Raw genomic sequence first — 126,102 nt, 5'->3', positions numbered from 1 at the left:
TTGTCTCTTTGCAGTTCATTTGTCTGTTTACATATCTAAATATGCCAGTGTGCTTTAAAGATGTATTTGTGTGCTCTTTATCATTTAGACTGTGTTCATTTGGCTCTTGTCTTCATTGTTTCTCAGTAAGAACACAACAGTTCCTCCAATCACGTAAGGAGGCTTCCGTGCACTGCCACCTTCCTACCCCTTCTGATTACAAATCCTGATGATGGAATTCATGGGCATACGCACACACACAAATCCCAAATATAGTCTTAGTTGTTCCAAACCAATTACCTGCTCCTTTAAGCATCCTTAGATGGTCACAGCTTCAAATGTTTGTTTCTTCCCAAACACCCGGTTGGAATGAGGCATGGTAAAGCACACGCGACCTAGGATGCTGCGGTTGTTGCCCTTATCGGTCAGTATGCTCGATTACCCAGGTGGGACCATCTGATCTCCGGCATCCTCCCGTGAACAGAAGCAGAAGTGTCCTGGCATGAGCTAGCTGAAGGCTTATGCCAGCTGTCACAACAACCCGAAGTTCTGTGTGCAACTGCCCTAGTGTGTGAGGAAAACATTGTTTCTCGGCTGTCACTCGCCGCTTCTGGCTCTTAGGGTCTTCCTTCTAGTCTGTCCTCAATGATCCCTGCATTTTGGGAGGAGGGGTTTGTGATGTAGGCATCCCATTTAGGGCTGAGCACTCTGATTGCCCTTTATGCTCAGCACTTTCACTGGGGTTGTGGGTCTCTCTGTATTACTTGCCACCCACTGCATAAAGACGTTCCTCTGATGAGGCTTGAGTGCTACGCTAATCTATTGGAATGGAGATAAGAGTTAACAGGGTAGTTTGATGCATTTAGTAACAGTAGTATGTTCACTCTAGAGCCTATGAGATTCCTGACAATGGGCTCTTGGCCTGATTTACAACACCAAACATGACCTGAGAAATACAGTAATAACTGGCCTGGCAAGATAAGCCCAAGGGTACGGTACTGTCATAGTTAAAGGTTCTTGTGCATAGCAGTCACTGCTCCCTGTGGTCGTAGGGGAACAGGCACAGGAGTCTGAAAGTTAAGATTACTGTTTGATGGGAATTATCTTGTAGAGGAAGACCAGAAGCCCTTTGTCACCAGGGCTTCATTTAAAGAAAAGAACATGCATGAAAAAAAGCCAGCAAAATACAAATGGAAGAGGTGGGCACTACGTCAAGGTCTTGCCGTGACTGTATGCCTCACGGCCTAGTGCTTTCCTGGGCTCTGCCTGAGCTATGGACTCACTTCCATTCTTCAGCATAATTTTAATTTATTTTTTAATAAACTGCCTTTATTACTAACCATGTGTCTGTAGCATAATCCCTCACCCAGAGTCAGGTGTCCTCTGAAGTCAGTATGGGCATGGTTTTTTGTCCTTTTCCTCTTTGCAATCACCTTTTCGGACTCCAGCCTAAATCTCTGGCCTGCTTTGGGCCTTCCCTCAGTTTCCCTGACTTCAGGCCTTTTGCAAATGGCTTTTTGTCCACCTCCCCTCCAGAAGATGCGGGCAACTTCAGCTTACATGTTTTATTGTCTTTCTCTGAAATTTCAATAAAGTTGCCCTTGGGATTATTTCTGAGTGAATTTTAGAATTCTTTTATTAATGGGACTAGGTACTTGCAAGCCAACATTGGTTTGTTTGTACTACCACAGACACACCACACACATTTTGAAGTACTCTTCATAGACATTCCATTATTAAACATGATAAAATAATAACAAATAAACTCTACACAGGCAACCTGTAGCTTTGGTTTTGGCTCCCTGGATTTCTAGCAACTGTAAAAGATTGCTTATCAAGGCAACAGCCAATCTAACTGATATTGACTTGAATTGGTTTGAACACTGCCATCTGCTGGTCGTCAGCAAAACTGCATTCTATTGCTTGCTATGATCCGTGGAGATTTTGACATTTGAATATTAACTCTAGCAAGGTTCTAGATGCCTTCACACTGTTCTCCATTTAACTGAGGGTCTCCATTTAACTGAGGGTTATTCCAGTAGCTCATACAAAGGAAATCACATTACAAAAATAAATTTCACTTTTCAAAAACGGTTGACTGCCCAACTGGAGAGAATGGTTATTTAGGATAGGAGCTTGGGCCCTGGCAGCCCTGAAGAGCTAGACCTTGTCACCCATCTTCAACAGGCCTATTAGGCAACTAGTTGTCAGAAAGATAAAGAGGAGGTTTATTCAAAATAGCCACACTGGGACAAATACATTCTTAAGTCCACCTTCCCAGCCCTGACAGGAGGTTTAAGCTTAAATAGAAGGCAAGAAATATGCATGATTAAGTATCCTGGTCAAAATGTGGCCAGCCTCTCATCATATGTTAGATCCAGTCTCCCCTGCAAGGTGTCTTGCACTGTGTCAGAGCAATGGGAAATCCCTTCCTAGGAGATATGTTCTTTTCTGGCTGGTACCCAGCTTCAGCCCTTTCTTTCTCTGATTGGTACCAGGTTTCAGCCCTTTCCTCTTCTCAAGGTGTGATTCCCTGAGAACGTCGTGGGTTTTTTCTGTATTAGTTCTTTGAGGATTTTGTAAAAAAAAAAAAAATGGACTTTCATGGTGCTGAAAGTTCATAGCCATTCTATCGGAAGAGAAAAGTATTCATTAGTATTACCCAGATATGAATGCTATATGCTACATTGATGGCAGGACTGACAAGCAATGCCAACTGGTGCAGTGCTTTCACAAATGGTATGGCAGTAGCGCACTGCTTTCTAACTGATCTATGGTCTACATCATGAAATAGAGTTCTTTCCTGGCACAGCAAACAGAGCCAGGAACCTATGTATGAATAGGTCATAGACAAGAACCTAACACCACTATTCTGTTAAATAATACAGTATTAGAATGACTACTAACTTTCTAATGACTAATAACTTACTAATGACTTTCCCTACACCCAGAGAAGTGGTGGAGGTGGTGATGGTGGAGGTGGTGATGGTGGTGGTGGAGGTGGTGATGGTGATGGTGGAGGTGGTGATGGTGATGGTGATGGTGGAGGTGGTGATGGTGGAGGTGGTGGTGATGGTGGAGGTGGTTATGGTGGTGGTGGAGGTGGTGATGGTGGTGGTGGAGGTGGTGATGGTGGTGATGATGGTAGTGGTGGTGGTGGAGGTGGTGATGGTGGAGGTGGTGGTGATGGTGGTGGTGGAGGTGGTGGTGGAGGTGGTGATGATGGAGGTGGTGGTGGTGGTGGTGGAGGTGGTGATGGTGGAGGTGGTGATGGTGGTGGTAGTGGTAGAGGTGGTGGTGGTGGTGGAGGTGGTGATGGTGGAGGTGGTGATGGTGGTGGTGGTGGTAGAGGTGGTGGTGGAGGTGGTGATGGTGGTGGTGATGGTAGTGGTGGTGGAGGTGGTGGTGATGGTGGTGAACATCTATCCGAGTGATGTATTCTAATATGCACATCTCACAGCTCTTCCATCTTACCTGACTCATGAATATTCCTTTCTTTTCTATAAAATCCTCTTCATTTCTCAGTCTGGGGATTTTCCATTCACTTTTCTCGCAGTCCTACGGTCCTTTCACTGGTGGAGTCAGACCTACCAGTCCTTTCTGGTTCATGCTCTCACTGTGTTTCCACATAATTCATCTCTCCAATTGCCACACACTGTCTACTTTCCTTAGGCAACCGTTGTCATTTCTCCTTCTAGGTCTCATGCTTGGTGTTTCTCTATCGTGGTTTCTCTTATCTACCACCATGCATTGTGGATCCTGAGAAGGCAAGATGAAGGAAGTAGGCAGCGGAACCTCAGGAGGTTTGTTTTATAAGGCTTCACTGGAGTTGTAGGTGGTTCTGAGAAGCCTGATGTGGGTCTGAGATGCAAACTCAACCTGGGTCCTCTGCAAAAGTTCCAAATACTCTTAACCACCTCTCCAGCCTGCATCTTTGTTTTTAAACAATCATTTTTCTCCTCACTCTGCAGGAAACATGAGGATTTTCTCGGCTCTTCACTGTAAGGACCTTGTGGAGCTTAGAAGTAAAACCCATGCAAAGTTAAGGCTACCTAAGATAGCTCTAGCCTGAAGGATGGGTTTTTTTTCTTTCTTTTTCTCCTTTTTCTCTTTCTTTCTTTTTCTTAAAATATTATACCATTTCCCTTAATTCCTTTTATTTGCCTCCAAGTCCTCCTATATCCCCGCATCATGATCCCTCTCAAATTCATCTATCTATCTATCTATCTATCTATCTATCTATCTATCTACATATCTATCTATTTATCTATCTATTCAATGTTGCTTGTATGTACATGAGTTCAGTGATAACCACTGCATATTATTGCAGAGCTTCTATCCTGAGGAAGACTGTCTCCTGCTCTCAGTATCCCTTAGTTGCATGTAGTCCCTTGTTCAAGGCTGACCTCTTCCATCCTCAGATGTCTATCATTGTCCTTGTTCAGGTCTTGTTCAGGCACCATATTTTTGAGGTGTCATGGAATTTTGTCATTTCTAGGACACACAGCCTCACAGCAGATTTCCTGATCTGTTTTTTTTTAAATAATATCTCAAATGTTCTATTTTACCAATAAAGACTCTAGAATCAGATGCTGCGGTGAAAGCCTGCAAGCTTAGAGAGCCAGAGAAATCAGCCAGCTGACCTTCCTCTCCTGCTGATGTCCCAAAAGGAGAAAGCAAGCTCTCCTTTCCTATGTCATCTCAAAAAACCATTCAAACTGAATGTCCCACCCCCTGTAAGCTGTTCTACTTCCTGTGCGTCTCTCTGTCTGTGGTTCTGACCCTCTCCTACTCTCTGTTTTTTTTTTTTCCTATGTTCACTCCCTGTCAACTGGTTGCTTAATCACCTCTTGACCTATGGTTGACTTTATTTAGTCCTGTTTACAATATTCAGAAAGGTCTTGAATTACATGTGTGTGCTAGAGCTAATGCATACCACAAGGCAAAATGGTGTTTTCCCGTAAATAATGCAATCTTGGGGTTCGTGGTGTGATCAAAGATCCTGCAATACTGGTCTTCTGATTCTTATACTCTTTCCACTCCCTTTTCTTCAGTGACCTCTTAGGAGAAGTTGAGCTACAGATGTACTGTTGAGTCTGTGCAATCCAATCATCAGCTGTTGTCTGTGTTTTAAGCAGTGATGGTTTTCTCTAATGGCCTCTGTTGCAAAAGAAGTTTCTTTGATGAGAGATACGCACTACACTTGCCTTTGAGCACAGGCATAAGTATTTAGAACACACTTAGGAATGATGCTGGTCTAGTAAAGAGGTGTAGTAGGCTCCCAGTCAGTGTCCCGTTCTTCATCAAACCCCCATGGAAGTACCCACGCAACTTAGTCATTGCAGAAGCTTCTGCTCTCACATAGCTTGGCTGCAATCCTCCCTTTCTTTCTCAGGATTTCCAGGTGGTGGCTTGCCCTGTGACACACTTCTCTGACACAGCGATGTGAGGCGGCCCATCTACACCGTGCCTGTTTCCTTCTTTTGTTTCGGGGATGAAAGCGGAACTTGCACACTCTTTACGTGTTAGAACAAAACCCAGAAGATCTCAGTAATGGCCATTCCTGATGGTCAGCTTAACGATATCTGGAATAAACTACAATCCAGAATTGGAAGGCTCACCCGTGATCCAGATCTTGAGGCTGGGAGATACAAGTTTCTGACCTGGATCTTGGCATGATGATCTTGAGGCATAGTGGCTATGAATCCCAGGAGACAGAGGCAAGGAGATCTCTGAGTTCAAGGTCAGCCTAAGACAAAAGGAGTCACAGATCCAGGCGTGGTGGTACACACTTAATCTGGGCCACACCTTCTGCTGGAGACCAACATAAGGACATTGAAAGAAGGAAGATTCTCTCTTCTTTGCCTGCTCGCATTTACTTGCCAGCACATCTGTTAGAATCTACTAGCCTTGTGGGACTTAGCAACTACTAGATCCTTGGACTTCCCATCCACAACTCCCCATTGTCGGGAAGTTAGACTAGACTGTAAGTCATCATAACAAATTCCCTTACTATATAGAGACTATCCTTAAGTTCTGTGACTCTAGAGAACCCTGGCTAATACAGCCTCTATTTTTTTTAATGAATGGAATATGTGTTTTTATTAAGCATAGAATATGTGTTTCTTTTGATCTGGCTTTTTACTCAGCCTATGTTAGCACATCTGTGCTGCCAAAGGATTCAGAGTTCATGATTTTTATTGTTGAAAGCACTTGATTTTATGAGTTCACCACCTTTGTTCAGCCATTTACTTGTTGATGGGTATTTGGGTTGCTTCCAGCACCGGCTTATTACACGCAAAGTTCGTATGGACATCCGAGGATACAAAGCCTTGTTTATGTGTGTGCTCCTGTGTCTCTGGAGCAAACGTATCGAGGTGTAGCAGCTGTAGCTAGTCATGTGGTAGGTGTATCTAACCTTAACCTTCTAAGACATTTCAAACTTCTTTCCCAACCTGGTTTGACCATCCTGCAGCCCCACCAGGACCACTTCATATACTCTGAAATTTAGATAAAAATTTTCAACTTCAATAAAACAAGCTGGCAATGTGGTAGGCTTTAAATAAGAATGGCTACTCTAGGTGCTGGAGGCATTGCTTGGCCATCAAGGGCTTGAGATGGCTTTATTTGGTTTCTAGCACTTCTGTCAGGAGGCTTTTGACTGCCTGTAATTCCAGCTCCAGGGAATCTGACACCCTTTTATGGCATCCACAGACACTCACACGCATATGCACATACACATACAGAGACACATAACTAAAAATAAAAATAAATCTTTAAAAAGTGATGAATGGCTGTTATAATATTCACTCTTCTGTCATGATAATTCTATATATATTTATTAACTTTTTAAAATTATTTCTTTTTGATATTTTCAGGGTTCAATGTACAGGTGTCTGTTGTGTCTCTTTAAATTGATCATATAACTAAAAACTAAGAAGTCCTGGTCTGGTAGTTTCTGCCTTCCTAACAACTGAGAAATAAAGGCAGAAGGATGACACGTTTATGGCCAGCCTGAGCTAGAGGAAAGCCTGTCTCAAAAATATATAAATAAAACAAAATCAATTAAACCCAGCCTATTTCAATTGCCAGTAGAAAAAAACGTGAAACCACAGGGTCAGAGACAAGAGGGTTCTCAATGGCACAGCCAGCAGCACGAATGTTCTTGCGTTGGACTGCTTCCTTGTGAAAGTCACTGAAGATTAAGGACCACAATAGGCCTTCTTTCTGGCTGCCAGACTTGTGAAGCAAGTGAGATAGATGCACATCAAATGAGTCCCCTGGCTTAAGCAGTTGCTCACAGCGCCATCTGTTGGTCACGTTTAACACCACAGCATTCTATAAAGGAGTGGATACCACAGCAGGACATGGAGGAATCTCATTGGACCCAAGGACAAAATTGATGACGTCTCTGCCTATCTCCTGCCTACAAAGCTGCCAAATGCATTCTCTAGTTACCTTTTTTTTTCTTTCTTTCTTGTTTTCCTTTCTTAATAGATGGTCTCACGTAGCGTAGGCTGTATTCATACTTGCTATGTATCTGAGAGTAACCTTGAATTCCTTCTAAGTGTGCTTCTAAACGTGTGCTAATTATACACAATAGTTGGTTTCATTCCGGCATTCCCTTTATGTGAACGTGTACTTTGGTCATATTCATTCCACAGTACTGTCTCTTGCTTCCCTCCCACGCCAATTGAGCCCGTTCCTCGATCCAACTATCTTTCCCCTTGTACTTGCGTGTCTTTTATAATCTCAACTCTTGATCCTCTTGTCTCTGTTCCAAATGCGGAGAAGGCAGGCATGCACTGCCACACCTGTATACACTTTTTAGTTATATACGATTCCGAGTTTGTACTTAACAGAGAAGGCTGATGGTTTCAGTGCCTCTTAGTTGTTGCCTTAGCCCTCAGCCCCTCGGGATGGTCCTTGGAGGCAGAGGGTAAGAAGGCACAGAATCAACGACACAGGTAATCGGGTGAGAAGCAGAGGGAAGCAGACTCCGTTATTGCAGAATCAGACTGTGCCTTTATATCCTCCACCCATGCCCCATTGCTCCAAGCTATCTCGTCCCTTATTGCTGGCACCACAATTTGATTGGCTGGCCAGGTCATGCGCTTTGTTGTCAGTCATTTGTCTCTGTGTGTGCCAGGCAGGTCTTAAGGGTCTAAAATGCAGTCGCAGCTGTTGCGCACGCGTGGGGCATTGTGGCCCATCTGTCAGGGTATACAGATTCGTTCCTCCTACACTTAGTGCCTGTGATTATACCTGAGACTCAGTCGGTCTCACGCAATTGTCTATGCCCTCATCACCAAACTAAGCCAAGCTCCAAACACTTGGGTATAAAATTATATTTGGGTGAAGACAGGAGGATAAGACTGTTGTCATCTATAAATATACATGCGTGTATAATAAACAAAATGGTAACATTAACAGTGGTCGCTTCTGTACCTGGCCACTAGGACATTGTCAATATCTGTAGTTTCTTTTCATATTTTGTATTTCACCTTGGCCCAAGTGCCCTGTGGCTGGCATTTTGCAGTTCATTGAGTGACACATGCATTTGTTCATGGAAGGTGTGACTCTTGGATTTTTCTACTACTTTCATTAAATTGGTATGTTTGTATGTGCTCGCACAAGTGCACATGTGTGTGTGTGTGTGTGTGCATGTTTCATGTGTGTGTGTGAGAGACACTTGTGCACATACACACATGGAAACCAGATGATAACCTAGGCTGCTGTTCCACCCTTGTCATCCTTTTCTATGATAGATTCTCCCTGGCCTGGAACTCACTATGGAGGCTAAGCTGGCTGACCAGAGAGCCCCAGGGATCTATCTGTCTCTGCTGCACCAGAACTGCATTTACAAACCCACCACGATGACTGTTTTGTGCATTTGTGGTAACTAATCTGAGTTCCTTGTGTTCTCGAGGTAGCACTTTCCCTTCCCAGCCTCCCCCAGGCCTGCTCCTCTGATGCGATCCTTTCCCTCAGTTGTAGAATGTGAATTCACTTTATTTCTTTGTGATTAGAACAGATTTCTCCAGCTAATAGGGTAATCTTATGCACAGTGTCCAGACTGTAGTGTTATTCTCTCACTCTCAACCTTTGCTCTGACACCTTGGGGTCCAAACAGCAGAATTCACTGTTGCCATGTTGGGAAGGAATGGTCTGTCAATGAATTATTAGCTCTGAAGCCATTCATCCTTTCTTGTCCAAACTCATGGATTGTGGCTATGTAGGAGACAGAGCATAAAGGATATCTAAGGAGAAGCACACTTTATATGCCCCAGATGTAAGATACAATCTGTTTCTTTAGAGGGCTGTCTTCATCTACCATTGAAGAGAGCCTTTAGTAACCATTCCTATTCTAAGTGATGACAGTCTCTTCCAGTTGAAGGTGAGGCCACCGAAAGCAACTTGAGGAGGCAAAGGTCTGTTTCATCTTACACTTTCAGGTCATAACCCAGGGCTATTCCTGGTTGTCAACTTGACTACATCTGGAATGAACTGCAATCCAGAAAATGGAATTAATTGCATATCTGTGATCCAAGACTTGAGGCATAGTGGCCATGGAAAAGCTTAGACTCAGGCAAAGTAGTACACACCTTTAATCCCAGAAGACTGAGGCAAGCAGATCTCTGAGTTCAAGGCCAGCCTGGGACAAAGCAAATTTTAGATCCAAGCACGGTGGTACACACCTTCCATTTTGCTGGAGGCTTACAATGGAAGAAAGAAGATTCACTCTTCTTCAGCTGTTTGCACTTACCCACCAGCACCTCTGTTGGATCCTACTTCTTCAGGAGTCCAGCTTATAAAGAAGAACAGAAGAAATAACTAGTCTCATGGGACTGAACAACTACTAGATTCTTGGACTTCCCATTCACAGCTGCTTCTTGCCTGTGCCCTGAACTGCTCAATGTCTGACCCTACCTGACTTTGGGGGTTGGGGGTGAGGTGGCGCAGAGTCAATGACATAGACTCCAGGGGCAGGTGAGAAACTCCACAGCAAGCTCTCTGAACACTGCTGCAAGCTCTCCACCTGCTTCCCCATTGGGCCCAAGAAAGCATCTCTTCTAAATAGCAGTTCCTGATTGGCTGGCTGGCTGCTGCTGCTGCTGCTGCTGCTGCTTCTTCTTCTTCTTCTTCTTCTTCTTCTTCTTCTTCTTCTTCTTCTTCTTCTTCTTCTTCTTCTTCTTCTTCTTCTCCTTCTCCTTCTCCTTCTCCTTCTCCTTCTCCTTCTCCTTCTCCTTCTCCTTCTCCTTCTCCTTCTCCTTCTCCTTCTCCTTCTCCTTCTCCTTCTCCTTCTCCTCCTCCTCCTCCTCCTCCTCCTCCTCCTCCTCCTCCTCCTTCTTCTTCTTCTTCTTCTTCTTCTTCTTCTTCTTCTTCTTCTTCTTCTTCTCAGCAATCCTTGATCTCTCAGGCAGTCCTCAATTAGGTCCTCCTGCAGGAGATGCCTTTGTGGCTAGGCTGCCCACAGTGTTTACATAGAGGAGGGCCTGAGTTCCTGATACAGCTGCTTATTGTTGGATTAGTTGAACTGCAGACTGTAAGTCATTACAAAAAATTCCCTTAATATAGAGAGACATTCTGTGAGTTCTGTGACTCTAGAGAACCCTGATTAATACACCATCATTTAGGGAAGACAAGGTAAGAACATTAGGCAGAAACCTAGCTGCAGGAATGATAGCAGAATGCTGTTTGATGGCTTGCTTCCTTACATGGCCCAGGACACAACCACCTGCTCAGGGATGGTATCACCAATGGTGGAATGGGTACTCCAGTATCAATAAAGAATCAATAAAGAATCAAGACAAATCCCCAAGGATTGCCAATCTTATCTGGACGATACCCCAATTGAGACTCCCTCAAAAGACTCTGGGCTGTTTCAAAAGGACAGTTGACCCTGAGACAGGAGATTATCCTGGAGCATCCAGTGTCCCCTAAGTCTAATCAAATATAACCGTAGAAAGAGAGAGAGGGGAAGATGGAATACATACACACAAGACTAGACAATGGAAGCACAGGGAGATGCAGCTTTAAGCCAAGGAATGACTGAACTGCCAGCAGCTGGGGGTGGGGGGGAACAAAAGGAAACAGAGAAATAGTTTTTCTACGAGACTCCCCCGAAAGGAACACAGCCCTCTGTCTTAGTCAGGGTTTCTATTCCTGCACAAAACATCATGACCAAGAAACAAGTTGGGGAGAAAAGAATGTATTTAGTTTACATTTCCACATTGCTGTTCATCACCAAAGGAAGTCAGAACAGGAACTCAAGCAGGAGCTGATACAGAAGCCATGGAGGGATGTTACTTATTGTAACAATTGTAAGCTGAAATATTTCTTCCCTAGTTGCTTTTTGTCATAGCTGCTTATCACAATAAGAGAAAGCAGACTAGAACAAATCTATCATCTAATTAATAGAATTAAGCTATAACATAGCTATATTATGAGGTCTGTGACTTCTTCAAGAAGATTTCTGAATCTGGGGAAATAATTCTACCTTGACTGATGGAACATAATAGCATTCCAAGCCTCTAAGAATTAGTGGCAATTTGAGACAATGTCTAGTATTTCTCAGCCAATGAGAGTGGTCTCTTTTGCTTGCTATCCTCCTGTGGTGTAGTTTGTATCATGAATCTGCCTGTAAGGCCCTTAATGAGACTGTGGGACCTTGGCACTTTCCCTGCTTACTGTTGCTTCACAGCCATGAAGTGATACCTTTGCTCTATTACACATTGCACTGATGATGTCGCCTTGCATAAACTGTGAGCAGCAGGACTGCCTGATCCTGGGCTAGTGTGCCAGGAGACTAGGAGCCACACCAAGATGAGTATTCAGAAGAAGCCAGTTGAGAAGGTGGGGGGGTGGGAGAGAGAGAGAGACAGAGAGAGATAGAGAGAGAGAGAGAGAGAGAGAGAGAGAGAGAGAGAGAACTCTTCCTTACCCAGGCTACATGCAACAAACAGCCAGAATGAGTGAAGCCACAATATACAATGAGGGCAAGAGACAGGCTGCATCGGTGATTATGGGTCCACATGCCTCAAGGCTCAGTGCTTCTGAGCATAGATGGGCCTTTCCCCTATCACTAGGTCATTCCTATACCTGGAACTGTTTTTCATTTCTCAATAATTTTTCTCCAATTTCATTTATATTTATGTGTTGTTGTGCAATCCTTTGTCCTGGGACAAAAGAATATGGACACTCTACCAAGAGTCCTCTAAACCCACCCTGCCCACAACACTAGAAAGCTCCAAAGTGTGAGCCTAAGAAAGTCAGTTCCCTTTATAATTCTCTCTGGCACTTTGCTGTGATGATAGAGCACTAACTGGACAGCCACACTACCATAGGGCTGTGGACAGCCACACTACCATAGAGCTGTGGACAGCCACACTACCATAGAGCTGTGGACAGCCACACTACCATAGAGCTGTGGACAGCCACACTACCATAGAGCTGTGGAAAGCCACACTACCATAGAGCTGTGGACAGCCACACTACTGAAGGGCTGTGGTTGCCTAAGGAAGCTGTGAAGGTTTATGGTCTGGAGACATATAAGTGCCTCAAGACTCTGAATGAGCTATTCATTCAAAATGCTCTGCCTATGGTTTGAGTAAATTGAGGGACTGCAGAGGGGACTCTTCAATTTCAGGGAATCAAGTCAGACTTTGAACTATTAATTCTAGTCTCTTCTGTGACAAAACTTAAGAAATGCTGTTAGTAGGTGTTGGTTTTCTTCTGTTCCAGATCCCATAAGGAAGCAGCCACAGCCAAAGATTTCTGTAGGCCAAGGCATTTTACCTGATACACACACACACACACACACACACACACACACACACACACACACACAGGAGCTTGTGCTTGCATGCACATGGGCTCACACAACTGAAGTGGGGCTACTGACAATGGTTAATAGTTCACTAACTATTAAATATCACACATCTACTTTGTTTCTGTCCACTGCTCTCAGAATGAAACCTCTAGGCTATAGATGACTGAAACCCTGTTTATTCTACATCTTTGTGTTTGGATGTTTTGGTCACACCCATCTTGAAGCCTAAGGCACTACAGACTCTACTTCTTTGGTCAGCACATTGGGAACAAGCAAAAGGAATGTATTCTAAATTCTACCATTTCGTTTTCCATTTAATCACGAGGAGAAAGTCAAGTCAAGGTCCCAGGCCCTAGGGAGCTGGGGAGTTCGCTATAGCTGAACAGCTTCTGCTGTAAGGAAACAGTTGTCTGAGTCCAGATATCTCAGGGACAACTAACTTTTCCATCTTGGCTGGCAGGGTCAAACAAAATTCATGTTCCCATGTCCAGGAACCTACTCCTATCCTGATTGATGGAAACGCCCTTGCTCAACCCCTTATCTTTAAATATGATTGACAATGTTACAGCCCACCCAGCTCCCCCTCTCTTTATGGTTTCCTGCTTTAACTATGCTATACAGTATCTCTTTGAGATCATAGTTCAGCTCTCCTGTCTTTTCTGTGGCCCTGATTGATTAATAGTGTCTTGGTTATAGTAAGTTTTTGTCATCTGCATCGCCCTGAAGTTTGAGTTCCGTTGGATTTAAGCAGATCCCACAAGCACACCAAGGCTCACACTTCCTTATGTCACGTGTCCTCTAACTTTTGTGTATCTCTCTATTGTACGTTTATTATTTACAATTCTTCATGCTTTTCATGGTGTGCTCCTGTTACTCCCTGAAGCCCAACTCTCAGCCTATTTCTGGCCTGTTTTCCTTGTAGAGCTACGAAGTGCTGACTAATGCTTACAGACTTCTTGGATATCTAGAAGTCTCTCTAAATTACTACCCATTGTTTTTCAAATGCATACGAAAGCTTCCACAGCCACCTTAACTCGTTCCAGGTCTGTAGAGCCAAGTAGGAAGTAGGGCCCTGGGTCTGTGATCCTTAAAGCCAGAACGGCTATCACTGAAGAAAACCTGGTACTAGCAAAAAGACACAATTCCTTCGTGCCTTACACCACCAGGGAGCGAGGAAAGATGGCACCAGTCACTTGTCACAGAACTTGCGATCTTGAATTAAGACGCCCGCGGTAGGTACCACCACAACAGTAGTCACACCCACCCAGCGGCGCGACCTTCCATCTGCGCAGGCGCACGCAGATCGCTTCCGCCATGGGCGTGGTCAATCCTGGGCGTGGCCACGGCGGGGGCGTGGTCTGCAGTCGGCTAAGCTGTCCGCACCCCCAGCCCTCCTGGGAATGGCGCTGGGGGTCCCGGGGCACGGGGCTTCGAGGCAGGATCTAGCCTCGGAGACCCCGGTGACAGCCACAGCACCGTCTAGTGCTGTGAGCTCCCGCCGCTTCCTGCTCTGGCTCTACCTTGTAGGCTTCTTGGTGAGTGCCCGCACCGGGGCTGGGGAAAAGCACCAAGTCTCTGCAGACTTGCACTTACCTCAAGTTCCCGGGTATTTTACACAGCTCCAGCCCGGAGTCTGAAGTGTGCTGTGAGGTGCCTCCTCTTGCCCTTTCACCACTGACCTCAGGTGTGACTCCTTGACCCTGGAGGGGTCTACACTGGAGGCCTTAAAGCTGGAGATTGGAAGTTAAGGTGAACGGCACACAATTGTCTTTGGCAAAATGGCATGTGTTTTTGTTTTGCTATAATGTCTGTGCATGTGTGTATTGGTTTGGTCCACAAATAGTCCTTTGCCCTGTAGAATGAGAAGCTTAAGAAGTTATTCTCCCATCCATCTGTTTATTAATGAAGTTTCATTACTAATGAATATTCATGAAGTTTCTGAATGCCTGCCGCGTGTGGTACATGCCCTGGAGCACTGACATCATAAGCAGTTTCTGCTTCCAGAGAATTTACAGTCTTAGTCTTGGACCCTGATTCACACTGGCTCCTCTTTCAAGGCGAGGTTTAGTTCAATAGGCCTGGTTATAAGCAGCCGGAAAAATCTTTCAGTAGGATTTCTTCATCAGGCAGACGGAACCAATTAGTTGAATGATCAGTGGGAAAAGACTTTGTGGCAGGTATCTATCTGATTGGCACTGAACCTGAGAAAACAATTCCTATTGTTCCCTGTCCAGATGAAGTAAGTCTACTCTTTTTTTCCAGACTGAAGGGTTGCTGGAATTAGGAGTTAGCATGCTGAGCCATGTAGCTAAGGAACAGAGAGGCAGCCTCTGTTTGGATTCCAAATTGTCCAACAGTTGGTAGAGGTTCCGTTTAATTAATGCTTGTTAGAATCTTGAAAGAAGTAGATTTCACCAAATGTCTGTATTCACCGAGCTAGAAGGTATTGAGTACCATGCCTGAGAGATATCTCTGCCTAAAGTATACTTTGCAGGTCCCAAGATATACAGTTTCCCTTCTTAGGCTCCCTGCCTTGACTTTAGAGAGTAATGTCCTTGCTTTTTGGTTGTACTTTAGGGATGCAGACATTATTTACTTCCACTGTGTAGTCTGGTTGTTCAGAATCCAAAGCTGGGGAGTGGATGTTTCTGGGAAAGGATGCTGACTGTCATCCACTGGGGTGATGCACGTCTCCAACCTGCTGAGGCCCCACCACAGAGGGCACGAAGGTTATATGTGGAAAAGACTCAGGCCCTCACTTGGAACATTCAGACTTCACCCAGAGGGTAGCAGCAACTACCGGGAGTTAGAATTCACAATAGTTTGGGAGTTACGATGAAATCAAGCAGTTCATACATCATTCATTCTGTGCAGCCTTCCAACACAGACTTGGAGACCCACACCCTCTGCTGTTTGCCATATGCCGTGCACATGGTAAATCCAGTCTGATGTAAAATTTTGAGACGTGTAATACTATATTTAAGAGAATAATATATCCAAGAGCACATCTTGAGGGAAATACATATGATTTCCACATAGTTTTTAAAAGGCAAGGATTTTATTTTTTCAATGAGAAATGTTGTATAGAGTCTTATGCAGCCGTATGTATTGTTGAAGGAGCCTATGCTGATTTTTTAAGTAATTGACAATATTACGCACAGTTTAGTCGCTGTTTTCATGTATTCCGAGACCCCAAAAGGCTTCAGAAAATGGTTTCTGACTGAAAGAGGAAGGGTATAAGATTGGAGAAGTCATTTGCAAATATTCTAGTTTTAGCTCTCAATAATTTTGATATTTTAACTTCGTTCACTAGGAATACTAAACCCATTCCTTTGGCGCATTTTGGTTAAACTAAGATAGTGCCGAGGTCTGTGATTTCATCTGCTTTTGTCCAGATACCTGGTCAGTTTCTTTTCCCTCTTCCCAGCCTGTAGCAGGTGACAATTTATCTGCATTGAAATAGCCCACCAGTGGAGAAACTCTGGGTTTCGTTCCCTGTACAAGGCAGAGAAGCTCAAATGCATTCATCAGTTTCCGTTGGGAAAGGCTGATGCAAAGGGGAAGGCTAGGTGTTCCCATCAAGCTGACTTATGAGTGGGAGCAAGCACATGGGTTGTCAGATGCATAGTATGAATAATGGTGGCCCTGTAGGAAGTGTAGATCAGGAAGGAAGTGCTCATTGCAGTAAAGGAGAGATTTTACATTAGAACTTTCGAAGAAGAAAGAGCCAGCCGCTAGCTTTCCTGGTAAAAGGAGTGGTATTTTAGAGTCACTGAGTGCTACGGGAGATATTACCAGCTCTTCCTCATGAGCCTATATTATACCTTCCATCATTCTTAGTCTATGGATATCAGTATTTCACTAGCCTTCCACCTTCCACATGCTTCCCTGGTCTCAGGTGTTGATATGTGACAGATTTTGAAGCCTAGCGTGGTGGAAGGTGCTTGTGACATCAGTCCTCAGGACGCTGAGGTGCAAGGTCATCCTGGGCTACATAATGAGGCTGACTGAAAAAGTACCAACTCTAGCCCATCGGTCCTTTTCTGTAACTTGAGATTTTTACTGAAGCAAAAACAGCTTTACCAATAAATGCAGACCAGCCTCCCTTCATCATCCACACGATGCCGGGGTTTTTCAGTTCACACTTGCTTTGCACTTGCGCTGCGAGTCCTCCTTGGATGTTAAAGGCCAGTCACAAAGAAGCTGAAATGAAAGCTGACCCTGGCCTGCAAACTAGTCAGCATTTAGACTTACCTTGATTCCATCATAACTTTTAACCTGGCCGTGGTGGTCTACTGTTAGATGCAGGTTTTGTGTTTGAAATTGAATTATAGTTTTAGGGTCACCAGTTTCAATAGTACTAACCTCCAGTACTAACTCAAACCCCTCTTTGGTTTCCCAGGACCTGTTTGGTGTCAGCATGGTGGTCCCATTGCTGAATCTTCATGTCAGATCCCTCGGAGCAAGTCCCGTAGTGGCTGGAATAGTAGGTGGGTGTTTATAAACCTGCTTATTTGCAAGACATTGATTTTCATATGCTCTGAAAAATAGCTCAGCCCTTAACCAAACCTCGCACAGAAGGAAATAGGAAATGGAAGGACTTTGCAGTGTGTTTCCAAGTACTATGCTGGAGCAAATGGATGGCATCCTTCCCGAACCACCTGCCTTCAGGAAGGCTTTTGAGGTTTGAGGTAGTTCCACAGCCCATGCTGATGGAAGGGCTGCTTCCTGGGCCTCTGATAGTTTGGGCCAGGTATGTTGCAGGCAAGGCACAGCCTCTGGTCTCCTGTCCACAAGCACAGTTCTGAAACTGGGAATCCAAAGGGGCAGTCTATGAAAGTCATGCCTAATGGGAAAGGGTGTGTTTGGGTGACCACTTTGGGACACTAGCCGCAAGCTTCCCAAACCACCAGCGCATCCCAGAAGCCCATGGACTTTCTGCCCATGCAGCATGAAATTCCATTCAATTTTTCTCCATTTGTAAAAGAGACAGGAGTATTCGGGGCTTAGAATTGGGCATGCAAAGCACCAAAAAATCCTTAATGCTAATTGCCCTAGAGTCCTTTACAAGTTGGAGAAGTTAGGCAGTTTTCCACATCACCTTTGTGTATGTATGTGTATGTATGTATGTATACATATATGTATACATACATATACATATATACATGTTTAATGTGTGTGTATATATATATGTATACACACATATACATATATATATCCTGATCCCTATTCTACTTATTATTTCTCCTTCAAGATATATACATTGAATTATGCTGACACCCGGTAGCCTATCAACTTTTAGAAAAAGCCAAATGGACCTGTTGCATAACAAGGGAGGGGAAGGAAGGAACTCTGTAAGTTCCTTAAATAAATGGAGCCTTTTTTGTTTAAAATTTGCTCATTTTATTTACACAGCTCTTTGTCCTCATAGGTAGCCAATATTGCTTACGGTATTTCCAGTCATGGCTATAACAGGCTCTCCTCTCCTCTTACCTCTAAAATGCTTGATCTGTGTGAGTGAGTGTTAAAAGTTTACCGCTGGGTCCTATTTTCCCAGGATTCTGCTGTTTGCTCTCTAAGACAGAGTAGGGCTACTTCCAGGGTCCCCAAGTCTGGCCCTTGTTGTCCTTCTCATCTGCTTGCTCACATTTTATTTTGGAGGCCTTTACATTGTTTTAGAGAAGTCCTAGAACAGGTCAGCTTCCTGGAGATGCCCTCTCCCTTAGTATTCTGCTGATTTCTACCCGATTGTTGCCAAGTTTATTTAGCAACGGCCACGCCTTTTCTAACATTACGCATTGTTTTTCAGGCTCCTCATACGGCGTTTTGCAACTCTTCTCCAGCACCTTTGTGGTAAGCTATCTTGTGTCAAGTAAGTTATTCTCTAACTGGCAGGACATCGCCAGCTCTTAGGCACGTGCCACTGTGGGTCTACCACCCTGTGCTTATGAAACAGAAGCTCAGGGGTTACTGAACAGTGGTGTGGGAGTGGTTATAAAATACAGCTTTGTTAGGTAGGAAACTGGGTAGAATCCTGTCCTCTGCCCTTTGGCCCTCGGGATAATGTGTGCTTCAAAGACTCAGATGCCTTCTTCTGCAAGACACGCTGAGCCATTAATACACGTTGGGGGAGAATGTATTGCATCATAACATGCTGACCCTGAGACTCAGTGCTGATTTTTGAGAAAAAGAATATAAACAGAAGCTATCACCGTTACTTCATTAGCGTAACTGATTGCTGTCAGATCCACCTGCATTTCTATGATTCTGTACGGAAGTGTGTATACTGAGCTCTTGGTCTCATTATTTATGAGAGCATTGGGTAGAACTTTAAAATTGATTGGTTAGGCATCCAAAAGATGGTACCGAGGGAATCAGAAGTGATTTTCTCCCTCTTCTGGACACTTTGTAGTCTGAAGTCCAGAGACTGTCAGTGAGCATCCCTCATCCCTCACCCGCCATGCAGCCCCTGGAGGTCTGGAGGCCTCAGTAACTTCAGTAATCAGTCTCACAGGTTGCCGGGAGTGACTGGTGGAAGCAAGTGGCTGGCATCTCACATTTGGAGTGTGTTTTCCTGGCTGCTTCCTGGTCAAGGAATAGCTTTTAAAGGCATTGAATGAGAATCTATAAATGCTGTCAAGTGGGTAAACAATTACTTGTTCATTTATCTTTATTTCAGGCTTTTAAGACACTAAATTGGCTTGTACTGAAGAGAGGGCTCAGCAGTTGAGAACGCTCTGCTCTCTGCTCTTTCAGAGGACCCAGGTTCAGTTCTTAGCATCACAGCACAGCTCACAACTGCCTGTGGCTCCGTCTCCAGGGAATACAATGTCCTATATTTTATATTATTTGATTTCATTTTATCTTATCACACATAAAATAATAACACATCTTTTAAAAATGTTAAATCTCCCTAACATTCAAGTTAGGGATGCTCTAAACTGTAGGAAGAGAAAGAAGAGCAGAGAGGCTGATGAAGCCGCAGGTGGTGACTCCGACATTCTCCAACTAGCTTTGTCATCCGGCTAGAAGGCTTGATGTGTTTCTGTGAGGGATAGAGGAAGTATCAGAATTGAGAACTTGTGTGGCCCCCAGCCACCTTGCCCTCCACCCCGAGTAGAACATCCCCCCTCACTGAGCTTCTTTCTTCCATCCTGGCCTGTGCTTACATAGATTTGTGATCACAGGGTGCTATTTTTCTCATTCACTTTCATTTTCAGTATTTTTTAAAATTCCTAAACAACCTGGTTTCTGCAGAGCGAGGTTGCATCAAACAATAAAAAAATGAAGTCAGAAACGAAGAAGCTTTGCAACTTGACCTTTTATTTCCCCGAGCAGTGAATTTCTTGGCTGCTGGACCACCATTGGGCATCATGCCTCACCTTGTGGGACGGTTAGATAAAGTAGCATGTGGCACAGGGCATGACACGTCCGACTCCCTGACATCTCCTGGGGCCATATTGTGTCTGTGTGGTGCTCGTTGCTATTGGAGGTCTCTGCTTGTTCCTCTCAGGGCTGCTGGAGTGATGTGGTCGGAAGACGGTCCTCCTTGCTGGTGTGCATTCTGCTTAGTGCCCTGGGCTATCTCCTCCTTGGAATGTCCACCAATGTGTTCCTGTTTACGCTGGCTAGAGTCCCCGTGGGTGAGTTCTGACCCCAAAGGATTGGGTTCTCAGTGTATGTCTCTGTGTGAACCTGAGCCTGCTGGGCAATGCCTCTTCAACGGGTGCTCACCCGCAGAGACCAATGGGTAGTAATGGTGGCAATGATCACTTGATTATTGTTGCTGTTTATTGAGCATTTACTATTGATTGCCCCTCGGGTAACTTACCCAAAGCTTCCATCCTCCCCAGAGACAGAGCCTCTCAGTTAGTGTGAATTATTCTGCCATACCTGATCTTCCTCTTTTCTGTTGCCCTGCCTCTCTGTGTTCAGAGAGTTAAGATCATGTGAGATACCTTCAGCTAGCTTCACTGAAGCCCCCCTGGAGATCTGACTTCTGACATTACTATGTAGGAGAACCTAGAGTTGGTCTCCTTCTTACAGGCTACTCTTGACGATTTCTAACACCTTGAGATAGCGATCACCTTGGACCTTCATTGGGACATTTTATCAACTCTTAGAAACTGCACCCTTAGGTGTCTGGTGGGTGGGGACCAGCTGTGGAAATTCTATCCCTCCTTGTTTTTCTTAGCATCCAGAGCTCCAAATCTCACCATTTTTTCCCTTTAGCTAGTATGGCATGGACAGACTCAGTTACCCTAGTCACAAGGCTGCTACATCATACATCAGCCCTCATCGAGTTAAGCGTCTCGCTCCATTAACACCACAGAGAAGAGCACTCTACCACTAACACACAGCTGAGGGTCAGCTCATTTGAAACTGTCACGCATGTGGGACAGGAGAGTTATTGACATCACCCTCCCACATAGGAGTGGCTTTGCTGTTGGCTGTATAGCTGGAAGCTCCCTCCTTAAGTGTGGTCCGCAATCCAACACCACCAGAACATTCTAAATTATAATTATTAGCCGATCGAGTGCATCCTGGTGTTGCATTTATTATATCACTGTGTGGTTGATGGTGTGTCTGCAGTACTGCACCTCTCTATACTCCACCATTCGTGTTCAGGAAGGAGCCCAGCAGAAGCCACCACAGCATGTTACAGCTTGAGATGAGGTACAGTGATCTGCAAGGAGCTCATCGGCGTTGACTAATGCCTGGTCACCATTCCCAAGGCTCATCAGTATATTCCTAAGTATTCCTCACATGAATGGCAAATAATCCTCAGGAGCCTACAGTCATGCTGAAGCCATCAGGTGGTCAGCAAACAAACTCACAAGTCCCTAACCAGTAGGAAGCTGTTAGCACTGGTTATATAAAGACACAGTCATAGTCACTAGAATCTTACTAGTGTGTGGCAGTCGGACTTGGTTAGATGAAGGTCCCTTGTGTTTCTTCTCATAAGTTTCTTCACTGTTCCTGTCCATAACCCTCATTGTCTTGTAGTATATTCCGTATACTTTAGCTCAAGGAAAAAATCCACATTCCATGAGGGTGGATTTTGCTGGTTATTTGTGGGTTTGTTTGTTTGTTTGTTTGTTTGTTTTTGGTTAGCGCATTGCTTTATTCACACATGGATCAGTGGTGGTGCAGTAATCTTTGTAGCGAGTGAGCAAAGAAACCATCGTAACCACATAAGTGTGAGAAAGCCACTGTATGCGCGAGGGAGTGCAGTAAAGAGGCTTCCGACATGACAGCCCTGCTGTGTGGTTATGGGTTTTATTGGGGATAAAAGAAAAAAGAGAAAATATCCAGGGCAGAGAAAGAAAGGAGGAGACTGGACATGGCTAGCAGTTTGGATGTGGAGAGTGGGAGAACATAGAGAGTATAGTGAGAAAGCAAGAGACAGACAGACACGACAGACAGACAGAGGAAGGGGGAGAGGGAGGGAGATAACAAGAGATAGAATATAGCATACACACACACAGAGAGAGAGAGAGAGAGAGAGAGAGAGAGAGAGAGAGAGAGAGAGAGAGTAAGTAGATATCAAGATACAGAGACAAATAGAGTGAGACAGAAAGGCAAGGAACAGGATAGAGCATACTGAAAGAGAGTAAGGAGAGAGAGAGAGAGAGAGAGAGAGAGAGAGAGAGAGAGAGAGAGAGAGAAAGAGAGAGAGAGAGAAGAAGAAGAAGAGGAGGAGGAGGAGGAGGAGGAGGAGGAGGAGGAGGAGGAGGAGGAGGAGGAGAGGGGAGGGGAGGGGAGGGGAGGGGAGGGGAGGGGAGGGGAGAGGAGAGGAGAGGAGAGGAGAGAGAGAAAACGAACAGTGGGCATTGGGGAAACCTTGAGTTATAAAAAGGAGGAAAGTGAGGCTGCTGAGGAGAGCTAGGATGCTCACATGGAATTGGAGATGTATAACCAGTGCTTGTAATACTGAGGGAGGCTGGAGGCCAGCATGGGCTTCGATATGCAACCACAGGTAGCCATCTCTCCCTTCTGCCAGAGCTGAGAGAAATGACTCCTTTCACAGATGGGAACTGTCTTCAGTTTCACAAATTCCTGAGGGATGCTAGGGTTTATTGAAAGTCCAGAAATCCCTCTGTAGTTCCAATTGAGGTCATTTCTGGATAGTTGTGCTGCCTGAGACCTGGTAACCACTAGGAATTTCATTCGGATGACAAAGAATGTTGGGGTGTCAAGATGAGATATGGGTAAGCTGAAGTCTAACGCACTCAATGCTAGATGTGACAAGCCACATAACTGTGCTGTCTTTGGGGTCCATTTATGACAGGGCAAGTCCTGCAAGCCATAGTGGTTCAGAGAAAATGGAAACAAGAACTCCATTTGGCTCAGGGATGAAGAGCAGCCCAGAGGGGTCTGCTCCTTTGGAGTTCTGAAAGTTACAGAGCACATCTCCTCTCCCTTGCAGGTGTTTTTAAACACACCCTCTCCATCTCCAGAGCACTGCTTTCTGACCTGGTCACAGAGAAGGAGCGACCACTTGTCCTGGGACAGTTCAACACAGCCTCAGGCGTAGGCTTCATCTTGGGCCCTGTGGTTGGTGGTTATCTGACTGAACTGGATGGTGGATTCTATGTGACAGCCTTCATTTGCTGCTCTGTCTTCCTCCTCAATGCTGGTGAGTTCACGTATTCTTAAAACTCACAAGTCTACCCAAGTCTATGTTCTTGCAATTCTTCATAACCTTTTACCTATTCTCAGTGAGTTTCATATCATGTACCCCATCCAACTGATCTCCCTACCTGCCCTCTGCCCTTGCAACCTCCCCCACAAAAAGAAAAAAAATCTCAGTATGGAAGCTGTAATGTGTCACAGTGTAACTCACAGTGTACCCTTTTGTCTATACTTCTTTGTATATTTATTTACAAGTGTTTATTGCAATGAGTTGCTGGTCTAGCTTGAGCTCTCGTCTGGTTTTAGCTTCTGCTAAGCTGTCAGTACTGGGATTCACTGGGACTCCTTTTGAATATCCTCTTTTTGCTCTGTATCATGGAGATCCTACAGCTTTGGATCTTTCTGTAGGACTGGCTTCTTCATAAGCTCCAGCAGTTCAGGGTAGATGTTAGGCTGATCTAACTCAAAAATCTGGATCTGGGCCTGGGAGGTATCTGAGCCAGTCAGCCTGCCAGCTCTCCAGCACCCTTACCACCAGGGCAAGCTCTCCAGCACTAGCCTGCCTAGCTCATCCAATACCACAGCTGCCAGTGGCAGAGCCAACTCTCTAGCCCCATCCACACCATTGGGGCCAGCTCTATTGTGCTACCCAGATGAGTTACATGGCCTATTCTACCGAGTGCTGCAGCAGTCAGGGGGCTAGGACAACTTTCTTGCTCTCACACCCTTGGGGATGGCTCACCTGCATCCCCTGTGGTGCTGGCCAGATAAGGTGCAGGGTCCACTCTTCTGAATGCTGCTGCAGGTGAGGGGCAGGGCCAGCTCTCCCACCCACTGCAGGAGGCGAGGGCAATGGATGGGGGAGGGCATCTTTCCCTTGCCCATAGCACCGCATAGCAGATTTCTTAGTTAGGGTTTTATTGCTGTGAAGAGACACTGTGAATAAGGCAACTGTTATACATGAAACATTTAATTGGGGCTGGCATACAGTTCTAAAGTTTAGCCCATCATGATCATGACAGGAAGCATAGCAGCATCCAGGCAGACATGGTACTGGAGGAGCCAAGAGGTCGACATCTTGATCTGCAGGCAGTAGAAGGTGATTGGCTTCTGCAGGCAGCCAGGAGGAGAAGGCTGTGTTCTACATTAGATGGAGCTTGAGCATAGGAGTCTCAAAGTCTACCCCACAGTGATACACTTCTTTCAGTAAGGCCACATCCCCTAATTGTGCCACCCCTTGGGTCATGCATATTCAAACCAGCACAGGAAACAGGTGGCAGAGCTAGCTGTCCCACACTTAACGCCCTCAGGGCTGACTCACAAGTACTCATACAACCACAGCAAGCTCTACTGTGCTTCTTGGACCCTGTGTGAACCCATCTCTCCTGAGTACTACATCTGGTGAACGGTAGGGTCAGCTCTTCTGCTCTCAGGGCCACTCTCCCATGAAGCCAAGCCGGCTGTGGGGCCAGTTCTACACAACCCTCAGACATCAACCTGGCCCCGGGAGGCAGTCCCGAACAGGCTCATCCACTTGGCCTTTGCTGGTAACAGACCCTAGCTGCTGTAGCACCACAAACCCAGATAGCAGTCCAGGACCCCACTTGTGCACATATAACTCACACCAACACATACACTCACATACATACACATTAGTATAATAATGATAATAATAGAGTAGACAGAGTTGTTCAAGAATGAAAGTTAATTTGACAATCCTCTCTTGCAAAGGTCCAGCCTCAGCTTGGAGAGCGGTTTCTGAGGAAGGGGTGTTTGGAAGTGGCATAAAAACAACAACAAACAACAACAACAACCAAAAACAACAATCCCCCCCCAAAAAAAACCCTGGGAGTCAAATTGTAGGTACAACCTGACAGACAGCCTATGTTCTGCTCAAGCCAGCTTTCTAAAGATCACCAGACAGCTCAGCTCTCTCAGACCAAAGCCCGAGTCTTTTATTTACATATCAATTCAATCTTCCATCCTAGCTTTCCTTTTGGTTATCCCACCAATCAGCATTTATTTTTTTTTTTAACCTTAGCCCCTTGACTACTAGGGGGAAAAAAAGCAAGCACATTTTTCTTAACATTGCAAATGGGTTCAGAGATCTGTCTGCCTTTATAAGCACAGAAAATAATCTAGCTCTGAGATCACCCCTCCCACCACACCTGGGCCTAAATTCTCTCTGTCCTGGGCTGACCTTGAACTTAGGTATCTGCCTGCCTTTGTATCTTTCTGATAAGCTGGCTCATAGTGCAGCTGCCTCTGTTCTCTGAGGTTTGTGAAGCCCCTCATATAGTTCATATCACAGCCTTACATTTTGCTTAGTTTGAGAACTTTATATTTTTGAACTCATGTTTTCAGAGTTCTTTCCCACAGCCTTAAGGACTGTCTTGAAGATTACAGCAATTACCATTTTTGCTAAGAACATAGACACAGGCTCACCTCCCAGAGTGAAGTAAAATATGTATATTTTTATACAAACAAGCCTTATATCCAGCAACCATCAACACTTGTGGAAGCCCATGCCCTGCTGGCTGTGTTCCAAGAGTGGGAACCATGTCACACCATCCCTGCCATGGACACTCTCTCTTGCTCTCATGGTGACTGGACAGGTTTACATCCCATCAGTTCTGTGCAGGCTTTCTCATTTATCATAGCATTGATGTCATTCAGTAATCCCCTAGAGGAGGAAGTAACAACTAAGTATGGCTGTGACTTGGACTCCATTTGCTAGTGATGATGTTGGACACCATTTTGCTGACCATTTGTTGGAGACATGTTCATCCAAGTCCTGCTAACTCTTACTTTATTTTGTTTGGTATTTTGCTATTGGTTGAAGGATACCTTGCATAACTCGGCTTTTAACTTTTAAAAAGAATTTACAAAAATTTAATTGTTATAATGTGAAATACTTTGGATACAAATGTGTCAGGCAATGGTGTGAAATGTTAAATTTTGACACATTTTTCCAGCCTTCTATCTCGGATACACTTACTCTTTAGATAAAATAGGTTTCTTTTTTGGTTTTTGTTTGTTTGTTTTGCTTTGTTTTTTTAATTGTTTAAGAATTCCATACATTGTATTTGGAGGAAATTCACCTCTCCCAAGGTTCACTCTGCATCCTATATCCAACCAGTTTATATCTTTATTTTATATATATAAAACAACAACAACAACAACAAAATCTCATTGTAAGAGTGTTAATTCACTGGAGGGTGTTAGACCTACCAAGAGCCACACCTCTAGAGCAAACTCTCCCTCTCCTGGCCAGCAGCAGTTACCAATAATCCCACACATGTAGTGAGACTTTGTGCCCACATCTCTGCTCAATGGCTCAGTTCTCTGACTTAATATTAACTTTGGATCAGATTTGAGTACTACAAATAATACCTACTCTTTACATAGTCCATTAATTTCAGAGACTGTTTCCCAGCTGTGTGGAAGCCTTTCAGCTTGCCCTGGGTCTGCTGTCCCTATGTGCTTTTGTTACCTGTCCTTGTGATAGTCTACTGGAACACCCCTGCCAAGCCCAGCTCTGACAAGTGGCTTTCCTCCCTTTTCTTCAAAGCATTGTGTGTTTAGGTCTGACATTCATCTTCAATCCATTTTGAGTTCATTTTTGGGCATGGCAAAAGGTAGGGACCAATTCCATCATTTTGTTTGATAATAATATATTATCTTAGTTATTATAATCTATATGAAAACATCTCCATTTTTAATAGATCTGTTAAGTTTTTCAATAAAGTATCGAAGGTTTTTTTTTTGCTTTTTTTTTTTTTAAAGAGAACAGCTATGTATGTTTAGCCACAGACCCCCTTCAGTCTTATGTCAGGCCTTATTCATCCTGCTACCTAGTGATAGGCAGTGCATGTTCTCTCTCCCACGTGCACAGCTATACCTCACACTGCAGGTTGGCACCTATTGGAAGGCTTTGCCGGACTCCTCCTCTGCAGCCCAGATTCTTCTCATTTGTCTTTCCCAGCATTCCTTTCACCATTCACTTCAGACACTTGCTTCATTTCTCTTTGCCTGGCCATTCTGAACAAACAGGATTTTTTTTTATAGCACCTCCAAAATTTTGTTGCTATTTTGGCATCATGCTTACATTCTATAACATACTGCACAAGGGCTGGCATTATGCCAGATGACCTCTCTTCTATATATGTCCCTGGACGTATTCCACGGTATTTGATGAATAAAAAAAATGCCTCCTCCTGTGCTTTGCCACCCTCAAGTGATCTAGGTGCTCAGAGACTCTTCCTCTTTGCCCAGAGACCATGGCATAGACAGGTCTCAATAAACAGCTTTGTAAATGAGAGAAAGCATGCAGACTGTCTATTTGCCCATCCATTTAATCATATGCCACTTTGCTTCAGGGGTTTGAACCTTCACCTTGGGGCATGATAATGAGCAATACGCTCCACGCTGGGTTAATTTCTGATCCAGGAAGTGAAGTCCATGTGATAGAACCACTTTATAATCTCTATCAGGATCTGAACCCACACCCCTCTCCACCCAGGTCATAAATACAAGTTTATGATAAAAAAAAAGATAAATGTTTAATATTTTTAGAAGCATGACTGTCGTCTTAGTCAGGGTTTCTATTCCTGGACAAAACATCATGACCAAGAAGCAGTTGGGGAGGAAAGGGTTTATTCAGCTTACATTTCCATACTGCTGTTCATCACCAAGGAAGTCAGGACTGGAACTCAAGCAAGTCAGAAAGCAGGAGCTGATGCAGAGGCCATGGAGGGATGTTCTTTACTGGCTTGCCTCCCCTGGCTTGCTCAGCTTGCTTTCTTATAGAACCCAAGACTACCAGCCCAGAGATGGTCCCACCCACAAGGGGCCTTTCCCCCTTGATCACTAATTGAGAAAATGCCTTACAGCTGGATCTCATGGAGGCATTTCCCCAACTGAAGCTCCTTTGTGATAACTCCAGCTTGTGTCAAGTTGACACATAACTAGTCAGTACAACTGTGGAGGTTCTTTGTAGACAGACCTCTTTCTCAGGGAAGAGAAACATTAAAACATTCCAAGAAGGAAGCAAAGGTCAACACCAAAGTTCAACCTGGGAAGCCAGTGGATTATAGTGCTTTCTTATACAGAGCTTGGGTGAGGACTGCCGTCAGTAGTGTAAGTGATTCTGAGCAGCCACACTGGAAAGTGTTCAGCCATGTTCAGCTATGTCCCTCTAACAGAGACATAGATGTAGACCCTGTTAATCAGCTTCCCCTCGCCCACATGGTCTAGAACTCCCTTGGCACCCCTTGATGTCTTGTGTAATTACAGTAGAATTGCACAGAGATGGTTTTGGAGGAGCCCTGGAATCTCAAGCTCCTCCTATGAGGGAATGTCTGCATAGTGATTGATTCCCTTTAAAAAAATTATTTAAAAATAAACTTTAATTAAAGTATATCACTTGGCCCTTCCCTTTCTGCTCTCCAGCCCCTCCTGTACCCTTCCTCCCAGCCTTCCCATCCCCCACACTAACTCTCAAGTTCATAGCCTCTCCCCTTTCTGACTGTTATTGGCACACGTGCATGATTGCATACACATGTGTCATGAATTCCTGTGCGTGGACACAGCTTCTCTGATGAAGGTGGTGGTTGTATTACTTAGAGAACAACCAACTGCATCATTAGATCCCAGTCACGGCACTGTTTGGTTTAGTGCCTCAGCCTGAGCCTGTGATGTTGGGTGTATTAGGGATATACAATTAGTTGCATGTGTTCCTGGTTACACTGGCTAAATAATAGAGATCTCTTTCTCCCATTTTAGATATCTGGGCAGTCCTGAGGCAAGGTGGAGCATACCAGAGGGGTGGGAGAAGGATTCAGCTAGGTGCAGAGTCCTAGTCTTCCCGGTGGTCCTCGGCCAGGTAGCGAGCATGAGTGAGAAGCCTCTGATTTTCTCATCCTAGTGCTCCATCATGCCCTTCTCTCTGTGTTTCTCCTGGTAAGAAATTAGACTTCAGTGTCTCATAGACTTAAGCTCATTTCCTGCCTTGCTGTATATCCGTGTGAGCCATGAGAACGTCTCTTCTGTCTTCCGTCTGCTAGTCTAATGTGTGTTAGCAAAGCTTGTGGCCTGGCTACAGGAACCAGGGAGAATTTACACAGAAGCAGTTTTACCCAAATGTCATTGTAGCCCAGGTTAGCCTCCAAATTTTTAAGTAGCTGAAGGTGACTTTGGACCTCTTGCCCCTGTCCTCTCTAAGCCTATTTTTAGGTCTGGGTTTTATGAGGGCAGATTTTTTTTCACTGGGCTTTGACTTATTTACTTGTGTATTTCTGGTGTCATTAGCACATTGGAAAAGCACTCTGGGAACCGTGTATGCTCGCAGGATGGATAGATGAGTGGACAGGTAGTAAGGTAGTTAGAAAGCTTGTTGAGCAACTTTCTCATGGATACATTTAATGACCATGGATACTTTAGAAGGATACGTTGGTGAATGTAAGAGTGTAGCTAGGAAGTGGCCCCACAAGAGCAGCCAGCACACAGTGAGAATACAGTGACTAGTTCATATGTAGTTTCAATAGCTTTAATAGAGCTCAAGGTCTATTGTTGGGATCCTGAGACCACAGCAGAACCACGGGAATGGTGGGAAAGCTGGTCTCAACACAACCAAGTAAATCTGGTCTAAAACACAGATAATTGATCTAACACAAATACTTGTTCGAACACAAGGAGCCACTGTAGAGTTCAGCACGCTGGCTTGGGTGATCGATCTGACACAAATACTCCTTCCTATCATCATACCGCCCCTCTCTGGGAGCCACTGTGAGAATCCAGCACACTGGCCACCTTAACAAGTCTCTCACCCTTTCAATAGGTCTAGTCTGGCTGTTACCTTGGAGAGAAACAAGCCTCAACATCCCAGACAATGGTTGGAGCTTGGATGGGAAGCACACCACAGAACCCATAAAGTCAGAAGGAACACTACAGGGAGCAGCCACCACCTCTACGGCCAGGAGGAGTGAGAGGACAGTGCAGGCACCCTGGGTTGAAGTCATGTTGGCCTTGAAAGACATGAAGAACCTGATCTTTTCTGCTCTGTGGGATGTATTCCTCATGCGTTTGCTGATGGGCGTGGCCGTCATGCTGTACTACAGTAACTTTGTCTTGGCCCTGGAGGAGCGGTTTGAGGTACGGCCCAAGACCACAGGGTACCTCATCAGCTACACCAGTGCGCTGGGCACCCTGGCTGGCTTTGCTGTGGGACCCATTCTACGGCTGTACAAGCACAACTCCTACATGGTCCTCCTGCACTCCAGCGTTCTCACCTGTCTGCTGCTGGTGGTCTACTCCACGACCTGCTCCATGGCCATGGTGGTCTTCTCCTCGACGCTTCTGTCCTTCTCCACCACCATTGGGAGAACCTGCATCACGGACCTCCAGCTGAGTGTGGGTGGAGCCCAGGCCAGCGGCACCGTCATAGGTGTGGGCCAGTCCGTGACTGCGGTGGGCCGCATCCTTGCCCCTCTTCTCTCTGGAGTGGCTCAGGAGATCAGTCCCTGTGGACCCCCAAGCCTGGGTGCTGCTTTAGCCCTGGTAGCTATTTTAATCATGACTCTAAACAGACCCCCCTTCAGTGGGGATGGGAGTGAGAGACTCAAACAGGAGTAGGATTGGGACCACTTGGAGAAGCAGATGTAGAACCAGGTAACTCCGGGTCAAAGATGGGCACTTGAGAGACAGTGGGTGGTCCAAGTGTAGTTATTCCCACATGGCTGAGCCTGGTCCTTGTTTGCACAGGCATGCCAGCAGACCCATCAGAAGTCAGCCGCAGATAGGGAAGTTTAGACTGAGCATAGCGCTGCCCTGTGTCAGAAGCTTGCCTGAGAGGCTTCTCTTCCCACCTGGGCACAGTAGAGTTAACATTTGCTCTTAGGGAAAGGCAGCATGCTAAAAGAGGTAGGAGAAGGAATGTGGAGAGAAGCCTTTGTGTTAATCATGGACTGGTCACCTATCTGGAATGCACCTCCCCATAATACCAGAAGCCAAGAAGTTTCTCTGCCCAAATCCCAGAGACCAACCGATGCATCTGCTTTATTTAAACCCTGGTAACATCAAATGCTGAGCCCTTATCCCCTGACATTCAGATACACAGACCTCGCTGAATTCAGACCCGTGGGTTTTAAAGCCCCTGTAGCCATTTCTCATGGAGGGGAGAGGAACACTGATACATGATAGTTTTGATTAAAGTAAAAATTGCAGACTACACTGTTTTTACTAGTTAACTGTACATGACCCCTAAACCTACTGATTGCAATTGGGGTACACCACCTTCCCCTCCTCTCAGGAGTCAGAGTGCACCAGGAACAAAAAACTTTGAGGACTGCCTTCTCTCCTCTTTGGGACTCAGTCACTTTGGGCTTTGGAGAACCCCTCCAGAGTCCCACCTTTTGGGATCACAGACAGAAAATCCACATTCCGTATAATCCTCTTGACTGTTTCTTAAGTGTGTGATGCCCATTTTCAACCTAACACACATGTAATTGTGAGTGGTTCTTCAATGCACTAATTTTTCATAACTCTAATGTCTATTTATAAATCAGAAAAAGGGTGTTTTCATAGTTTTAGATGTTGTATGTGCGATAAACTCAAATATTTATGACTGTTGGAAGTATAACTTGAATGCCGTCCCTTTCCTCTCTGGCTGTGAGAAAACCAATTCACTTTTAAGTTGTTTCCACTGTGAATTTAACACAGGCGCTAAGAACTCTTAAAGGACCAAAGCATGGCACCAGTGCCATGTCCTCACACAGCATCTGAATGTCACGGAGATGAGCCTCAGAGAGACAGTGATTGGACTGATGGTATGATGTCATGAAGTAAGCTTTCAGAAGTGTTTCTACCAAGGCTATACTCTCAAAGACAGTGGACTTTTCTTTCAAATGCTTATCAAAGCCATGTTTGTATTCTTAAAACCATAGCACTTTATTTTTTAAGTGAAACAAACTTAGACTTTAAAATTGATAAGACACGTGGAGATACTGACAACCCAGATCCACCAGTATCTAGAGAAAGACTTGTTACCCTGTATTAGTGGCTTTGGGAATTTGTTAATGTGATGGTTGTTTTTCTGCTCTGCCTTCTTATTTGGTAAACAGTTGCTCTCATCTCATCTTGGCTGGTGTCTTGTTCAGAGTGCGGTCCCTAGACCATCGCGTCCTGGGATTCGCTTAAGCTCCAGCCCCAGCATATTCCTGCTGAGGGTCACTTTGAGGAGCGTGTAGGAGATTTGCTTACACAGAAAACTTGGGCAACCACTGGTCTGATCAGGTGTTTATATCATTTTATGGGGTAAAATCTCAGGGAAATTAAATCTGTTCAGTTAACGTGTGTGTGTGTGTCGTGTTCTTTAAATTCTTCTGCATAATGTCCCTAATCCTGTTTGAAGTGTCAGGTTGAGGCTGCATTAATTTGTCTCTGTATAAGTGAAGATTGCCTCCATCTAGTTTAACCTGGACTTGTGTGTAAACTTGTTTTAGAGACAGGGGGTGTTTGTGAAGGGAACTTACACACCCACCCACAACGTTCCAGCCCCAGAGAGATACTATGAACCTGGCCTCTCATGGAACTGTATGTTTCAGAAAGCACGGCTTGCCCACAGAGCAGAAAGCGCACAGCTCAGTCTAGAGAGACAAGTAAAAGATGAGGACCGGGGAGCCATATTTGGAAGGCTTCAGCCGTGAGCTGAGCAGCATGAAGTGTGATGTGCCTAAGTCCTTCAAGTAGCCCACTGAAGAAGCAAAATACTGCTTGTTCTCTATCTGGATTATCCCTTGATCCCCCAACACATACCTAACATGCAGGGTTGAGAATCACTGGATAGAGCAAGAAGCAGGGTGGAGGTGAAGCAAGAAGCCCCAGTCCTACCTGAGGAGTTACTGCTGATTGGTAGGAGGCCGCTGGCATTGAGGATGCAGAGTCCTTTTAACAGTATAACCTGGCAGGTCAGCCATCTCCTGGCTGTCCCACACCCAAGAATGTCTGGGCAGTACAAATAAGATGACAGTTAGTTGGGTGGGGAGAGAGGCGGAGATAAGCCTGGGAGAAGTCATGGGAGTGGTGGATGTGATAAAAAAAAATACACTGAAATTTTCAAAGAATAATAAAAAATATTTTAAAACAGAATATGGCTATTTTTATCAAAACATGGAGCAATGATAGATGGTAATTCTAGACTGCAAAAGTGGAAAAATTGTATTTTTAATCAGTCAACTGAAACCCTTCTATCTTGATAAATAAGAATCCCTTCTTCAGTGCAGACACCGAAGGAAAACAAATAAGATTGAAATGAAGGTGGCAGTCAGAGACATGGGTGGGGTCATTAGGGGTCAGGGGTCACCTCCTGTAAGACTCACTGCTAAGTGCCACAAGGTTCATTCTAAGAACCAAAGAGTATTTCTGGATCTATAGCCAGTGTCAAACCTTACATAGCCTGTTTCCCCCACACCCCCCCAAATGGATATCAAATTTTCCCATCTTCACTGCTATGATGCTTTGAGTTTGAGGTACTAAAGCAAGTGCAGGGTGAACTTCCCTATTCTGCTTCCCAATTTTACTAACAGGTTTATTCTGTTGTCCCAAGTTAAGAACATTCACCTGTGTGATAACAAGCTGACAGCAAGCATGTCCTAGCTTCCCTTTGGCAGATCTAAGCTGCATCCTTAGACCAGTGGGACCTAGAGGAACACAAGCAATGTATGTCCACACGGTTGATGTAATAGCCAAGATGGCTGCTAAGTCCCTAGCTAAGGACTGGCTCGATACTTCACAAGTTGACAATGCTCTTGCAGAGGTTCATGTCTATATCACCCTTTTCTACTGTGACTGGCATCAAGTAATCATCAAAAGAAGCAACAACAGAGAAAAGGCCAACATCAAATTTATCTTATTGACTTTGTCATCAGATTAAAAACTGACAACTAAGATAAAACTACTTGGGCATTCCTTTTCTAAAATTTATAGCATTACTCATTTATTAGGATGTTTTCCTTAGTGAAAGCTGAATTTGTGTCGATTTAGCCCGAAATGTCACCACATGCTGGCTTATGGTTCTTCCTTCAGTTTCAGAAAGTTATTACTCTTTGTAATATTTATTAACATAGAAAACCAGTAAAATTATATGTAGGTTATTTTTAACTTCTGTCTTCCTTGCCAGAAGTCATAAACCATTATTAGTATGCACAGTGATGATGTATTTTGGAAAACAAACATCATAGCATTTTATGAATTCTATCTCTATAGTAAAAATACCTATAAAAGTTTTGATTTCTTCTCAGAAGAAATACATGGTTTATAAAAATATAGTCATTTAAAATGGAGATTGTTTGTTTGTTTGTTTTGGCACGGAGTTCTAAGCATGTAGCTTTCCAATTGTGTTTTCATGTTTTCCCATGAATCTATCTTGGACTTCTGGGGAGGGAAGGACATGTTTTAACTGTGTGTGCATTATTTTCAGGCTCACATGATGGCCTAGCAGCCTCTTAAGACAAGAACACAAGAAACGCTACGTTAATTGTAGTGGAGAAAGGAGCCACAGAGCTGCTCCTATGTTCACTCAGGCATGTCCTTACCCTCTGTCCTAGTTAAGCTTGTTGTCAACTTGACACAATTTAGATTCACCTGGGAAGAAGGAGTCTCAATTGAAGAATTGCCTGGATCAGACTGGCCCGAGGCCAGCCATGCCTGAGCACAGTCCATCCCTGAGGGTAGCCAGGGCAAGAACTGAAGCAAAAACAAAGGGGGAGGTTCCAGGCTTGCTTTTCAGGTTTGTGCTTAATTTGCTTGCTTTATGCAGCCAAGGCTCAGCTACTCCAAGGCATGGTGTGGGTCCCAGTGGGCTGGGGCTTCCCACAGCAGTCACCAACAATGACAGTCTTCTGCCCCCGGGACTTTTAAGTCAGAGTGGGTTATCACAGCTCCTACAAAGCAAAGGGTCCTTCCAAGCTACTTTGTATCCTTTGTTGTGGCCAAGAGATCTCTGGTAACAACTATAGTACTGGCTTCATTTAAAATGTAAACCCAGGAAAGTGTTAAAGAAGAAATTCCGAAAACACATGAGAAGTCAATAAATCTCCTGCAGCTCGAGAGACATTGGTTTAAATATGAATCTTTAATAATTAATAAATCTGCAGCTTAAGAGACATTGGTTTAAATATGAACCTTTAGTGATTGCGTCCCACCGTTTCTCCCTGCCATACTCCTAAGAAGTATTCCAGAGAATAGAATCTAATTCTTAATGAAAGATTTGAGTCACTACATTATCAAAGGCGAAAGAGGTAACAAATTAAGGACTAGTGCAAAAAGCGGGGGTTTTCTCCAAAGAGCTTCCTCATCCAAAGTCAAACCCAAAGACTCACCATTTCCTTCAACACTGGAAGGCGGTCTGTATAAGCGTTGATCCTTCCCCGCTTGCAGCTCTGAATGCACTACAGGACAATTTTATTAAAGCGGGTGATCCTGGATCCCTAATGAAAGGAACCACCTCCCTTTCCTCCCAGCCCCACACAACATAAAACCCAAGCGGTCTCTAGTGGCTGCCATGTCCACAATGGCCACAAGAGGTCCTCACTGGTAGGACTTCTCAGAAGCTGCCACCAAGTCTTTAAACACTATGGGCTGATTTTTGCCCGAGTGAATCTGTCTGTACCTAGACAAAAAGGGGGGTGTGGTGAGGTGGCAGGTGGAGAGTGCATGTTACTCCAAAGCCAGGAAAAACACAGAAATGGACCAAGAGCAGCCTGAACCTCATTGTTTTAAAGTTGTACAGGGACTTCCCACCCACACTCTGAGAGTCACACCATTTCATGTGCCTACCCATTCCAACCTGTGCCCTATTACTGTCAGTCAAAGCCTCTTCTAGGGACAATGTTCTTCTTCACTGAGTCCTTCAGCTCAGCATGGAAATGGTAGGATCTGGAACTTAGGACCCACCTCTAGGAGTTGACCCTCACCCCCTTGGAAAAATATTCTCGACACTTTTGGTGTCATTCCCTTAAAAAAAATCACTACAGATAAACACATTTTTTTCATAAATAAATCTGAGGCATATTTGTAATATATTAAAATTTTCACCAACAAAGGCGCGTTAAAATTTTCAAGTTCTGTCATTCAAGTTCAGTAAAGGCACACTTTTTTTTTCTTTCAGGCCTTGAAAGAATACATTTACTAGCCAAAAGTCACAAAAGTCATTTTGTGGGACTTCCTCTTCTTGGGATAGATAAGCAGCGCTCCTCCTGGGAATCAGTGGCTTGACTCTACTTCCCAAAGAATGCCTCTAGGTAGAGGATTTTAAATGGTAGATCAGGTTTGAGTAACAAGTCACAGCCATGCTAGCCCATTCACCCCAAGTCGGCTTTGGCTTCTTATCATGGCTTTTCATTGCCAAGGCGGCCTTTCCTGTTCCCGGGTTCTGACGCTCGTCGCACCAACCTTGGTGGGGGCTTGGGTGGAACGTCTTCAGTCAAACTGTCTTCCCTACCCCGGCCAAACCGTTGGTCTTTGGAGAGCAGGGGCTGCCTCAGCAACCCCGGTGTTTGGGTGCCCCCGTCTTTACTGCGGGGCGCTGGAGAGACGCTGGGGGGCACTCGCACAGAACCCACATCCACCTCGTTCTTCCATTCCATTTTGTAGGCCTGGGAGGCTTTCTTTGAGAACTGATCTGGCAAGAAGCGCCTGGTCCTGGGCTGCAAATTGAGCACAGTGGTTCCAACATCTGGGTCCGAGTCGCTGCTATTTCCATCTGTCACAGAATAGAAGGGCAGTGTGGGCAAGCAGAGCACAGAGATAGCACAAGTCACAGCAAAGCCCCATGGAGTCCCATCCCCTCCTGGGGGAGTTTGGGGAATGGGAAAGTCAGAAATCTCACTCTAACTCCAGCTGAGTGACCTTGAATATCTGTGTCACAAGAGCGTGCCCGTGCTAATTTTGAAGCGCTTACTTTAACTGCTAAATACATTTCCCCACTGACCGTATTTCATCACCTCCCCCCTACTTTTATAGTGAGGTTGTAGGTCCAACAGATATTAGCAAGTAAGTATTGGGGCCGAAATTCAGCCTGAGAAACTCTGGCTCTGTTTTCAGCTGCTGCTAGGATCCTTCTAAGAAGGCTCAGCTCTGTCTCTGACACTGGCAAGCAACCTGACAGAATTTTCTGCTACTTAGACTCATCTCTTCATCTGGAATTTCACGTGGATATTTGCGTTCTGTGTGCCCACAGAAGCACCCAAGCATTAACGTATACTTACTAAGCCCAAGGGAGAAGTTTGAGTAAACATTAGACCTCCTGTCTGGGGGCTGGAAATTATGGGAAGACCACTGCTGGGAACCAGCCCTTGCCTACCAGCTGGCATGACCAGAATTGAATGTTTCTCTCAAAACACAGGCAGGGGTAACAAGACAGTCGCTATCTTGCCCTCTGTTTCCCTGCTTCTTGTTTCTCAACTCTCCCTCCATTCCCACAAGTAACCTCTTCTTAATGAACGGAAACAAACAGAAACAAACAAACAAAAAAACCCAAAATCTAAAACAAACAAACAAACAAACAAAAACAACCAAACAAAGGTGCTTGCAAAAGTGTCTGAATTGTTGCCTCCCATAAATTAGCAAAACAGAATCCTAACGTAATGCTGTGGTTTACGGAGAAGAGCTTGTGTGTGTGCATGAGATTATCATCAAACAAGGAGGTTAAATCTATGGTCCACTCCATGAAAACACATTAGAATTAGTGTACGAATGTAAATGCTGTATATCTTTCTATTTACAACTTTGTATTTGATGCTGAATATGTCCACAGTAAAAGGACTTGCCTTTGCTATAATTAAAGAATCATTCAGAAAACCACGGGATTAGATTATTTATACTATACACAGGCATCTGTCCAATAAGGCCACAATGCTAACTCAGGACACCCTGGTGTTGCTTGAGCTTCACAAGGGATTGGGTTCATCCTTAACGAAGAAAGCGAGACAGTTTTGTTTCATAAGCATCCACAAACAGGCCGGAAGGCGTCTCTCCTCCGGGCAGAATCCTTACCTGCATTTGAAACCTTCTTCTTCTTCTGCAGCTTCTCTGGAAGCTTTGTGTTCTTAGGTAAGGATAAATATCGGGAGGTTGAAGTGGAAGCCTGGGAAAGAAAGTGTTATTCAGATGACAGAAATGCCAGCGACTGTCTGCCGGAAGCTACATTTGTATGACAAAACTAGATTTTAAATATAAAATGGGTGGAGCCATGCAGGCAGACCTATGGACCCTGAATATTTGAGATAGAATGATTGGGAGTTCAAAGGCACCCTTGGCTAATTATATAGGGAGTTCAAGGCCAGCCTGGGTTACATAAGATTTTAAGCAAATGAAACAAAAGCAAAAGAAAGTCTATAAAAGGAATAAATTGTTATTTGTCTTCTTTTCTTAAGGTATGTCTCACATTATATTGCCTAGGCTGGCCTCAAACAGTTCTCCTGCTTCAGCCTTTGGGGCTGTTGGGGCTATAGGAGTATGGCTCTATGCACGGTAAAAAGATTTTATTATTTGTTCCATCCCAGGGTAGCTGGGAATTGGCCCTTGGCAGCCATTTAACCAGCAGTGCCAAAGATTCTTCCTGTCAGCTGGTGAGAGGAACAGCTGAGGGCTCTGCCCTTGGAAGTCCTGCGACTCTGGGGGTAGCCGTTACCCTGCGCTCGCGGTTTGAGCTGTTGTCTTTCCTGAGACTTTCCCGAAGACTGTGCCGCCTGCGAATCAGGATCTCCTTGGCTTGCCTCTCGCTTGTGTCTGCCGTCAGGTTGTGTCTGTTATAGGACAAGGTCTAAAATGACAAAAGCGCATGGGACATTTTTACCAAAGGACCCATTGGTTCTCCTTGACTTTACATTTGTAGGACAAAACCAAAGTTGAAAGCCAGCGTCTCAAAGTTAACACTCTGATTTTGAAAGAATTACTTCTTTTGTAAGTCAGCAAGAATGCTTTTCTGTACTGAAGGCTGTGGGCTTTGTAAATTAGAAAAACAATTTAATTCGCAAACACCTTGTCTGTTTTGTTAGGTTTCTGCCATGACTGACAGCAAAACAAACATCACTTTCAAACATATTCTCTACTGAGCTGAGATTGCAGCCATAAACCTGAGCTGTGCTGACACTTGGTGGCACCAGCCCTTCTGACTAATTTCAGGGCTGTCAGAGGGAGATGCTCTGTCACCACCAGCAACTATCACCTCCAAATGAAGGCCCTCCAGATCCCACATTCAGCATAGTTACGGCTTCAGTTCATTTCCCGATAGAATCGGAATGAACATCTCAACCCGTGTTCTCAAATGACCTGCGGGCCAATAAAAAGGTGACGAGGTTTAGATTCTGCTTGTGTCTCGAGGAGTTTACTACCTAGTTGGACATTTGAGTCCAATAAAACCATAAAAACAAATGCTCGACCAGTCGCACTGCCTGAGCTCTGCGTGTTATCTGCTCTACAATAGGGCTGGGATAGCATGGTTCTTAACAAGAACCTAAACCTAGGAGGCTACCGGCCAGATAACAGGAAGCGGGGGCTGGCTCTAAGTATAGAGAGTACACCCTGCGCAGGGCAAGGCTTGAGCAGAGAATCTGTTGTTCCATGAGAGTCTGACGTGGGTGGATGGATAGAATCGTGTTGGATAAAGGGGAGCTTGGCTGTAGAGACTCCAAATTATCCTGGAAACAACGTCCATTGTTTTGTTTCATTTTAAACAGGAGGCTGCTGCCCTTGAAAGAGACATAGAGAAAGGGGTGGTAAGGCAAATATGGGCGAAATGGTGACCGCTAAGTCTACAGGTATAGACTCTGAGGACATGGAGATGATCTCTGCCAGGCTGAGCATGCCTCTGTTTCTTCATCTGTGAAATGGAGACAACAAGAATATTGAGAGGGGCTCAAAGGAGTGAACACAAGCTGTGTGCTAAGTGACTCTTGGCAACGGGCAAGACTCCTGGACTATTGGCATATTGTTAACATGTCATTTGCATATTATTAGAATAGGGTGTTAATGATGGTAATACTGTAAGAGGAGCTCAGAAGACACAAAGAAATTCTAGCACTTTATGAAGAGTTGATTTATTTGTATGTGTACCCTGTAGCAGTCTTCAGACACACCACAAGAGGGCACCAGATCTCATTACAGATGTTTGTGAGCCACCATGTTTGATTGCTGGGAATTGAACTCAGGACCTCTGGGAAAACAGTAAGAGCTTTTAACCAGTGAGCCATCTCTCCAGCCCTTTAAGACTTCTTAAGATAGTATTTTATTATCTCTATGTGTCTGTGCCTGTGTGGGGTATGGGTACTGGAGCCCTCTGGAGCTGGAGTTATCGGCAGTTGTGGGTTACCCTGCTTGGGTGCTGGAAATACAGCTCAGGTCTTCTCCAAGGGCTGAGCACCCTCTTCCCTGCTGTGCTATGTATGCCCCCAGACCCACATGTGCTTTAATATATAAGACAAGCAGCTCATCTGTTCACACCTGGTCAGCACATCAGCCTTTGTCTCTAAAACCAAAGCATCAGAAACCCCGGGCCTCTGGTGCTTCAGCTCAGGTGTCTGGGAGAACTTAGCGGGCTCCAGAATGGGATTCTGGGAGAACAAGGGTGGCGGGGGTGACCCCTGTGACACTCGCCAGGACAGATATCTACAGAGAAACTTACTCATGGAGCCCAGCTGGAAAGCATGGTTTTAGCCAAAAGTATTCTGATGTATAAATTTTTCCTACCCGCTGACGGATTTGATAGAGATTCCGTGATAATATCTCTCTAATTTCATCCATTTCGCCTGGCGTGAGCTTCCTTATTTTCTCTTCACGGCAGTCACTGAAAATGGTTAGGGGAGAAAAGTATTTTACCTTGTGAAGTACTTTAGAATCGTTAATTCCAGCTTTAGTGTTATAACATCATCACTTCAGAATAACATATTAGTTTAAAAGGAGCAATTAGAAATTGCTCAGTATTTTCAAACATTCTGAATACTTTTAAAGTATTCAGTTTTACAATAATTAAGTTTCTAAAACTTATTTCAGTGATAAAGCCATTCCCGTTAACTTTAACTGTGTATGAGGTTCCAGGGTCAACTATTACGTCATGCTTTCCCATACCCAATGTCTGTGTTGTAGCCCAGGCTGGCCCAGAGCTCGCCCTCCTGAGACCTTGGCCCTGGGACCCTGTGACTGCAGGTACATGTTGCCACAGACAGCTTCTCACGTGATTAGTTTTAAAAGACTTGCTCTAGCAGAAAGTAATGCAGACTCGTCAGTTCCAATAGAAATTGAATTAGCACATGTCCAATTAGAAATCTAACTTAATTTATTAAGCCCCATCCAGGGAATCTGGATTGAGTTCTTGAAGAGTGACACCCAGGCCTTTATAGTCGCTTATACTCCAAAGGGGTCTCCAATGTTCAACCATGGCTGGGAACCACTGCATCCAGAAACCATGTGTGTTTGCCCAAGACTAAGTGCACTGCTGTGAGTACTCCCTAAGGAAACAGATGCATTCTGGGTACAGTCATAGGAGCGAATCTAACACACCTTGAGAACAGCCCATTTGACAAGGCTAAGAGAGTTTTAACTCACTTTCAACTGGTACTGAACCACCCAAAACTAATTTGACAAAGGCACAGACACCCTAAACATGACTGTGATTTTGGACTTTCCATTTCCAGTATAACAAAACATACAGCATAATGTAACATAAACATGACAGGCATAGTATACACCCAGAGCTCTGGCATTTACCCAGAATCTAACTCTGTTTTGAGATCTTAAACCGTCACTCTAGGATTTACATTAACAATATTATTATTATTATTATTATTATTATTATACTATACCACTATATTTTATTATATTATATATACATTATATATAATACATATGGCTTATAATATGTAATACTATGTACACTATATATGATAGCATATATATCATATATGATACACATTGTATAATATATACAATATTATACATTATATAGTATATGCTATATATTATGTAGTATATAGCATATATACATATTTTGTATGTTATATACTATAATGTATATATTATATGTGTATATGGTATATATTATTGTGTGTATTATACAATGTATATCATATAGGATATATGTTATTATATAGCATTTAAAATTAATATATATTATATTAAAGTGTATATATACATGTGTGCAGTATATACATATGTATACTATAATGGATATAGTATAGTGTTACTATAATACTATTACTATCACACATCTCAAACCCATACCAATGCATACTTATTACATTCGCTTCCCTTGACAAAGTGGTACTCACTTGAGAGATGCAAATGAGGGGACAGTGCTTATCATCCCTGTCTCTGCCATTTCAATGGCATGCTTTATCTCAAGCTTTTTATATAAGGACACAATACTGGACTTGGGTTGGTTTTCCCGAATCAGAAGCTTCCGAAGGTATTTGTCATCAAACTTCTTAAACCTACAAATAAGTAAATCCAGAGTTTAAATTAATGAATACCTTGTTGAATAAGAAAAACACTCCAAAGTAAAGAATTAGTCTTACCATATGTGAATTTTTATATATGCTTTTCTGTATGCACATATATGCTCGTATATATGAAGTAGCTAACAACCGTCCAAACTCTGAGTGGAACTGAGACCCCTGCCCCTCCCCTGGCCTCCACCAGGTCAAACTCTTTGACCTCCTGTGCAATCTTTCTTTTCCATAATCCACGATGTGGGATGAAGTTCCCATGTCAACTTTCTGAGTCCTAGTGCATCTGACTGAGACCTCATTTGGAGACGTGGTCTTCACAAATGTGACTAAGATGACATGATGTCATTAGAGTGGGGTCCCCTCAGTGTGACTGCCACACTGGTAAGACTGACATCTGTAGACACAGAAGCTCAAGGAGACATGAGCGTGAAGAGTCTCAGAGTGCAGAACCCTCTGCAAGCAAAGAGCAACACCTCTTTCCCTAAAGCACTCGAGGTGAACAGCCCCTGTTCACAGCCTGTGTTTGACTTTATATTCCTCATAAAAGTGAGACAACCCATTTCTGCTGTTTGACCCTCCTATTGTGTACAGCTTCATGATGGCAGTCCCTGCCAACTAACATTCCATACCACTCGGTCAATGATCACCATCTAAATATATACAAAAGCCTGGTCACTTTTTAGCACCTTTAGTGCCTTTAGTGCCATCACGATGGTCCCAGATTCTATTGTGTTTTTTTTTCCTCCTGGACCTTGATACTGATTTGGGCATCTACTAGGTGTCCCTGCCCCTGGAGTGTATTGTCAGCACAGGAACCAGAGTCTCTGGAAATGCCTTCAGAACACTAGCTACCACCCGCGTGGGGTCCCTCCTACCTCTGCTCCTGGGCACCTGTACTTTGAGGGTCTTTATAGTCATTGTCCCATCTACTAGGAATGATTTTCTATGTAGCCTTTACGTCTCTCTGTAACATTCAGCCACCGTTATCACAAAAGAACCTCAGCGAGCCTGACCTCTGTGTGCTGTGTCCAAAGGCAACCACCTCCCCCTGTTCCCACTCCTTTGAACCTCATCTCCCCTCCCCTCTCCCTGTCCAGATGTATTATTCTACCTGACAGCTATCATTCTCTAGCAGGGTATGTAGTTTTCTTATTCACCTTACAGTCCATCTCTTGCAGTCAAAGGTAAAATCGGCATTATGGCGATTCTTGCCACCTCTGTGCCCCCTATGCAGAGAACTGAGCCAGGCACAGTTTAAGCTTGTGCATTATAGACATATCTGTTGGCCCCAGGGCTTTGTTATATCTAGATCTGCCAAAACCCAACAGTAGCTTTCTGTTATAGTCTAGATGACCTTTGCCTATTCCTAGTCACAGTGATCAATACTGTTACTGGTTTGGTGAATTGCCTCCTCTTGACACAATGGCCAAAGAGTCTTTCACTGGTACAATGACCAAAGAGGCTCACCATGGAATCCCAGATCCTGCGTGTCCACACCACCTTAGGCACACACCATCATGTCTATGAACCAAGGTGAACAGGATATAAATGATGTCCTTAATTTACCTCCACCATGTGAGACAAGCTCTGGCAGGATCAGCTGACTACCTTCTGCCCTGCAGGAGCAAGAACAAGCCCAGCCCAGATGAGCCCAGCCCAGCCCAGCCCACATGCAGCTTCTAGACTCGCACAGGTTAATAATAAATGACTGCTATTTTGATCAGCTGGCTTTGTGAATGTGGTTATGCAACACTGCATGCCAGCATATAAGTAAAACAATAGGTAATAAATATTTGCTGAGAAAGAAATTGGTATATAGCATTGATTCACCGTAGACCCAAAGAGGTTTACTGGCTGGCACACCTGTGCCATGAGGGAAACCCACATTCACCCACATTCTTGGCACTGCTCCTTTGTCCTGAGTGCTGGAGGGCTCTGAATAATTAAGGAGCCACCCTGAATGTGCTGTGTTAGTGGCCCATTACTATTAGAAGGCTGGGCCTACTCTTTCCGATGTTTATTTTGAATTTCGTGCCAGGCTCACCGAGCCAGGATTCTTTGCAGTAATACAAGGCCTCTAGCACTTCTCATATGACTATGATTGCTTTAGATTTTTAGCAGAGATAAACTAAAGGGAGAGTGACAGAGATGGGACTGGCAGCCGCTCTGTCCCACAGGAGGAGTGCCTGTTTTCTTATTGCTTTCTCCCTGGCCCATTCTGTCAAGCTCCACACGGGTGTTGCCTTTCATATCACCGTAGCAAAGTCACCACTGTGTCACCTTCCATTCTGTTCTCAACTGATCAAATCAAGCACCTCAGGAATTCTCTTCTAGGGCCAATGAGGTGACACCGAAGGCTTTGGAATAAAGGAAAGATACCCAACATGCTCAAATCACAACTCCTTTTTGTATGTTCCTTTTTGGTGGTGTCCATGGCTCTGTACACACCTGAGAGGAGATTCATAATTGATATGAAAACAACTTGTGTCAGCACCCAGTGTCCTGGATCCACTTTCCTAATGATTGTGCAGGTGACACTCAAGAAACTGTTTTGAAGTTTGTGTGGGAATTGAACATGAGGTTGTAAAATGCTGTGGATTAATCAAAACTTTTTGTTGCTGATGAACAGCATCATGGAAAAGCAACATTTGCTCCCAGAGACAAGCCATACATGTCAGCACTCCTCTTGTTCGTGCTCACAGTCCAGCTATGGCTTCCTTGAAAGGCCTGCCTGAAAGACATTTGTGGACCTCAGAGACACATGGATTTCTTCTGACCTTCGCCTGGGTTCCACTTCAAACCCACATGATCTCAGCCTCACCACCCCCTTCTTGGCACTGGTTGAGTTTTTGCTGCTGCTGCTGCTGCTGCTGCTGCTGTTGCTATTTTGACACAAATTAATGCTGTCTGGGAAAAAGGAATCCCAATTGAGAAAGTGCTTTCATAAGACTGTCATTTTCCTGATTATTGATCAATAGAGCAGAGCACTCTCAACTGTGTGGGTTGTGTCACTTCTAGACATGTGCTACTGGGTGGTATAGAAAAGCAGGCTGAGCTAGGGACAAGCCAGGGAGCAATGCTTCTCCAAGGTCTCTCCCTGTTTGTGCCTTGAGCTCCTGCCTTGAGCTCCTGGCCTGATTCCCTCCTCATAGTTCACTGAAGCTGTTTGATGAATGAATCCCTTTCCTCCACAGGTTGCTTTGGGTCCTGGTCTCCATCACAGCAATAGGAAGCCAAATAGGATGTCACCTCTTGTTCCCAAATGCGCCCAGGGGCTGCTGAGCTAGTGAGTGCCTACACATGTCTGTATTCTCTGTCCTTGGATGCACAAGGACGGGAGGAAAATGAAACCTCCCAGTCTTCGCCATTGAACGGAAACTCTCCAGTCTGCAGTGTGCCTCTTCCTCAGCTCACCATGTGGAGAGACTGCTGCTAGGAGTCTATAGAGCAGCAAAGGTGACAGACTTGAAAGGGAGAAGATAAAACAGCAGGGAAAGAGAAGAAAGTCTGTCGTATTGATTTGCACATAATTCCTAGACTGCACAAAAGAGTTGGAGAGGGAACAAGGCTAACTTTAATCCACCTCCAGGAAAAAAAGAATGCTTCCCGAGAGAAATGGCAGTTTGTCCAGAGTTTTACAGCTTCATTACCTTGTGGTCCCAGGTGGTTAACAGGGTACTCTGCCTGTACAAAAACATCTCTCCTTAGTTTATGAAAGACTAAGCTCAGGGGACCTTCTAATGTTCATGAACATGAACAATGCTTTAAGCTTTGTAATTGCTCTGACACTAATGTCTTTGTAACTCAATGCATTCCTGAAGGCTCAATCTCTCCCATATCTCCACTTCTAATCACACACACATTCGCACACACAACACACACACACACAAACTTGCAACCCCTCCACACACACCTGTTTACTATATAATTCCTTTGTTTTCTGTATTATAAAATTTGATGCCCTGACATATACATCATATATAGCCCAATACCGTACTATATTGTGTGAGCAAAGAGAAGCATGCAAATTCTTCCACCTTAAATACATAGATCAGTTAACGGCCAAGTTTATATCAATAAGTGAGTAGTGGAGTAAAATTTCTGTGAGTCAGTTAAAGAGGAAAAGCAAGAGGAAATATCTCAATATGGTCTAGAATGTCTCTCTCTGACTTAATGTTCTAGCTTAAATGTTGCTTTCTCTCTCTCTCTCTCTCTCTTGAGATGTCTGGCCTAGCCAGCAATATGTGCACAAATACTCACAGATCACTTTGTACAAAAAGGGGCCTGCTGGTAGCATTAGCCACATTGCCAGCATGGCTGTTTCTGATACCCACCATGGGCTCCCATTTGATGATGAGGGATGGCTTCTGGGCCCCATGTTTCAAATGCAGCTGTCAGAATCCCTTCATTTCTCAATCTATTACTTTATCTAGTCAACTGGTCCCACCTCAATTTATAACCACCAGCAAGACAGGTACTAAATTGTATCTGACCACCACAGAGCCTTTATGGTAACAATAAATCCAGGCTGGACAGTGGTGGCACATGCTTTTAATCCCAGCACTTGGGAGGCAGAGGCAGGTGGATCTCTGTGAGTTCAAGGACAGCTCGGTCTACAGAGCGAGTTCCAAGACAGCAAGGGCTACACAAAAAAAAAGCCTATCTCAAAAACAAAACAAAACAAAACAAAAACAGAAACAAAAAAAAAACAAAATCAAAACCAAACCAAACAACAACAAAAGAAGTATCTCTGTGTGTGTGTGTGTGTGTGTGTGTGTGTGTGTGTGTGTGCGCGCACACGCGCTTTCTATAAAAGGTACACCTGTACATTCAGGTACATGAATCCCTCAACGTAAGCTCATGATTTTTTCTTCTTTCAGTTTACTGTTATCCCTGGTGCTGTGAATCTCTGCCTGGCAGAAAAGACAGTATTTGAACCCTTGGCTTTTTACTCATTGACTGGGGCTCGTGGTTCCTCTGCAGTGAGGAATGGCATGGAAAAGCTATTTGACTGCTTCTGAGAATCCTGGCTAATGATGGCAGAGGATGTCCTGTCTTAAGATGATCTTTCTTCCATCTTGTCCCTGGAATAGATGACATTGAAGGCGTAATTCTTTCTCCAGGGTGAGTATAGATGCCATGCCCAGTTAATGGGAACACGAGTGGAATTCTCATCTGCTAAGCCAGGGTCTCCTGTTTCATGTTATTCGCATAGGGAAATAAGCTCCTGCCTCATGTATAACAATTTTATAACTCTGCTGTAGCTAAGATGTTGTCATAGTAGTCGACACAGTCACTAAGTAGCCTAGGCTGCCCTTGAGTTCATGTGGAGCCTCCTGCCTTAGACTCTAGGGTTCTGGGATCACAAGCATGTCTCATTATGCCCGTCTATAGCTAAGAGTAACCATAAAAGGACACTCAGTAGCACAGCAGGGGATTCCCAGGGTGAAAAACAGTACAACTACGAGTATTATGTTTCCACTAGTGACCTGTATATTTTGTTTCCAATAGTGACCAAGAGCCACTTTGATACAACATTGCTTGGCCTCTTACTTGTCTCTCCAGAAGTTGTGACCCCAGTGTCCACACACATCTTCAATCCCAGTCTTCACATGATCAAAAAACTACAAGAGAAGGAAATACAGGCTAATCATTGGCTTTTTCTTACAAGTGGTCCTTTTTATTCCACTGACGCCACACCGAACTCCAGGGACACACACACACAGTTGGTTGTGCTGAAAGCAGTTAGCTAACCATTTATCTTCAATTCCTAAGGAAATATTTTCATTACTTTGATCATCCTAATTTTTATCATCATTTTCAAAATGACAAGAAATAGCTCGTAGAAACATTTTCAGGTTGAAGGTTTTCTTTTCTCTCTGCTGGTTCGGGACTTTAGCTGGCTTGGACTGGATATCATGGAGTTATGAAGAGTCTGCCTCCCATCACAGACCTTCCTGAGGCCTCCCCCATCCCCTTGAGCCTTCTCCTCTTCCCTTCCTTTCCAGCAGTGCACAATAGCAAGGGGGTTTCTCTCATGACTACACACTTTCTTTATTAAGCTGATCTCCGGTCAGCACCTACCCGACAGTGGATCTCTTCACTGACAGCTTGCTGCTTCTTATTGGATCTCTTAACATCAAGAAATTCCACCAGTGGCCGGATGGTTATACCCTACATGAAAATATGTACATAAGTAAAGGTTTTTCTCATAAGCAAAAGACTGAACCATACTTTATCATCTCCTAAGGATCACCGACCACCAACGAAAGCTAGACTGTTGCTAAGGGTTAAAATAGTACATGCAAAATTTTGTTATTCTTATCTTTCTTTTCCACAGATGTCTGATTTTCATAAGACCATTTCCAACATAAACCAGATGCCCAAAATGGAAAGTATTGGAAGATAACTGTAAGAAATAATGAAGTTCCGAGGACCTGGCTATTTGCTGTTTTATTCAGAGGAAACTCTCCAGTGACTTTTCCATTTGTTCATACTACAGAGACAATTTTCCCTAAGCTGCTTCTGCATGCATGTCATGGGGCTTGGGCATGAGAACACGAAGATGGACAGCAAAGGTCCGCCGTTCTAGGACTGTATCTAAAAGAAGGTCATCTCTATCCCAACACAGTCACAAAGGAGTCCAAAGGAGTGACAGCCAGACTCATGGAGAGCTCCAAGGAAGCTTCAAACTGAGAAAGTGCTCAGCAAGAATCCTGAAAGGTGCTGGCATCACCTCCTGGCAGAGACTCCAGGAGAGCCTCTGAGCAGCAGTGGGAAACATTGCAAGGGCGAGCTCAGCAAACTCAGAGCTCACCCTGAGAAAATGACAAACTCCGGAGTAAAGTAGGGGAATAAAGGAAACTCCATATGCAGAACAAAGATCACTGTACAGTTCCACAGTCAACACCTCACTTCATAATGAACCATTAAACGCATCTTCATTAGAGGCACGGAGAGCAGAGGGCACTCAATTCTGCTGTCAGGCACAGATTCACAGGTTGCACTCCAAACAGAGACAAGAGAAAAGGCAGGAAGTGCTAACAACAAAGTGGCAAGAATGCCTTGCTGATGGACAGTTCGTATCTTTGTTCTAAAGTTTAAGAGATCCCTTCCCTATGGAAACAGCAAGAAAAGTGACTAGAAGAAAATCAACACACATGGTCCAACCCTTAAAGAGTATAAACAATAATCACATAACAGCAATGTTTATTTTATGATGTATTACATCATATTATTGCTACAGGGTATGCTTGTGTAACTAATATATACTGCTATATAATACGGCATATACACTGGGAGAAACTATGTACACATAGATACAGTCTATGTTTTTATATTCATATATACAAAGCCTTATGACAATTGCATAAACCCCCTACATGGAGAATGGTAAAACTTAACTGAAGAATATTAGAAAGATTTGAAATCTAAAAATACATTTAAAGTTTTAAATTGGATGAATAGATTATAATGACATCTTTTCCTAACTAATGCCTACACACAACACAACATGATAATGTAATGTTCAGATGTGAACCAGGACTTGGGCAATCTAAATAACCTACAAGAGAAAAGGTGACCAGAATTATTTTTTCAAAAATGAAAATAAAGGGGAATTTGCAGACACAACACAATCCATCAGATAGGACACATATAAGGTGTGAAATTGTCACTAAAAGAGGCAGGAGAGGTGCTGTGTGGAAGGAGCACCAGGTTCTTGCTTGGGGATATATAGCACGAAAGCTGCATGTGTGAGATGGATTGTTTTCTTGGTGAGAGGGGGCAGCTATGTTGAAGTATATTGTATGCCACTTGACTTCCATCTCACGTCTCACCTGTATTTAGATGTTGAGTTGAGACAAGCCCGTGGTAGCTCGGAACTCACTCTGTAACCTGGTCTAGCCTTTACATTGTTACCAATCCTCCTGCCTCCGCCTCTCAATTGCTAAAAATGTGGTTGTGACAACTCTTAGCTTGCCTTTAGCCTTTTGAAATCATTCTGACAGAAATGGAGAAAATGTTCAACCAATGACTAGTCTAGCTTGAGGACCAGGCTGTGAGAGGGAGTCCACCTCTGACACTGTAAGTGATACTCTGCTATATGTGCAGATAGGAGCCTCTCTGCATAACTCTCATCTGAGAGGCTTCACACAGGAACTGATGGAAACAGACGCAGAGACCCAGAGAAAATATCAGATGGAGCTTCGGGGGAGTCCTACAGAAGATGGGGGTAGGAAGGACTGTAGGAGCCAGAGGGGTCAAGGACACCAATAGAAAACCCACAGAACCAACTAACTTGAGCCCATAGGAGCTCACAGAGCCTGAACCACCAACCAAATATCATGCATGAAACTGACCTACGCCCTCTAAACATGCAACAGTTGTATAGCTTGATCTTCATGTGGGATTTCTAAGAGGAACAGGGACTGTCTGCCTTTGTTGCCTGCCTTTGTTTGTTGCTGTTGTTGTTGTTGTTGTTGTTAGTTTTCCTCTAACTGGGCTGCCTTGTCTAGCCTCAAAAGGAGTAGATGCTCCTAGTCTTACTGCAACTTGACATGCCAAGGCTGGTGAATATTCATGAGAAGCCTCCCCTTTTCTGAAGAGAAAGGAAAGAGGAATGGATAGGAGGAGGGGAAGGGGAATTGTTGGGAGGAGATGAGGGAGAAGAGGCTGCTATCAGGATATTTATAAATTAATAAATTTATATATTTATAAATATTTATAATTTATATTAAAATTATATTATATCTATATTAAATATAATATAATGTGTTATATAATATAAATATAACATAAATATATTAATATTATAATATTAATATAAATATGTTATATTTATATTAAAATTTATAATATAAATGTATTAATTAAAAAACAATGGTTTTGATTACATAATACCTCTATGTGCACACGAGGATTTGTTTCAAAGTTTTGTTCCGTCGATCCAGTGGAAGCATTTTTCTAGTATGTTTCTTGCTTTCCTTTTTTTCTTAACCTTCTTAAGTGAAAACCAATTCCAACTAAATTTGATATGAGACATCTCTTGTGTCATATTTACATTTCAGTCTGCCACTTGCAAATCACACAGGAGCTAATAACAGTTTCCCAATCAACACATTCTAGAATTTTTAACAAATGCAAAACAAATGAAACACAATTGTGATTTTCAGAGATGGTGACCTCACTGAGTTTCATGTCCCATAGATCTTCTGTATGCTGGGAGCTCAAGATTAAAACAAGAAATCCAGTGTAATTCTCAACCTTGAAAATGTCTAACCTATTCTGAAGACATAAATTGCTATTACACATGTCCCTTCCCCCTTTCAGCATTTATTCAGTAAGTTCAAGGGAAAATCCTGTATTTGGAATCATGGTATATGAAACTCAGAATGGGTATCTCCAATCCTGATGTTGATTCCTACTGGCCAGACAGACTGAAAGTTAATGAACCCAATGAGTAAATCACATTGACCAAATTCAGGAAGAGAGTGTGGAAACCCAGATCAGCTCAAATTGGTAAAAGTATAACACATCTAAGTTCACACTTAATAACTGAAAGATTGTTCATCTAATTAAAATCACATTCCTTTAAGTACGTGTTTATCTCTGGGAACTGCTTTCAGCTGGATCATGCCAAATAGAAATCACTCGTGAGACACTGATCCGTTCCTCTCCCTCTCTCTTTGTCCTTTCTTGGGCATCTAGCTGGAAGAAGAGCATGTGGCCTGTGTGCATGCCTTGTCTGACCAATCAGGATATTTAATTACGTGAGCCAAAGCCTCTGGTTTGGAAGGACGGAGAGACGATACCTCTGATGTGACACCTATTTTATCCCTTTGGAAAATTTCTAATTTAGGTTACACAGGAAGCCATTGGCTAGGACTTCTAAGAATAAGATAGCTTGTTACTATCTGTGGAGGATGAAAAAGTTAAAATGTAATCCAGAGTCTTGCAACAAATTATGGGGGGAAAAATGTCTTTGCAAAGTGCAAAGAAATCCTCACCTGTCACTCAAGTTTGGCATAACAAACCCAGTACCACAGAGTCCTCCTCAGAGTCATCTAACAGGAAGGGTAGAGATTTACTGGGAGTAACATTCCTACCTTGTTCTATATCTGCTTCAAGCCACCAATGAGAGAAAAGAAGAGAAAAACCTACCCTGTTGTTTGGTTAAAATAAGCATTCTTTTTTGTTTTTTTGGGTTTTGGTTTTTTGTTGTTGTTGTTGTTGTTTTGTTGTTGTTGTTTTGGGGGATTTTTTTTGTTTTTTTGGGGGGGTTTTTTGTTTTGTTTTGTTTTTTGTTTTTTTTTGTTTTTTTTTGGTTTTTGTTTTGTTTTGGTTTGGTTTTTGGTTTTTCAAGACAGGGTTTCTCTGTGTAGCCCTGGCTGTCCTGGAACTCACTCTGTAGACCAGGCTGGCTTCGAATTCAGAAATCCGCCTGCCTCTGCCTCCCAAGTGCTGGGATTATAGGTGTGTACCACCACCGCCCTGCAAAATAAGTATTCTTTTGGTCCATTTGCACGGAAAAAAAAATAAGTTCTTCTTTGTGGAATTAATATTGACAAAGAGGGGCTTCTAATATTTCCATGCTGAGTTAGCAAGGATTTCCATACAAAACTTGAAAAAAAAAAAGTATGTATAAAAACTATCACTGTTTGCCTGGGGAGATGACTCAGTGGGTAAAAGTTCTTGCTACACAAGCATAAAGAGCTGAGTTCAGATCCTCAGAATCCGTGGAAACAGTCAGGCATAGCCACATACATCAATAATAGGGCTGTGCTTAAGGGATCCGAGGCAGAAGGATTGCTGGGCTTGCTGGCCTCCAGCTTACCCCAAAACAATAGGAGTTTCAGGTTCAGTAAGAGACCAGATGCTGTTTCAAGTTCAAGTGACTAAGGCACTGTGAGTAATAGACGGGTATACCAGAAGTCTGTCTTTGGACTCTGTAAGCACACCGAAAGAAACACCTTCTACAATCAAATGTGTGGCTGAGGCTCTCATCTTACAAAAACTGGAAGGAGACTCACATTTGTCAAGCCTTTCATCCTTCTCTTGGCAGATCTTTTGCCCCTAGTGTCTCTCTTTTGGATCTGGTTAATCCCAGGGTCACCCTCATCATAGTGCTCCTGTCAGCATGGGCACTCCTCATTCAGGATGCTGTTGCTTTTTCCTAAGGTCATGGACTGCTCTCTGCAGACTCTCTTGCCCCTTGGCTTCTGCCTCCCCAGCCCCATACTTCATTCCTCACCAGCCACTGTGTTGGGATTATCCAGCTTCCTGAACAATTTATCAATTAATGCTGGGTGTCTAGGCTCTGCCCTCAAAACACTTTTTCTCCCTCTTCTTCTCCCTCCCCTTCCCCCTTTCTTCCTCCTCTTCTTCCTCCTCCTCTTCTTCCTCTTCTTTCTCCCCTTCCCCTTCTTCTTCCTCTTCCTCATATTTCTTCCCCCATCTCATTCTTTAAAAGGTGTCTATTTCAGACAACTCCTCAGTTGGCTTCTCCCACCTCCCAAGCCTCTATTATGAATTCCAGATCATAAATCCCACATAGCTATAAAGAAATTATTTCCCCCCAACCCCCACTGCACAGACTCAACAATCCTCTAGTTGTTCATCACTAAATTAACTCTGATTGCTCAGTTTAAAACACTGAGCAATAAATTTCACTGTTCTCTTCACATCCTAAGCTGTTTCCATAGAATTTCCTTTCTTCCTTCCTCTCTTCCTTCCTCTCTCTTTCTTTCTTTCTTTCTTTCTTTCTTTCTTTCTTTCTTTCTTTCTTTCTTTCTTTCTAAATGGGTCTTTCTACTCATTTTATCTAGGACTATGTTAACTATCCCGATGTCAATGGAATCCTACCCAGTTAGCAATGTTAATTAAATATGGTAGTTTATTTAACAAAAGAAACCGCATGGTAGGGGGCCTCACAACATCTATTTGATAGCACTGTCACTTCTGTTTTACAGGCAACACCATCAAATATTTATCACTAAGGGTAAATGGGCTCTAAGCATCCCCGTACTCCCGCATGTACAAAGGGATTTTTATCAGGGGCATTCCTGAGGGCGTGAGCAAAGAACAATCTTGAGAAATAAAATAACATCACCCTTTACAGACAGTGATAAATTCCTAAGCTCCATACCCCTCCCAGAAAGCAGGTCATTACACAGGCATCTGTCCTTCATGAGCCCTTTGTGCCACCTTCATGGAACCAAGAGCTAAGGGAAATTGACACAATATTCTGGCTATCACTTCTGCCATGAATAATAAAGTCTTCTGTCTTTGAACCATCAGGCTGGTGTCAGTACCCACTTGTTTGCCTCACAGTCTGCACAAGGATGAGAATTACGTCATCGACAGAGAGCTGATGGGTTGTTTTTACATTTAGTTCACTCATTTGCAGGTAGCTTCTGGATAGATTTATAGGATTCTTGGGATCTTCTACATGACTGTAGGGATAACTGAATAAGGACTGAATGATGCCAACTTCTCTATTATTGTTTAGCCTAATATTTTACATGAAATCATGAGATCAAAACTCTATGTCAGGTATTGCACTGTTTATACATATTCCCCTATAATACCTGAGAGAGAGGACCCACAATCTACATCCTACAGCTAGGTAAACTGAGGCTGATAGAACATACATGGAATGAGGTCAAAAGAGCAGATCAGATTGGCCTCTTTTTTGCTGTGCTCCTCACAGACCCTAACTTCTAATACAATTTTAGAACATGATCTGTTTGTCACATTGTATATAAATAATATTATTGGTTGAGGCATTACTTTGTTGAAAAAAATGAACTCAAATATCTAGACGTCAAGACTGCTCGTTTGTAGATCCATTAAGTCATGCTGCGTTCAAAGCCAGCGTAATGTGTTGCTCAGATTAGCAGCATGATTTAAGCAGTGTTTAAATTATCATGACAAGTTATGATAAATAATAAATCATGTCACGCATAACCTGCTTTTGAAGACAGCCAGGATGATGTATCAGGCTGGAGGAATTTGTCCTTCAAGAAATTCTGATGTAAGGAGAGGGAAACAGATCTTAAACTTTGATAATGGGAACTGCTGGAGAGACAGTTTATTCACTAAGGGCTGCTCTCACAGAGGACTGGGGTTTCATTCCCAGCACCCACATGGCAGCTCACAATGATTTGTAGCTCCATTTCCACGGCACCTGATGCCATCTTCTGACCCCTGAGAGTACCAGCCGTGCATGTGGTACACAAACATACACACATAAAAATACCCAAATGCACATAAATAATTTTTAATTTTTGATCATAGGTCCAGCATCATAAAAACTACCATCTGGAAGAGAATAGATATCTTCCTTGAAAGGCACAGATATGGATGTGTTTGCATATATTTATAACTAGCTATTCTTATCATTATTCATAACTCATTAAGATTTCTCTCCAGAATTATTTCACGGATCTATTCTTCTTTTTGAAGGATGTCAGTGTAAATTTGTGTGTGTGTGCATGGACAAATGTGCTCATGCATGGGCATGTATGTCTTGTGTTTTATAGAGAAACAGTGGTGAGAGAAATATGGGAAGAAGCAGGGTGGCCATAGTCAACTGGTGTGCACACACTGGAACACAAAAGGAATGTTAGTATACTATGGAGAACTATGACCTATCCTTCCACGTGGCTATCAGAATGAGTTTGATCAAGTGATCCTCTAGCTTATAATGGGAAAGACTGGCCTGTGTGCACTAGCATGGTCTAAATACTGACCCCTAAAATGCACCTTCACCAGAGGGTTAGTTAGCTTGACACGTTCACCATACTCAAAGTAGCCGATGCATGGCTCCTACTGCCTGTAGACTGAGTCCCTTCTTCTCCATCAGGACCCTTACACTTTACCTTCATGTGCAAGCATCCATGTGAGTCTCCCTGCTTCTATTTTTGTCTACCATATTTCACTCTCCCTGCATGATGCCTGTCAAAACAATCCCTTGCTACAAGCACTTCTTAGTATCCTTCAGTTAAAGGCACACTCTACCCGAGCATTCTGAACTCAGCAACATTTGCCTCCACTTGGCTGCTTCAGTGTGCTCACCTGGGTTATCCATGCTGTTCTGTACATTTCCTGCCTCGGCATCTTTGTGTAAGCTCTTCCTTCCACTTTGAGTGGTCTTTGCCCAGATGCTAGCTGGTATCCCATCCTTCACACTTTAGATTCATCAACCATCATTCATATCTTATATTCATAATCACTTCTACAAAGAGCTTGTTGACCAAAGATTCTGTGGACAATATCATGTGTCTACTGTGTCTCAAGTCCTACAAGTTTACTGTAGTGTCATTGTTAATGCCAAGGCACAGGACATGAAAGTCCAGGGTGGTGCTGTTGGGCATAGCACGTTGGACATTGCCTGGGGCTGTTGCTGATCTGTAGACAATTAGCTGCAAGTCAGCAGATAGATACATATAGTTTCCTTTTCCAGTTTGTTACAAGTCAAAAGAGCAAGCTTGTCTGTAATATTAAACACCAAATATCCATACATATTATACCTGTCTTTAATCCCATCGCTCAGGAGGTAGAGGTAGCCAGAGCTCTATGGGTGTGAGGTCTGCCTTGTCTACGAAGGGAATACTGGGCCAAGCAATGCTAAATAGTGAGACCTTGTCTAACACAAAACAAAACAATAAAAAAGCAAAGTGAATGCAAAAGCATATAATGTAGGTAGTTGATAATTTTCTATTTTTCTTGATTGAGTCTCAACCACAAATAGACCAAAATTATTACTGATAACTCTGTACTAATGTGTTAATACCAATCATCTATGCATATATTCTATGACTGATGGTTTCCATTTCATAGTAATTTTCTTTTCATATGTGATGTTCTGACTGTAAGCATATATTTTTATATTTGATGAGACTAGTGACTGTAAAATTAAGCTTGTCTGGTGAGCCCTGTCTGGAGTTAGTGTCTTTCTATGGAGTCATGCCAATTGTGTTCTATAACTGCGCCTAGCAGGGGATTGCTTTGTATTACAGGCTCTTGAAAACTTGTGCTGGGGACTGTGGCCCTTTCCCAGTGACCTAGTTCCCCATCCCACTTGGGTGATGTGATTCTATTTGTGTCTGATACTCAGAGGTGAGGGCATCTGTTCTAGGAGGAGGAGGGAAGCCCCTTGGTACTGTACACTGTACAATTGGGAGAGCCTAGGGTGACGATGGCAAGGTAATCATCAGGTCTTGGAATTACAGGAAAATCTCTAGCCCCTCTATATCTGCATGTATTCTGCCATAGGTCACTGCAGGAGTAGAAATCTAGGTGGCAAAATTGCTTCCTATTATATTTTATCCCCAGCTGTGTAAGGAGCAACTTGAATGTCTTGGCGCAAATGTTCCAGACACTGAAGAGACACGATAAAATCAGGGGGACATTCCTCCCCACCGTGCACAGAAGATGTGTCATGTCCTCTCACATTTAAGGGGGAGGGGGAAGTTCAAACTAATCTGAGTCTTAATACTATAGTACAACTTTCATGGAAATGAAAGTACTGCACATGTGCACTGTGATCGGCAATAGCTTGTACACAAAACAGGAAGCTGAGAAGCTCTGCCAGTGATGTCATAGCTCAAGAACTAAAAGCCCCAGTCTCCTGTGTGACGAAACTAGAGCAAACGGAGCTACTGAGCTGCCAGTATACTCCATGGAGCTACATAGAACACACAACCCTCAAAACAGTGGTGGACAAATGACACTGCTTATTCACTTGTATGCTGTATCATATTTCCCCATTATTTTACAACGAACTCCTTGTACTCAGTATAAAAATAGGTCACTGTACTCAACCTTGGGTGGGCGATCCAGAGAATCCCAGAAAGCATTTTTTTTTAACCAATGGAGGCAACAACTCCATGAAGGCTCTCGTCCCTGAAGATCTCTAATTGACCCAGAGAGGAGAACACAAAGATACTGATGGTCTTTTCCCAAGCCAATGTGTGTACTTGTGCCTTGCCTCAACAGAAATCCTTCAAAGAAATAGAACATTAAAATAGGCTATGTCAAAGTATGGGTGGATAAGTGGGTTTGTGTGCACATACCGGGTGATGTTAACACAACAGAATTTCCAATGACTTTCTCTGCACACATTCCCACCACCACTCACACATATCTGTAACATAGTGACTGCTGCCTCTTTCAGTGCATTAGGAGTACTGAGCAGAAAGGGCTTGGTATTTTTGCAGCTCTGGTCAGCCTCAGGCTCAATACTTCACCCTGGGGTCATCTTCTTCTCTGAGAATGAGTTTGCTCCTGGGAGGTGATGCTGGTCTTCATCTCAGAAGATTATTTTGAGGACAAGATGAGATGTCACACATAGGAAAGCTCTAACCTGACACATGACATGCTCACCACCCTAGGGTAGCCCCTGAAGGGATCTATAAAGGTATGGATGACAAAGACTGTAAGGAAAAGTATCATCTCAACCTAACAGGGTATCCTGAGCATCCGTGGCCAGGATTCCACAGAGCCCACTCTCGTGCTGGGAGGTCTGAGAACATGCAAAGCTGAGCTGCCTTGTGGAGAACAGACTGTAAGAATCTGTGTGCACTGCAATGCTGAGGACTCTTTGCACACCTGTCTCTTTTTTTTTGTTGTTATTTTTGCAGAGCCCAATAAGCTTGCAATTGAACTGATAACTCTCTAGTTTTGGTGTCCTTCAAGCACAGACCTTCCCTCCTCATTTGAGGGCAAGTCCATTCTTCTCACTCAGGCATCAGCCCTGGGAACCACCAAAGCCGCCTCCTCCTCCTCCTCCTCCTCCTCCTCCTCCTCCTCCTCCTCCCACACACACAGATGTCACATCTTGAGAGATCCTGCAGGCTCTGCATTCAGAATGTACCTTGGGATTTTACTCCTTTTCTGGCCACCATCAGGGTTTGTATGCAGCCTTCCTTGGTCTCTACTTTGTGTCCCCTTCCTTGCAGAAGAGCAAAGCTCTTCACAGCCCCAAATAATGCAAGCTTCCACCATGTATTCTATGTTACTCTAGACCACCCTATACTCCAGCCAAGAACATTTTGCTTAGGAAAAAAGATCTTCCCCAGCGCATGTGCCTGAGCTTCGATAATGTGTCTGCCTCCTGCAGGCAAATGTCATAATCTTTCCCTTCTGCGAATATCAATTTAGAATTGTAACCCGCTCTCTGTCTATGGTTCCCTCTCCATTCCTGATACCTGTCTCATTTATTGTGTAGTATCTTCTCTCTTTAAGTATATTCCATGCATTACTATCAGGTTTCTCCCCTAACTTCCAACAAGAACGGAAGTTCTGCAAAGACAAGATCATTTTGCTCAGGAAGAATGCTAAATTCTGAAAGCAGTGCCTGTCATAGAACGCAAGACAAATCCATCTTTGCTGAACGAATATTCGCAAATTATAATCTGAGAGCTGGCATATTGATGAAGTTGCTTACTGTTTGCCCACCACATGCTGGACTCACCACTCCCCTGCTCGAGGGGAGCAAGGCATCAAGTAGCTGCTGGAAGGTCGTGGCTCACAACCAGCACCCAGCAAGTACATTTACTAGGTCGGAGAGCAAGGCAAATGACAAGGATTAGAGTGTGCAGTTCGTTGGTTTTCAGTGGTAAACTCTACTCCTGAGCTGAGTTTCCTTAAATAACCGTTCCCTCTGTGAGACCAAGTGACCAATTGGACTCTTGTAATGCCCTACGTAATCCAGCACATGAACCCTGACAGGAAATATCATGTTCCCTGTTCGCCTGGCTCCTGAAGCGTCAATGCACTTACACCACACACAGCGTTCATCCGGGTAATTGGTATTCAGAACTTGCACATCTCCTGCTAAAGAGAGAGACTTTTCTAGAAGGACGCTACACTCACCAGGATGAAGACAGTGAAGAATATAACGACAATAGCAGCCGTGATGAACAGCTTCTTTCGGGGAAACACAGTAGCAGGGAGGAGAAACACCAGTGCAAAGCAGATGGCGCCACGGAGCCCTCCGTAGGCAATGATGAACTGGTCCTTGAAGGTTAGCGGGATGGTCCGGAACCAGTTAATCACCTGAGTCAGGACAAAGACGCCTATGGATAAAGAGAGAGCAGATTTCGTGAATATGGACTGGGGATTCTGAGTCTCTGTGACTGTGGGAAGTGTTTAAAAAGACTCACGAGGCCTACCCACCCCAACTCTGGACCCCTGAACTGCAAACACTGGGGACTCTTGGGTCCTTGCTCTTATTTTGTAAGGATAACATGCTTCCACCTATCATGATTAGAGACAAAAAGGCAGGCTAATTTTATTTGCACTAAAAGCCTGGAAAAGATAAATGAGCACAAAGAAAAGGTGAAGAGATAAAATGAAAGGAGGGGGTGAAAAGAGAACAAGGTTAGGGAAAAAAGAAGTCAGGGGAAAAAGAATTGAAAAGGGAGAAAAGGAGTGCCAGGAATAGGAAGAAGGAGGAGAAGGAGAAGGGGAAAGGAAATGGGGGGGATGGGGGGAGGGGGAGGGAAAGGAAGAGGGGAGGAGGAAAAAGAAGAGGAGGAGAGGAAGAGGAGGGGGAGGGGGAGGAGGAAAAAGGGAAGGGGAAGGGAGAGGGGAGGGCAAAGGAGGCGGATAGGGGAGGAAGAAGAGAAGAGGAGGAGGAAGAGAAGAGGAGGAAGAGAAGAGAGAGGAGAAGAAAGAGGAGAGGAGGGGGAAGAGCAGGAGAAGGAAAAGGGGAGGGAGAAGGGGAGGGAAGGGGAAGGAGGAGGAGAAAGAGGATGGGGAGGAGGAGGGAGAGAAGGGGGAGGAGGAAGAGGAAGGGAGGAGGAGAAGGAGGAAGAAGAAGAGAAGAAGAGAAGAAGAAGAAGAAGAAGAAGAAGAAGAAGAAGAAGAAGAAGAAGAAGAAGAAGAAGAAGAAGAAGAAGAAGAAGAAGAGAAAGAAGATGAAGAGATGAAGATGAAGAAGAAGATGAAGTCAAAGATGAAGACAAAGAAGAAATAAAAACAAGCAGGCAACAAAGGCAGAGTGAGCTCCCCTGCAGCAGTGTCCCCGACTGTCCATTACCCAGTGCTCGCCAGATCAGGCAGAAGGCCAGGGTAAAGCAGACGAAAGCCCAGTTCCACTCGTGGTTCTTCCCAACAGTGGACACGCCCATGAAGATGAAGATCAGGGTCTCGCTCACGCTGCTCAGCATCTTCATGAAGTACTTGATGGTTGTGTAGGACTTCTGAGACACGTTCTCTTCCACGTACTTATTCATTGTCATGGCACACGCTGTGATCCTAGAGGGGAGACGTGGTTTCAATTTAAACGTCACCTTTTCCACAGTCAGAATGTCAGAGTCAGTTCCTAAACCCCAGACAATCACATTGCCTCCTGCTTGTCCGGACACCTAAATAAGGCCTACCCTCTGCTCATGATGGCCTGTGGATTTTGTAAAGGAACAGGATTTGCATGTAAACTTAAAACCCTGACCCTCTCTGAAGGTCTTTAATACACATGGTGTGAAGCACGCTGCTCTATCCAGCTCTCCAGTCACTTCAGCCCGCTTATTCCACTCCCATGTTCTCTTACCAACTTATGCTCACCATCACCATCAACCCTCTTTTGAGCACTCAAATTTTAAAAGTCGAAAATCGAAACCCACTATCATCCCACAAAAGCAACTCTTCCACAAGTACACATTTTATTCCTATATTATCTAAAAACCTTGACTACAAAATAAACCCCTCCACTTTCTCTGGTTGCAGTGGGATCCTCTGCTGCCTCTCTCCCTCACTGAACCCCTCTCCGTATGACTGGGTGTCATCTGTGTTCAATTCTTCCTCATGAACCTGTCTTGGTCCCACTTAGCCATCTCCTTACCACAAGGCCTGCATTCTGGGTGTCATCTCAACTAGTCTACTGGGTCTGTTTCTATGAAATCCCTAAGTAAAAAGAGTTTTGTTTCTTTTATCTAGCATTCGCTCACAACGTTGGGGCCACTGTGCTCCCTGCTACCACTCTTGAGGTAGCAGAACTGACATGGCATCTTGGCATACCTCAGAGAAAGATCAGATCAGACACATGCTGGCAAGGTGGGCACTCACATTCCTTGTGCCCACCCTCTCTGGACCACACGTTTCCTGTCTTTCCCTCACTCCACCTGGCACATCTGGTCCATACCTCATATCTCGACTGGCCATCACCTGCAGACCATGCCACGATCTTGAAGATCATCTGCTTTGTAGACACACAAGGTCACATCTTCCCAGGACATCATCCCCCTAACTAACTCAAATGCAACTCAAGGATGGAGTTGCTGTGTTATAACACACACCAAATCCTGTATGAAGAGGTATGGTCCCCATTTAGTATCAAAGGACTTCATCATCATAAGGAGCTGAAGGGGAAACAGAGACAGAAGGAATTCTGGTGAGCTACCTCAGCTTCCACTGGGAGTAACCGAGCCATAAAACAACTGCCAGGCACAGTGTATCTGGTTCGACCCCCAAGCCACACCAAAGCTGCCTGCACCACCTTCTGCTTGCGCAGTGGCCTCCTTAACCCAGTACATTTGTTTGTAAGGAAAGCTTCCTCCTATGACATGGGACAGTTGAATAATGCAAAACTGAGATGCTCTGAGACCAGAGGCAGGAGAAAGCCACAGCCTGTGTCCTTGCAGCAAACAGACCCGTTCTCCACATAAACATTTTCATATTGTTTTTATATGAAAACAAAACAAATAACCACCTTTGTGAGGACCCTGCATTTAGACACAATGCTACCACCACCAGAACAAGAAAGTGTTTCTTCTAGATTTATATGGGTGAAGACAGTATAATTCATGCCCTTTCCAAAAGAAAGGGCACCCTTTAAAATGAGCTAATAAAACCATCCACAAACATGGCCAACCCTCTGCATAGCTGAGAGCTTATACAATACAGGTTTGTGTTTGGAGAACCTTTCCTTAGAGCCAGGGACTGAGTAAACTCTCTGTATGGGTTGTGTCAGCTAATCCTCATAACCCGTTTATGAGGAAAGTTCTACGATCACCCCACACTTTTGGAAACAGGAGAACAAAAGGTGGACTCAAGGTTTCACAGCTAGTAAACAGTGGTGCCCAGATGTTCATCCAGGAAGTCAATGCTGTTGTAGACCTGACCTTCACACCCAGGAGTTCTCGGTGGTCTTATTGGGGAGAAGGCTTCCACTTCCTGCCAAGCTTCCTCTCTCAAGAACAAGGCAATCTGTATCTGTCTCCTATGTCTACTGTAAGAAATTAGCACTTCGGGGTTTATTTGATATTACTTGCATAAGTCAAAATTAGAAACGAAGATAGTAATGGAGCTGTGCTCCTTCTGGAAACTTCTAAAGAGGCTCTGTTCTGTTTGTGTTCTGAGTTCTCGAGGCTTCTTACAATCTTGGCTTGTGGCCACATCACTCTGCCCCTAACATTCCCCTGATTCTGACGATTAACACTCTCCCTCTCTCCCTCTCCCTCTCCCTCTCCCTCTCCCTCTCCCTCTCCCTCTCCCCCTCTCCCTCTCCCTCTCTCCCTCTCCCTCTCCCTCTCCCTCTCCCTCTCCCTCTCCCTCTCCCTCTCCCTCTCCCTCTCATAAGGTTCTTACACCAAGGCCATGGGGTTATTTATTGCTGCTTCTCCATCTCAAGAGCTTAACTGAATCTTACCTGCAACGTCCCATGTGTCTTATATGTAAGTTATTAGTAGCTTCTGTGAATTAGGATATAGAAGTCTATGGGTACTCCTAGTTAATTGTATCTCAGAAATCCAGTTCCGCCCCCCCTATGGTTTGGTATAATATGGCGGGAGTAACTGGGGTTAAATCGCAGGCTTCTACACACCCGGCGAACGCTCCCCAGTGACCTTCATCTGCACCAGCCACTTCACCTGTAGTCTCCAGACAAAGTCTCACTAGGTTGCTTAGGTTGGCCTTGAAGTTTCTCTGGTGCCAACCTTGGACTTGCAATTCTCCTGCCCCGGCCCCCTCTAGGTTGCTGGATTTACAGCTCTTGTACCACCAGGCTCAGCTTATTTGAATTTTTCAAATCAAATGTTTAGAAATTAAGATTCCCTAGTACAAAATAATGATGTAAAAGTCACGTTAAAGTTCTAAGGTGTTTGGGTTACAGCCTTTTATAGGGAAGAGAGGCTCAGCAACAAGGACAAAGGAGCTTCAATGTTGAAAGTAGAAAATTTGGATATAATTTATCATGACTGCATTAATTCTTAAAATATTCTAATCCCATTTAAAGATCAAGGAGATCTTTAAATATATAAACAGCTATGGAGAATAATGATTACCAAGTTCTTATTACTTAATTTCCCTCCATTACTTTTATTAACCACCTGCCGTGGACTTACAGCTCTGTGGTTCTTCAGCCCAGACTCAAGATCTTCTCTTCATGGCTTTCAAAGTTTTCCCCCATCATCTGTAAAACTTTTTTGGGTGGAGGCAGCAATAGGGCTCTGTGAGTGTACTGCCCACCCCTTCACAATCACAAACACCTTATTACTTAAACAATAAGCAAATGACAAAGGCAAAACTAATATTTAGTTCCTGATGGGAAGCAACTTAACAAACACCGAGCATTCAGATATGATTGAAGATGTATTCTGAACATAGGAATAAAGAGTGGATGACTTCCGTAATGATACATCACTCACATGACCAGGAGTGATGCGCATGCTGGCCAGACCCAGACAGTAATGGAGCCGTTTCATTCCCTGCATCGCTTCATGAGGAGAAACACACTGGGTGATGACTACAGTCCTGGTACCCAGGAGCAGCTTGCCTGGGGAGCACCTGCTCATCTCCAGTACTGATGCATGGAAGGGATTGGAGTAAAGTTTCCAAAGAGTCTATTCTACTCTAACCACGTAAACTCGAAGCCCATGGCCACTCAACCAAAGGGTGCAAGGTATTTCTCCACCACAGAGATTTTGCTGTTCTGGTGTGACTGCAAACGAATCATGTCACAAGGACACAAAACGACAAGGAAGCTGGTCTCTTAAGTATGTACGGGGAATCCAGTGCCATGTGAACAGAGAGGAATAGAACCTCCTTAGCCTCCTCTTCTGACAGGTTACAGGACAGAACACATGGTTTTTAACCATTGCTGTAATTCTGCTTTCCCTTCATTATTCTAGAGAATCGCAGTACACCTACAAAGCTTGTATAGAGCAGTGTCCAACTCTCCTCAGTTTCACAAAAATATCTGACTCAGGTGTGCGTCACTGGGTTTAGTGTGACAATGTCCACAACAAAAGAGCAGTCTAACTAGAGCTTTCATATTTTAGGAAGCTCTAGTTGAATATCTTAACTCCCGTGTCATTAAAAAATATTGGGGCTGGAGAGATAGGTTAGTGGTTAAGAGCACCGATTGCTCTTCCAAAGGTCCTGAGTTCAAATCCCAGCAACCACATGGACAAAAAAAAAAGCTAAAAAAGGGAAAAGTGGTCAATCAACCTCATATTTGCCGGGCGTGGTGGCGCACGCCTTTAATCCCAGCACTTGGGAGCCAGAGGCAGGCGGATTTCTGAGTTCGAGGCCAGCCTGGTCTACAAAGTGATCTCTAGGACAGCCAGGGCTTACAGAGAAACCCTGTCTCGAAAAACAAAAAAACAAAATATTGCCCTTGTAGTGTTCCCAGTATGACTTGGCCCTATTGCTCCTTTCATTGAGCTATCCCTTATTCCGTGCATATCTAGCTCTGTCATCTGTAACAGTAGGCAATATGATTGTTAATAGGCATTTTATATCAATCGCAATCCTCTTAGTCTCTTCTGGTGAGAAATTCTGAGCCGCAGTCTATGAAGATCTATGAAGGCTAGTAGGGCACAGATTCAGCCTCCAAAACTCCCAGTCTGGGGGAGAAATGATAACTGCCTCCCCCGACACCATGGGTGCTAGATGCAAGAACAGAAAGGCTGTACTGGCATTGTCTTCATGACCGAAAGACATGGCACTTGTGAACCGAACCGCAGCTGTGGCTGCTATACAGGAACTTCTCAAGATCAAGCCAGTCACTACCAAGCATGGAGGGGGGAGGGGCTCAGAGAATGTGATTGATGACTTCCAGGGAAGGTGGATTCGTTTCCTTCAGAGATTTCATCCCTTGCGGGTCGCTCTTCCCTCAGTGGGTGGCCTTACACCTGTGCTCATAAAGACCACAGGACCACACGACATGGGCTCTCAGTTGTTATTTTCTTTTTATATTTGAAGACTAGGCCATAAAATTTGGAGAAGGATGTGGTATTGGGGGCTTCAGGAGGAATGGGAAGAGGGAAGTGAGGGTGATGCGATTAGAACACACTGTGTACACATATGAAATTCTCAAGGAGCAAAAAAATAATAACGTGAAATCAAAAGAAGAAATGTGTTAGAAGTTTGGGAAAGGAAATTGAGAGTTAGACCACAGGAGAGAGTAAATGTGCGCAATTTTTAAACCATCAAGCAAGAAAATGGGAGAGAAACACAGCTCCCCTTTCCTGCCTACAGTGGTGCATTTTGAAGGGTCCCTGCGGATAGTAAGATATGATTCTTGAGCCCCTTACATAAAATGGCAGTATTTGGAGACAATCTAAGCATACTCGCTTGTTCATTCTAAACTGTCCCTGGATGACTTATTAGTGGTCATCACCTTCCCCAGTCAACACTATGCAATCCTCCATTACAAGCATTTCTGATATACAGTCGGTGCAATTCACAGGCAGGAACTCACAGATGGACAGGCGCAATTTAAGGAAAGCACAGAGGGTTGGAAAAAAAAAAGGTTGGCATGTTTGGGAAACTGCTGGAAAATCCTGGAAGGCAGAGGAGAGTGGAATGGCAACCCTGAAAGATCAGAAATGAAGCTGGGCCAGAAGAGGGTAGTTACACATAACGATCGGGAGCTTCTACCCGGTTCTGTAGGCAGGATGAGACCCTGGGTTTTATATCTGTGAATGTAACTGTTTCTAGTCTCCATCATCTCTGTCTCTATGCATATCTCCTAAGTCCACAAGGAACAAGAAAGATATCCTCACTCTGTATATGCCGGGCGTCCTTGATGCATCTGGACTCAGTTACTACATGGATAAGCTCTCAATAGGACTTTGACATGAGCTGGATTACACTCTAGACAAGAACCTCTGGAGGAGTGGCCCGTGTGCAGAGGACAGATTTGGAAGGGCACAAGCCAAAAGGATGCAGATAATTGGTTTCCCTCGATAGCTTGTCATTTAATTTTCAAAACCCATTCCAGCACCTGGACGACATAACACACCACAGCGCGGCGGGCATGTTTTGACAGGTGTTAGGTTCCATCATGAGAGACCACATAGAGGTCAGACATCCTGCTTTATGATTATCTTACCTCAGTTTAACATAACTGTACGGTGATTACCACCAATTTAGAGATGGAAAAGTAAAATCACTGTAATTAGTGGGTTTTGCATTCACTAGCAATTGAGGTTTTCTTTATCCTGGCATTACTTAAAATATAGCATAGGCAAAAAAATCATGCTAGCTAATACTAACTCAACAGGGTCTTGAAAGGGGAGACAGCGTTTCTACTTAAACAATCTGTCATTTGACTATCTGTGAATAGAAAATTCGTCCAGTGATTGCCTTTGTCTGTAGGAGGCTATGATTCTGTTAAAGCATCCCATGAACCTAGGAGCCTTCTGTAGACTGCATTTTCCTTCTATCTATGTGTACTTTGGGAACATATAGACTTGTATTAATTTATGCTTAACTTGGCTCTGTACCTGAGTTACAATCAAGTTCAGGTTCTTTGGCTAGATGGTCGTGATCATTAAAACCAAAGGGACTGAGCATCAGTATTGAAAGTAGGGGACGGAGGCAGATTTCCCGTTGTAAAGATAATGTAACACACATATGTAAAGTGTATACATGTTATAAAGATAATGCATGTATCATTTCTGTACAGATGTGTCTAGATATGCTTCTCTGTGTCTTTACAGGGGACATACCTATTATTTAGAAGTTTATAAGAATAAATGCATTTAAAAATAGAATGGTCAATTTTCTAATTTCAATTTTGGTCTTAACACTATTAGGTTCTTTCTAGAACTTTTGGAGTATTTTGGAAGAGGGACCATTGCACAGTTAGTTTGCTCACACTACATATATGCATGTGGTACTAAAGTGCATAAATAAAATCACAGGAATAGCACAAAAACAAATCCTATCTTTTCTGTGAAAACCTTGCCCACATGAAGGCATCCTCAGAGTCAAGCCTTGGAGTGAAGAAGACCTATTCAGTAGCTTCCTCTGTACTGATTAATTCCAGGTTTCATGGTGCCTCTGGGCACTGTGTATGTTCTCAGAAAAAGAATTCACTCGTGAAGTAAATTAATTATTCCAGAGCATGAATTTACTATAGAGTGAGTTGTCTCTTCCAGGAAACCCAGAGACCAAGAGGAAGTGAGTTTGACATATTACAAAATGCAAAACTAAAAATTGTTTTCAGAGGAAGACTCAAGCATAAAAACTGCATGCCCTGTAAAATATGAAAAATGTGAATCATCTTAACTACTGCAAATGGACAGTTTCTCCTATAGCCTTGTCCTCTCCCACAGACCCCCATATTGCTCCCTCAACCTTTCATAAATGCCTTAAACTTATTTCAACTTCAGTTCAACTTCATGCTTACATATCACTTGTTAGAAGCTGATACAAGTGTGATTTCGTGCAGTAGGATCACACAAAGGATCATAAGTCATTGTCCAAAAATCAACGAACCATAAGGAATCACAGGCCTGTGGAACTGAGTGACTAGCTGGAGAGTGTTGAGAAAGATTTTCAAAGAGCCTAAAAGATTTGATCTGCTCTTAACATAGAAATTAAAATGGAGCCCTCGACATGGGCATGGCGAAGAAAGATTACACGTGGTACTGGGCATGGGAGATGTCACACAACACCCTTGTGACAGTGTTAGGCACAAAGTATTTTCAAGGTTGCTCTTGTGTCCTGGGAATAGGAGCTCAAGTGGCATGTGTGTTAGAAGAGGATGCCCATAACCACATAGTTAGTGGAAACACTTGGAAAAAAACGCAGATGTCTTGTTTCATCTAAGAGAATCAGGGTGTCTGTATACAATGGCCTGTCTAAGTGATTTCTAAATGTACCATCATTTTAAAGAAGTCAGGTGGGACACAGAGGGCTCAGGAAAGGGAAATGAGATGAATCACCTTACATAAACTTTTATTTGAAGGGGATTTGAGGATCACTGTGTTTGAATTCTGTTTCCCAGCTATTCTCCCTTCTTCAATCTCCAACTGGGCAACTTCCTCCTGCCACCAGCTGCAATCCTATCCTGATGAGCATTCCTTGGCCCCCTAAGGCTATGACCTTTGGCTTTTTCTCCATACAGCACTCACTTGGTCAGTTATATGCGAATGGAAACCTTGGAGTAAAAGAAGCATTTGCTGCGGTTTTCATTGTAACAGAGCAACAAGTGCATCCCTTCCGTGGGGAAAGCACAGAATGTGTTTCAGACACCTGTGTGGTAAATTTAAGAGACACAGAAGTGTTTGCTGCTGTTTTCGTTTTTAAACAGAGTAACAAGTGTATCCCTTGGGGGGGGGCATAGAATGGGCTTCAGACTCTTGTATTGCCAAGTAGAGAAACAGTTTTCCTCCTCTCCTCAGAGTTCATTTCCTTGGAGACCCCACAGCATCCATCCTGGAGCTTCCCCGCCCTCTCAGAATGCTCTTCGTTTCATCAGTGAGATCTCACCCAAAAGCATCATCATTTCTATCCTAGTTTTTAAAAGTTATTTCCCCTTATCCTGATAACATGTAGCCAGCGTGCATTAGGTAGAGGTCTCAGCCTAAGACAGTTGTAAAACCACTGCCTTCCATTGGTGACAGCCCTCATTTTTCATGAAGCAGGGTTGTTACTCTTAGATAGTTTCACTCAAACACTTTTCCAAGCCACTGCCCTTCCTCTGAAATGTTTCCTAACAGGAATTGGCTTGATAAATCTCCCTCACTCCCCAAGCAACTGGGTTGCAGGTACATAAAACCTGATTTCTATGTGTGTTATTACTTAATGCTTCTGAGGTTAACCCAACCATGACACAGAGGAGGGCAATGTGGACAAAGGGATGGTTTGGTGAGCAAGGGAATCTTTGGTGTCATGTCCTCAATGATCCATACAGTTCCTTGTTGGGAATTGACTTATTCACATAATCCAGCAGCCCTTGTTTCACGTGTCTTGTTTCTACTTCTCTCTCAGTGCTTTGCTCTCTTATTTGAACTGGGCACCTGGCTCCTAGAGCACCATATGACTCAAGTTACCTCAAATAGCTTCAGATTAAGTATGAGGACATGTGGGAAGGCAGGCTCAGCCACTTGGCCACCTCTCTTGGGAATAGTGAAAATTCTGAGCTTTGGTTGAGGCAAAGGAAGTGGCACAGAAAGAAAGAGAGATAGAGGTGCATTGTGGCCTGAAGAGGAACGTCACATGGCTGCCCACCATGGGACACAGTTAATCCTCAGGGTCACCCAGGCCATGACTTCCCCATGAAGAGGATGGATGAAAAGCAATTGAGGTCTTTTAAATCAAGGTGAGGTAGTTGGCTTCAGGTGTCCAATAGGTCATGGAAGACCACACCTTGACTCTGTATTAGAGGGATGTCTATCAATAGAAACATGTGATACTTAACCTGAAAGAAAGAGATGTTTATTTGAGTCCAGGGATTCAGTCAGTAGTCACCTGGCCTGTGGGAAAGAATTCCAGTATGTGTAAGAGAAGCTGCCTCGTGGTGGCTGACAAATGAAAGCACATGTCCCAGAATCCTCTTCAGAAGCACAGCCCAGATGATGTCATTTCCTTCCACTCAGCCCCACCTACAAAAGGTCTCGCTACCTCCTACAGGCTGGCAACAAGGCCTTCAGCCTACTGGTTATAGGGAGTCTTTTAAGATTCTACCTATAACACCCTTGTATTTGAATACCTTGCTCTACGTTGTTCAGCATTGTACAACTACATAAAATCCTTTGCATTTCTCTATAGTTTAAAGGGTTTACTTGGTGTCAAGCAATCAATACCAAAAGAAAGTCAAACATTAGTCTAGTTCGAAAGTGGCTGTCACTTCATTATCAATTTAAAAAAGAAAGTTTTGGAAAGAAAAGATAATTACTTCTTAGCAATAAATCAATAAACTTTACTTATAATTCATTATCTTGTTTTACAGTTTGGACTAAATGTTAATAGAAAGCAATGTGATTTTCTTTAACTTGGTATTCTTGAAACATACGTCAGCAGTGAGATCACACATCTTTTCTTTAAAGGGATGTAAACATAGGTAAAGAAACCATCCAACAGTAGTGGTAACAGCACTGCCTTGTTAACTTAGCAGGAAAATATCACTATAGATTCCTCTTTGCAGAATTTCCAATGACACCCCAAATCTGCCCTAGTGTTGGCACTGAAGGAGCCCAGCAGAGGAACCAGGAAAACGGTGTCCTTGTTCGGTTGATTTAGACAAATGTCACTATGGGAAGGTACTGACTTTCTTAAGTTGGACAGACACAGTGTTTATTGTTTATTTGATTCATCCTACTGATGCATTCTGGGAAACTAATGTGTCTTTATATGGGTACAGTCATCATCACACCAGTGTGGCTGCTCGAAGAGTCAGAAGCGTGCTCAGAGTCAAGGGAAGCTTTAACAGCCAGCCTTGATTATCCTCAATGCTGGGCCACACTAATCATTTCCCAGCCATTTATAAAGACAATGGGAAAAGGACAATACACTTTCTTTGTGTTTTTTGACTTTTGTGACAGGATGTCCATTCTGTAGCCCAGGCTGTCCTCCAACTCATGGTGGTCCTTTCAAATGCTCTTCTTTCTAAGAAGAGGAGGCAACCCAATATACTTTTAATATTGAAAGTTAGACCACTTCACAAATCCATTCACAAAAATAGCTGCTAGCTCAGACTACAGACTCTGGTTCCTTATGCTGATTCTTACAGGGGTCACAAGCTCTACCCAAAGAGAGAGCTGCAGTCCAGATGGAATGTTGAAGATATTTATATCTAACCCCCAAGAGGTTTCTAACTGATGCAGAGACCATGGACGGTTGCTGAATACTGGCCGACTCCCTAGGGCTTGTTCAGTTTGCTTTCTTACACAGCCCAGGACCACCTGTCTATGAGTGGTACTACCCACAGTAGGCGTGATCTCTTATATCAATCAAATCAATCAATCATCAAGAAACTGTCCCATGGCTATACCCAGAGGCCACTCTGATAGAGACAATTCTTCAACCGAGGTTCCTTGTTCTCACACAATTTAGCACGCATACATACAAATTGGTGACGCTGATTTTCATAGCCCAAATTGCTAAGTATTGTGATTTTTAATATCCAATTGAAATGAAAGTCACTAATGAGATTTTTCTATAATTGTTTTCTTTTTACTACTGATAACAAAGACTTTCTCTTAGGGTACTACTTAATTTTTGCTAACTGCATTTCACGTGTCCAAAAGCCATGTGTGGGTGGTAGCTACCACATTAGACAGGCAAGAAGGAAAAACTAATACCACATAAATCCTGGTATTCATCAGCTAACTCTAGGACACAGAAATAAATACAAAAGCGTTCTTAACTTACCTACATAATTCTGGGTTATCCCATTTCAAATTCCCTCTTAAAAAATTCTTATCCCGTTGTCGAAGCAAACTTGGGCAAGGACTAAAAAAAGATTAATAAGCGTTTTGTTCGTTTCTTTGTTTTCTCTTTTCCAAAGGTTCCCAGATGATTCGAGTGCTCCTTTTTACTTTCCGATTGTCTGACTGATTTGCTGCCTGATTTTGACATAATTTCTACTGTTTACCAATTTCTCCTGTATACCTAACTCTGTTACCCATGAGTCTCAAAATGATATGCTCCTAGATGCTGCAAAGCATGGTGAAGAAGGAGTCGAGGGCACCTGAGCCCATAGCTATCCTTCCCTAGAAAATGCCATGGCCCTAATTCACCATTTGAACCAGCAGCACCAGCTTACATTACCCAAAATTCTCCAACATGGCTCTTCACACTTCAGATCTGATGCAAATGGACAAATTACACATTTCTCTCAATTATTTCCACCTAAAGTTAAAGTAGCTAAAGCCCGCATTACCACAGCCTTTCAGGACCTTGATCTGCTCAGTTTTGCCCCCTTTCTGAATGAATGGCATTCTTCGTCAATGACCTATGTCCCTGGTTCCTTAGAAGCCTTTTGAAGAACTAATAAAGGAACTCAGTACAATATAGCAAACAAGACAATCTTTCTCATTTCTCTCAAAGTGTAAAACAAAGACCTACAAAGGAAAGCATGAAGAGAGAAGAGCATGCTCACTGAAGCAATGACCACCCCGGTCTGGAACGGCACCAAGGCTTCAGTTCTGAGGCAAACATTATAGAAACATCTGCATTCCAGAACTTCTGTTTTCTTTCTTTTTCATGTTTCTTCTCCCTTCCCCATTTTCTTAACATGGACTGGGCTGGCACAACCTCTAGAGAACCAGAGTACAGCTATAAATACCCACTAAGACAGCCTGCAGCCAAATACGGCCGTAATGTGCACAACCATTAAATGATGCTAAAAAGCTTCCATTTTCTATTTTCTTTGCAATAAATCAGGTACAGTAATTGAACAAGAAATAGAAAATATTTAGAAAGTATCATTCAGAGGAGAAACTCTATGGAATTATTTATCTCTAAAAAAACTGAAGAAAACCCAAATATCAACTCTCTTCTCTGAAGAAATGAGGCATTTCTGAAATCCCTGGAGCCTGGGAGTGTGTGTGAGGCAGTGGGGGAAAGCTATCCTTTTCTTGTGAGGTATAAACTACAATAGAAGCCAAGAACCTCTCTTCAGTGTATCATGTTTATCTGACCCCAGGGCTTTATGTGAGAGTCAGAACCTGGTATCCAAAGGGATATAACTTCCTTGAAAGGTTATTTTTTAAAATGGATTTTATTTCGAGGAGAGTGAAAGCATCAGTCAGAACCCTCAAGAAAAGAAGGTAAAATCCCTGTCACTTGGGAAGTCACCATGAGTGTGTTTTGACATAAAGTTCAAAGCATATGCATGAAGCCAAGAATTTCTAATTCCTAAAAGATCTGTTACTTGTCTCCCTGTCTCTTCAATGGTGCTTTGAAAAAGAAAGTGTCCAAAGCTGTTGATGCTGTTGATATATAGCACTTCTCGTGTAAAGAGGGTAGTATGAAAACCTTCCCATTATTTTAAGCCTAGTGTCATTGAAAGTAAACTTGGAACTACTTAAACAAAGATGCATCTCCCCCCGCCCCCTACCCACACACACTCATACTCAAACTCACATAGACACACACAGGGATATACACATACATATACATACAAACACACACAGAAACATATATACACACAAAAATACAAAAATATACACGGACACATAGAAACAGGCATACACATTCACACACACACACACACACAAACTCACAGAGAGAGAGAGAGAGAGAGAGAGAGAGAGAGAGAGAGAGAGAGAGAGATAGATGCACACATACACATACCCCTCAATCCCACTTGAAAATACAGGGGAATATAGGCAGATATGGTGCTTTCGCATTCAATGAAATATCAAAGCATTAGGCTACACCACAAGAGGGGAATCCAAATCCGAATCTAAGAAAGCCCAGAGAAGGTCAGAAGACAGCTATACCTCCATCACATAGTATTTAATTTGGTTGTCTTGAGTGGCTATCAAACTACAGTCTCATGAAAATAAGCAGCAGAAACAAGCCTTCTGAACGCCCAGGGGACACCTGCTTCAGCTATCTCACGATAATCAATTCAACAAATTCAATCCACCCTGAAAGTCTGTTTTCTGGGTTTGTTTTTTTCTTTCTTTCTTTCTTTGTTTTTTTGATTTTTGATTTTTGATCTTTTTTCAGCCTAAAGTCAAGTCTTTTGTTCCTCAGAGCAAGTTTCTTTCCAACTAGACTCTTGTGTTAACTACTTGGTCATTCCACAAGCCCATTCCAGGACTGGCTTTCTAAGAGTTCAGGTAAGGTCAAGCTCCTGGACCAAAAGCCAGAGTCCGCAAAGGCAATATGAGGGGAGAGAGAATGGAAGAAGTTAGGGAGAGAGCCAGGGAGGATGGAAGGCAGGAGTAGACTGTTTCCTAAGGAGTAAGGAACTCCTTATGGAGGAGTGTAGAATCTGAGCTCACCTGGCTACCCTCCTGCCTATTTGCATTCCTGGGATAACAGTCTCTTCTTGGTGAGAACTCAGCATGTTCAGCAGCCTTGGCATCGTAACTTCCATTAAACTTAGAGTTTGTTTTTAATGCTAAGAGTCTAACAGGAAGAATGAGAATAATTTCTAAGCTCAGGGCAATTTAAGTCAAAAAAAGAATTTGTTAGTTCTATAAGAAGAGTCTGGATGCACACTTCTCATGACATGGATAAGGGGTATGCTCTGACCAGTGTCCCAGGGATATTAGTAACAACAGCCTGGAAGTTTATACATGGAACCTCAAGGAGAGTGCTTGCAATGTACCTGTTAATGTACTCTACAGAAGCACCATGCCCACTCATGATTTGAAAAGCATGCTGACCACACATTAGAACATAGAGCCCCACTTCTGAGAGAATCAGTGCATTGATGTAAATAACCCTTCCATCTACCATCAGAACATAATGGCTGTACATGGGAATTTTTATCTCTTGAAATCTCTTCCAAGCTAAAATAATAGCTCTTTTATTATTTTTGGTACAATATAGATGTGGTAGTTTGGATGAGGTGTCCTCTGTAAGTTTGAGGTTGAATACTTGGTCTCCAGTTGGTGGTAATTTGGGGAGAATTAAGCCAAATATACTCTAGGCCTTCCTAACATTGTCCCCACACCCACTTCCACCCTCACCTAACTTCTCCATCATTTAGCGTCTTCGGGGATCCCCATCTCCACTCTTGAACATTGTACAAAATGGCTAATTATAGATGGCTGCTTTGAGCATTCTAAACATGATAAACAGTCCAGAGATGGATTCTGAAATCTTAGGTTCCTATAAACCTGTTTCTAGAACTAGTCACCAGGCCCAGCCCACTCTCCATTGCAGAACTTGTAACCAGCTGATCATACATTTTCAACGATTCTACTCACACAACAGTGAGGACACTGGAAGTCACACAGTGATATGAATAGCAACCAGGAAAGTTTCATTACTGGGTCAAACTGGATTAATATGTTGCTTTATTTAGGTTCTCTTTGAAAGGGAAAACCACACAACCTTTAACTCGTGGCTCTTATGACGCTGAGTTCGGCTTCTTCCCTTTGCCCCTTTGCCCCACAGACTCCATCTGCTTCTGACATGAATGTGCTGCCAGGAGGCATGTCCCCGAACACTTTTTAACTGAGGTCCCACTTACAGCAGGTCGGAGGGGGCGGTGGGGGGGCTGCAGAAAGAAGTAAGCCTATACTATGAAGCAAATTCTAAATAGATTCCCCACACCCTGACACATGGACTACAGTTTACAGCGTGCAACTCAGTGTCAAGCAAAACCAAGGTAGGAGTTCTACTATTTACTGTGGTGTTTTTCGCTGGCCCAAGAAAGAATGCAACCATGATATAATGGTATCATTTGGGGAAAACACTCCATTGACTAGTTTCCTTCAGAGTAACACCCTGAAGACCAGTGTGATCCAAAGACTACCAATCTGTATCTTACAAGGACAAGTTTTTAAAAGCCTTCTTCTCAGTGAGCAAAACAGTAATCATTGCTTATTTATTATTTATATACAAATATATAATGTTACATAATAATATATCATATGTTATTTTATAAATGTTATTTAACTTATACAAATATTTATTTATTTCAAAATAATTTAAACTCCTCATCAAAAAATTAAGTTCCATATTTAAAATAATCTATTTAAAAATCTGTGTACTAAAAATCTATTTAAATTTATCCTGAAATTACAGGATCTTATATCCATTGTTTTCTCTAATGAATGGGTTTAAACTGTTACCAGTAAACCTACTGTGTGTAAGATCATTCAATTAGACTCACAAAAAAACCTCTAGAACACAACGGGCAGTTTCCGTGATGCAACCTTGCTGGAATATTTCGCAGCCTCCCTCAGGGAGCACGGGGATCAGACTCAAGACGTTGGCATCTGATCCAGATCAACAATAAAATTCATGATTATATTTTATAGGAACCTCAAGAGTTAATTTTAGCACCTTTTCCATGCCAGCTCCACATTGCAGTAGCATAAATTTGGATAATAAATACTTTCATTTCGGTGTAACAAAAGGTTTTATAGAAATCAAATTCTAGTTGTTCTCAGGATAAGAAAATCTACTCTTTTAAACAACTCAGTCAACTTAATATCTTAGAATGCTTAAGTTCAACGAAACAAAGCAATCAGGGGCTGTTAGCGGTGAGCCACTTACGCCATGATGCCTGAAAGGTGGAACATTTCAGCAGTGATGTAGGACAAGTAGCTGTACAAGAAGACAAAGAGTGGCTCAATGACCCGGATGTTGTGTGTGAAACGGGTGGTAAACGCTGCTATGAATCCCAGGAGGATGCCAATCAGCACCCCGCCAATACCCACGACGAAGAAGTTAGCGATGCCAGCAAACACGTCTACGGTCTGGATGGTTTTCATCTGGCAGAAGGACTTGAACAAGTTGTACAGGACCTGAGGGGATGAGAAAGCACACTGTCAATGCCTCCGGGGCTGGAGTCATGTCAGCAGTTAAAGTGCTTGTCACACAAGCATGAGGATCAATGTTTAAAGTCCCAGCACCCTTGCAAATTCTGAGTTGGCATGGAGGCCTGCTTGTCATCTCAGGGCAAAGAACTGGGACCTCAGAAGCCAGCTGCCATTATCAAACGCTGGGTTCAGCTTTGAGATCTTGCCTCAGTAAAAAAAGAGTGAAGAATGATGGAAGAATACTTTCAGTGTTAACCTTGGGCCTCCACATGCACACACACATACACAAACACACAAACACACAAACACACACACACACACACACACACACACACCACATGCATACACATGAGACAGAATAAAAATATTCCTCCTAGTTTTGCCTATGATCACCTTGGGCACAGGCAAAATCTTTGAAGATTTGATCAATGTCAGAGGAAATTATTGTGTAGTTATTTGCCACATATAATAATATTCTGAATTTCAATAAACAAAATCCTTGATAAAAAGTGTCTTTTCAAATAAATATTTTGAGAAGTAAAAAGGAAAATATTACAAAGTTATCACGCAAATATTCCTAAATCATTATTTGTTTTCCAGCTAGTACCTGGAAGGATATTTTCAAACACGTGCTTGCCAAACCTGCTCATATTACCATTACTCAGAAGCTATGTGTCATAGGGAAACATATCAGCCTGCTGTGACAATACACTTATCTTATAGGGTCCTATCACAGAATAACAGAAAGGGGGCATGCCCTTCAGTGTGGGTACCCCACTGAAGAGTTCTTCCTTCCAGGAAACTCATCTTCACTTCCTATCCCACCTTCTTGTTCCACTCATATATGCAGCATGTATCATGTAAAGTCCTGAGGATGTTTCTTAAAGAGGTCATCTATACATAGTATGTGATCACGTATGGTTATAAACATGTTGTAGCTTCTCACACACTTTATGCCTCTGTAGTAAATGGGCCTGCTCCTGCTTGGTTTTCTACAAGTCTTGTTTTAATTAGACTTCAAGAGTGCTACTCACTTCATGTTCTGTGGGCAATGTGTTTCCACCTGTGTGTGTGTGTCTGTGTGTGTGTGTGTGTCTGTGTGTGTGTGTGTGTGTGTGTGTGTGTGTGTCTGTGTGTGTGTGTGTGTGTGTGTGTGTGTGTCTGTGTGTGTGTGTCTGTGTGTGTGTGTGTCTGTGTGTGTGTGTCTGTGTGTGTGTGTGTGTGTGTGTGTGTCTGTGTGTGTGTGTGTCTGTGTGTGTGTATGTGTGTGTGTGTGTGTGTGTGTCTGTGTGTGTGTCTGTGTGTGTGTGTGTGTGTCTGTGTGTGTGGTGTGTGTGTGTGTGTGTGTGTGTCTGTGTGTGTGGTGTGTGTCTGTGTGTGTGTGTGTCTGTGTGTGTGTGTGTGTGTGTGTGTCTGTGTGTGTGTGTGTGTGTGTGTCTGTGTGTCTGTGTGTGTGTGTGTGTCTGTGTGTGTGTGTGTGTGTGTGTGTGTGTAAGCCCCAGTGCTACATAGGAGGGGATGGAGTGACTTTGAAGCCTCATTGCTTTTGCCCACATAATCAGAGACATGTTCAACTCAAACCAGTCTTCTGTACTGTTTTCCCTATGGAATTTAGCATTCAGAATTTTTAAAAAGCCAGCGTGGGCCTGAGATGGACCTTCATTTGGCTCTCCAAAAGTGAAAATCAATCAATTTTTTATTTAAGAAAAAAAATCAAATGACACCAAATGTCAGAGGCAATGTTGGAATAGAAGTTTCCTGACCTGCATGAAGTGTTAATGGTTCAACATGAGCTCACGCACCAGCCACCTCCTGGTAGCTGCCATGTCCTAACACTTTTGTGCACCACTGGCCCTATCTCAGTCACTGACAAAGTCTACTACCTCATAGGCTTAACATAAACATGTTTCCTCCTTTCTTCTGGATTACAAGCTCCTTGGGGTCACTCACCTTGTTACGACTTCTGTCTTTTGTGCTGCTTGGTAGATGTACCAATTCCTACTTTCAGTCATAAGATTGATGCAGAATACAGATACAGCGGCAGCTCTGGGCCACCGTTGCTACCTCACAGAATTTAAGAGTTCATACATGACTCTCTTGCCTTCAAAGTGCCAAAGACAAAGGTAATGACCACCAGTGTCTCAGAAGAAGTGGCTTTCCCCAGTGTTCTTTGGTAAGCCAGTTCAGTTTCTGCATAGATAGCATCCCTCTGGTTCTACTTAGATGCTATAGGTCCATCCTAGAATCTACCAGTCTGCACTAGAGAGTCCATCTCTCCCTTGGTATATCTACCCTACTTATTTGAATTTTTCATTTTTATTCCCAAGATTCAAAATCTTTAATTAGTTGCCCAACTTTGGGAAGTTCTAATGCACGGATATTGCCCTTCCTCCCATTCTTTATTTCTTCCTTCCTTGCTTCTTTCCTTCCTCCCTCCATTCCAGCCTTTCTGATTTACTGCTTTTCACAACACCTGAAAAGGCAGAGGCAGAGTTTCTCCACTATTCTACAAAACATAACGTATATCCCCATCCCTCCCCGGGCTTTTCTCTACTGTAATTTTCCCTGAAGAAGACAATCCCCTAAGCCTTGGAACTGTCTTCCAAGATATCATTACTGAAGCTTCCATCTTTCCCAAGGGACTTTCTAGACTCCTACAGCCCCTACAGCCTTTGGGAATTGTTGCTACCCCTGACTTGCAATACACAGAAGGACCCAAAACCAGTTGGCACTTTGCCATTTGGTATTGGCTGCCTTTCCATTGAGTACCATGTTTCCTCCAACAAGATCAGGAACTTCTTCCTAGAGGGAGACAGAAACGGTCTTTCCCTCCTCCATCCTTCCTCTACCTATCACACTGACAAGACATCGTGGGGAGCTTGAATGTGCTTGTACATTAAATAACTGTTATCAGCAGTGTTGCACAGTCACAATCCTTCCAAACATGTTTTCCTAGCTACTCAACCCATCCAATGTATCAAACGGTGTTCTGCTCTAAATAATGAAAGACTGAAGCTAAATCGCAAATACTTTACTTTGGTCAAATGGGCAAAAGGTCCAGTTTGACCAGTTCACTGTCAAGATACCAGTGCCATGCTGGAGCAAATGGCATGGTAGAATCATAATCTATGATCAGAGAGCCTTTATAATCTTCAGCTTCCTTTATATTAAAGTTGACATGTATTTTAAGAAATTAAAATTCCAATGACAACTCTGTAATAAATTACTAATAGGCCAATGTGATGGCTGAGTGCTCTCCAGCCTGTCATATGACCCAAGGCCCATTTGTTGTGATTATTTACATATATGTGCATGTGAGATTATGAATTAAACACTTTGAATCCAGGTTTTAAATGTGTACTGATTCAGTGAAGGTATATAGAGCAAAGTATGCAAATACAGTTGCTTATTGCAGAAACTAGCATGCAAATCAGTTGATTAGGAAACAGAAAGTATAGTTACTTTATATCATGAATTTCAGATAATTCTGTCATTTGCAAGGTCTAGACTGACCAGTGTATACTGTTCCCTGTTTACCACCCTTAAGTGAGATTCCACCCCCAGCCCATAATAGGGTACCACCAAGCTGTATTATTAACTTCTGCCTTCAAAGACAGTTGTCCTTTATCAAGCCTAGCTGCAGGTAGATAACAAGGAAACACTAAAGGAAGTTCCATGAATCCTCTTAGAAAACCAGAACACTCAATAGCTATAATGGGTTCTAGGCATGATGCTATGCATTACAGTGTAAGAATGTGTCAATTTGTCACAGAATACATGGAAACAGTAGGATGTGCCTGACATCTGGGAATTTGGACCTTTTTTGTATTTGAAAATGTTTTCTTAAAAATAACATAAAGGGTTAACATACAAGTACTAGCTGAAAACTATTTTAATCTTTCAACTGTGATTCTAGTTTGCCCAAGCCTTTGATAATAGCATGGTGAGTTTGGTCTGTAACTTTTAGATTCAGTATTGCTTATGCTTTGAGATACTTTTGTGCTAGAATTTCTTCTCTTTACCCTTTCTGGATGAGCTTATCACGTTAAGGAAGGGGTTAGTTGATATAGCACAGCTTTGCTCTGTTTGACTGGTATCCCTCAATCTTTGACTCCTTGCTATGCTATGTTTGGCTGTAAGCATCATGAACAACCAGATTTTCACAACTTTCTTTTTCTTTATCATTTTTATTACTTTTTTATTTATTTTATTTATTATTTTATTTATTACTTTTTTTTTAACTATCCAGCCATCACCTCCAACCCAATCCACCCTCCCACAGTTCCTCATCCCATTCCTGCTGCCTGGCCTGGCATCAGTGAGAAGAGACTTAAGGTCAAGGCAGTGGTGAAGCCTAGCAGAGGGGATGTATCCTCTTGGAGACTCAGGGTGGGGAGAGGATCAGAGGATGAGATCGTCACAACTTTTTGTATTCCACAGGTGAGTAAAACCTTTCCTGGTGATAGGACTCTGGGATTGAGCCAAGGATCATCAGTAAAATGTCTCCACCTTTGTCCTTGAAGGACTCTGGGGAGAAGTCTAATAACTGTGTGGAGCATTACTCTAGCTGTTCCTAACATGGAATCCGTTCAGTGCAATATGAAATCAATTCCATGAGCAAAGTAATATCAGGGAGTTTATCTTTACCATCATCTGGTAGCAAGCCTGGGAGACTATTCTGATGTTTCATGAATGTATGTTTTGAGGGAGCTTGGAAGTCCAGATATGGTCTACCACAGAAAACCAATAGGCTGCCCTTATCATACACAAGAGCTTCCACTTAAACACATACCCACATGCTTTCTTTGTCTGTCTCTTGCCTTCACTGGGGCAGTCAACCATCTCTATCCACAAAGCAGCTCATGGCTGTGCGCCCTTGAAAGCAAGTGCATGAGGAGCCTTGGGCTCTCCCACTGCATTTGCACACGCATTTTGCACACGCATTTGCACACTTTGGATTGCGAGTTATTCAGATGCCCCCTGAAATCCAACTCTAGAAAAACTCAGGGTGAACCACTGAGCTAACTGGATGAGGCATTCTGTGGGTGGGAGAGAGACCACATAAACTGACCACCATTCTGAAACAACACAACTTTCCCTCAGAGGGAATCTAGCAAGGTGTTCTTATTTCCTTCTAAGTTTCCTTTTGCATTAAATAGACTCATTTCCAACAATTCCAACATTCACAGGTCCATAATCTCCTCTATCAAGGGTAAAATTTACATATAAATATAAGTCCCAGGGGGAAACCTGAAGTCTGGGGAAATTAGAATGAGTTATAAAACGTCTTCACTGTTATGGCAGGTCCTAGTTAAAATTTAATACCAAAAGTTAATGACCAATCACTGTTAATAAATAATAGAATGTATGAATTGAGTTCAGTTATTTGAGTACATTAACTTGCTGTCTGAAAAAAAATCCATCTTAGGAGCTGCTCTAAAATTATATGACTTATTAACTATCAAATTATTTTCTCCATAATAATGTCCACCTGAAGCACATCCTTTCAGATAAAAAAAAAAAAAAAAAAAAAAAAAAAAAAAAAAAACCTTTCCTTTACTTCCGGGATCTGCTTTTGCAGTAAAATATAACGAAGAGAGAACCGTGCTTGTTCCTATGCATGCTATCAAATGAGTCATGAATCTGAAGGCAAGAGCTAATGGGGAGAGGACTGAGGTTATGCGAACACACTTTAATATGTCCAGCTCAGCTTCACCTACAAAGTGGTAGGGCTGTCTTCCTAGGTTGTGTAAAGAGTTGGGCAAGAAAGAACTGTTCATTAGGAGTTAATCGGCTGCCATTCTTGTCTCCCTCAGATACCACTAGTACAAACTAACCAGTTTCCCAATTCTGGATCATGTGACTCTAAGTACTTAAGAGAGAGATCTCTGAAGGTCCTAGGACCTGCCTCACCCACCCTACTCCTTGCCTGAGTTCAGAAGGCAAGGTGCAAGTGAATTCTGTTAAAGTTAATGCCAACTTTTAAATCTGTGTGACAATTAAGAAATAATTAAAATAATTAGTGATATATATATATATATATATATATATATATATATATATATATATATATATATATATATGCCTACGGGAACATGATGAGAGCCAGATATGTTCTCTGCCTATGGGAATGTTATGAGGGTCAGGGGTGTGCTGCTTTAGTAAAAGAAGAAAGAACACATGAGAAAAGATTTCTCTACAGCCATCAACAGCAGACAAACGGTTCCCAGAGAGAACATTACTTAGTAAACATCGCTTCACAAGTGTTGAACACTTTGTATATACTAATGGCTTCCCTTCTCACAGGGACCTGTGATATATTAAATGATTATGAAAGACCATTACTTTAAAAAAAATCACAGTGCTAAGCCATTAGAGATACAATGGCCACGATCATGTTTATGCTCTGTAACTTGTACTTTGTATTTTATGAAGGTGCTGGCTGCACACTCTTGGGGGGGCATTACAAGATGAAAAGAAGGAGCCAATAATATCCTATATATACCCTAATAAATAGGTAATTAAAGTATGTGTTAAGAGTTTCAAGATCACATCATAAGCTCACTAATCAAAGTGAAATGCTCTGATATTATAAAATATGTCCTCAGTGTTCCCACACCTTCCCAGACATCCAATCTGTAGGCTCTTCTCGGAGGCCAGCAACTTTGAACGATAATGATTGGTTAGTGGCTGCAGATCCAGCAAGATGTGATCTGCCCCCTGAAAAGACCAAGGCAAAGTTCAATAGCTGAGACTTTCATCCTCATCTTCCAACCTCATGGAAGGGTAAGGGTGGAAGAAGAAATTGATAACCTATAGCCAATGATATAATCAACCTATGGCCAATGATAGTATCAATCATGCCTGTGTAAAAGAAACCCAAAGAGGCAGAATCGGAGTGCTTTTGGATAGCTTGCATGTGGGGAGTTGATGTGTTGAAGAGGGTGTAGAAGCCTCAGGCCCCCCCCTCATATACATGCACATATAAGCTCTGTGAGCTACTCCAGCAAGGAGAAGGTGTGAGAACTCTGATGAGTGGGATTCGTTATTCCCTTGACATCCTTGGAGAGCCTTCTACTATGTGAGTGGTAAGTGGTTCCCACATATTATGTGATCTGTGATCTGTTCACTCACCACTGTGACTGCATCGTTGAGCAGAGACTCGCCAAAAACCAGGATATAGAGCTGTTCATTGACGTGAATGTTCTCAAAGACAGCAAGCACAGCCACGGGGTCCACAGCTGAAATCAGGCTGCCGAAGAGCAGGTTCTGGAGCAGGGTGATGTCACTGAGGCCAAACGCCTCAATCTGGCAGATGCCAAACAAAGACACCCCAATGCCAATGGAATTCCACAGTGTGCCTACCACAGCATACCAGAAAATGGTGCCGAAGTTCTCAAAGAAGGGGCGAGTTGGCATGAAGTAGCCAGCATCCAGAACGATGGGTGGCAGGAGGTATAGGAAAAACACATCTGTCTTCATTGCCGGGGGAGACTTCTCATCAACACCGAAGATAATCCCACCCAGTAGAAGCCCGACCATTATGAGAAGGCAGCTCTCCGGCACGATTGTGGGCAACTTGTGATAGAGATGAAAACCTGGTTAGGAGAAACAGAGTCTGGATTATACAGGAGTCAAAGAGAAGGGATATTAGTTCCAATAGCAACAGTGGATACAACTTCAGACTCTCCAAGATCACTATACGTGGCTTCCATATTGCAAAACGGCCCACTTTTAAAAAGTTACACTTAACCTATTTACATACATGCAGGAGATACTACTGAGGCATAAACTGAATTTTAAGCCAGAAATCAAATGCTATAAATACCTGTTGTTTCCATGGCAGCATGTGGGGGTTCCTATACCTTTATTATGTTTTTCTAACATACTATACAGAAATGAAATAGAACTATGTGACTTCTGTGTATATGTTGTGCATGCCTCCATGTGTGCTGAAAACCAGTACACATCTTTGCCTACATGGATGCACTCAACTTTTCCCTCTCTCTTCACCACAGCCCAGGTGTCCTCGATGTTAGAAGCACACCAGGATGACGTAGCTATTCATTTCCCATTTCTGGGAGGCTCTTACGCAGGCCTGAGGACACCTCTGGTGTTACTTCTCTGGAGTGAGCTGTTCACATTTATGCTGGTTTATTTTTGTTGTTGTTGTTGTTGTTGTTGTATGTTTGTTTGTTTGCTTCTTTGTTTGAGACAGAGTCTTTAACAAGCAAGGCCATGTTAATTTGACTAGTGACCCATCCATCAGCTTCCCCAGCTCGGAGATTACAAGCACGTGTTAACACACCCAGCCTTCTTTCCTGGATTCCATCAAATCTCATGTTTGGACAGCAAGCACTCTCTTAATTGTGCTATTTCCCCAGCCCCAAACAATACAATTTTATACTTAAAACAATTCAACTCCATTCAGAACATCTTTGCATATCACATTTCACTCCATCCTACTCTAATCCCAGCAAGTAGAAAAGGCAGTTGTTTTTAATGATTTTAGAATCAAAAGTGATATCCAAGGCTCAAAGCCCTCCAGCCTCTCACCACCGTGGTTGGGTCAAGAGTCATCTTAGAGATGACTTCTGCTTTCTTTCTCTGCTGTTGATAAAATATAGTAATTGCTTTATCTTTAATTTCAGGTCCTTTCATTTTAATACAGAATGTGTTAAATTTTTGAGATTTTTTTAAAGAAAAAAAACAAAACAAAACAAGTACATTCACTAAGAAGTGTTTGTGGTGGCACACGCTTTCAATCGCAGCACTTGGGAGGCAGAGGAAGGCAGATCTCTGTGAGTTCAAGGCCATAACTGAGTCCAGGCAAGCCAAGACTGTTACACAGAGAAACCCTGTCAGGGACAAAACAAAAGAGAACACCTCCCCCAAAAAGGTCTGTTAAGTAACTGTTTTATGAAGACTATATACCCGCCATGAGCTCCACCTCTGGAAGAGTCCCCAAACAAGTAGAGACACAAGTGTATCTCTGAATTACTTAAGTCTAGTACAAGTGAGTTCAAATAGCTATAGCTATTTTCTAAAGAAAACCAACACTGGGCAGACTTCAAAGGCTAAACTCCTAAATAGGCATAAGAGCCTCATCAGAAAAGAAGAGAAGAGAATAGCTATCTCTTATTCCATGCAGGAGCCCAGCATGCCTTTAAGATAGAGAACACTGGAGAAGAGGCTGTCATGGAATAAATGGGAGAGGCACGCTCACTGAGCAAGCACATGAGGGCAGTACTGAAAATGACTTATCCCATGGAGATCAACTGAAGGGTTTTGGAAGAGCCTATGATTGCAAGGTAACAGTACATCACCCTAAGACACTTCAAGTTAGAGAATCAAAGCAGAATATGAAAAGAATATGTAGCTCTAGCCGAGCCCATTTCAAAATAACAGACTGCAGAGGAGGGGACTTTGAGAGATGACTGGGACCGTGACACTTAAACCAGGAACAGGACACACTGGGCAGCCTCAGCAATGATGTTCAGTTGAAGCCAGCATGGCAGCAGCAAGAAACTTCAGGACACTGTGGCAAAAGCTGTACTGGTGCAAAGATGATCAGAAAGTCACTATAGTAGTGGAAAGGGGGTTCAGATGCCAGGTGCACATGTGGTGCCCTCTGAAGGACCAAGTATGTTAGCCACATCTGTGGCACCCTCCCGAGGAGTGCCAGGTGTATCTGAGGTGCCCTCCGAAGGACCACACGTATGGCTCTCTACCACTGCAGTGACAGGGTGATAGAGATGCTGCCCTTTGACACCACTTCCCTCAGGACTGACAGCTCTTTCCTCACTGTTCTCATCTCTACACCTCCTCTCTCTCCACACACTCAGTCCATATGGTCTGCCTGCATCCGTATCACACAGTGTCCTCCATAGCGAGGCTTGTTTAAATAGGAAGACTGCTCTGATCTTTGAGACTCCCAGAGGCCGACTCTCAACTCAACCTGTAGCTGAAGGATGGCAGACACTTCCTTTCCTCAGTGTTTCAAAGAGAAATTTGTTCTTGCTCCTGGGATCGACTGTCCTGACCTGTGAGACCCACAGGTTCTGAGATCTACTGGCTCTGTGGATTTGTAACAGGAAGAAGAGCTCACAGTTGACACCGCACAGCCTGCCTTGAGAGGCCTAGGATTGGGGCTCTCTGATTTCTCACCATCACCAAATAGTTCAGAGATTGCTGGGGTTTTGCTTGTTTGGTTGGTTTGGGGGTATTTGTTTGTTTTTATCTATGTGTGTGTGTGTGTATGTGTGTGTGTGTGTGCGCGCGCGCACGCAAGCGCGCAGGCCTATGTCTTTGAGGGTTTGTTTGTTTTGCTTTGTTTTGGATCCTCACTCCCACACAGGGCCCCTCTACCTTGTTCAGGTTGCTTTTCCCATGTACAGAGGGCTCTCTTCTGTTCACCCTTCACTAGCTCACTTCATTTGTGAAAAGGATAAGACAGGAAGCCATTTGGAGACAGGAGACTTGCAGATCTGTGTTCACTCTGAGCTAAAAAAGAGTCCTCCTCCAGTGTTTGGGAGTCTCCATCCCTCCCTTTCCTTCTGCCTTCTGCCACACGAGTTCATCATCACTAGAGGCCAAGGGCTGGAAGCTTGGTCTTAGACTCCCAGCATTCAAAACCATGAGAAAATAAATGCCCAGTCTACGGTATTGTTGCAGCACCAGGAGTGGCCTAAGACAGAAAGGGGTCAAAATTTTAGGAAGGGTGTGCCACAATACATTCCCAGATACCCACTGCCAAGACTGTTTTAATAAGCAAAACTCTCAAACAGTGTGACATACTGTGTTGTGAGACTCCACGAGCTGAAGCAACTTAATCTGGAAGAATATAAAATAGTAATTTCTACACAATAAAGTGAACATCTGTATGTGGGGTATTCAAATGACTTATTGTGGGTTGTTTTATTACTATGGCCCGGCAGGCTGGAGTACTAAGTAGAATTAATGTAGCCAGTGGGTGCAGCTGTCTCCTGCTTATGGCCTCTGGCCCACTGACCTCATTGTGAAACGGAATGACGAGTCCTCCAAAACCCCATCTCCCCACATGCTGCCTCCTTTCACGGCCAGCGTTTCCTGTATGATAAGAACATGCCAGCAACAACCTCCTGGGGAACCCAGGATCCAAGCACAATCCATTGCGCCCTGGAACTTAGCCCCGGGCCGAGTCATGAGCCTTCAAAGTTGCCTCACTTGACTACTGTGCCAGTTCGGAGTGCACTTCCCCCACCCCTCATGCCACCCCCATTCCCACCCCCTGCCACTCCCCATGCTCTCTCATGTAGGACTGTGGTTGGGTGACTAGTGTACCCAGGGCCTTCTCACTCATCAGTGAGATAGTGAAATAAATACCTCCCAGGTAAAAATCCTTAGCGATTACTGGGTTACAGACCACACAGCACGGCAACTGTCCATGCCAGTGCCAGGGATTGTAGCTGCCTCCTTCAGTTCGTAGGAAAAAGCCCGAGAAAACACTTGTAATGATATGCAGACAAACATCATGAAGCCTAGAGCCAAAGCATCACGGGAGGAGGCCTGCTTTCAGAGACACCCACTCCTGTTCCCAATGTTTCTTTTCCCTTCCCTAACTCAGCCTCTGGGAGATCGAGGGCTCTCTCACACTCCAGAGGGACGTCCCCCCAGTATGGAAAGCACCTCTTAAAGCATCTATCTGAACGGAGTATGGGAAATGACACATGGGCTGAAGCAAGGGACAAGAGACAGAGATGGCATCCCTATATCCCAGACAGGAATGCCTGTCAATCTACGCACCGTGCCAGGGTCTCACCAAAACCTCAGCCAATAGGAAACAGGCAGGGAAGCAAACAGACAGGGAGCAAAGAAGGAGGCGAACACCGGACCAATGGGACGAAGGCCCAAGGAGGAGGGAGGATATATGCAAATATATGCACAGGAAGAAAATCAACCAAAGGTGAGATCCAGAGCTCCGGCAGCATCAGACGGGAACACCTGTGAGTCAATTGGGAATTTATATAAATGCTCATGTCTGTCAAAATGGATTGAGTGACTGTTTCCTGAAATAGGACAGTAGCTACTGAATCTCTCCCGCTGTTCCATGATCAAGATGGGATTAAGTGAAGGGCGGTCACAGGAGTCCTCAGCTTAGTGTCCTTCAGGGCACTGAAGCAGAGGCATGAAGGGCACACTGTGACACCATGGTGGACAAGACATGTGTCCCCACTTCTATGCTCCAGTGAGCACTTGGAATCAGCTGATCACCAAAATGGGTAGTTTTTATAGTTTTGTTTTTTTAACTGATTTCTTAAATATCAGTCACACACAGAGAAATAATCACCATCCACGATGTGGGTGTTGATTTCTCTCCTTGGGTATTTTGTGAAGGTTAAATTAACTTTAGTAGACAGAAGTCACTATGCCTGGATGTTCGATCCTCCTAGTATTAGTAAGATATGGAGGGAAAAACCAAATGAAATTGTTGCTCTTTTTTTTAAATGAGGCTGATATGAACAACTACTGAAATAATACTGTGCAGTTCAGAGAGTGGACAAGATTTTCAGAATAGTGCCAGAGAGTAAATAGTTTTAGCATGTGAGCTATATTTTAGTTGGCCTTCATAGTGCAGATGAAGCAATGCATTATGGGTAACAGCAAAGTGAATTCCTGTGCCCGTGTTCCAATAAAACTTTATTCATGAACTTTGAAACTAGACTCCCATATAGTTCTACATGCTGCCATGTTCTTATTTAAATTTGGGTTTGAGCATTTAGAAATGATCCTTAGCCCACGGGCCATACAAAGCCCATATTTGTGCTGCAGGCTGCTGTGTGCTTACCTACCAAGGTGCAGGCTATTTGTAGTTCCTGGTAACTTCTGTTTATTGTTTGAGAGATATCGTATTTCTTTTCATTCAATTTTTATTACCAGCATATAAAACTAGGCAATGATAGTGCTTTAAATTTTTATTGTTTTATTTTTATTGTAACAAATCTCAGTAGGAGAACAGGACTATGCTCACATAAAAATACAATATACAATACTCCTCCCCGAGAGTGGCATGAATTTAATCTCTCTTTACATATAAGTCTAGAAATAAACTGAGCTTAAAAACTAAACATCTGCATAGAAATAAAATCACTAAGATTAATTTACTGTATGTTCTCACTGTGGCTACCATAACCTGTTTTTATCAAATTCTGGGAAGAGGGCAAAGGCAGAAAAAAATACAAGAAGCTTCAGATAGCAGGATCCACCAAAGAGCAACAATGTAAAAGTCAGAATCAGAGAAAAGCATAGAAAATAAACCTAAAACCAGTAACACAATAAAAACCAACTATGCAAGGAAGGTTTTTACACACACACACACACACACACACATACTCACACACTCACACAGACAGACACACACTACTCAAGGGAGACAGGGGATTAGCAGAAAGTAGTTGAGACTCTGGTTTGCTGCATTAGCTTGAGCTAAAGACAGATGCAAATGTCCCAATTCCATTATATTTTTGTTCTGTATTTTAAAGTGGATTGAAGAAATATATAATAGCATCTCTTGGATGAACAAATATTTGCCAAGCTTGAGTTAAGCACAAAACAATCACATGTAGGCACCAAGGCAGTACTGTGCAGTGATCATGCCTGCCTGGCCCAGCCCTGGGGCCAGGGGCTGGATATCCTCAGACTCAGTAATAGTCTCCGTAAGTCATGCCTACCTGATTGGGAGAAAAAGAGACGAACATGGAATAAGTGCTATGGAATCTTGTTTTCAGGTATTGAAAGGAATAAGCAAGGCCATCTAAACCTAAAACATGTTTTTATCTCCATTCCTATAGTAACTAAATACATACCTCCAGAATAAGAAGTGCAGTAAGCAATTGGACAGATATAACAGACAGAAAATAGTAGCATCATTTAAAATCAGATATTTCAACAAATTCTTATAATACAATTCAATTAAAAATGTGTATTTCTGAAAGTAAATCATATTAAATAAACTGCTAATCCAAATAGTTAAGGCATGAAACAAATAATATACAAAAAAGAATTCAATAAATAAAGAAGAATTAATTTAAAATATGTTAAGGATATATTTCATTAAAATATATCTTTTTATTTAAAATAAAGATGTTCTATTAAAGATAATAAAAATTAATTAAAGAGATACTTAAAAACACACTACCAGGTATGTAGACTTGGCATAACATTTAGTCATAAATTAAAGCTGAAAGAGTAATTTAACAATCACCTTCAAACATAATTTAGCTCTATGTACACAGGCTTTCTTCTCATTGAATATTACCCCTATTGGGTTCACAAAGCACTGATCTTAATAAAATTACTGCAAACTTTAGAAATAGAAATGAAGTGTCAGACATGGTGGAAATCACCTAGAGTAGAACTCAGATGCTTCGTCATCTTCCTAGATGACTTGGCCACTTAAGGGAAAAGAAAAGCTAATGTATTTCCAGACAGGATGAACTTTGGAAAGGGACAAAGATGAGACTCGGTCCCTTACTCATAGATTCCTTGAGCATCCGCTGTCAATGAGGGTTGGCACAAATATGCCTTGTATTTAGTGAACGTATCTCTAGTCCAGTAGATGAGATGTGCCCATAATAATGGATGATAGAAGAAAGACAGTGATCAATATCACCGTACAACAAGAGCCAGAGACATGTGAGTGAAAGGCAGGTCAGATGAGAACACACGAGAAAGCTTCATGAGTGAAGGCGACATTAAGATTGGTTGATGGGTTTGCTGGGCCCAGCAAACACAGAAGTGGATGCTCACAGTCAGCTAATGGATGGATCATAGGGCTCCCAATGGAGGAGCTAGAGAAAGTAGCCAAGGAGCTAAAGGGATCTGCAACCCTATAGGTGGAACAACATTATGAGCTAACCAGTACCCCGGAGCTCTTGACTCTAGCTGCATATATATCAAAAGATGGCCTAGTCGGCCATCACTGGAAAGAGAGGCCCATTGGACTTGCAAACTTTATATGCCCCAGTACAGGGGAATACCAGGGCCAAAAAGGGGGAGTGGGTGGGCAGGGGAGTGGGGGTGGGTGGATATGGGGGACTTTTGGTATAGCATTGGAAATGTAAATGAGTTAAATACCTAATAAAAAATGGAAAAAAAAAAAAAAGATTGGTTGATGGGGACTTTTTAAATTCCCCTAATAATGAAGCAGAAAGGGAGGCTCAGAGAGAGACTAGGTCCAGAAGGATGTGCTGTGACTGGTATGGAGGGAAGGGAAACTGTAATACAGAAGCAAGGATCCACACTGCTAAGAATGTACGTAACACCTGGTGACCCACCTCTCTACCAAGGAAACCAGCAAAGAGATCTTGGCATCGCCTCATGTTTATACATGGAAAAATCAGAAGGAAGTCACTTTCAAGAGACTGGAATTTAGAAATAAGGAGATCAAAACACCCAAAAAGGCAAAACAAATAAATACAATTAACTATCAGTATAAGATGCTTAGCATAGCCCAAACTACACATAGCCCTGTCCACAATGCTGTGGAAGATGGTCTCAGCACAAGGAGGAGTTAATGACAGAATGACCGCTTAGTAATAAAAAGGAACTTCCAGATAATAAGGATTTCTATTTCTTCATATACTGTGCTATTAGGATTGAAAAGTCATAGAATATTGCACTGGGGACATTTACTACGGTTTTGTGAATGATAGGCAGAAACTGGAGAAAGCAGAAATCATTACCACATCAAATTATTTTTTTTTCATCTAATCTACATTTCTTGTGACCCTTCACACACTAGTCATTACAGCTGGTACAAGGGAAGTACTGGCCATCCAATGGTAAGACAGAAAAGTTAAATAAATGCACAAAAGCAGGTGATAATGGGGACATAGAGGAAAGAGGAGAAGGGTGAGGGAGTCCTTCTCATGTATACTTCATATCTGTGTGGTCCAGGAGAGACAAAAATCCTAAGTGAAGTAAAGGAGTCAGTACATGGTACACGTTCTTTCCAAAACATTAATGAAAAGAACAAGAACAGAGAGGCCTTGGGCTGGGAGACTTCTGGTCTACCAGGCCAGTCTGGCAGGCACTCTGAGTGAAGGAGAGCACAACAGAAGAAAAAAACAAAAAAGAACAAGCAAATGACAGAACATGTAAATTCTGGGGCCAAGAGAAGATTTTTGGATCTGTTCTGGGAATAATGTGGAGACCTAGGAGGCTTGTGAACAGAGGCAGATATTGCTGGATTCATGATTGTAAAGGGTCATTCGGCTGCTATCATTGCATTTTTGAACAGTTGGGAAGTGGCCCTTATGAAGAGGAAGGTGTGCCTGAGAGAGGATCAGATCAATAAGTTTAGATACTTTGCTCCAATGATGCCAGCCTGGAGAGTCCTGGGTGGGGGTGGGGTGGGGGAGTCAAGAATGGATCCACAGTTTTAGGTCGGCCAACTAATTATTGAGAAGTTTACTACTGAGATGGAAAACAACAGGAAGAGAGACAGAAATGCCAACCAGAATGTTTTTGAACAGCATCACTCTGCTTTAAAGATTTACCTAGAATAAATAGCAGGCAGTATGTCTAGAACTCTATGGAAGAGCCATGGCTTCCTAAAGATGTGATGTCATACTTGTTCTGAATCAGTGCCATACACACTACCTCCCGGTTTTATTGCACCATGAATAAATCATAAGAATGAAACTATAACTCCAGATAGTGGCACATAAAGGCAGAAGAATGTCTCATAAAGAAAAGAGGCCAGATTCCAACAAGGACAGACAGCATAACTTAATTGCTGTTGCAGAATCATGTAGATAGCAAGATGTCACAAAAACACACAGAGACGTTTCTTTTAAAGTCCAACTGTAAAAGAACTATACTCTGGGTGGAGTGCAGTTGTCCACACCTATAATCCCAGCACTTGGGAGGAGGAGGCAGGAGGATCAGCATCTCCAGGTCAACCTCAGCCACATAGAAAGTTCAAGGTTAGCCTAGGCTACATGACATTGATCTCAAAATAGCAAACAGCAACACTCCCAGGTGGTCATAATTTAAGAGGAGGAAGACTGTCACAGTGCAGAACATGAAGAATATTAAGGTAGGATATGCTTAGGCCTTTGCACTAGCACTGAAACGTACATGTATATCAATCAGTAAACTAGAACCGAAGACTCGTGGTCAGTTAAACACTCACAGCTTCAACCACTCCATTTTTGACAAAGATGCTGAAATTATATAATGAAGGAAATAAAGCCTCCTTGACAAATGTTGTTAGAACTGAGTGTTTGTGCACTGAAGAATAACAAGTAGGTCTTGGTCTCGCACTCTTTATGAATATGAGCATAAAATGGATCAAAGACCTTCATGTAAGACCTGATACTCTGAAACGCAATGTCTGAACAGGACGTCAGCTGCTCAAGCAATAGCCAACAGTAGAGAGGTGAAACTTCATGCTAGGAAGCAATCCAGCGAAGAGGTAGCCTCTCTCAGAGGACGCAGAGTTAGAGTACACGAAGAACCCAAAACTCTAATCAGCAAAAAGGGACAACACAATAAACAGGCTAATGGGAGGAACAGACTGTTCTCAAACAATCAAAGGAATGCAAGGGAAAACTGCATTAGGATTGAATTGCACCCAGTCAGAATGGCAGTCACCATGAAAACAAGTAATACTCAAATATTGCCTTGCGAGGAAGATATCTGAGGGAAACCCTTTTATGTACTGTACTTCAGGGCAGGAGTTGTAAACTAGACCAGCCACTATGAAAATCAGCAAGGGGGTTCCTCAAAACACTAAAACAAAACCTGCCATGTGGCCCAGCTCTGGCACTCCTGTGCATACGCCTGAAGAACTTCGAGTCAGCACATCACAGATACTTATACATGGGTGTTTATCAGGATTCACATTGACTTATGGGACATACGCCAGACAGACTCTTTACAACTATCTTGTCCAGGTAAAGCAGGCCTGTGTTATGTCTCTGATTGCCTGTCTCCACTGGCATTTCCTGGCTGCTGGCTTCTTCAGATCAGGCTTAAAGATTAGAAAGAAAAAAATACAAAAAAAAAAAAAATTCACACACAAACATAAAAGGAACTGCCTTGCATACTAACATCTGATTTTATTGCACCTTTAATGACTCATGAGACTGAAACTGTAAGTCCAGATAAGGGGCCATCAATAGAAGAATAGATGGAGAAAATAGAATTTATTCTCATGGTATTGCTTTTTTTTTATTTTTTTATTTTTATTTTTTTGCCCATTAGAACAAAATTGGGGCTGGAGAGATGGCTCAGTGGCTAAGAGCACTGACTGCCCTTCCAGAGGTCTTGAGTTTAAATCCCAGCAACCACATGGTGACTCACAACCATCTGTAATGGGATTGGATGCCCTCTTCTGATAGCAACAGTATACTCACAGAAAGAAAGAAAGAAAGAAAGAAAGAAAGAAAGAAAGAAAGAAAGAAAGAAAGAAAGAAAGAAGGAAGGAAGGAAGGAAGGAAGGAAGGAAGGAAGGAAGGAAGGAAGGAAGGAAGGACGAAATTCTATAATTTGTAATAAAATGAATACAATTGGAGACAATAATAATTGAATTAAAAGCCAGTCACAGGGAAAAAAGTTGCAGTTTTTTTCTCAGTTGTGAGTTCTTATCTCTATAGAGACATAAAATCAAGTATTGTATAAATAACAAAAAATAGGAATGATATAGTTTCAGAAGTGTCTAACATACAGAGTCCTTAGCACACATGTGGCCCAGGGTAGCTATGAATTCAGCGCAATGCAAAATGATAAAGTAACTTAAAACACTATGAGATTTATTTATTTATTTATTTATTTATTTATTTATTGTAAACAAGTTGTGTGTTTCTTGGATATGAACATTGCAGATGACAACATACCAAGGGAGCAAAGGGGAGTGATGGGAGGGAGTGGGAGGCGGAGAAAGGGGACCCCATCAAGTCAAGTACCTGGGGACTATGCTTGAAGTACATTATGTAGTTGCATGAAGCAGCCTCCTATAACTCTAATAAAATTAAAATAAATACAAACAAAAATTAATGAAAATAAAAATTTTTAAATGATGGTAATGTTTAAGCTTATCTTACTAAAAGTCTGAAAAAAATAAAGGGTAAGAAAATTAATGTTAAATGAAGATGAACCGATTTCTCTCCCCAGTAAGATAGAATACAAATCTCTCTTCTTATTATTTGTTGCACCTGAAAATTTCAGACCTTAACCATGAAGCAAAATGAGTGGAAATGATTGAAGATGAGAAGAATCGTGGCTCCAACTCTGGGTCTGAAGAATGGTGGAGCCCTGAGGGATTTTGTAGGTGCTTCCCAGCGCCAAACAGAACCCAGCGCCGCACCTGGGTCCCCTGTAGAGCATCAGTGTTCTTAGCCACTGAGCCACCAGTCTGGCCCCTTGTTTGTTTATGGAGTTTTTTGGTATTAATTTTTTTCCTTCTAATATCTTTACACTTGAACTAAAGAAGCCAGCAGCTGGGAAATCCCGGTGGATAGAAACAACCAAAGACCTAACCCAGATCTGGGGACAAGAGACCTAGAAAGAATCTACCTAGAAGGAAAGAAAAGTTTCAAATAATAACGGCTCTACTCCAGCCAAACACTACAGAAGATTCTGTGGTCTTACCCCAGCAGGCCATCTAGATCCCACCCTCTGGAGTTCTGGAAGCCCTTGGCCTGGAGGTTAATGTGGCATCAGAGAGGTGGGATGTGAGATTTTCTTTTCTCCTGCATGGCAGTGAACCCTCTCCAGTCAGTAAAGCCAATTCGGAGGACATTAATTACAGGACTATACTCCACTCTCAGCTCCTACCCAAGAAAAGGATGGTACAAACCCCCTAGAGCTGTGAAAGATGGAAAAAGATTATATCACTTCTGACCCTGTCATCAAATTATTTCATTAAAATGAAGATGGCCAATTTTATATGGTATATCGTCGTGAAGAAAATAATCTTCACTTCAATTTGCATCCCTCCTTCCCATTGTAATAAAATAATGGTGTCAACGGAGCATTAAATATTGATTTAACTGCATAAACGCTGCTAAGCAAGCAGGTGGAAGAGAGGATGCTTTGCTCGGATTGGGATTTGCTGGTGAGCAGCAGGATGTGCTAAACCAGAAAATCAACACAAAACAAAACAAAACACAAAACAAAAACTCAGCCCTGACTGATCTGTTGGTGCAGAGCGTGAGCTGAGCCTCTTTAAGACACTGTGAAGTCCGTTTTGAAATGTGTGCAGCGTGGGCTATTGAAAAGGGGTGGGGGAAGAAAACATGAGAACTGTTGGCAATTCAAAGGAAAATATAACTTATGAAAAGATACAGAGCAAAATGAGAAGGAACAAGGAAATGCTCGAATAGATTACAAAATGATGCTGTAAAAGCCCTGCCTCCCACGGCACGTGTGTTTATTCTCTCGATCTTCCTTAAATCTATAAAAATGCTCAGTGAAAAAGAACTCAAGAATAGTTACACTATAAGAATTTTATAAATACAAAACTCATTGAGCTTTACCCCAAGCTAAAGGCAACCGCCTCTTTCTAGCAAGAGTGAAGGAACAACTTCTATCTCTTTAATTGCATGTGGGAAAATGCACTATTTTTGTCAACGTTAACTTGGCTGTCAAAAAATTCCCATTCATCTTGAGGGCACTCACATCTCACAGAGTAGGCTTAGACCCCTCCAATGTAACCATGCATGAAGTCACAGAACTGATGAAGTCCCTGTGTTTTGGATTTTTGTTTGTTCCATTTTTTCACTTCTGAGGGCTATGAAAGGCTACACATTCAGTGGAAACCGGACTTTGACTATTGATCTTTTTTTCTGAGCAGCACGGCCTAGATTTCTCCTGTGAGCGTCTGATACTTAGTTCCCACTCAGCTATGTGGTCACAAGAGGAAACAACCAAGACTCCAGTTTCATTGTTCTCAACCTGTGGGTCATGAAAACTCTATCTCTAAAAATATTTACATTAGGATTCATAGCAGTAGCAAAATTACAGTTACGAAGTAGCAATGAAATAACTTTGTGGTTGGAGGTCACCACAACATGAGGAACTATATCAAAGGGTCACAGCATTAAGAAGGTTGAAAACCACAGCTCTGGTTGCTATGTCCTTAAGCTAAGTTATTCCATAGATTAGGTATATTAATTGTATTTTGAATTAATGATGTTTGCAATTTAGCATTAACTTATTGGGAAATAATACACTGTAATTGAGCATCTGCAATAAAAACAAAATTTCAAGTCACATGACACATCTTAGGCTAGCTTATAACCTGACCTGCAACAGTGGACTGCTCAACCACATTACTTAGTCCAGAGAGCAGTTCCACAAAGGAGCTCATCTTTAGATATGGAGAGGTTTTTTTACTAAGAATTTCCTATATGTCTTCCTGAAAAAAAAATCAGCAGAACTGGGCCCCGTCTTCTATCACACACCCCACGTTCACTTCTGCAAGATGTCAAGCATCAAGAGCTGAGCAGTGGTACCCTTTAGCCAGGTTAGTGTTTAGATGGTTCTACAGATCAACTGGTCCAACTCCCTTCATCCCTCTCCCATCCTGAAGAGAACAGAGAGAGACACCTAGGAGGTTCCTGCTGGCAGATTTGTGTCTAAACTGTAGTTTGAGAAAACCAAGCATCACAAACTGCTCTGACTGTGATCCGGGCTGGCGTTGGACAAACCCTTGCATTTTTCTATCTGTTCTTTTTAGAATCCTAATCTTCATTTCAACAGGAATGAAGCTTAGTCTTTGCCATTCCATGCCTTATTATACAGACTTCTATCTCAGCACATTGAACATGTAAGGGAAGGTTTGACTATTCATAACCCTAGGTGTCTCTCTCAGGTCTGTAGCGGCAACTGATTGCTCTATCGATGACAATGCCACTGCAGGTCCAGGGCACAACACAGAGTTACTGAAGTTCACATCCATGAGATTAGAGAACTTCTTCAGTGAACAGCCATCCTGGCACACACACCCCCTCCATGTATAACAGCAGGAAAGTAATCTGATCGCAGAGTCAGGGCTGGAAACAGAGTTTGACTCATGCCCCTGTTTAATTATTGGATGCATGTAATCCTTTCTTCAATCCCAGTCTATTATTTGCAGCCAAGGTAATTAGAAAAAATTAGATCATATCTTAGAAGGATTTTTTTTTTGTTTACAAAGAGCTTGGGCCAATGGATTAAGCATCTATAAAATGAGTCTGAAAAAGTAATTCAGTAGATTTCTTCCAATATCTATAACTAGAAATTTTGTATTTAGTGTTTCAAACAGAAACTTGGTAATTCTCTTCACAGAATCAAATCTTTCGAATATGGAACATATAAAGATAAGTATGTGCAGTTACACACACATGTGTGTGCACTTACATACACATACATACACACAAGGAGGCAGGGAAGGGGGTTGGGGAGAGAGAGAGAAATGACAAAGCCTTACACTTCTCTGGTTCATATGCTTTATGGAACTTCCTGAATTCATAACTGATAGAGTGCTTCCTCTCTTACAGAGGTGGCCAAAGACGCTGCTTTCAGCAATTCGATATGGGCAAAAATTGAAAACATACTCCATTTTCCCTCTAATAACAAGGAACTCTTGTTCATGCACTGAGATGTTTTGAAAATACTCTGCTTTGAGTTGTAACAGGAGAGAGGAGATGGTTATAATTCCTAATACTGAATATATCAGCTCATAGTGGACTTAAGCAGGAGCCCCCAGGACCAGGGTATCTACTGGCATCTACTGCTCAAGTCAGATCTGTTTAAGAAGTACCAGATGAAGCTCCCCTATGAGACAGGATGCCGAGCCTACACAAAGCATGCTGTAGAAGGAACAGTTCCATGGCTGGAGTCTCTCTCTTATAACTTAATGGCGAGGCATCACTCTCTAGCACAAACCTAAATGTTTCAATGAAGTGACAGCTGCAGTTTTCCAGGCAGCATCAGTGCTGATTTTTAGGCATGCACAAAAGCAGAAATGATGGTTAATCTTTATTATCAGTTTGCCTGGGTTTGAAATGACCTAGGAGACACATTCTGGGGATGTCTGTGAGTACTTGAGAAGATTAGCTCAGGACACAAAGAGCCATCCTGAATGTGGGTAACACTATCCCATGGGCTGGGGTTCTAGAATATTAAAAAAGGAAGAGAGGAGAAATCAAGTTCAGGGCCATTCATCTCTTTCTTCTTCCTGTGGTCATTATATGGGCAGCCATCTTGCTACCATGCCTTCTCTATCTCTGCCAAGGCCCACAAACCATGACCCAAATATAACGCCCTTTGCCACTGTAGACTAGATGTTTTGTGGGGCCTTACAGTTAAAAGATTGTCTTGAGTTTCAGTGTCAGAGTTTATAGACTCAGGGGTTTTGTACAGGGTTGCTCATGATTACAGAAACTTTTATTAGATGTGTACTAAATACATTTTGAATTATGAGATAACTATGAGACCTTTGGGACTGGCTGGCGAGGGAATCTTAAGATTTGAAGTGGTGTGTTTGTGTGTGAAGTTGAGAAAGGGTAGACTTCTGGCATTTAGTCTTCATTGCCAGATTGGCCAGATTTAGAATCACCTAGAAGACACAGCTCTGGGCATCTCTATGAGGACATTTCCAGAGAGGTACCACTCAAGGGGAAAACCCACCCTGGATGGAAATGACACCATCTCATGGGCTGGGGACACAGACTAAGTAAAAATGTGAATGACAGAAGGAGGAAGCTATCTGTTATTAAACGCGTTCTCACGACCGGCCAGGAAGAACACAACAAACCAGAATCTTCTGCGGCAAAGCTTTATTGCTTACATCTTCAGGAGCCAGAGTGCAAGAGAGCAAGCAAGAGAGCAAGCCAGCAAATGGCGAAACCCCATCCCTTTTTAAGGAGAATTATCCTCCACCTAGGATGTATTACTCCCTGATTGGCTGCAGCCCATCGGCCCAGTTGTCATCACGGGAAAGGCAGAACACATGGTGGGAAAACTGCCCCTGCATGTGTGCAGACTATGTTTACCACTTAGAACACAGCTGTCAGTGCCATCTTATAATGACAAATGTGAGGGCGGCTCCTCACAGATCCCCCTTTTCTTTTAATAAGAGCAATAGGCCACCCATATTAATGAGAGTGGAGATAGAGGTCAAATCCCCAGTGTGTAGGTAAAGGAGCCATGTACAGGATTAGCTCTTAGGCTCACAGGCTTTTACCCAGAGCAACCCTGACCTGCTCCCGTGTCGTTTTGCCTGGGGGAAGGGAACTAGGACACTGAACCTTCATGAAAGATGACATGTCTCCCTAGAATAGGCTCATATATGCCGCAGAGCCTTTCCATTGCAGTGCTTAGCCGTGCAACTCTCTCGGGCTGCTGAAGCACACTCACTCTATCCCGTGCAATGAGTCTAGCCTCGTGAGATGTAAGAGCTGAGTGGCCAGCGACCTATTGCCTAAGCATAGATAACCATATATCAGGGGGAGCTCCATGTTCTAGTCCTGCAAGCGCCTGGGCAATAACCACCTTGTCTCTCCTAGTTTGGGCCTTAAGCTTACAGACCAACCAAAGAAGCAACACTAATCCACAGCAAAGTGTATCTCCACATAATCCCACCCCCATCCATTCTTTAAAGAAGGAAAATGCTGAGGAGATCCAATTGGGTAATCCTTTGATCAGGAACAGGTCCAAGCGCGTGGAGTTGACCTGAATGATGGCAATTCTCAATTCCCGAAGGGTCTGTTCAAATTCAGCCATCCAATTCTGTAACATATACTGAGAAAGACCTTTTGACAAATTAGCTGCCCTAGTAAATTTCTCATACTGAATGGAAGTAACGCACAATCCCGGAAACTTTTATTCACATCCCTGCTGAGTTATTTGTCATAATACATCTAGTTGTATCTGGACAAGATCTATGAGTTGATTAACCAGCATGAGACCTCTCTGTACTGGGCCAAATAAGTTCATTTGCTCATTAATGGCTCTGAGGTCATGGAGCAGTCTCCACTTTCCTGACTTTTTCTTAATTACAAAAATTGGAGTATTCCAAGGTGAGGTAGAGGGTTCAATATGGCCTAATTTTAATTGTTCCTCTACCAGTTGAATCACAGCTTCTAGTTTTTCAGAGGATAGGTGCCATTGAGGAACCCACACTGGGTCCCCTGTTTTCCATGGTATGGGTCGTGCTGCCCCAATGGCCGCTATGGAAAACCCAGACCCTGTCTGTCTTGGTTTCCATTAGGTAAGATAGGCTCTATCCTTCCCTGTTCTTGATGTCCTAACCCTTTTCCTTCTTTATAACCCATCTTTGCCATGATATTTTTTGCTTTAGTTGAATACCCTCCCGATGGGGCGTTTTCATTGGACAAAATAAGGCCCAAATGCTGCATAATATCCCTTCCCCAGAGGTTAACCGGGAGTGGGAGCACATAAGGTATGAATTTCCCTTGCTGCCCTTCAGAGGATTCCCACGTCAAGGCAATGGAGCTTATAGTGGGACATGATTGATATCCTAGGCCCTGTAATGAATGAGATGACTCTGTGGTGGGCCATGCTTTGGGCCACCAATGTGTAGAAATTATACTTTTATCTGCTCCGGTATCAAGGATGCCTTCAAACTCTTTTCCATTAATCTTAAGGCGGAGCTTAGGTCTATCATTTAAAGATACAACCAAATAGGCAGAATCATTTCCTGAGGAGCCCATTTTCTTTATCTCAGGTCCTGCAGATTTCTCTCTGGTATTATCAGGGAGGAGCAGCAGCTGAGCTATCCTATCTCCTTTACTAATAGAAAAAACGCCTTTAGGGCTTGAGCACAGGACCTGTATTTCAGGGGAATGTTGACAATCCATAACTCCAGGGTGGACTACTAAGCCCTGCAAGGTGAGTGAACCCCGGCCGAGAATAAGGCCCATGGTTCCAGGGGGCAAGGATGGTATAGGCTCCACCCTTGTGGGTCTTCCTGGGTCGCCTCTCTGACTGCGGAGGAAGGAGTCTGCCCTTTATATCCCTCACAGAGCGACACTGGTCGGCTCTATGATAACCCTTGCCACACTTAGAGCAAAGAGTGAGAGTCCCTCCCTGTTTACCTGGAGCTCTGCAATCTTTCTTAAGATGCCCAGGCTTCCTGCAGTTAAAACATGTCCTCTGATTATTTCTGCCCATGGAGCATTTTTGGGATTGAAGGATGGCAGCCGCTAAGCCTGCATTGGTGAGAGGTCCCCCAAGCTCCCGACAAACCCTGAGCCAGTCTTGTAAACCTTTGTTCTTTCTTGGGGCTATGGCTGCTCGGCACTCCTGTGTGGCTTGCTCATAAATGAGCTGTTCTACCAGAGGGGCGGCTTGCTCTGAATCTCCAAAAATACGCTCTGCTGCCTCTGTCATTCTGGCCACAAAATCTGAGAAGGATTCCTGAGGTCCCTGGATTATCTTTGTTAACTGCCCAGTGGTTTCACCTGCTCGAGAGAGCGCCTTCCAGGCCCTAATAGCCGTGGAAGAAATCTGGGCATAAGCTCCCCAATGGTAGTTTGTCTGATCAGCAGAATAAGCTCCCTGACCCGTTAACAAGTCAAAAGTCCAATCTCTCTGCTCTGGAGTCAAAGCAGCTGCGTTTGCTCGGGCCTGCGCTTGTGCAGCTTCGTGCCAAAGCGCTCTCCATTCCATATATTTGCCCATACTAGGGAGAGCGGCTTTTACAACCGTTTGCCAGTCGGCAGGAGTTAGTGCCATGCCGGCAAGCCTGTCTAACTGCACCAAGGTAAAATTAGCATTGGTTCCGTATTTACGGACCGACTCGGCAATTTCTTTAATTTGTAAGTATTCTACCGGAGCGTGGACACGCCCACCCTCGGCTCCTTCAAAGACCGGAAATGCCTGTTGTATTTTCCTTTGTTCCTCCTTTGGAATGAATGAGTCTGTGCATTGCCTCTCTGTCCATTGCCTCTCTGCGCAGGGCTGATGCACTACGCAGGGCGGGGGCTCAGCATAGGGTGGAGGTGCACTATGACCTTGAAGCCGACTGCCAAGAGGCCAAGCAGCAAGCTGGCCTTTGCCAGCCGCTTTTGGCTTTTTCCTTGACCGATTAGCTCGCATTTTATCTGGCTGGCACTTTTCTCTCTCATAACGAGCTGTTTCCTCCTCCAAGTCTGTTTCTTCAGAGAAGCTAAATTTTTTATCTGATTCAGAGCTACTAAGAACTAGCTCCTTAAACTCATCTAGTGATGGGTATAGGCTCCTTCTCCTAGAAACCTCCGCTAATTGATCTTTCTTCTTTTCCCTTTTTCCTCTTTTTCTTCTAATCTCTCTCCAGGTATTCCTACCTGACCTTAACTTTTCCTCGGGTTCAAGACCCTTGGAAAGGCCTGTACGCTTATTTTGTGTACCATATTTTCTCTTTGCTCCTACTCTCTCTCCCCGCTTTACTTCTGATAGCTTGTCCTGAATTTCCTCTAGAATCCTCCCTGCCTTAACCACTTGATAACATGTGAAAAGGAACAAAAGGGCTTTTAACACTAGAAAAAGTTCAAGGCCAAACATACCTTATAAAGCTATTTTCCACTTTACTTCTGATAGACTGTCTTGAATTTCCTTAGAAAGTTCAAGGCCAGGCTTACCTCGTAAAGCTATACTCACTGGTACTCTCGTTCCCCAGCTGAAAAGTTCTGAATTCATACAGTTGAATCCTTCTTAACAGTCTGCTTTACGGGAACCTTTATTACCGCGACCCGCAGTTCTGGTTCTGGAATGAGGGATCTTCCTTGCGCCAGTCCCGAGTTTTTTCTCGTATTTTTTCGTCCCGGATTTTTTCTCGTCCCAGGTCTTCTCGTCCCGTCCCGGGTTTCGGCACCAATTGTTATTAAACGCGTTCTCACGACCGGCCAGGAAGAACACAACAAACCAGAATCTTCTGCGGCAAAGCTTTATTGCTTACATCTTCAGGAGCCAGAGTGCAAGAGAGCAAGCAAGAGAGCAAGCCAGCAAATGGCGAAACCCCATCCCTTTTTAAGGAGAATTATCCTCCACCTAGGATGTATTACTCCCTGATTGGCTGCAGCCCATCGGCCCAGTTGTCATCACGGGAAAGGCAGAACACATGGTGGGAAAACTGCCCCTGCATGTGTGCAGACTATGTTTACCACTTAGAACACAGCTGTCAGTGCCATCTTATAATGACAAATGTGAGGGCGGCTCCTCACAGCTATCTGCATAGGAGCACCCATGCCCCAACCTTCCTGACAGTGGGCACAACATGACTGGCCATGTTCATCCCACTGCTTTGCTTCCCTGCCAGCACAGACTATGCACCCTGCTCCAAACAAGGAGCCCAAAGAAGCCTTTCTCTCATTAAGTTCCTCTTGTCAAGAATCCTGCCCAGGCCCTTAGGATAGCATCTAAAGGAGCAACATCTCTCCACAGGTACTGATTTATTTTTCGTCTTGATCTTGTACAAAGTAAACTGATTTCTTACCTTTCAACCTAAGAAAGCAAGCTGAGCTTCCAGCTGAAGGACAGAGGAGGTGTAACACAGAAACCTATAAACAAAGGAGCATTGGGCTTCACCATTAACCACGGGACTCACTTTTGATTTAAGGTAATTAATAGTTTTGAACTTTATATGAAATGTAAACCAATTAAGTACCTAGACAGGGTGGCCACTTCCTGCTGATGGGCATCATCTCAAATTAATCTACTCACGAGCCAGGGCTGAGGAAAGGCTGTAAGCACCATCCTCTGCTTTGGAAAATGGCCAGTGTTTCCCACTAGCATGCTCAGACTTCGGCATTCAGCGGAAGAACATTGATTCTTTTACCATCCCGGCCGGGCACTGTGCACGATTCTCTGGGAGCACAGCACAGTGAAAGTGAAATACACAAGAGACACCTTTAAGAAAGGCCGGTAATTAAAAACAGCTGAGTGCTATCACACTCTAATCCGGCTCCAGAAAATAACAGTAATGACCCTGGATAGTTTGCAAAGTTTTCTGTACATGTCCTCTCTGGGTGTGAAATGTGCACCTCTTCAAGAGGAGAAAAGTAAGCCATGGGTGCCAGGGAATTTCTCATATAGCCAGGTGGGAAATGAGATCCTGTTGCTAAAACAAAGAGTGTTGCCCTTGGACATGCTAAGTATTCTTACTTAGAAAAGTACCCGCCTCATGTTTCCTGGGAGAAGTCTGAGCTGAGGTCACTCAACTTGTGGGGAACCTGTTGAGACATTTTTATAGTCTCTAAGTTTCTCCTCCTGTTCCAGGCCCCCAACGGTGAATGTTGTGTCCCTGCCCCAACGCCACACATTTTAGAAATACCATTTGACAAAGGAGCTTAGTAAAAGAGAGCTCAACCCTAGAAGAATCTTCCCAGGTGACACTTTCCAGTGCAGTGGCATTTTTTTTTTTGATGGAATGATAGAGCTCTGGTGTCCTTAAGTTCCATCTACTCTTTCTGAATCCACCCTTTGCACCGTTTAGCCAAGGGTAGGAGCTCGACTGGTAGGAACAGGATCTGAGTGTTCTTTAAGCTGAATTCAAAACCTTCCACACAGGTCAACAGTTCATAGTAATTCTTACTGTACTGCTCTGGGGCAGAGGTTAAACCTAGGACTTGCCTTTCTTTCAGACCACATGTTACTAAATGATTGATGGGTTTCCTTGTTTGTATCTCAAAGTCCTTGTAAGTCATACAAGTTTTTCCAAGGAGGCCACCGCACCCCTGCAACCACCTTGGGTGGGAACTTTATTTTATGGTTGAGTTTTATTCCTCCAGGAGGCTGGCTGCTAAGCAAGGTGACCAGTTACTTAAAATAAGTAGATGGAAGCACAGGAAAGGAATCCACAATTGCCAGTAATTGCCGCTGAATCTCAATTCTCAATTAAGTGGTTGCAAGCCCTCGACAGCAGCCACCACAGGGGCAGGGGAGATATTTGTACTCTAGTGGCTCTTTGAAGGCCAGGGAGTGGAAGGTGGTGATTTGAGAATGGCCTCAGAGACCAAGATGTTTGAATTCTAGGTCTCCAGTTGGTGGAATGGTTTGGGTATGTAACCCCTTTGGAGTTGAACCACCCTTTTGCAGGGGTTGCATATCAGATATTTACATTACGATTCGTAACAGTACCAAAATAACAGCTATGGAGTAGTAATGGAATGCTTTTATGATTGGGGTTACCACAACAGGGGGAACTCTATTAAAGGGTCATAGGTTTGGGAAGGTTGCGCAGCATTGCCTGAAAGTGTCTGTACATGAATGAATCTCATCAGGAACACAAGGCAAGATAAGAGAAAGACTCTTCTATCCCCAGGAACAGAGTAGATTGCAGTTGTGAAATAAGGGAGTAGAAAAGGAAGTGCTGGCCATAACTGTAACATTGTAACCAGACAAAAACAAGAGGCCTGTGTGTCAAACCTCTGTGGAGGCAGCCAAATGTACATAAATGACCAACTAATGGTGCCAAAAGCTGAGAAGGTTGGGCTGGGCAGCCAAATACAGATACCCAGGTGGGGGTGGGGGTTGGGGGAGAAGAGCTGATTTCATTGGAAACTGCGAGTCCCTTGAGCTGCAGTGAGCATCATCTTCCAGACTGAACGATGGATGCTTTTCTACTAAGGAATAAAAATGACAGGAGTGAAAATCACACAAAAAAATATACAGCTGACTTCATGAATGGACAGCAGCTATCCCATCTACTGGGAGTTGGAGGCAGGACAATCATGAGTCCTAGGCTATCCTAGGATACAAAACCCTGTCTCAAAAAAAAAAAAAAAAACATAAAAAACTAAACCTTCCCACCCCCAACATTCCCCACCCCTATGAGACTATGAATATTCTATCATGCATAAGGAGAGGCCCATGAGATCCCACCCCTCACAGCCTATAGGCAGCTAGTAGCTGTTGAAAGGGGGAAGCCATATTACTTGTGGTGTAGCCACTGGCGAGTTGTTCCTAAGTTACTTCCTAAGGAAATAACCCTCCATTCTTGCTCATCACACCAGCTCTCATGCTATGCAGTGGGGCACACACGCTGGGAAGCAGAGTGAACTCCTCAGGAGTGTGAAAAGGATCAGAGAGGACATTGAGAGATAGAATGGTCAAAGTACACACACACACACACAGAGATGTATGTGTGCATATATATGAAATGCATAAAATTCTTAAATAATTGCACATAGAACACACACATATATATGGGACTCAAACCTTTTATATAATTATATAGTTATAGTTATAGTTGTATTTCCACTGCCTATGCATTATTAACTTATCCATGGACACTCCTGACATCTCTGGGCTGCCGGGGAAGTGCCAGAACAGTGTCATAGAGCTAGCTTGCTCTCATTGGGAAGGGCACACCTTGCCTGTGAGACCCCCCCAATACAGAGCCTGGCTACTCAGCCTTCAGTTTCCAAGGACAATCTAGTGACAGAGACGGGTGTTTTCTGCCTTTCCTTTCCATGGCAAACTACGCAAAAAGTAGACAGATGATTTTTCCTCATTTTCTCTTATGCAACGTTGGAACCTGGAAATATGTATGACTTGGATAAAAGCCTATTCATAACACCACCAGCAGGAGGCCAGAACATCTAAATAAGCGGACAACTTTCTGCGGAACGAGCAGGCAGGATGGATTTCTGCAGTGTGCTGTTATGCTTTGGGAAGGGAGGAAAGAAAGCACCTGTTCTCTCGGAGGCCGGCCAACGTGTCTGAGGTCTTGAAGACAGCAAGTTCAGAATGTAGTGACTCTGCTGTAACCACAGCCGAGGGAAGAAGCTGTCATCGTCAGGATCCCGCTTCACAGGTGAAATAAGAGAGGCGCGTGAGGGCGATCCTGTGACATCAGATTCATGGCTAAGTGAGTGGCAGGGCTGGGTCTCTGGGCACCAGAATTGAGAGGACCAGTAGGGTACATTCAAGAATAGAATGCCCATCATAAGCAAGTGGATAGGCTAAGATATTTGAGAGTGAAAGGCCAAATGAATAATATATGTGCCAGGACAATAAATTCAAACCACAGGTGTCATACTGGGTGTACCATTACCTTAATTACTGTACAATGTGAGTGTGGAGAAACAAAAGGTTTTCTCATTATTATTCACCTACTTAATAATAGTTATTTGTTGGCTCTTTAATATGTACCACAAGTAGTTCCAGACCATGAGTTAAATAGACACCATCTCTTCCTTCATAATGACCACATCTTTTTATGCACGTCACTTGTGAGTGCCTGAATGTGCATAATAGTCTGTCACACAGGATACATGTATGCAACAACAACAACAAAAAAGTATTTAGAAATTTTCACATTAAATATTCCTAAGAATCCACATTGTAGTCCATGTTCCTCTTACTTTGACTCCTTAACACATTAAATTTGTTTAGCATTCTCGCTCTAACCCACAGGAACATATTCCCAGATCTGTCTGAAATCAGAAATAGTATGAAACCCTAAATGTGTATTATGTTTTGCATGCACATTCACACCGACGATGAATTTGAACTTATAAGTTAGACAGTGTATGAGTTCAGCAACAATTGCTACTGATAAATAGAATAGCTACAGGAATTTACTTGAGTAATTAGGTTGATGCAATTATTCTCTCTTGAAAGAAATAAGACCATTGAAATTAATGAGATGATTCATCCCTGAGTACGCTTGACCACAGGTAAATAGAATTGTGGGATGTAAATCACAGAGCAGGGAGGGTTGCTGTATCTCAAAGCATAAGCATTCTATACCACCAAAAAGAAAAGGCTGCATTGAGATTCTGAAATTCCAGAAGTGTGTTCCAGTGTCAGCGCTCATAATGCATTCTCCCTCCTTGCTCTTCCCATCCTACCCAGCTTGGAGTGTTGCTAGGAAACCATATTACTCCTCTCTCTAGACCACCAGCTGTTTCTGTGTATTCTTCTAGTTGGCTTTCACAATTACCATGTGAAGGAAGCAGGCAGAATGGCCACTGTGGTCGGATTTTATGGTGATGGTCTACCCTAGTCAAAATCGATGAAAGTTTCATGCATGAGTCTCAAGGACAGCTCGTTGTCTCCAAGGAAAGAATGGGCAGATCAGCTCCACCAAGGTGCTCTGGAGACCACAGTGAGCATATGACTCCATTGGTCTTTGAGGTTTCTGGACATTGGCTGAAAGTGATCAAGTCTCTTACATGCATTGGTACAATATATGCATACACTTACAAACATCCCCCTGTACACTTTAATTCATTTCTAGATGGCAATGTAAATGCCGGTTAAACTATACTATACTATACTATACTATACTATACTATACTATACCATACCATAGTATAATGATAACAAGAAAAAAATCCATTCATATCCAAGTATTTGATATCGATCCAGGTCTTCTGTAGTGTTTCTGATCCATTGTTTCTGCACAGAAACAGGCCTCGAAGACACTGAGACCAACCGGGAATTCAATATGCCTTTTCTTCCAAGAAGAGGGCAGAGAGACACAGAGAGAATGATGAACTAATTGTGGCCCCATGTCAACCACTTGCCAGCTGGGGTGTCTGGGGCAATGTAGTTAAACTCCCTAAACCTCATGTTTTCTTCTGTTTTGAAACTTGGGATGACATTTTTGCACTTCTATGAGAACTGAGTAGCACTGTGACCATTTAAGTAAGCGTGTAGCCAATGGCTGGCTGAACTAATGCTGTGTCCCGCTGAGCTATTATTATCTTATGGACGAGACTATGAGAGTCTCATCCATTTTTTCCTTGCACTGGGGCAAGAAAAGACAAGGCTGGTCTCACTATAGTGCTCAGCTTTCCAGCCACGGGATCCTGGGAAACCAGTCCAGGAATTGGGAGTAGTAGCAGAATTATCCCTGACTGAGACACAGAAATATGGAAATGGAGCTATTTCATGGCCCCGTGGTTGCCTGAGGTACTTTACATGGAAAAGCAAATCTTGTGAGGGTGTGGTAGCACATGTCTGTAATCCCAGCTGGAGGCAGACGCAGTAGAATAAAGAGTTCTTTGTCTCTAAAGAAGAGTCAAGAACGGCATGAATTACATGAGACTCAAATGACAAGAGCAACAACAACAAAAGAAAACCTGTACATATCTCTAAAGTGGTTTTCTACAGAGATCCAACCCAGGTTCTTATTAATGGCTAGAAGAATGAATGAATGAATGAATGAATGACCTACCAATAAGCCACACTTCCAAATACAATCATGCCTTTCTTTCCTTTCTTTTCAGTGTAAGCATCTATATCCTGACATGAAGAAATAATATGGCATTTGCCTGTCAAGTGTGAGTCAGGCAGAGTCACATGGAGAGCTTAAAGAAAATCACCATCTCTGTCTCGGGGATGAGCGGAGAGGTGAAAGAAGATAAAGACACCTCCAAACAAGAAGTGAACTTTATACAAGAAGATGATAAAGCCTGTGACGGGTGACGGACACAGTAAGGAATTACTTCAGGAAGCACCTCAATTATGACTCATTACTTTAAAAAGACTTAATTGCAAGTGAGTAAGCCATAGTTGTGCAGGCGCCACTCAGACAGCAACCCTCCCATGGCCGCGCATCGATTTCAGAAAGTAAACATACACTTCTCTTGGGTTCTGTTCCTATTGCTTTCTTAAAAAAGGGAAAGCTTGGTTATCCACAGTATCTTCCCGTTGTCCAAATAGACCTAGTAAGCATAAGGGACAGACATATGGCCCACCTTTGACAAATCAAATAGAAGACCCAAGGAGGTAATGACTCATCTGAGATCTAAGACTAGAATGGGAACATAGAACGGGATAGCCCTCTTTCTAAGGTACTTCGGGGTATATTTTCCTCTACATATCTTCAGCTCACACAGGCAAGGAAATATAAATACTAAAACAAAGGCAACAAATCAAATTCTGCAGGCCCAACTGTTTTGAGTGAGGAAAGAACAGGTATCTCTTCTTCAAGTGAGAAACCATCACAGCCTAGCCATTAACTTTAAACAATGTATGAAAATCTTTCTGTAAAGGCAAAATTTGTCAGTGAGGGTGAAGGCACTTGCTGCTTGAAGATGCAAATCTAATTAACCTGAGTCCTTGTAACTCATTTCAACTCGGATGGAGAGACGAGACTCTATGCTCATCCTCTGAACCCCACACATGTACCATGCACCTAGTCACAACACATACAAATCACACACACACACACACACACACACACACACACACACACACACACACACACATTAGTGAACCAGCTAATTACATTTTTAAAGGCTATTTCTTTTAAAAAACCTTATACAAACAATCATCACAGTATTAAACAATATAGATGTAAACAAATCCTCCTCTCAGTACAAATTATAATATCAGTGCCTAGTTACCTGGGTCAACATAGAAGATAATGCCCAGGAGATATCAGTGGGTGTTTAGGTCACAGTAAGCCAGGGGAGTTTCAGACAGAGCTGCATCCAGGTCCCCTGTGCTGAGACCTGATATTTTAACACCTATTGAAAACAGGTAATAAGACTTTACAAGTTGAGGAAGGACTCTTGCCTAAATTCCTGACTCTCAAAGAACTACTTTGTCCTAAATTAAAAAAAAAAAAAAAATAGCACCAAAAGAAAATGCCTGTAGCCAGGGGAAAAGGAGAGGAAACTGGACAATTCTCTGTGGCTCTGGGCCAGGAAGAAACTTAGCTGTGACAGAAAGAGAACTCACTTCATCCATACAAGAACACTAACTGGGAAATACACACTGAAACCCACCACCAAAACAAAATGCTGAGAACCATTTTGTATGAACAAGTTAGAAGGTCCACAGACTCAACCAAATAAACATCCCCTGGTGAAGTTAAGCTCACAGTAAAAAAAAAATAAAAATAAAAAATACAGCCAAGATAAGGCATAAATATCCAAAAGGGAAGTCAATGGAGAATTTACACCTCTAAATTAGGAAGAAAAAAACAGAATGCTGATGGAATCTATAACATGAATGTAAACGAATAAAAACAACAGGAAGAATGAAAATTAAGCAGTTTCAAAACAGCATGAGCCAAAGGCAGACAGACATGAAAAGGGAACAGAAATGTTGAAATGAACATGCAATTAAGATTAAAAGCCTAGCGAGTAGACTAACTATCAACTAAAAGTGTACTGTGGGCAGTATGGTAAATTGGAAACAAAAAGATTAGTGAAATACAAAAATAAATGACAGAGAAAGGAAAACAGAAAACAAAAATTTTTAAGGCGTGTAATAAATTCTATGGGAGAAAAAATCACATAGATTCTGAAAGACACTTTGAGACAGCAGCTGAATATCAGAAATAATCAGATACACACACATATACATTGCACACACACTCATACACACACACACCACACATACATATGTGTATGTATGCATACATATACACACATGCACACATACACACGCATGCACACACACATGCACATGCATGCCTGCATACACACATGCACACTCATGAGCACATACATACAGCACACAAACACACACACTCACTCATGCATGTGTGTATGCATACACACACACACACACACACACACACACACACGGCTAAAATTCAGGTAACATAATGGACCAAAGGAGAGAAGGCAGAAAGCAATGACATTTATCTATCTGACGAAAATAACTCAGTATAATTTTCATTGCAGACTATAAACAAATTAATGACATTTTCAAAGGGCTAGGACAGAGAATAGAAGAGCACTTGTCTAGAACTTACAAAGCCCTGGGTAAAACCCATGCCTCCAAGAGAAATAGCTTGAACAAAGCTAGAGATCAAGGCTGTCCCTGAAGTATTCACTGAAGAGTGTACGCACGGAGAAGGGAAATAATATAGAAGGAATAGGTGGAAGCGACCATAAAGAAAGCATGCTCAACACATTTATCAATCTAAACAAATGTTACCTATACAAACCCCTTATGAAATAATTTGAACTTTGAAATGGGATTTTAAAAATGTATAACTCTCAAGCATCTTTGGGAACAGGCGAATAACAACAATGGAAACAGCAAATGCTATGTTTGACCGAGTGGGAAGAAGAGGGGAAGGCCAGAGAGGAGACGGGGCAGTAATGCATCTGATAAACAAGAAAGATGCTGCAAAGTCAAAATATTGGGGGGAAAATAAAATAAAGACATGGAGTAAAAGCACAGATTAAAACGAGCCCCAATAAATCAGTGCAATAAATGTAGTAACATTCCTGATCTAAACTGCAGAGATTTCAATTTTTAAAGACAGAAAACCCAGTTATGTGGGTTTAATGAAGCACGTTTAAATAAAAATGATATGGCTGATTTCCTAGTAATATATAGGAGACATGGGCGAGCAATATGGGTATGAAAACATCTCTACAGAGAAAGGATTACAAAAGTCATTTCTATTTTGAGTAACAACAATGATACAAAAGATCAAATTTAACCGCAAAGGAAGCTGTAAAGGAGGAACTCAGTTGGAAGAATACTAAGTCAGTATCCACCTAAGATACCGAGATGAGCCAGATAAAGTCAAGTTTAGCAGAATTACAAATAGCCCCTCTTAGTGGTCAATTCTACACAGGTCAGAACTGATAATGTAGCCAAAACACAGTAACAGTATTGAAGAACTTAATGCCACAATGTATACATCTTGATCATCCTGTGTGTGTGTGTGTGTGTGTATGTGTGTGTGTGTATGTGTGTGTCTGTGTCTGTGTGTGTGTGTCTGTGTGTGTCTGTGTGTGTGTGTGTCTGTTTGTGTGTGTGTCTGTGTGTGTCTGTGTGTGTCTGTGTGTGTGTGTCTGTGTGTGTGTCTGTGTGTGTCTGTGTGTGTGTGTCTGTGTGTGTGTGTGTCTGTGTCTGTCTGTGATGTCTGTGTCTGTCTGTGTCTGTCTGTGTGCGTACACATTCATGCCTGGGTATGTGCACAGCACATGGCACTAATACTTTTACTTTCTATGCTCTTCTCATGTTCACATAGGAAAAAAAATCTAATTTTAAAACAGCCCCTCACTAAACCACACAGAACACAACATTGAGACTATCGTAGAAGTCATCAGCTTACTATTCCAATCAAAATGTAATTAATGTTGTATGAATTTAAAAATCAAAATAAAAGGCAGCTGTGGGGCCAGAGGGATGGCTCAGTGGTTAAGAGGGCTTGGTTTTCTTGAAGAGGATGTGGGTTTGATTCCCAGCATGTGCATAGAGGTTAGCAACTAGGAGACTGTTCAGAAGGTCCAGTGCCTTCTTCTGACCTCCACAGGCACCAGGACTCACATGGCACACATGCATACAGGCAGACAAAACACTCACACATAAAATAAAGTGGAGAAATCTAATAAATCTCATAAGCAAATGACATAAATCTTGGACAAAACAGTCTCAATGTGTTTACCACTATGATTTTTTTTTAATGTGGGAAGATGACAGTGAATGTATGTATATCAAAGATGACAGCAGACCTGAAGTGGGTCAGAAAGGAGTGTTTCTCTTAGTGTGTGTATCGCTACCATGCTAGGAAGTACCCTTTTGAGTCATGACAGCTGGCAGGGAGATTGACATTTAATAATTTTACTTTCTAAGATATTTCTTTGACTCTGGAGGCTAAGCATGTTGTGATATGATCCAGTGATATGAATAAATTCTGAATTATGTTTTATTTGTAATGAAGATTAATACATATAAATGTAAAGTACAACATATCCTAGCTTTGATGAGCTCAAGAAAACTCTTATATTTGAGAAAGAAGGAAGACAAAACAACTAGGAGTTCCAATAACTAAGGTAAGAAACTTATTTTGCCCACGTTATTGGGTCAGTTTAGCACAAGAACATGTTAATTTGGAGCTCAGATGTTCATAAAATGCATGTGTTTGATACATAGTTAAGACCACAGTAGCTGTGCATCCCATTATTAGCAGTTTGGGGGGATTGTTTACCCTTGTGAGGTGGAAACTGCCATAATATTGAAAAATAAACCCAACAGCAGATGATCTAATGACTAAACAGATAAGCCAAAGAAAACAGAAGTAAGAAAGCCACAAGAGTATAAACAAAGGCTGTAAAACTGGAGACCTGTAAACAAGAGGGATTGTTTTTAAAAATACAAGAGAAAAAGTAATTTTGATCAAGATGATGAGAAACAAGAATAAAGCCATTAAGAATAAAAGGGGCATATAAATCCAGAAGAAGAACTTTAAGGTCTCTAAAAAAAATCATTCTCTAAGCAACAGTAAAAGTTCAAACTATATAAACATACACGTGACTCAAAACTGACTCAAAAAATACACAGATAAACCAAATAGCACTATGACTCTTGACATTAGAACAACAGAATCATCACCCCAAATCTAATCTATCCATATAACAAAACTACCAAACTTACAGGTAAGTTTTTATAGCCCTACAAAGAAAACACGTGTGTGTGTGTGTGTGTGTGTGTGTGTGTGTGTGTGTGTGTGTGTGTGTGTGTTTTGGGGGCTTCAAAGCACATGAAAATTCTACAAGAACTAAGCACCTCAATAATGGTAAATAAAATTATCCTTGTTAAAGTTGATAAGAAGTAAGATTTTCAATTGACAAACAAAACAGAAAACAAACCAAAAAAAACCCTGCTGTTATTGTAAAGATGAGAACACTGTGACTCTAATGTCCTGACATCATCTTTATGATGCCTGAATTCATCTTTAGAAAGAAATGAAAAATCTACTGCCTTCCTTTTTCAGACTGAAAATATATGGGTGACCCTGAACATATGTGTTGCTCTCAAGAGAAAAGACCCTGGACCGCTTTGTGGGCATTATTAGGTCTGAGCACACGGTGGCAGGCACATGGGATGTACAAAAGGAGATGCAAAGGCCATGAACTCCATCCTGTCCCTCTCTAGATAACACACGAGCTTGGGAAAAACTAGACGAAGCATAAGGCAAGTGCAAGGAGACATATTTTTCAGAGACAAGGATCTCTAAATCCAAGAACATACACAACTTTTGAGACTCATGTTTTAAACTCAAGGCAGCCTGAAGCCCAGAACAGACATCTTCATGATCCAAATGGTTTGCCTTTCAAAAATAGCGATAATAATAATTAATAATAATAATAATAATAATAGTAATAATACAATGTGCCCGCCCAGGTACCAAAAGCAAATAAAACACCCACAGTGAGACCCCAATGCTGTACAGGGCATACAAGGAATCCTGGAACAAAGACCAGAGTTCAGTTACTTTAAAGATTAGAGACAGTGCTCTGTCCCTGAACCCCAGCAGAAGTAAAGTATACAGCCACATTCACTCAGGTTAGGGCTAGTGCAGCCCTCAATGGCCCAGTTCATGAGAGAAAGCAACACAGACAGTGGTAAGCACAGGACCTCAGCGTCTTCCTCTAGATGCCTCTTAAGGTCAGCTTAGAACTATATCCTGGCACATAAGATTCAGTAGGCAAAGGATGTGGAGTTTTCTGTACAAATAAAAAGAATCAATGCATTGTGAGAAACGCATGCACAGTGAGACTCTAGAGTGTCCAGACAAGAGGTCCTAAGGAAAAGGAGAGGAAGTGCTTTGCTCCAAGGTGGGCTAAAATCAATGAACTTTTTTTCTTTTCATTCAGCTAAACTATTCTACACACACCCATCTCATCAATTCTACAATCAGGCTTGCAGGACATTTTATAACTGCAGAACTACATCTCTAGCCAAATAATGAGGACGTTGACTTTCCCCCCAATAAGCAGATAAAGCAAGGAGAAGATAAGTTGACTTAGGCCTTGTGTAGAACAAGATGAACAAGTGTGCTTTCAGATTTGTAAGAATACTTCCAAGACCTGAAGCAATGCAATCTAGATAGCCATTCTAAGTTCACCACTGGTATTTAAACCTCCTACAAATGTTCTTAGGTGCAGCCTGTTCATCCTTGTTTAGATTAATCACAGGGAATATTTCTCCCTGTTCTCTGAGCAGGTAAGTCCTAGCACACCAGGTACTTCCATTAAAATGCCCCAAACAGAAACCACGCTTTCTATATGAGCTGGCATTTGTGTTGCCCCATAACCTTATATCTCCATGTGTGTTGAACTCCATCACCTTTCCCAACTGTGAGCAACTTAAGCTACCTGTGTAAGTGAACCGCTCCCAAACAAAAGTCTTCAAGCACAAAAGCTAAAACAGAACCTGTTTAATTTTGAAATAAACCTTGCTATTAAAAATCAAGGCTTGCAAATAAATAAAAACGTCACTTGCTGACATTAACCAGACCCAAAGTCTATACAGCTTAATGAACTTATACACAGTTAGAAATAACGTTAGACGCTGAAGCTGAACAGTTACAATGTGAATGGGTTTATTTTAGTTCTAATTCTGCATGGACACTTTGGCCTTGGAGATAGGTAAGTGAATACACTATATTTGATACATAAAATATAAACATTAAGCACAAAGCTCCATGGTTCCTGTTTCAGAACTTATTTTCCTGGCCTGTGAAGTTGTTCTGCTGTACCCTGGCAGGTTTGCTCAAAGCCAAAGAGAGAGTAGAGGGTTGGGGCGGGGCAGGATGGTGCTGGAGAAAGACTTGAGGGTATGTGGAAAGGAGACTTCAGTATATCTGGGTATTTGCACATTCCTTCAGGAGCAGCCAAGGAGGCAAGAGAAGGATCGGTTACAATATAGAAAGAAAATGGCAAAGACTCCAAACAACAGATTTCCTTTTTAACTTGAAAAATTCCACTTCCTGTTCTAACATCTATTTCTTTCCCTTTACATCGGGGAGCCAACACCTGTGGACTTGAACCTCTCTGAAAAAGAGACAAGAATGGAGTGCTGTCATCTCTGCCCTGCCCCAGTGGCCTGAGAAGTACAGAATCCAAGGAAAGCCAATGGACTGGGAGGATACATGTGCAAGGTATTATAACTTTGGTCAAATCTGGCGTTGTGAGGGCATAGTGGCCTGTGAAACAGAAGAGGGCTAAGACCATGGTTAACAGAGACGTGAAGGTGCCTGTGTGCAAACTTTGACTCACATAAGCATGGACACATTTAACCAAGTTCCACACGGTTAGGATGACGATGTCCATTAAGATGACTGGAATACCACAGCTGGGTTGAGAGGACTCCCAAAGGCAGCCCAAGAGAACAAGAGCTCAGGAATAAACAGAAGGCAAGAAGCACAGAGACAGCAAAAAAAAAAAAAAAAAAAAAAAAAAAAGGGCCACCTAGCACTGTGGCTCTCTGGAGCACCGTGGCCATTGTCACCAGCAGCACGCCTGCCTTGACAACCAGGATTAATGGACAAACCCACTCTCCTCTAATCCTTATTCCAGAATACTCTTTCAGAGAGGACCAAAGATGAGGCATCAGGCCTTCCTCGGCCTAGAACTGGGTCTCTCCACCCACCAGCAAAGCTACCTCATGTCTCAGCTTCCTCCTCCCCAAAACAGGGCCATCATATCTACCCAGGATGAAGGCTGTGAAAATGAGGGATAATGAACTTAAGTGCCCACTAGCGGCTGTTATTAGTGTAATTAATCTGATTAAAATAATCAGGGGTAAAGAACAGAAGAGGGTGTCAGAGCAGAAAAGCAGTAATGGGAAAGGTCACAAATGCAGCCCTCCTGGGCTCCGACTCAGGCACAGGCAGGGAACCAGAGGCAAGCTACCTGTGTGCATTTGGTGGGTCCGACTTTGTGGGTCATAGTATGGACTTTCCAGTTTTGGTTTCCACCTCTCTGAGGTGAGAGTATTCACAGCTGCACATCCCTACAGGGCAGGGATGCTGTGGGGGATGATGTAAAGAGAGAGCATCTCGGGCTATTATTAGAGACCATGAGCTTATGTGGCTGTTTGCTTGATAGGGAAGTCCATGTCTCTTATACCATTGCTCAGATGGAATTAAAGCACGCGCAGCTAGTTGGTCATGCCAGAGCCAGCAATTCCAGACTGCAGAGTCATTATGTAGTGTAGGACACCTTTGCTTACCACCATCACAGGCTAATAGATTTAATCTAACCTCGGAAGTCAATGCCAGGCTTAGCTTGCAAGTTCTACACTCTTACAAACCATCCCTGCCACCTGCTTAGACCCACCCCTTTCCAGTCACACTTTTTGTTTCTCTCTAGAATGCTGTTTCCGGTGAACAGCTCACACTGACCAGACTTTAGTCATCCTTGAAAACAGTCTGTATAAGTCAGGCCAGGATGTGACCCCTGCATCTATCCCCAGCCATATTGTGTTTGCCGAGGAGTATTTCCTGTGTTGTAACCATCGATGCCTCACCCTGATCATCAGAAAGGTTCCCTAAGAAAGGCTGAGATGTATGGAAAGCTGCATCCCACAAGGTGAATGCAAAAGCATAGAAAACACCGCGTTCTTCTGACCTCATACATTTTGAACAGTACAGCGATAGCGAATGTGCTTTAATACTGCATACAGAGTAAAATGGTGAGCGGGCGTTATGATGGAGTGATCAGGTTAACAGATGAGAAAACGGGCTGAGCTTGGGGATGGGTTAATTATTTGTTAATAGCTGGTCTCCCTGGCTCCAGTTACCTCTAAAGAAGAAAAGGCTTTCTAGAGAGGAAGGAGCCCAGAGAGCCCAGAGAGAAAGAACAGGGCACTGGTGTTGTAGTGGCAAGCATTTAGGTGTCCACAGTCCCAATTTAAGCACCTCATCAGACAGGGACATGAGGAGGGTCTGTGTTCTGCCAACGCACCCTCTCCCATCCAAGATCTTGCCCACTTCCACTCTCCTCTCTACTTGTAGATGATATACAATCTAGCTAAGCCCTGCCTCAGTTAGCAAGCAAGTCTCCCTCAACTTTGGCACAGACCTGTCAAACTTGACGCTCAAAGCAGAAGTTCACAGTGGGTCTCTATGCTATGGGCCAGTCTTTCCCGGCTTTCCAAGGCCAGCGTCGGATTAAGAACAGGAGATCTTTCAACCACAGGAGCTAATCTGTCCGTCCAAGGCTGCCTTGGTGCAGGAGGAGCTGGCCACTATCTGAGACCAACTACTTGCCTACTTGGCGAGTCACCCACCAGGATCCCCAGTCTGATCGTCCCCGCCCCCACCCACGGGTACAGTTCCTTACCAATCTTGGCCAAGGAGGCCAGTAGGATCCACAAAGTGATCTCGAAAGGGATTTGCACGTGGGGGTAATCCAGGGTGAACACGGGCAACCGACTTTCCTCGAACGGCGTCGTTCCCGGGGCCACCACACTGGCAGGACTTGGCGGGTTGGAGCTGGCACCCCTGGCCCTGGGTGCGTCCAGCAGGGTCTCGGCCAGCGCGCCCGCCGGCACTGCCACCTGCAGAGACAGCAGCAGCAGCAGCAGCCAAGACAGTGGCGCCCGCACGCTGTGCGCGGTGCCCCGGGGGCCCATGGGGTCGGCAGCTATGAGCGCAGCAGAGGACGCTGGTGTAGGATCTGGGTTCCCTCAGAGCATCGCGGGAGGGACAGCACTACTAACTCAACGGGACTGCGAGAGTACCACACCACCGCCTCCACGGGGTCGGGGCCCTGTCGCCAACCAGTTCGGTGGGTGTGAACCTCGCAGGGCCCGGAGGGGAGCGCGCAGCGACAGGAGGCCACTGCGCGGTCCCTCGGCCGCGCTCAGCCTTGCTCAGCCGCCCTCCGCCGCCGGCCGCCCTCCCATGCCTGGCAGCTACAGGCCCTGCCCGGGGCGGCCCGAGGGCGGGCGGGGACGGGGACGGGGGCGGGGCGGGGCGGGCGCGGCGCCCCGGTGGCGGGGCGGGAGGACGCGGAGACCCGGTGCGACGCGCACCTGCCGCAACCCACAGTCGACGCGGGGGCGAAGGTCGCGCCGCTCTCTAGCCCGCCCGCGGACCAAGAGCCGCTGTTCTTGGGAGCCCGGGAGCTGTGGGTGCACTAGGTGCTCGGTGCGCACGGTGGCCTGAGCTGTCCCCGCCCCGGAGGCAGCGTCGGCCGTCCATCAGGGCTGGGACCGACGCGACCCACGCGTCGCGCCCTGCCCCCTCCCCCCGCAGGCTCCTGCAAGGAGACACCCCGGGGCGCTGGCACGCGAGGAGGCGCCGCGGGCTCAGGCAGGGAGGCGACGCCGGGCGCGGAGGAACTGGGGAGCCTTCGCCACTGCTGGGTCTGCAGAGACCGACTCACCGAGGGGAGCCTCTCGGGGCCTCGGAAAGATGAGAAGGAAGAGCAAAGCACCTTGAACACAGCCTGTTCTCTGCGCACCGAAACTCCCGGTTGAGAACTCAGCGCTCCCACGCTCTCCCAGAACCCTTGTCTTTCCGCTTTTCCACTCCTTGTAACAGTGTGCACTCCACTTTTCTTCCCTCCCCCAGCTTTGGGGACGAAAAAGTCTCTGTTTTTAGGCTTCGAGGTGAATCTGTCTGAGGGCATCAGAAACATAACTATTTCGTGGAAAACCAGTGATTTGCCTAGCTTAGACGGACTTGTTCGGCTAATTACAGGATGGACTGCGGTTTGGAAAAGCGGGATTCTCCCAGCGCCAACTGGCCCTTCTCCCGAGCCCGACCTTCCGCAGGGGCATTGCCAGGTGCCCTGCCTGCGATCCCACTGTCCCGGTGTCCTCACGGTGAGAAACTGAAAGGAACCGAAACCAAACCATCTGCCTCCCAGTTAACCCACACGGTTTCCCCTAAACGTATAAAATAAAAATTCTTATCTTTCCCACAGGGTTCCGGCTCTTGTTTATACACCCCTCAGTCTGACACAGAAAGGTCTAACAGAATCTGTGAGATGTCAGTCGTCGGAGGCCATCTGAATAGAGGCAAGCAAGGAACCTTTGAGTCTGGGAAAGGCAGGGACCATTCTAGCCCGAAGTAGAATGGGTCTCAGGGTTGATACAGAATCGGCACAGAATGTATCAGTTTTCCAGCTTTGAAGTGGAACTGCCTGTGAAGATTCTGTTTCCTTGTAAAGATTTACTGAAACAGGCAGAGCCTAACCCTTTTCCTCCCTGCTGGGCATTTGCATATCAACGACTGATTCTCCCATCTCTTTTCTAAGAAAGGACTTGTTAACTAAGTGTTTTCTTTCTCGAATTGCCTTTCTCTCCAGAAGAGGCGCTGGGAAAGCACTTTCACTTGAATTTTTGGTTATCACAAATACCGAAGTTGGGAGGGAAAAACTGTATCTGTTTTACAGGTGAAGCACTGCACACACACGAACACCCTTCTAGATTAAAGTTCTAGAAGGTATCCACACCCAGGCCTGACCTTGCTAAAGCTGGTTCCACCCCACACTACCAATTTTAGATTATTTATCAAATAGAACAATGAAGAATATTTTAGGGGTCGTTTAAGAGCATAACTCTTAATAGGATGAAGTTCTGCGGAGAGTAAGCAGCACACAGTCAGACAGTTATTCTTAGATGTTGTGACATCACAGGAGGGCAAGCACGCAGTCAGACAGTTATTCCTAGGCGTGAGAATGTTGAGAACGACTGTGCATCGTAGGATAAATGACATTCCACCTCACTGTCTAGAGTATCTACACAGGTCACAGATGCTGGAGTCACTGTCCTTTGTAAATCTCTGCTACTGCAAAGACTAATCGGTTTTTGTAAAACTTGGGAAAATCTTTTTATTCAGTCTTGTGGGTGATAAAGAGGAGATAAAGAGCAACCTGCTGGGGCTGGGGAATGGCTCAGCCCATGAAGAGCCAGCATGTAGACTTGAGTTTGAATCCCAGAATCCATGTGGTGGTATCACACATTGTGAGCCCAGTATTCCTCTGGAGAAAGACCTGAGGCAGGAGAATCCCAGGTGCTCCCAAGCCAGAGAGAAGTGAACAATAATAGACCCCTTTCAAACAAGGGACAGGGCGAGGACCAACAAATACCTGAGCCTGTCCTATGAACTTCAGCCATGTACCACACACGCGCGCGCACACACACACACACACACACACACACACACACACACACACTTTCATCTTTTACCCAAAGCAAAGAAAGAAAGAATTACATGTATCCTGTTATGCTTACATCTTAAATCTGTCTCAGTGTTACATACACTAAAAGCTGGTCACTAAGAGGAGTGGTGTTACATGGCTGTGGACCCTTAGGAGGTGAGCCCTAAGGGTAAGAAGTTAGGTCATTGAGGGCAAAACCTTGAAGAGCATTTTGGGGTGCTGGGACATCTCTCTGTCACTTCCTGGTCACCTGAGTTATGTAGCTTTCTCTGTCATGTGTCCTGTTGCTTTGCCACAGACCACAAAGCAATGGCATCAACTAACCCTGGACTGAATGCTCTTCACTGAAGGCTAAAACAAATCTTTAATCCTTTATCCTTTTCCTTGGTATGGTGTTTGACACAGTGAGGAAAGTTAGGGTGGCACCGCTGTTACCATTGGCTTGGCCATTTCCCCAAAGGGTCCTATGGAGGAGCTCAGCCCCTGAGACCTCTGCTTTCAGCTGTACCCACAGAATGACTGAAAGCAACAGTTAGATATTGTCTGGACTAACTTAAAACGTGTTAGTGGCTTTTCCAGTACCATTTAAAAAGACCATGATCTTCCAG

General features: G+C 43.4%; 2 protein-coding genes and 1 long non-coding RNA gene across 5 annotated transcripts; 1 reads left to right on the top strand and 2 right to left on the bottom strand.

Annotated features, from left to right (window-relative positions):
- Positions 1-14,173: 14,173 nt before the first annotated feature.
- On the top strand, positions 14,174-32,791 carry Mfsd9 (major facilitator superfamily domain containing 9). Its single transcript, NM_172499.2, has 6 exons — positions 14,174-14,346; positions 17,214-17,301; positions 18,621-18,664; positions 20,325-20,454; positions 23,241-23,450; positions 30,285-32,791. The coding sequence occupies exons 1-6, from the start codon at positions 14,212-14,214 to the stop codon at positions 31,076-31,078; spliced, it is 1,401 nt and encodes a 466-aa protein (NP_766087.1). The 5' UTR covers positions 14,174-14,211; the 3' UTR covers positions 31,079-32,791.
- On the bottom strand, positions 19,464-33,517 carry Gm37915. Of its 3 annotated transcripts, none has more exons than XR_865367.2 (3): positions 33,335-33,517; positions 24,189-24,382; positions 19,464-19,856 (listed from the first exon to the last, which is right to left on the bottom strand). It is a non-coding gene; the product is annotated as a predicted gene, 37915 (long non-coding RNA). The 3 variants fall into 3 exon arrangements; XR_865366.3 differs by having other exon boundaries at positions 24,189-24,369; positions 33,335-33,505; XR_865368.2 differs by lacking the exon at positions 33,335-33,517 and adding an exon at positions 29,266-30,290 and having other exon boundaries at positions 24,189-24,369.
- Positions 33,518-35,945: 2,428 nt separating this feature from the next.
- On the bottom strand, positions 35,946-123,119 carry Slc9a2 (solute carrier family 9 (sodium/hydrogen exchanger), member 2). The gene is made up of 12 exons (NM_001033289.2): positions 122,666-123,119; positions 85,773-86,236; positions 78,373-78,623; positions 61,994-62,211; positions 60,826-61,028; positions 49,033-49,122; positions 48,502-48,572; positions 42,769-42,930; positions 41,192-41,288; positions 39,135-39,266; positions 38,498-38,588; positions 35,946-37,205 (listed from the first exon to the last, which is right to left on the bottom strand). The coding sequence occupies exons 1-12, from the start codon at positions 122,955-122,957 to the stop codon at positions 36,832-36,834; spliced, it is 2,445 nt and encodes an 814-aa protein (NP_001028461.2). The 5' UTR covers positions 122,958-123,119; the 3' UTR covers positions 35,946-36,831.
- Positions 123,120-126,102: the final 2,983 nt, after the last annotated feature.

This window comes from Mus musculus, chromosome 1 (genome assembly GCF_000001635.26).
Source record: "Mus musculus strain C57BL/6J chromosome 1, GRCm38.p6 C57BL/6J".
NCBI lineage: Eukaryota > Metazoa > Chordata > Mammalia > Rodentia > Muridae > Mus > Mus musculus.
This window is presented reverse-complemented; position numbering and strand designations above follow the sequence as displayed.

Coding starts and splice junctions, on each gene's coding strand:
- Mfsd9 (NM_172499.2), top strand. CDS start 14,212: ATGGCGCTGGGGGTCCCGGGGCACGGGGCTTCGAGGCAGGATCTAGCC. Junction 18,665..20,324: donor TCTTCTCCAGCACCTTTGTG/GTAAGCTATCTT, acceptor TGTTCCTCTCAG/GGCTGCTGGAGTGATGTGGT. Junction 20,455..23,240: donor GCTGGCTAGAGTCCCCGTGG/GTGAGTTCTGAC, acceptor TCTCCCTTGCAG/GTGTTTTTAAACACACCCTC.
- Slc9a2 (NM_001033289.2), bottom strand. CDS start 122,957: ATGGGCCCCCGGGGCACCGCGCACAGCGTGCGGGCGCCACTGTCTTGG. Junction 86,237..122,665: donor GGCCTCCTTGGCCAAGATTG/GTAAGGAACTGT, acceptor TCTCCTAACCAG/GTTTTCATCTCTATCACAAG. Junction 39,267..41,191: donor TCTATCAAATCCGTCAGCGG/GTAGGAAAAATT, acceptor TTGTCATTTTAG/ACCTTGTCCTATAACAGACA.